The sequence below is a fragment of the Marmota flaviventris genome, chromosome 1 (assembly GCF_047511675.1).
Source record: "Marmota flaviventris isolate mMarFla1 chromosome 1, mMarFla1.hap1, whole genome shotgun sequence".
Classification (NCBI taxonomy): domain Eukaryota; kingdom Metazoa; phylum Chordata; class Mammalia; order Rodentia; family Sciuridae; genus Marmota; species Marmota flaviventris.
In genome coordinates, this window is record NC_092498.1 from 124382452 (window position 1) to 124524352 (window position 141901).

Genomic DNA, 141901 nt, shown 5'->3' on the forward strand with positions numbered 1-141901 from the left:
ATCTGCATACTCAAACCTGTGGGGCTTCCGAAGCACAGTACAGGGTGTCTCTGGGCAGCTGGTGTCTTAAGGGCTGCACCGTGTGACATCGCCACCACCCGGGCTCTCCAATAGCACTGCCGAGCCTGTTGCGTGAGGACACACAGCCCAGAGGCTGACTGCGTCCAGGTGGGGTCCAGGTGCCTCACTGAGGCTGTGCAGGTCATGAGCGGCTGCTGCGGGAGGGCAGCAGGCAGGACAGGGGAGCCCAGCTGTCTTACTTACACAGCGTCCGCCAGGAGGCAGAGCTCATGAAGGGGCACTGTGAGCCCAAGAAGGCAGACACGGCTCCAGGCTGCCAGCTAGAAAAGGTGTTTCTTCCATTTTATTTGATAATACATTTTCACAGAAACATGATATTATTTACAAATATACAAGTAAGAGACTGCTGGTCAAAAATCTTAAACTGAAAACGTCATCAAAAATTAATTTACAAAAGCCACCAACTGTCCCCAGAGTCCTGGGCGGTGAGCCTGGACGGTTCTGCCCCGGGCCTGCCAGCAGCAAGCTCTTCCACTCCCGACTTCCGCGGCGGTGGCTCCGAGCTGTGGGCCATACAGGGCTCCGGGTCGTGCGGCAGGCTGGCTCCACAGCCGCTGCCTCAGGAGGCGCTGGTTTGCAGGTTTTTGGAAGCTGCGAGCATTGCTCTGACTTTGGCCATGAGATCCTGCACAGGGTGAGACAGGGACCTGACCACTGGGCGGGGAGTTCACGGACCCATGGGGATGGGGAGTAGAGCCTGCACACTGGCTGGAGGTGGCCTGGGAGGGTGGGTGTGGGCTGTGGGCACGTTCAGGCTGCACTGAGGCCAAAGCCCCCTCTCAACCTTGACCTCCGTCCAAGTCTCCTTTGCCATGACCTCATGCAGGTCCATCGGGGGAGGGTCCTATGGTGTTGCAGCCCTGGCCTCTGCATGTTGCGTAGCCAGACACCAACCAGCCCAGGACTCCCTCCTGGGTCAGCATGAGTGAAGTGGGAGCAGGAGTGGGAGTCAGGGGAGAAAAAACGAGGCCCCTTTCCAGAGACCAGGAGGACAGAGGCCCAAGGGCCCGACTTACCTGAGTTATTTTGCTCTGCACGGAAGAAACGATTGCCGAAGAGATCTGACCGTCCTTTTCCTGAGAAACGCCCCTAAAGCAAAGAGAGGGACCAGAGCTTGAACCTACCCTGTAGTGTGGGGCCCAGGACACTGTGGGTGGGCGCCCTCACAGGCCGGCTTCCCAGGGTAAGCAGGGCCGCTCTCCTGAACACCAGGGCCACGCGGGCCACACAGTCAAGCATTTATACAGCGTTTGTAAAAGGAAACTAGTTTGGAATTCATTCTCAGGAGACGCTACGTAAACACATGGGACCAGAGAAACATGGGAGCCAGCAGACAGGCCGAGCCTCCACGGGGACCTCGGGGACTCCTGGACCTGCCCTGGCCCAGGCTCTTGCACTTGACCTGTGGCTACTGCTCCCTACATGGGAAAGCTGCCTGTGCCTTCCACGCCAGGCGTGAGCCGCAGTGCCACACACCCCTTCCCAGCCCGTTGGGTGTGGGGTGTGGCAGGGATCTTGACTGCTGCTACCTGAACAAGAGCAGCTGCCTCATGTGAGGTCTGCCTTCACCTGAGGATCACTACGTCCTGGACAGGGACACTGGGTCTTGCCAGGGTTTCGTACCCTGACAACCAGTTTGGACTGCCGACTGGTGGGGAGGCTAGTAGTCCTGACCCCTGTGACTGGTGCTGTGGCGACAGGAGCCCTGAGTTCCCTGGATGCTGCAGACCCCCAGTGGTGGTTCTTTCCGTCCCTAGGACCATGCTGGGACCTGCTCCCAAAGGCAGGTGCAAGACTGGCCAGTTAGCATTCAGGAGCCTGCACAGGTACTCTTCCCCTGCAGCAGGGTCCTGAGAGGTCACTTGCCCTGCTGGCACTAAGCTGGGGCCACCTGGGGACCTCCCTCTGCCCGGGGAGCAGGGGCTGGGATCAGCAGATGCACCCTGGGGCTAGGCCCGCCTGCCACCCACCCTCTCCCACTGAGCACTGCCCGGAGGCAGATCACCTGGAGCGCTCCTGGCTGGAGCCCCGGCTCTCCACAGGAGAGATGCTGGCCGAGTGTGCCGAGTGGGCTGCAGGCCGTAGTGCCGCCTGCTTACTCGGGGACGCTGACTGTGACCGCGCCTTAGCCTTGGTCCGTGACTGCGACCGCCTCTTCTTCTTCTTCTCATGGGGACTTCTGAAAGGAAAGTGCCCTGGTGAGAGACCCATATTGCATGTGGCCCGACACATGTCTGTGGGGCACTGTACCCTGCAACCAGGCAGAGGGATGGACCCCTGGCTTGCGAGGCTTTAGGGAGGTGTGCAAAGCAGCTGCTCCAGCAGGCAGCCTGGCCTCGGGCACGAAGCTGGCATCTGAGGTGTAGTCAGCATCTGACCTGCACTGAGAGGCCCTTGACGGCCACCCCTCCATCTATGCTGTTCTCTCACTTATGCCAATTTAATGAGAATTTCCAAAAATATATGGAAAGTCATTAAAGTCAAATATTGTAGACACAAAGGCCTGGCATTTCTTATGGATGGCAGTTTTGGGGCATGTCCCTGGAGAAAGGTAGGCGCAGGCTGCTGGGCCCACTCCCTGGGGGGCCCCAGCCACATCCAGTGCCCAGCTCGGCTCTGAGCACTGCTCCTGCTTTCCACAGAAGATAAGTCCCCAAACCCCCACAATTCCATGTCAGCAGCAAGGCTTTCCAGACCCCCTGCCTGCACCTCCTCCCGCAGCTTGGGCTGGACTCAGTCCCTCCCACACCTGTGTCCTGGGACCCTTTCTATGACTTGAGAAACACTGAAAAAGACAGGGAGGTCATATTTTTGGTAAAGGCAATGTGCGGCATGGACAGCGCCCCTGGTCCTCCCTGGAGGCCAGGCCTTCTCTCAGCACCCTCGGAGTCTCTGCAGGGACATCACTCATTGCCCAGGCTGGCTCATCCCTCCCACCGTCCCTCCTAGGCTGCCTCCTGGTGGCCCACGGGGTCTCCACAGGGTTTAGGGGCAGCAGCACCTCGCTGTCTGGCTTTGTCCCTCCTGGGGCCACTGCTGGCACAGTGTGGCTGCCTGGCTCCCTGGGGACTCAGCACGGCACGGGGCCCTTCCCAATGTGGCCACCCCACCCTGCAGGGAAGGACCCCAGGGGTCGTCCAGAACCCACTTCATTCCAAGTCACACCCCTCATTCGGGCTGTTTCTGTTCAACAACAAGCAGAGTTCACAGTCTGCAGCATGCGACTCCACTGAGGTGGCCCAGCAGGGCCACCAGCCTGAGGCACTTGGAAGCCACGAGCACCAGCAGTGCTTCTGGAGCTCTGGCAGCATAGGGCCCCCCATGTGCCAGCCTGGGCTCCCTGGCAGTGTCCGGGATGGAGCAGAGTGATGGCCAGGCCTGGGGCCACCACGCTGCAGCAAGAGCCTGCAGCACAGTCAGCACAGGGGTGGCACGGCTGCAGAGGCATGGTGGCCAGGCACGGCGTGCACATCTGCCCTCCCAGCAACGCAGGAGGCAGGTGCAGGACAGTGAGCTCTGGGCCAGCCTCAGCAACCAGCAAGACCCTGTCTCAAAAAACAAAAAATAAAGAGGGCAGGGGCTGAGGCTGGGTGGCACAGTGCCTGGAGCCAAAAGGAAGAAAGAGCCGATGCTGGTGCTGGATGCTGTGGGCCGGGGCTCTCTGCTGACAGCCACTTAACACTGCAGCACGTGACCAAGGGCCAGATGACTGAGCCCCAACTCGGGCTGCTCTCCGTGGCTGCAGAATGACTGAAAGGCGGCTTCTGGGCTGGCTCTGGCTCAGTGGCAGAGTACCTGCCGGGCACTCACCCTGGGCTCAAGCCCTAGCACCGCACCAGAAAGAAAAAGGGGCCGTGAGCACGGCAAGTCTCCAACAGGAGGAAAGCTGATGGTTCACTTCTGACACCACCAGGGTGCTCGTGGCCATGGGCAGGGTCTTCCATGTGCTATGTGGAGAGCCCAAGCCATGGACCAGACCCCACTGCCCAGGGGAGCCAGTCTGTGCCCACTCCACCCCTAAGCTGGCCTCTGCTGCGCACCATGGCCTGAAGCCACGAGCATGGACTCCTGCAGGTCTGCTGGGCAGCATTTTGAGGCCCAGCCTGAGCAGTGCCACAGGGCCATGTGTTCCTTCTCCTTCCTGTGATAGCCGGAGGAGCTGTCTGTGAGCTGCTGTGTGGTCAGTGCCTGGAATGGGCAGCGAGGCTGTGGGGGGTGTGTGTGAGTGCACTCTTTGCCTGCCAGCTGTGCCTGGCAGCACCACTGAGCACATCCTGGCTACATCACCAAGCCAGTCCAGTCCACCAACACAGCGGACACCGCCCTGGTCTCCAGGGCACTTTCTGGGTGACCGAAGAGACCGAGTACCTCCCCTGCACTCATGGGCTCCGTACATGCTGTCCTGTGGAGCATCAGTGAGGCCTCTGCTCTCCTCCCAGTCTGGGGCCTGCCCTCCCTTCCTTCTCCTTTCCGCTTCACATCTGTGGCCCTGGGATTGAACCCAGTTCCCCGAGCTGCAAACCCAGCCCCTTCCTAACACTTGGAGACAAGATCTTGCTAGGTGTCCCAGGCTGGCCTGGAACTTGCCATCCTCTTGCCTCAGCCCTTAAGTCGCTGGGCATGCAGGTATGGCCACTGTGCCCACCCGTCCCAACTGTGCCTCCTAGGGGAAGTTTCACCTTCAGTGGGTTCACAGGTTTTCCTCATAATCATCATTCTCTATATCCTAAGGAGCCTTAGTCACATGTGTTGTTTCTTCCAGAAGCTTGATATTCTGGTTTCTATGTCCAGTATGGCGATCCCCCTTGAAGTGACTTTTGGGCAGGGTATTTTTTTTTTTCCCCATTCTGACACGTAGTTGTCCAAGCAAATTTTGTGGGAAGGTCTTTCCTGTCCTCCCTGAATAGTTTTGGCACCTTGGGCAACAATCGTGGCCATACAGGTAGTCTCCTGGACTTCCTCCCTCTGCACACCTTCATACTGATACCACACTGCCCACACTGCTGTATTTTCTGGTAGTTTCTGAAATCTGAGGTCAAAGTCCTTCACTTTTATTCTTTTCCCAGATTGTTTTGGCTTTTCCTGGTCCTTTGTGTTTCCATACAAGTTTTAGGGTTTCTGTGACAATTTCCACAAAAAGCTCGGGGTATTTGCTCAAGCTGGACTGGGTCTGTGGGTCACTCTGGGGAGGAGAGCTCTGTCAGTGTCTGCCAGTGTGTTGGGAAGGCCCTGCCTCCTCCCCTCCCCACTCCTGCTGTTGGTCGCCGAGGATGGAACCCGGCCCTCGTGCAGGCCAGGTACCTGCTCAGCCTGAGCCAGCCCAGCGCCCAGCCCTTGCAAGTGCACCCGGGCTCCCGAGAAGGCACTCGTCCCCTCCTTTCTTGACTGCCTTGCTGGGGAGGCTGCCTGGCTGGGGCCTGGTGGAAAGCTCGGCAGATGTGACACTTCCAGGGGACTCGCTTCTGCTGGTGTCAGTTTGGTCATCTGTTCCTTTAAGGAACTTACTTTATCTAAGCTGCTGAATTAACTCGGTGAGTTTCATTTCCTTGTCCCACAGCGTCTCCCATTCCGGACACTTCCAGGGCTCTGTCCATCTCTGGTTCTGGTCTTTCTTGCATCCCTTCTTGTTTCTATTTGAGTTTGATTTGTTCCTTTTTCAGCTCCTGTTTTTGGTACCAGGGAATGAACTCGGGGGCACTCGACCACCGAGCCACCTCCCCAGCCCTATTGTGTCTGAGTTGCTTAGTGCCTCGCTGTTGCTGAGGCTGGCTTTGAGCTCTCAATCCTCCTGCCTCAGCCTCCTGAGCACGGGGAGAACAGGCATGGCCACTGTGCCCAGCTCCTCTTCAGGCTTCTTAAGCTCAACTGGATCACTGCTTCTACACTTTTATTTTCTTGTAACATAAATGACTTCCAACTGGGTGTGGGAGGCTGAGGCAGGAGGATCCAGTCCTGAAGGCAGTCTAGGCAGCTTAGTGAGATTCTGGTTAAAAGGACTGGGGATACTCCTGGGTTCAATCCCCAGTACTAGAAAAGGTAATTATTTAACTGCTCTTGTAATTTTTTCTTCCATCAAAAGTGACCGTAGAGTTATATTGCTGAATTTTCAAGTGCCTGGGATTCTCCAGGTTCTTTAAGGGTCTGTGGCGTGGTACGTGGTGAAGGAACCTGCCTGTACCTCCTGGACCTGCCGAGACCACTGGGCTCAGGGTGGCTGCCACAGTGCTGTGGCTCCCAGGGCTGTGGCCCTGCTTCTCCCTACCCCCGGCTTCCTGGCTACTTCCTGGTTGCTGCTCTGGGGACGACACTTCCTTCCATTATCAAGCTGCCTCAAGGGAGGAGGGCCTCATGACCTGAGGCCCCTTGGCAGCTGCCAGGTCCTGCACTTGCTGGCCAAGCACTCCTCTGTGGGCCAAGCACAGAGCCTCCCGCAGGTTCAATGACAAAGCACCATCACTGTCATCTGTTACCTGCTTTAATAAGGCAGCCTCGACTCCCTGCTGAAGTGACTTCACCAACATCCCTGTGAGAGAGGCGTAAACAGTGTGCTCAAAACACTTCCTATGAATACTGTTCCACCTGGCCCAGGTGTGAACTTCCACTAATCACTACAAGGAGTCTCTCCCCGGGACGGCTGACCCAGGGTGCAGGCAGGAAGCACCAGGAACAGCTCAGGCCAAAAAGCAGGAGAGTGCCTGGAGAGCAGTGGGAGGACGTGTCCAAGGAGGCAGGGACAGGTCCAGGGCCCCCCGGCCCAGTCTGAAACAACGCACCATCCAAGAGTACAAGGGGCCGGGGCACCCACTTGGCCGGTGAGGACGACAGACCCCAGGCCTAGGACCTGCGGTGACATCACGCTGGTTAAGGAAGAAGGGTGAGCAGCAACGGGAGTTGCTCTCGCCCAGCCACCTGCCTGCACAGGCACCATCCAAGTGCAACCCTAGCAGAGCTGCTGGCAAAGGGTGCCGCAGGACCACAGGACACCCCAAAGACCTCTCCCTGATCCAGAAGCAGGCGGGAGTGACTTCAGCAGAGTGGCCTGACTCTACATCACTGACAGGGACAGACAGACATGTGTCTTGGGGATGACACAAGGGATTCTGCACAGCCGCACCCACGCAGGGTTGCTGCGGAGACCATGGGCAGCATCCTGCCAGAGACAGAATGGGAGGAGCACCTCTGGCAAGGCTGTGGTCTGGCTTCTCCAAACACGTCAAAGCCACAACACACATCCAGGTGTGTGGGGGAGCAAGGGGTGCGTGTGGGCCTGAGCCTCAGAAGGTGGGCACAGGGGTGCTCGCAAGCCACTTGAAAAACCAGCCCCCAGGTGACCATGCTCAGACAGGAACAGCTCAGGCCACATGGGGGCACATGGAGAGCTACTGCCGAGCTCTGATGCCAGCTCTCAGCAATGTAGAGGTGTCCAGAGGGCCGTCCCTCTGCAGGGCTGCCGCCAGAACCCTGTCCTGGGGTCCGCGGAGCTCATGAGACCACACCAGAAGGCCCTGGGCCTCCCACCTGTGCAGGCAGACCCGTAACCACCGCCGTCCATCACTCCTCTTAATGCAAAAATCAAGCTGAGGACAAAGTGAGAACTCTTGTGTTCAGAGATCTTTTGCTACAGGAATAGATTTTAGATCCTCTCCTCACGTGTCTGAGGTGGTAATAAATTTCAAGGCTCACTGCTGGCTTTAGGAATGAGTTCCACATGCCAGGCAGCCTGGACACCTGGCAAGATCACCACAGCACAAAACGTAACCAGAGTGCATGTGTCAGAGGGCTCTGACCCCGCCAGCTGCCAGCTCCTCTGCCTGTGCTCCGCTTCAGGAAAAGGGGCTCAGGTTCTATCTATTAGGAGACTCCCAGCTGCTGTCCCTGGTGGTGGCCAGCAACTGGGCTCCAGATGTGCCCTGGGACAATGGCAATCAGCTAGGTGGCATGAGCTTGAGCCCTGGAGGGGGCTGTTCCCAGATAGCACTCCCCGTGGCCAGGAGGAGACTGTTGGCCACTGCTGGGGGCCACTAGCATTCAGTGCTGGAATGCCCCCCAGAGGCCCACAAGCTAAAGGTTTGCTTACCAGGGTGGACCTATGGGGGGTGGGGGGCACCCCTGGAAGGGACGGGAGGACCCTCTGCTTTGGGGCATGAGGCCCAGTTTCCACTCTGCACTCCCACTGTGTGCTGCCTCATCACAGTCTGGGCTAAAACCTCCCAAAGTGAGCCAAAGTAAACCTTTTCTTTTAAATATTTATTTTTTTAGTTTTTGGTAAACACACAACATGTTTAATTTTTTATGTGATGCTGAGGATCGAACCCAGCGCCCCGTGCATGCCAGGCGAGCGCACTACCGCTTGAACCACATCTCCAGCCCCAACCTTTTCTTAAAAGCTGTTACCTCGGGTCCTTGACCTGAGAGCAGAACTGTCTGAAACGAGCTGAGGCAGTCTGGGAGGGTGGCTTCCACGTCTGTTTTTATATCTTTTGGCATTGGGGGTGAACCTGGGACTCCATCTTGCCAGGGCTCAGCACACCGCTGTCCTAAACGTGGACACTGGCCTGGCTCTCCAGGAGCAGCTGAATCAGTGCTCAGGAGGCACCCACAGGACACTGTCCCTTTGGGAGCGGCAGCCTCAGCCCTGGCACCGTCATATACTGCCCAGGCACCAACTCCCCACGAGACCCGAGGCCACCATGTTGGGAGGTCTGCCCCTCCTTCTCTGTTCCTGCCACTGGCAAGGGGGCAGGCGTTGTCTGTGGGTCCTGCTTCAGGGCTATGCTGAGGGAACCCAGCTCCCAAGTTAGGCTGTGCGAGAGCCCCATGGAGGCCCCAGTGCTCCCAGTGACAGTGCTGCTGCGGAGACTATGGCCGTCATCCTGGGCAGCTAGTGACACAGGTGGACACAGCTTCAGACCCCTCTACCCAGGATACCCAAACAGCCTACCTGGAGCGAGTCCGCTTCCTGCTGGCTCCGGGGCTGCTGCTCATGCGGTAGGCAGTGGGGACGCTCCTGTCTTCCCGCCGTCTCTCTGGGGAGTGAGCTCTCCTCCGAGGGGACCGGGAGCGTGACCTGGACAGAGTAACGTGGCATTCAGTTCTGCTGTCTGGTCCCCTGGTGTGCACTCTCTCTTGCCTTAGCCTGCAGGGTGCCCAAAGCAGATGCCCACTCCGGCCAACCAGCTTCAGCCTCACCCTGGGAGGCATATGCCTCTGCCCATTCCACAGCGCTGTACCCAGGTACCAGTCTTGGAGGCTACCACTGCCAAACACTGCCACCCAGCCAGCCCAGAATGCTGGGCCTCCTTCCTCCTGCTTGAGGACTGGCGCTCACAGGCATGGCCCTCACCTCTGCAGAGGAAAGGCACTGGGTGCCTGGCACCCCAGACCTCATGGCCTATGCAGGAGCAGGCAGGGACATGTCAGGTCTGCTGGCTCAGAGCCCCACCTTCGCCTGGCCCAGAGCATGCCGTCCTGACAGTCTGGGCTAAGTAATGCAAGTTCATGGGATTCATGGATGCAAAATCACCCCCGAATATTTACTGGCCCTTCCCTTGTGTCTAAAACAAGGTTCCTTCTATCCATGTCATGATATGATCCATACATAGCCAGAAAGACCCTCCAGACCCTTTCCCACTTGGGACAGAAAAGGTTAAAACGACACCTTTGGGATTTTTCACTCTATTAACTCAGCGAGAGTACCATTTCAGGAAAAGTCTGCAATGAGCAGACTCTGGCAGGGGATCTCTTCTCTCCAGGCCATCTTCATGACAGCCCATCCAGAAACGAGATAAAGGAGCAGCTGGATTTCGCCACTTAAAAAAGTTTTTCACTGAATCATTTTAATTATGGTAAAACCCAAAGCAACACACACCGTGGTTCGGAAGACCAGCTCACTAAGGCATCTACCCTCTGGTGTTGCGGGAAGCACCCTGGCCCTGATAAGCCTGCTCCAACATAAGGAGGCTGCAGGGTCTTCTCTGCTGGACCTCTGGAAGGTGTTGTGTGTTGGAAATGTCCCTGGGCTCCCCCCAACAGATGCCAGGGCCAGGCCAGTCAGAGCCCGTGACGTCTTGCCAGGTGCCCCACAAGAGCTCCAGAGGTCAGGTCTGCTGGAGGCCAGGCTGCCTGAGCGCTCCTGCTGGGCTGCTGGTGCATCTGCTCAGGGCACACACTTCTCGTTCAGAGTGTGTAAAGCTGGGCCGGGCACTACAGAATGGGGAAACCATTCGGTTGAGCAGAGCCTTCACACCTGCAGGATGCTGGACAGAGCTCTACCACGCACCCGAAGATCAGGAAAGACGATGAGCCCAGTGCCTGCAGCCACACTCTTCAGAGGGAAGGGGCAGCTCCCACCAGCCTCCACGACCTTGGGAAGGAGCCCCTCAGAGCTCAGAGCTCTCTGGTCTCACTTTAAGGAAGGACACTTGATGCTTTCCATTCTATCGAGTGGGGTCTTCACAGTGACATGACTCAGTGCCAGGAAAGGCACTCCACTTGTCAGCCAATCATCCCATGTATCCAGAGTCTTTGACAAAGGCAGATGACCTAAACACTTCTTGCACAATCCCAATAGTCTGCTCAAAAAATAAGGGCATTGGGAGACTTTTCTCCAAGGATGAAATTCCAGAAGTTTTATCTGGATGCAGTGGCCACACTTGTAAGTGGCCTCTTTTCACCCCAGACCACCTGTGTGGGGTGCTTGCTTTGTTCGTCTCACTGCTCACAGGTCTTGGCAACAGGTGACTCGGGTACTTGGGAGCTGGGGTCGGCCAGCCCAGCTCAACCCAACCACCAGGAGACTCCTGCCTGGCAGTTCCCATGCTCACATGGCTGGTCTCTCTGAGGCTGAGGTGCAGACGCCTGGCACCTGTGTGTGCTCACAGTTCACCTGATATTAGCGACTACCCAGGCCGGCATGCTAACCAGTGCCACTCGGGGCACTTTAAGCACCCGGTTTCTTCTTTAAAAAACAGGACTGAGACACAGAATTATCTTTTACTGTTTTGCTGTGCACTTTATCATGGGAAGTAAGGACAGTAAAGATCACATCTAGGGCTGGGTTGTGGCTCAGCAGTAGAGCCCTCGCCTAGCATGTGCAAGGCCCTGGGTTCAATCCTCAGCAGCACATAAAATAAATACATACATAAATAAAGGAAAGAAAGAAAGAGAGATATTGTGTCCTGTCAACAGCTACAACTAAAAAATAAATATAAAAAAAATAAATATAAAAAAATCAGATGTAATTACATCTGATTCAACTTTGCCTACCTGAGTTATTTCTGAACGTTAAATACAGTCATTTTCAAAAAAGTCTTATTAACCCCCTTAAGGTGCATTGGGAGCTAACTTTTGGGAAAAAAACACATCTTTACTGCACAGATCCTCTGCACGGGGAAGTCCTGAAGACCTGTTCAGAACCCACGGCTGAGCCCCAGACACCAGAGGAACACCAAGGGAGCTCACCAAGGCTTACAGGCTAGTGGAGGATCAAGCACCAGCCTTGCTAATTCAGTGTAGTGACACTTAACACTGAATCCATACTGAATTTTACACGAGTGAACTACATCAGTACTTCTTCCTTCCATTAAAACAATGGACCTTACGAAAACACAGATAAAACCAGCTACAGCACAGGTGAGGAAGTCTTACACGTCTGTCAGTCAGTGCTGGCTAAGACGCTGAGTATCACCTCGTCAAAACCAGTGATCGGGCTGGGCTGGGCTCAGCAGTAGAGTGCTTGCCTAGAACATGGAGGCACTGAGTTCCATCCTCAGCACCACAGGAAAATAAGTAAATAAAAAATAAAGGTATTGTGTGCATCTACAACTACGAAAAAAATTAAAATAAACGAACAAAAACCAAACCAGCGAGCTTCTTGAGAAATAACACACGGGTTTTGTGAAACTAAAGATTTTTGCTATAACTTGCATCTGGAAGTCCGAAGCCACCTATGGCTGGGACGACTTGAGTGAGAGGGGCTTCAGCTAGATAAGCAGCCCACAAACAGATCTGCTGGGACAGAAAGAGCTTCCCAGTCTCACACCACTGCACCTTACAGGGGCTACCTGACTCCACAGTGTGAACCTCAGCTGAAGCACCCTACCACAATCAGAAATGCTAAGAACTGTGGTGATGAATTTAAAAATTTTTGATACCTCAGCCCCATCTCCAACTTTTTTTTTTTTTTTAATATTTATTTTTTAGTTTTCGGCGGACACAACATCTTTGTTTGTATGTGGTGCTGAGGATCGAACCTGGGCCGCATGCATGCCAGGCGAGCGCGCTACCGCTTGGGCCACATCCCCAGCCCCCATCTCCAACTTTTAAAAAATTTTGAGAAGGGTCTACTAAGCTATTGAGGCTGGCCTCAAACTTGCAATCCTCCTGCCCCAGCCTTGTGAGTTGCTGGGATCACAGGCCAGGGCCACTGTGCCTGGTGTGGTATTGCACTTGGAGCTGGCAGCAGTTAGCACTTTCAATATTTTGGTTAAAATTTAGTTGTCTTTTAACACATCAATAATACATATTATGGGAGAGAACACCATCCTTTCCTATCTTATTTACAACTGTGGCTTTTGGTGGTGCTGGGGTTGGACCCAGGATTGCGCACATACTCGGTGAGCTCTCCACCACTGAGCCACACCCAGCCCAAGGACTGCAGTGTGTTAACTCCCCTCGGGCTCCAGGAATGGCGAGTGCTGGCAGGGCTCAGGTGGAGCCAGCAGATCTGCCCCTGGAACATGCCACTATCTTCTGAAGGAAGAGACGAGGCAGGGTCCAGGTGTGAGGGTCCAGGGGGGCGCCCGGACTGCCAGGCAGGAGAGGCAGTTACCGAGAGGCACTCGGCAGGTGCCAGCTCTGGGCACAGAGCTCACTGGAAGGCTTTGTTTCACGATATTGTCACATGTACTTTATGATAATGATAAAGCTGTTCTTTTCCTTGACTGAAACTGGCAGCCTACCATCAGACAGAAAGCATAATGAGGAAACGGCCACTTGCCCACCTCTTATCTAAGATGTAAACACATTAAGGAAGATCAAGTAATCCCCAAGTTACCGTGTTAGCACTCAGTCCATGATAAGGACACAGACTCACAGCCCTACAGCGCCTGTGCTGGGTGGCGCTCTTGGTCATGAGCACCCACCTGGGCACAGCCTGAGGCCAAGGAACCCCACCAAGCTAGGCAGGCAGGGCATGTGCAGCCCTGGGTACCAGGTGCTTCACCCACACCACTTGTGGAGCCAGGGAAGAGCCCGTAGCTCAGATGGGCACGGGACCTTCATCACTGGCCCCCGAGCAGGGATCACAATGAATTGTTTTTGCTTGTCCGAGCCAGAGGGGAAGGAAACCGGGAAGAAATCCCTGCATGTGCTGCAGTGGGGCCTGGTCAACTCTGGCGTATATTTTCAGTTCCGTAATGGCAAAAGGAACTTATTCAATTTTTTAAATTTCAGAATTCCTGGGGCTTAAAAAAAAATATCAAAAGCATGTTAGCAGGGCTGTTAATTTAATTAAAAAATAACAAGATTTTTTTTTTTTTTTTTTGTCGGGTGTAATGACAGGAAGTAGATGATCAGGTCCACCTGTCAGGAAGGCGGGTCCAGGTCAACACAGACAGGCACACATAGGCCGCCAGGCCTCCAGGACTGTCCTGGGCAGGGACACAGCACAGAGGCAAATGGGCATATGGTTTTCAACAGTTAAGAGTGCAGGGCATCTGCATTTTTCCTATGGGAGAGGTGACAGCGATTCCAAAAAGAAACACCAGGCACCCGCAATGTGAGAGCTGTGTGAGAAAAAATGTGACAGATCCAAAGGCATGAGCCCTAGGGATGGGCCATGCCTGAGCCTCTGGCAAGCTAGCCACAGCTGTACCTCATTTTAAGAGGTTTTACCAGGCAGTAAGCTCTGAGGCCCTGGCAGGCGCTGGCCCCAGTGTTTACTGCCTTCTCAGAACCGGATCCTGAAGAAGGCTCTGTTCAACAGTGGGATGCTGGGACAGCAGAGGGATTAAATGAGAAGACAAATTTATACTCCTGCCTCGTCCAAGCATGAACCAAGCAGCAGAGATTTCTTCTGTACTGAAATTTGTACGCTCAAAATAAACCAGGAAGGGACTTTCATACCAACAGGAGACCCATGCCACCCTGCGAACCTTCTCACACTCAGCACCATGCCAGGCCTGCTTTCCTGACCTGTTACAATTTAAATAAAGCTTTCACTTTTCCCTTTCTTCGTCTTTTTTTTTTTGCTTGGTAGTAGTTGGTGATCTTTTTTGGTGCTGGGCACTCAACCCAGGGCCTCATGCATGCTTGGCAAGTGCTCCACCACGAAGCCACATCTTGGCCTGTCTTATTTACTTATTTTAGTCTTTATTTAATTTTTTATACTGAGAATTGAACTTGGGGTCGCTTAACCACTGAGCCACACCCCCAACTTTTTAATTTTTTTAGACAGGATGCTGCTAAGGTTGCTGAGGCTGGAGTAGAACCTGCTGTCCTCCGGCCTTAGCCTCCTGAGCCACTGGGATCCCAGGTGTGGCCACCACGCCTGGTTGAAGGACTTATCTGCAGGACACAGACACCCACATGCACATCTGCCCAGGCACATGGGGCTGCAGCTAAGCTTTCTGCCCAGCTCTACTGGCACCAGCAGGAGGAGGATCCACAGACAGGAGGGCTTTGGGCACTGCCCCGCACACCCACCTCGACCGCCGCACTGTCCGGTAGGCACTGGGAAGCGCGTGCTTGGCTTTTGAGTGTGACCTAGACCTGGACTTGGAAGATGCATGGTACTTGGGAGAGCGTGACCTAGTTCGAGACCGTTTTTTGTGCTTTTTCTTTTTCTTTTCTCTTTCTTCTTCTCTCGGTGGATCTCTGCTTTTGCTTGAAGGCCTTTCTGGTGGCTTCACTTCTAAAGTAGGCAGAGGTCTGCCTCCAGTCAGTACAGGACAGGGCACAGCACTGGCTTCCTAGGAACAGAAGCAAACGGGACAACAGGATGTTTTAGAACACAGACCACACAAGAGCAGCTTTGGGTCCCTCACACGCAGATGCCTTGCACTCTCAGGAAGTACTGCCTCTCTGAGAGCCCTGCCCTCAGGAGGACCACAGCACACACCTTATACCGAAAGGGCACACGGACTCCAGAGGCTCTTCCTGCACAGTAACTCCCCACCACAGTATTGAAGTTCACTATGTTAAAAATTCTGTAAATCTCCAATACGAGGGTTTTCATAAATCCGAATGCAACTTTTTTGCAAGTCTTAACCAGAGGAGGAGGTACCTCTTGGAGTGCAGAAAACTTTGGGTGACAGAGGCATGCTCCAGGGTGCACAAGTCTCACTGCACTGCAGGGAGCCTCACAGTAGGAGCACGGCACCCAGATGTAGGGCAGCTGCCTCCCCAGAGGGGCAGCTGCACTTTCAGGCCACAGCTCAGCTGGAAGCAGATTCTGACCAAATGTTGAAGCCTCTAAAAACTTCTCACTTGGAATTCTACTGTGAGGCTTGTGGAACGTGTCCCCGGACACCACAGGGGCCCTCAACAGAGGCACTGTCAGCAGCTGGCTTGGCATTTGGGAATCTGCCTGGTGAGTGGCTGTCCTCCCTGGAGACCACCTGACAAGGGCAGATGGGTGGGCCTCTCACAGGCCACTTCCAGAGCTTGCTTCTCATTGCAGCTCTGAGAGGAGGAGCCAGTCAGGGGTGCTCTGTGGGGCAGGTAGCTGTCTAGGATCCAACGGCCACTGGAGCTGGCTGCTTCAAGATGTGAGACCCTCCAGCCTCCCTGCTGCCTACACCCGGTGTGCATCTCTACACGCCTGCACACTAAGCAGAGGCTCCCAAGGCAGCAGTGGCAGCACATGGGCTGCAGTCCCAGGGAGCTGTTATCCGCAGTCCGTTCTCATTAAAGGAACTCAGTCACCGGAGCTGTGGAGCGCAGGCTTCAGATGGCCCCGCACCCCCATCTGCAAGGTGGCTTCCGCGTCTATGTTTATGTGCAGGCTTATTTCTCTTAGATTTGTTTGTCGTTGGAGCACATTGGTGGGGTTCATCATGCTACATTCAGACAGGCACATGAACATGATAATCTGATCAATTTCACTCCCCAGTATTTTCCCTCTCCTACCTCTACCAGGTTTGCTATTTTTTTTTTTTTTGGGGTACTGGGGATGGACCCAGGGTGCCCCACCACTCGGCTACATCCCCAGTTTTTCATTTTGAGACAGACTCTTTCTAAGTCTCTGAGGCTGGCTTGGGAACCTGTAAGCTTCTTGCCTCAGCCTCCTTCTCTGGGATCATGGAGTGGCCACCATGCCCAGATATTAAGGAATTTCCTAATATCTCCAGGGACCATTTCTCAAGGGAACCCATTTCAACGTGGGCCAGTTCTTGTCAAAAAGGTCTTTCTCACTCAAATTCTATTAGAATAATATTTTTTTTCAGGTTTAGTATAAAGCTATCTCACTGTTACAAGAGTTTAATATGTAAACATTCCACTGCACACACACTAATAAATGATGTTTTAAATCACAGGCAGCCGCTTTGCAGCTTCACCTGTGTCCCCGTGTGCAGAGGCACAGCATGGTGAACAGGCGGAGCGCAGTACCTCTCAAGGTGAGCAAGGGGGAGGCAGGCTGGGTGTGGGACAGCTCGCGGATGCCGGACTGCCAGAAAAATCAGCTCTGTGCCCTTCAGAAAGGCCAGCAGTCTCAGAGCGCAAGGAGTGCACCCTGCATGAGATGTGCGAGCCCCCACTAACCCTGACGGCACCCGAGGCTTCCTAGAGCCTACTAACATGTGCCAAAGGCCATTCTGAAAGGACGGATGGGGCTTCCCAGAGTGAAGCACGTCACTCCTCACCCTCTGCCCTCACACCAGGTGGGTAGGGCAGGGGCACGAGCTGCTTGACCGCAGCCTGCCAACCTCTGTCCCACTGAGGCTGCGGCTCCACTGAAGGGAGGGGCTGGTCTGAAACGAGACCTTCACGATGCGAGCTGCGGACTAGCTGAGGGTCTACTTATTCTAAAGAGATGGTTGTCCTTCCCTGTTAAGGTGGAAACAGGCAGCCACGGTGGCCTCTCGGTAGCCCTCGCCACCGGCAGGAGAGCAGAGCTGTGTCTGCGTAAGTGGCTCGGGGATGCAGATAGGCGCTGACGTGCTATTACAGCCAGGTCCAACTCTACGATCAAGAGTTCACAACTGTCGGGATTCTTTTTTTTTTTTTTTTTGAGACAAGTCATTCTGTGTTGTCCAGGCTGATTTCCAAGTTCTGGGCTCAAATGATCCTCTAGCCTCAGCCTCCCAAGTAGCTGGGACCACAGGCACTGGTGGGCTTGAAAACTGTAGAGAAACATCAAGGCCGAATCAACACCTAGTTAGCTGCTCCTTCTAGGCTTTGCTGCAAAAGCCGGTTCGTCCTTGGTGAGCGCAACCATAGGCACCGCATTCAACACACGAGGCCACCGCATACCAGACGTGGCTAGCCAACACAAAGGACGGAATCCTCACTCTACTTGATGTTAATCAAATCAGTCAGTGTGTCTAGGAACCCCATACTGTAGTGTACACCCAAAAATAACTGTCAACGTCAATGACAACTTACACCGTTTAACATTTACACTGCCTTGTTTAAGGATTCCGGATTCCCAGTTGTCTTAACCGAAACTACTCTTAACTGGGTGGTAGTGTACAGATGTAATCCCGGTGACTGGAGAGGCTAAGTTGGGAGGACCACAAGTTCCAAGCCAGTCTTAGCAACTTAATAAGACCCTGTCTCACAGTAAAAAGTGAAAAAAAGGGCTGGGGACTTAGCTCCATGGAAGAGCACCCAGGGTTCAACCACAGTATGGAAAAACAACAGACAACCTCCATCCCCGCTCCCCTGCCAACTACACATATGAGCAACTGGAGTAAAATTAAGTGGTCACTATCTAAGTCTGGACCACACTCCAACCCAGTGCCAGCACTGCTGCTGCTTGGGGTCTGAGGGTGCCTGGCCCAGCCTATGGAGAGTGGCAGGCAGAAGCTGCCCAAGGCCACAGAGGCAAGGTTAGCAGCTGCAGCACTGACTCTTCAAGGGTCTCCCAGGAACTAAAGCTGCCCTTTCAGAAAGGATTTTAACAATCCAGCAAAAATAATCAAAGTTGGGCTGGGGATGTGGCTTAAGTGGTGCTTGCCTGGCATGCATGGGGCGCTGGGTTCGATCCTCAGCACCATATAAAAATAAAGATGTTGTGTCCACCGAAAACTAAAAAATAAATATTAAAAAAAAATCTCTCTCTCTCTCTCAAAAAAAAAAAAAAAAAAGACCAAAGCCCAAATTATGACCGGACACAGGGTGGGGCAGGTGTTAAGCAAGACCTGGAGGAATCATGGAGGACTCCTGCATAAATCACTTATTTTTTTTTTTTTTTAAATTTTATTTTCCTTCTTCTCCTTTCTACCTGGTTTTTGGTTTTTTTTTTTTTTTTTGTGTGTGTGTTTTGTTGTTGTTTGTGGTGCTGGGGATTGAACCCAGGGCCTTGTGCATGCTAGGCAAGCACTCTACCAACTGAGCTATGTCCCCAGCCCATAAATCACTTATGAACACGGAACACCCACTGCCCACGCCCCACAGGCTGACAAACCACACTGGGTGCTCCTGGACCCACACTGCCTGCCTCCTGCACCTCCCACCACCCTACCCACTCCACGGGCAGGCGTGGCTAGGCTGCTCTTGGCTGCCATGTGTGCTCAGCATGTTGGGTGCCCCACAAACTGTTGGCCACTGCCACCCCTTCCAGCTTTGCCCAAGTACTTCACCCCTGGGCAGCTGGCCAGAGGCCCAGGCTCACCACCACCAGCCCCCACCCCCCCACTGCTGGCTGTGTACACGGGACAGCACGGCCGCTGGTCCACAGACAGTCCTGGTTCACATGCCCACAGCCTCAGACCCTGGAGCCCACAGGCTCGCAAACAGGTTGACTTCTATCACCATTTCCTTTCCGAGTTTTATTCGACAGGACTAACAGCTTAAAAAGAATTACTAGAATCCAAAAAGCCCTAAAATGTTCACGACTAGTGACTGACTAGTAGTAATCCAGAAGGGTGGGCATCCACGACCCCTGTCTTTGTTTTAAGAACACAGGCACACACCAAGAACAAAGGCAGTCCACGCACAGGCTTGTGGGTACCAGTGTCCTGTCGACACCAGTCTAGGCCAACGTGCACACTGCAAGACAGCATCCCAAATGATATTCAATAAGGGCACTTTTTTTTCTTTAAAAATTTTTTTTTGATACCAGGGACTGAACCCAGGGGGTGCTCAACCACAGAGCCCAGACCAACACAGCCTACAGCACACTAAACAAAGGAGAGTGCTTGTCCTTAAAACACGTGAGCAGTACCAGGGCTGCTCCAGGGAGCCTGAAGACAAGGCAGGAGCACTGCAGCCAGGCCGTGTGCCCGGCCTTCGGAGCGTGTCCTCCCCTCCTGGCAGGGTCCTCTTGCACTCAGTGCCTGCTCAGCTGGCCACAGCTATGGCCATTTGGCGGTGCCTCACACTGCCTCACCTAGGGGTACCAGTGGCCACACCTGGTCCTGTCTCAAGTCCCCTGGGCTCTAAACACATACATTTACTATCTGCAACCGTGGGGATGGAGCCAGCAAGTGCTCACACCAGCCACGTTCCTGGTTCACCCTTTTGTGGTTCTGGGGATGGAAGTGGGAGTGCTTGGCCACTGAGCTACGCAACCAACTCTTTGTATTTTTTTGAGACAAGGTCTGGCTAAGTTGCTCAGGCTGGACTTGAAGTTGTGATGCTCCTGCCTTGGCCTCCTGAGTCACTTGGATTATAGGTGTGTGCCACAATGCTCGGCTTGGGCTAAATACACATACAAGCTAGGACTTGAACCCAGGGCCTTGGGCATTCGAGGCAAGTGCTCTACCAACTGAGCTCCATCCCCAGCCCCAGGCTAAAAGTATCTTTGAGCTTGACTCTTGCTCATGACAACTGCCAATTTAATTACAAGTACCTCTGCTTCAGGGCTACTGAGACAGCCATTACCATCTGCAGCTACCACTGCATCTATGCTGAAAAGGTTCAGTGGCTGTGAGCTGAAGGATGCCTGTCCAGGAAGAGCCACCCAAAGATCTGGACACTCAAATCACTTCCACGAAGCACAGCCCAAACCAAGATGAACACAGGAAGACAAAAGGCCCCGTATAGGACACGCTGCAGGGAAGGGACACTTCTGGCAGCTGTGACTGCGTTCCCACTAGGACACCATGCCCTGGAGCATTCTGGGGCTCGAGTACAACACAACTGGCCCAAGTCTCTGCCTGCAAATGTCCCTCGGGAACTCTTCCCTTTAGCACACCGACGGGAACACAGGCCCCATTTTAAACCAGCCCCCCGCAGCCCTGCCATGGGAGCAGCTCCCGGTTCTCTTGGGCTTCTCCCTCCTGCTGCCTGCACCAGCTCAACTCACCAGGAAGTGCAGATGCCGCACCGCCTGCTTCTCCTCGGAGAGCACCAGAAGTACCTCAGCGTCAGTTGCTGCCTGACAGCCTTCAGGTGCCTACTGTTCCCTCACCAGAGCCAGGGACCCGCGGGTACAGGCCAGTCTATGGAGAACTCTGAGGAAGGCAGAGGACAACACCCCTCAAGGAGCTCATGCCAAAATGGTGCTGAGGACCGAACCCAGGGGCTCTGCCACTGAGCTGCACCCCTGTCCTATTCTCAGACACCCTTGAAATACGATGTAAATACCAAACAAGACTCAGGTGGGACTGCTATAAAGCATCTGAAAGACAAGACTTGGAGCTGGGTATGGCTCGGTGGTAAAGCATTTGCCCTGATTGGACCCCTCACACCACGAGAAGGCTCCCCAATCACCAAGCGACTGACTGAAAAATCACAATTTAAATGATTCTAAATCAATGCATCTAGGAAAAGAGCAGATCTCTCGCTGAATGCTATGGCCGCTGCTGAAGTCGTCAGGGTATGGAGGTCCCTGGTCCAAGTGCTGCTCCAAGCTCCTTCTGTAGGGGAGGCTCCTAAGCACCATGTCACATCCTTGCTGGGGCTGAGTCCCTGGCCACACTACTTGAAAAGCAGCTGTCCGTGCTCACACAACTTTCCCCCTGTGGTGCTGGCTATGGAACCTGGGCCGGGAGCACATCCACCTCTGGGCCCCAGCCCAGCGCACGCCCTGGTGTGGACTCCTTGCCCCAGCACAAGCTCGCAATGTGCCTGATGCGGTTAAGACTCTGCTTCAGTTACGAGTCAGACCACCTCCCACCACAGACCCCGTGCAACCCCCACAAAGCCCTCCTGTTGGCCAGCCCGCAAGGTGGCCAAGAGCAGAACATCAGACAGCACCTGGGGTGGACGGCACATGTGCACTCAGGGCCGCCAGTAGGCTCATAACTGAGGCCCAGCCTCACAGGAGGCAGGAGCTGGGCTGCCAGCACCTCCCTCTGGTTGGACACTGCAGAGTTGGGAGAGCCCGTGCTCATATGATTTCACCTACCAAACTCCCCAAGAACACCAACGCAGACTTTCTTCAACATACCTCTACACTGAAAGGACTCTCCTCAATCTTTCCAACTTCTGCTTCTGGCAGAGGATTTTTTAAAGTTTGCAAAAATAAGGCTGCTTTCCTTTTACGTTCTGCCTGAAGCTGCTTCTCCTTCGACTCCTTGGATGCCTGGGCCAGTTTCTCCCGGGCAGCAGCAGCAAGGCGGTCCTCCAGCTTCTGCTTTGCTAAAGGAATGGCAGAGAAAAAAAAAGAGTCTAGAACAAGCAGTATCTGTCTTAACTCCCACACAATGCAGCTATGATGATGACACCGATTTCAGAATCGGCAGACAGGGCGGGCAAATCACAGTAGCTTGTTTTGAGGAGGGGCACTCTGCTTTCAAAGTTGGCAGGCTGGTGGGTTCCAAACCAGCAGGAGCTCCAAGATGGCTCTGGCTCAGTGCAACCATTAACAACCCTTGCAGATGGGACACTCTCTGAAAAGCCTTGCTCCACGTGACCCAACACCTGTTGAGCTCATGTGCAGGAGGTGCAGGTTTGGACGTACAGACCAAGCACAGCTGCTGGGGTTGGCAGCTGCAGTATGGTGCCAGCTCCTGACAGGAGGCCTGCTGTGGCCAAAGAGCTACCTGTCGGGGGTGGCCTGACCTGTTTGTGTTCACAGAAAAGGCAACTCAAGAGAGCCAGTCAGAACAGACAGAGACCACAAATATAGACGCTATTTAACTACTTTTATGCAGAACGTCATTTATTTGGGAGTAAGGGCAGGAAGATTTATAGGAGATCCCCTAAATGCTGCTGGTCACGTGTCAGGTATGCAGGGGCCACGCTGTAACCCATGAAGATGAGCCGGAGCTGAGAAATTGGCTCCAAAGTGCATCATCTTCAAGGGCGATGGTTCTGCTGAGACAGCCTCACAAAAGGCAGCTCCCAGCTTGGTGTGTTAATTTGGGCTGGGAGTCCAGGCCAAGCACATCACCCTGGGGCTGCTGTCAATGCACAAAGTGGGCCTCCATTAGCACCATCTACTTGGTGCACCAGACTGCTCTGAGCACACCGCCAAGGGCACTGTATCCAAAGCTACGGAGGAGCAGAGCGCCTGCTCCAGAGGGTGTTCAAACACTCAGATGTGCTACGCCAACCCCGTGGTTGGGGGTCCAGGTGGCAGCCTTGGAATTTCTGGCTTAGCAGACAAATCTTATACTTATGTCTTTTCTTTCTTTTGAGAACTTTAAAGCTATCGACAAACCTTGCTTTGCTTCTAGCTCCTCCTGGGTAAGCGGGGGCTTCTTTTCCTCGACAACTACACAAGGCGGGGCTGCGGCCGGGCTAGCGTTGGCGGCACTACTAGCACTTTCTTGGCCTTCTTTGCTTTCTTCATCATCATCGTCACTGTCATCATCTAGCTTAACTCGGTTTTTTTCCAAGGGAAGTAGATCATTTTCTTTGGCCTTGATTGCAAAGCTTATTGGAGCAAATGAAGCTATTGAGAGAAGGTGAGAAGTGGACACATTTTTAGGGAGCCAGTGCGCAGAGCTGAACCATCCCGGCCCTAACACTTACTTAGGCGTCGGTGGGTGGGAGGTAGCATCTGCAGTGGAGCCACATCGTATGCAGGGCTCTGTGGGAGCAAGGGCCGTCTCAGGGCCCAAGGGTGCTGTATGACACCTCTGCGCTCCCAAGCCATGTTCAATAGGGGCAGCTCACACTGGACTCACAGGTAAGTCAGGACTGATGGGGCCTACGCTGCACAGAGGTCAGCTAGGGCCACAGCAGGGACGCTCCTGCTGAGCACCAGTTCAGGGTCACTTGCCATTTTAAATGATCAAATCATTTTTCTTTAAAATTTTTTTCCTGGCTCAGCATGTAACAATCTGCACAAGCAGGCATAAGATGCGACTCCACTAGGCAAGGATCATCTTTCAAAAATCCCAGCTGTAAGACACTGTTCTCACAGAGCAACAGTCACAGAACTCATTCATTTACTCAGCCACCGTTTTGCTGGGTACCACGTCAGCCCAGGCTCTGCCCCTATAAGGAAGTTCAAGCCAGGCAAAACAAGAGTCCAGGTGATGCCCTTTCCCTAGAATATGGGAAAACAAGAGAAACACAAGCTCAACAAGAGAGCGTGGTCCCAGTCCCCACCTGCCGGGGGAGCACTGAGTTCCGCCTCCTTGAGACAAGGCCAGAATGGGTTACAAACAGCTCACCAATAGCTCAAGCTGCAGTAAGAGCCTGGTTTCTAACCATGGTGAGCTACTGCCTATGAGGGACACAGGTAAGCCACAGCAAGGGGCTTCCGTGAGTCTCACTTGGCCCACACTCATGTGTGGCGTGAGAACAATGAACACTGAGCTGTGCTGCCTGGCTCTGCGACACACAGCCACGGTAAGCAGTCATCCTGGCCCAATGCTGAGGGACCGGGTTTCCCATGCCACACTGGAAAAGCCACAGAAGGGAGGCTGCCTCCTGGGCCATGTGGTGTCTGTCTCCATTCCTGACGCCTGGCAACTGGGGCACCACAGGGCATTGAACCCAGGCTCTGTGGGGATAGGCAATGCCACCATCTTACTGTGGTGTGGCTATGTTTAAAACAGCCCTCCTCTTTTAGAGAGATGTGTGCATCATCTGCGGGGAAAGTGCTCTGGAGTGGAATCTAAGATGTGGCCTGGGGCCCAATGCAAGGTCTCACCCCTCTGGCCCCTCTCTCCGGATGCACTTGAAACAAAGTTAACAAAGCACACCCTTTATTGCCTGTGGGAACGCAACCTCTCTAAGGAACAAAGAATCCAGGGGCATTTTAAAAGGGGAGGGGAAAAAAAGCATGCACATTAAGCGTTAATTAATGAAATCACTCAAGCAGACTAGGATACACACAAAAGGACTTTAAGACAATTCTGCCCTGCCACCTCTTCCCTCAAGCTAGAAGAGGCAGCAATCAGCAAAGAGACCATTAGGATGAAAGCCCTGGAGCTGCCTTTCAGCACGGTTCACAGGCAGGGCCACAGCCAGGCACAGTGGGGCAAGAGACTTCCTTCCACCCCGCAGCCTCCATCCTTGCCTCTCTCACCAAGGCTGACACCCTGGGGGAGGACGGGGCTCCCAGTTCCCACATGAGAGAATCAGACCTGGGCTCGCTCAGTCACAGGGAGGCTGCTTCTGCCTAGGACTCTACAGATCATAGCAGATGGGAGCTCTCCTGACAGCCCCAAGGAATAGCAGGGCACCACGTCACACACCAAACCCGCTCCTCCACAGTGTCAGGACCTGTGCAAGTGGGCCCGCCACAGTGCTTCCCAGGCAGGCCCTGCTGCCCCAGCTGAAGTGGAGCAAGCCCCAGGGCAGGCCAAGGCAGCAGGCAGAGCGGGGCCCAGGGAGCCTCCACTTCCTGTACCACAGGGCTTCTGCTCCAGGCATCAGCTGTCATGCCAAACTGCGGCCCAGAGGCAGCCGGGGTTCTCTGGGGCGTGGGGAGAGCCAAGTGAACAGAGGCAAGTCCAACTGCAGCTCAGGCAGGTGTGGGAAACAACAGGACACGCACTGGGTGCCATCCCTGCCCACACACCTGCACACCTGGCGGGCTCCAGTGTCCCAGCAACGTCCCTGCACACACGTGTGACCTCCCACCTCAACAGGCTAGAGCTTCGTGGTGTGGATGCACCAGCTGACTTAACGATCTCCAACTGCTTTTGAGATTTTATTTTTTAAATTTTGCTGCCCAGGCTGGTCCCAAACAGTCCTCTGCCTCGGCCCCCAGAGTATCCAGGCTCACCACCACGCCTTGGGAATACTTTGAAACTACCACTTTGAGAGGCCAAAGCCAGTGTCTTTTTAAGAGAATAAAAAAAATCTATTAGCTACCTCGCTTTCTTCTTTTCTGAACTATCTTTTCTTAAAAATGTCCTTTGTCCATTTTTCTACTGCACTGATACCTTCCTTATTGATTTGTAAGAGCTCTTTCCATGGTAAAGACATTGATCCTTTAATTAACAATGACCACCATTTAAAATTTTTCATATATATATATATTTAGTTATAGTTGGACACAATACCTTTACTTTGTTTATCTATCTTATGTGGTGCTGAGGATCAAACCCAGTGCCTCCCACGTGCAAGGCAAGCGCTCTACCGCTGAGCCCAGCCCAGTGCCCAACCACCACCATTTTGACACGGTCTTGACTCTCCTCAGGCCCAGCCCCCATGAGACCCACTGACCCTCCTTGTGGTTCATGGCTTCAATCTTAGAAACCCTTTCCCACCCCAAGATCATCAAAGCATCACCTGTACTTTCCTCTCCTCAATTTTACCTCCTACCCCTAACTGCTGGACTGAAATGGAACCACTACTGTTGGAGGCACCGTGATCTGATTTGACTTCTTTGTGGGGGTACAGCCTGCTTTCCCAGCTGGATTACTGCTGAACCATGCTTCCAGAGCATGCTCTCAGTATCATGAGATACGACCGGGAAGCCTGCCCTATTGACAGGACACCCATAGCAGGGGGCAGATGCGGCACCACCTTGGGCTCCTGGGACAGGCCCCCTGCACCACAGCAGCACCTATGCTTGCGGTGGCCATGGAGGATAACTATTGCGCCGGAGCGCCTGCGGTACCTGTCTTCCTGGGTGCTCGGGAGCAGCTCTCCTGATGCAGGCATCTGCTTCCTGAGGGGAATCATACGGGCCTTTAACTTGTCCTGGCCTGCTGCCTACTTCTAGGGGCAGCTCACCCACCACTAGTTCAACTATTCTTTTAGGCAGACACATCTATGTCAGTTTCCTTCATTTCTTGACATGATTTTAGAAATTTATGCTTTTATTGAAAATGGTTCTCAGTGATTTCAAATTTACTCAAATCCTAGGTCGCATACACTATGCTGTGTTCTCAAAGACACCGACGTCTTCCTCTCGTCCGGGTGCATCTGCTCCTCCCTCCACTGAGAGCAGTGACTACGTGCTGCTGGTGTCTCCCACGGGCTTTTCTCATTGTTCTCTAATTTGCGCCCACTGCCGTGCAGGCGCTTCCTCCGTCCTGGTGCTGGGACCACCCAGGGCCCTGCAGACACAGCACTCCCCCTCCTGAGCCCCAGCCTGCTTCCAAAGCCCTTGAGTTCGGTGCTTGCTTTATTTTTGGTTTGCCAGGACAGACAGAGCAGGCTGTGAACAGAGCAATGTTCTTCTTGTCCTTACTTTCGTGGTCCTATGACGCCAAGTGCTCAGCGCCCCAGTCATTCTGCTCTAGCACTCGGACCGCTTTATGGGCTCTTCAGATCTGCTTCAACTGCCCACATGCAACGGTACCAAGTGTGACGCGCTGACCTGTCCCCCCTCGGAGAACAGCCCACCTGCTCTTCTACCTGGATGCCTCTTCTGTCTCCTTCCTTTGAGATTTCTCAGAAAACCTAAAGGTGTTTTCTCACCCAGCCTGGTCCTTGATGACTTCTTCACATTAAGACGTGGCAGTTTATTTCCAAGCCATCTTACAGACGTGAGATCATCAGGTGCACTAGCTTGATATTTTCAAGGAGTACAAAGCAGAGACGTTGACATCTCTTCTGTCACAGGGGTGGGGGTCCGTTTCAGAGACCCAACAGCGCCTCAGCAAGCTGCAGCTTTCCGTCCCCAGCCTCACAGGGGGCCTGTGTTGTCCAGGACTGAGCTGGGGGTAGAAAGGAAGCCTGCAGGTGGGCGGCAAGTGTGGGAGCTACACTGGGGTGGACAGGCCAGGTCTTGGGTGTCCCCAACTTGTCCAAGCCTCCCGCCCACCCTCTTCATTAACAAAGGCTTCCCCAAAACCACTGCTCAAGTCCCAGCGTGTCCTTTCCTTCCCTACAAACCACACCCCAGGAAGGTGGCTTCCGATCCGGGGACAGCATTCCACCCTGGTTTCTGGAGCAGTGGCCGCCACTACCCAGCAGTCTACGTGTTTGGTTATTCCAAGGAGAGTTGAAGGTGGCCACAACGGGCAAGGGACTAAACACACGTGAGCTTCCTTGGGACAACTGGGTTACCCTGAATGACCACCACCCGCTCCCCACTGCACTGCCCACCCTCCTCCCCACTAGGAACTGCTGTCACTGCGCCTGCCTCTGCATAGCTGTGCTCCAGGCCACGGTCTCTCACAGCCTCCAAGGATGCCTCTGCCTGCATCTCCTTGGGAAGCCACTGAAGGATGAGGCCATCCCCCAGCAGGCCCGGGGCCTCATGGGAGGGGCAAAGCAACGAGCTGGCTGTCCCACTCCAGACCCTGTCTTTGTCCCTGGATGCTGGAGTCACTCAGACACTCTTCATTGGGACAGCAGGCGGCCAGCACATCCCACAGCAGCACCACTGTGAACGGATCCTCTCGATACTCATCAGGGGAACAGCTGCCTCCCCACTTCTGCTACGCGGGGCTCTAGGCAGCCTGCTCCAGCTCTCTCCTGGTCTCCACAGCACCAGCCACTCACACGCATGTGTGTACTGCTGGACCAAAGGCTCCAGGGAGAGAGCAAGGTGACTAAAAGCAAGAGCGCATCGTGCTGCCTGGCAGAGGTACTCAGAGGGCTGCTTTGACCAGGAAAGAAAAGGGGTTTCTCGGTGCAATGGTTTGCAAGCAAATATAATTTCAGAAGTCTGAGGGGGATGACACATTATTTAATAATTCATAAACATTTCCTCTGAATTGCTCCAAACAGGCTGTTAAGCAAATGAATCCCCAGGACTAACTCATGGTTCACAGGACTCCAAACGCCCAGCCAGGAGAACACAACCCAGCAAGCCCCACCCTGGCCTGCGTTCCAGGCCAAGAGGCTCTCCTGCAGCTCAGCGGGGCCTGCGAGCAGCCGCAGCAGCGCACCTTTTACCAGCTTCCCGTCCGCAGCGCTCTTACTGGACGAAGCTTCCTTCTTCCCGCCTGAGCTTCGTCCCCCTGCCTCGCCTGTGTCCTCAGGCACGCCAACCTCCCCGGTCTCGCCTGGCTTTTCAGGAGCAGATTCTGCAGGGGCCTCTTCTGGGGCTGCCACAGCCTGGGGAGAGTGACATCACCACACACCATTACATGGAAACCACATGACATCTGTCAGAACGTGAGGGACATCACACAGTCACATTTTTAGATTTCAAATTTGTACTCGCTACTTTCTGGCACAGTAGGCTGAAGAGGAGTGGAAGGAGCTCCCCCAGTGCACGTGGCAGGGTGCTGCTCTGTCTCATGGACTGGGCCGTGGCACCTGTCCTGTCAGAACCCCACTTTCCCCAGGGCCTGCTGGGAAGCCAGCGTTCTTTCCTGTGAGCAACCTGAGATAAAGGCTGAGAGGAATCTGCAGAAGGCGGGAGGACAGCAAGGCAGTGAGGACGACAGCAGGGGGCTCTGTGAGGAGGGCGGGCCGCGTGGGCCCTGTGCTAGCTCTGGGCAGGCGGTTCTGTTTCACAGGCTCACGCGCAAGCCACGCAGCTCAAGTGCCCGTGCACACTTCCACCTGAGCAGGCAGAAGTAGCACCACCCAAGGCCACAGGGCAAGGAAGCAGGGGCTTTTGTTTGGCACGTGTTGGACACAGGCCCACGGAGAGCTGAGTGGTGGCAGCACAGGAGACACACAGCTGACCAGCACGGGACAGCGAGCACGTAGGGACCGACTTCTGCAGCCCCACGCGGGCTTCACGCTCTTGTCATTCGGGACACGCACCTGTGTGCCTTCACCGCCTTCTTTCTGGAGGAAGAACTGCTTCTTAAACTCATAGTAGGCATTGTACTGGTGCCATGGCTGCAGGAACTCAAATCTGTGAAGAGAACAAACACAGGCCACTCAACACACCGCAGCAGCCTCTCTGAGAACCTGTGTGAGCTGTGGCCTCCTGCTGCTGGACGCAACCAACTCCCACGGGTATCCCATCCATGCCACACGCGAAAGAGCCCGCAGCATAGGCACTACCATGCGGGCACATGGCTCAGGTTCCACCACTGGGGGCCAAGGGACGAGACTGGATTTTATGGAAAGGCTCCTGTCTAGACCCCAGGGCAGGCCCCCCAGCAGAGGGAACCCAGCCTTTCACCTCAGGTGGCACAGACATTTCACTCACTTTAAGTAACTCTCAGTAATTTGACAAGCCAAGAAAAAAAGTCTATCCAAAGACACTGAGCCAAGAAAACGGGAAACTACATGGCTGGATTTTTAGAAGACCTAAATGAAAACCCCAAATCCCATGCACCGAATTTGCTTAGAATTCCTTTCTTTTCTGATGCCGAAGATGGAAGCCAGGTCTCGGGCATGCTAGGCCAGAGTTCCATTGATGAGCTGCAGCCCGATGCTTAAAACTGTACCTCTCACCTCTGGTCATTCTTGGCACGAACGCTGGTCTCAAATTTAAGGCCATTCCTAGCGACGTACTCCGCCAGCTTGTCAATCACAGGCTGAATGTCGGGGGGTGGGGGGATGATGGCGGCCACGGGAGCAAGTGCACTGTGGAGAAAGGCCCGGTAAGTCACACATTCCCCAGCGGCTGCACTGGGCCAGCACTGGTGGCTGAAGGTCCTCTTGGTCTGGGTCTCGCAAGGGGCGCAATAAATACAGGTGTTACAGAGAATACACGCTGAGGGCCCTTGCTCTGAAGATGCTGTGTTCTCCAACCAACAAAGCCAGTGCTCTCACATCACGACCAAGTACCATGGTCTTTGGCGACAAGGAGCTCACTGGGGAGCCAGACACAGAGCGACAGAAACAGGTTTCATTTTCTTCTTAATTAAGGCTTCCCTTCGATGAGGAGCTAACTCTAGCAACAACCAAGAGTACATCACATGCTGCCTTTTTGTTGCTAGCACGACTCGACTCGACCTTTCACCTCCCACTCGACCTCCTCAAGAGGACAGGAACAGGGCCACTCTACAGAAATATGTAGGTGCTGCCTGGAGCCCACGCACCCTTACAAGCTACTAGGGGGCCTCCCTAGAAAGCCACAGTAACATGGCTTGCGAGGGCCTCAGGGTGTGCCCCAGGGCCGCATCACCAACCTCTTGAACCTGCACAGTCTACAAACAGTTGCCGCTCCCAGAGGGACCTGCCTGGTACAGGGCAGACTCTGGGTAAGAGGTGGGTGGGATGCTGCACAAGCCACGAGTGCCTGTGGTCAGCCTTCACCATGAGGCACCTTCTTAACTTCGAGACAGGGCTAGCCTGGAACTTGGATCCTCTCACCTCAGCTTCTAAACCACTGAGATGACAGGCAAGCAGCACCACACTCAGCTTTTTAAGAACTTTTACGTCACGGCATCTTCAACTTTGCAACTTTGGGGTCTGAGTAATGACTATTCAAATCCAGAGGCTTAATCCAGACCAGGGCCCAAACTGAGAACGGAGTGGGAGGTGCATGTACCTTGTGGTGGTGGTGGAGGAGGTGCCGCTGCTCGCTTCGGTTGTGGTTGGGGGAGGTGGTGGTGTGGTCCCAGGAGGCGGCGGGGCAGCTGTCGTCACACTGGGAGAGCTGGACACAGTCACCCCAGCAGGAAGGGTGCTATAGTAAGTGGCCACGTCGATCCCTGGAGGGGGTGGTGCCAGGCAGTAGGTTCCGTCGGGTAACATGTAGTAGCTATAGTACATGGCCGCCACGGGTGCTGCAAAGACGTGTGGGGTGAGGCCGGGAGGGGGGCCAGGAGCACCCTCTGCCCCTCCTCTCACGGCACTGGCCAGGTGATAGCAGACCCCCGCCACCAGGGGAAGGTAAGCAGGCATGAGGACGCCCCAGCTGCGCACTGTGCAGCCCAGGAAAAATTCCCGCTGGCAGCAACTGGTGGCCTTTCCTAGGGGCCTGCCCAGCTGGTCTGCCCTGCTCTGACGCCAACTCCACATTCTCAGGAGAGTCTCTTTTCCACTTAACTGTTCACACTGGAAACAGTCCTGTCTGCAAGCTGACACCTCCATCACCCCTGCACCCCGTGATGGGGCACTGCCATTCATTCAGGTCAACGGCCCTGGGACTGCTCCTGGGCCTCCCTATCATCCACAGATGCACAACAGCTTCCTCCGCACAAAGGCTCACACCCATGGGACTGTAGGCCATTGTGCTAGCCATGAAGAGCCCTGCAGGCTAAAACACCTAATTTTAGAAAATATTCAAAACCAGCAGAAACCAAGAAGACTCAATGATATAGCTGAGAGTCTAGTCCTAATCCTACAGCAGATAAAAAAGGGTTCTCTATATACAGGTTTAATTTCTCCTTCATTAGAAGATGGCATACAGATTTTTTCCAATGAAGTGATTTTGATTTTCACTTTAAATAGCAACATGGTAAGACAAGTCCTCAGAACTTCAGTATGACCGTGGCTGCCACACTGCAGAGGGGCATTGAAGTCCCCAGTCATGAGCAAAGGCTTTCCACCCCAGGCTGGCAAGATGACGCCCCCAGGGCACTCTCTCCCCTGCAGGCCTGGCCCCGCCAGCACCCAGGCTCTGCTCTTCCCTCCACCTTGGCACAGGCACAGTGTCTGTCTGCTCTGAAGCACCCTGGTACTACCAACAGCTCCCAACCACGAAGGACTCACTTTTTATTAAGTAGACACAAACAAACTCCAAAATGTCCCGCTCTGGCTCAGTGCTACACACCAACCACTGTACACAAGAAAGGCACTATCTAAAATTTCAGAATAGGGTGTGTGGTCTCAACGAGCACGTCACACCAATGCCACACAGAGCATTTGCGTCATCTCTGGAGACAGAACAGACAAGACCACATGAACAAGGAGGGGCTGGTGGCGCCTAGGCACTGTTCCGTGGGCACCTGTGAGGGCAGAGACCTTGTCTCTACCATCTCTGAAGCTCTAGCTCTGAGCACACAGCATGTGTTGGTGATACATGGTTCAAACACTGTCAAAGCTAAGCAGGGAGTCCTCCAGCACAGGCGCCCTGAGCAAGGAGGGCGAGTCAGATGCTCCTGCTAGATCCCAGGCCTTGCTCATCTCGGGGAAGGATGAAACACAAGGTTCTGTCCTGGCCAGTCTCCAGCTAAAGCCCAGGTTTGTTTTCAACTGTAGCCACAAGTAAGACCCCTGAAGCCCAAGGGCAAACAGTGGCTGGGACTTAGCTCCCAGGAAGCAGAGTCACAAGCTCTAGCCTGCTGCACTCCTCCATGGCAAAGTGAGTACTGTGCTTCAAACCAAGCACCACGCCTTGAGAACCACCATGCCATCAGTCTGCGTGAGCTTCCGGAACCTCGCAGTGTGCCAACTGAACAAGGCATTAAACACAGCAGTGCTCATGACAAGGCAGGCTCGTGTGACTCAGAGACCCACCAACCTCAGACCTCCGAAGGTGCAGTGAAGACTGCACACAGCTTAGACAGTGCAGCAGGCCTGCAGAAGGGTGAGGGCTGTTTAGGGGAGCAGTCGGGATGGACCCCAGGCTGCGCACTTCTAAGAGAAACCCCAGGCCTGATCCCCACGCTAAAGCCTGCCTAGGACACCTGCAACCCCGAGAGAGACTCACACAGAGGAGGGACAGTCCACACCACCCGCAACTTCTCACCCACATCCTTCGGCTCTCCCCAGCAGCACTGTAACCACCTGCTATGAAGGTGGGCAGGACGTGCGCGGGGAGAGGGTGGCAAGTGGGGGAGGCAGCAGAGCACAGGCCACTGTAATGTGACACTTTCTTCACACCACCCTGGGTGCTGCTCCCCGGTTCTCAATTCACGGACTGTGAGCAACGGGAAGGTTTTAGGGAAGCGGGATGGTTGAAGCCCTGAGTGCCCTCCCTAGAGGCCTGGCCCTGCCCTGGCGCCCTGCCCTGGAGCCCAGCCCCAGGTTGCCCTGCTTCCTCTGTCTTTGGCACAGGCACAGGGCCAACAGGTATCCTTTCCAGACACCTCTGTATACACCCTGTGGTGGCTGGGCACGTCTTGCCCGGAGTGGAGACGACGAGACCTCAGCAGCGTGCACGCTCTGTACACAGCCTGGCTGGCTCAAAGTACTGCTCCAGGCACACTGGAATGATGTTCCCTGCAGACCAGCAGCGAGTGAGGTGTGGCCCTTGTTCCAGAGGCTTCCTGGCCATGGCCTGCAGCAGCAGGGCTGCTCACAAGCCCCTCCCTAGCCACCAGCTGAGCTAGGGCCCAGGGTCCCCCACAGCCAGTCTCCTGAGTGACACCACAGCTTGAGAGGTGCTGGTCCAGACCAAGGAAAGAACAAACCTCAGATCCACAACTGAGGTCCGTGGCCTCACACTGTTACCCAGGCCTGGAACTGCAGGGCTCTCCCTCTACAGCCTCCCAAGTGCTGGGACCACAGGTAAGCGCCAAACTAAGCTGCTTCATGAGAACTGCAAAAACCTACTCCAATGGACCCAAGAGAGAAATTCCAGCAAGTGCCGTATTTTCTAAAGGAAGCACAGTGAGAGGAACAAGCTGCTCAAGGCGCAGTGCACACAGGAGTGCTCGTCGCATGTCTTCCCTAGGCGAGGCCAGAGAAGCCTGCCCCATGACCTCCCAATGCCCCTTGATGGGCTTTTTGAAAAAACTCTGAGCTCAGCCTCTGAGTTCTACGGAGGAAAACACCTTTCATTAGTGAACAGGCACCAGGAAGGCAGCACTGCATAGCTGCTCACGTAGCACCACTGAGCATCTCTCCTTGGAGGCAGCAGACATGTGGCAGCTCACTGCCCATGCCCAGGAACCCACAGCTGTGCACGGTGCTCTGACCCACCCGAAGCCTGTCCCTGTCTCCTGCATCTCAGCCTCCTTTCCTGGATCTGAATCACCTATTCATACACGTCCCGAGCATCTTGAGTTCAATGGCTTTAAATGCCACACTCTTTGACTGCGAAATCCATCTCCAGCTGGAGGTCCTTGGTGTGTGGCCGCCCACTTGGCACTCCTACCTGTCTCAGGTTTGTCTCCACACCCTCTCCCGCAGCTCCTGCCCAGAAATGCCATGCATCCACTTAGCTTGGGCTCCATGATTTCACAGACCCAAGGCTGATGCCCCCACTTGCAGCTCCGCCCTCCTACTGCACAGCCCAGAGCTGACGGAGGCGGGTCACTCCTCGGCCACTGTTTCCTTTCAACCACAGCAAGCCTGTTCCTCGTCTGGGTGGCCCTCTCATGCAGTCCTATCTTCCTTCTCTGTCTCCCCTGACCCCCAACTCCTCTCAGGCTTCCATGAGAACCACCTCGCCAGCTTGCTCTGGACTTTTTTTTAATATTTATTTTTTAATTATAGGTGGATACAATAACTTTATGTGGTGCTGAGGCTCGAACCCAGTACCTCAGGCATGCCAGGCGAGCGCCCTGCCTCTGAGCCCCAGCCCCAGCCCCATGCTCTGGACTTCTTTAGGCCGCCTCTGATCACAAAGGGACTGCCTGACCTGCTGTAACCACCCGCTCCACTGTGCTCAGTCTCACAGCAGTCCCTTTTCTGCAGGGACATGTGCCAGGACCCCAGGGACGCCTGACACTACAGACAGTGCCAAACTCTATGTGGACTCTTCATTCCTGTACATTCACACCTGCGACAGAGCTCGACTTGTAAAGCAGGCGCAGCGGGAGATTAACGCAGAAATCCACAGTGAGACAGAGACCCCAACACTGCGCTGCAGGGGAGGCTCTGACCGGCCCTGTCACTCACTGCCCCGCGCTGCTCGTGCTCAGCCTTCTTGGGGTGTGAGAAGATGCAGCCTGTGAGGAGAGGTAAGCGAGGCCAGGACCCTAGCATCAGGACGCAGCATTAGACCATCTCCTAAGAGTTGTCTGCACACAGGATCTGTGACACCATGACAGAGATCTGGTAACTGAGGCGGCTGTCAAATCACTGCCGGGAGGGTAGCACTGGACACAATGGGCAAAGGGGGCTCACATCCTTGGTGGGAAGCAGAGAAAGGGAAAGGGCCATGGTTTCATCTTGCAATGCAGAATGGTGTGCTACTTAAAACACAGGGATTATTTCTGGAATTTTCCATTAAAGGTTTTTGGACCATGTGTCCCAGAGAAAGTAAAAATGAGAAAAAAGTGTTCATCTGTGTCATCTGTCTGTGTTCTCTGTGGTGTCAGCTCCATGATGGGAGGAGTTGTGCCCGTGCACTCCTGGCACGGTACCCACAGTGCAAACTTGTTCAGCAGATCACAAACGGCACAGGAGAGAATCAGAATGGCAGGCTTCTCAGCAGAGGCAAAGCTACTAGGAGACGGTGCACAGAACAGTCCAGAATCTGAGGGCACATAATTTCCATCCCACAATTCTAGGGCCATCTCACATCTGTCCAGTGAAGACAGGATTAAGGCATCTAGGCTACCTAAGGATAAGGTGTCTTCCACGTACCCTTTGCTGGCAGTTACTGAGGACACACTCTGGCAAAGCACAGGAGCAAACAACAAGAAGGAAACAAAGAGACCAACACTGACACAGAGCAACACGGGGCTGGGGCAGGAGGAGCACAAGTTCAAAGCCAGCCTCAGAAACTCAGCGAGACCTAAACACTTGCAGGTGGCCAGCAATCTGGGCATGCTTAGGGACATCAGAGCCCACAGCACCTGCAGAGGGGCTGCTGACCCAGCAGTGGAGACATGGCCATGGCCTCACACAGACCAGTGAGGAGCAGGATGGACGGGCTGCTCCCACATTTTTCTCTTTTGAATTCTGATCACAAATATACCGGAGCCACACAATAACCAAAAGAGAAAACAGGAGGCATGTGAATTCTGGGTGTGGGTGGCCTGGGGGCAGCATGCACCCCACCTGTCCCTGTGGACCCAGAGGAAGACAGGGAGCCTCACAAGGGTGAGGGAGGGAGCAGGGAGCCTCCCAACAGAAGCTCAGAGACACACAGTGGGAAATGCGTGGAGAGACGGTCAGTGGGCAGTCAGTGGGTGGTGTGTGCCAGACACTCTTAACAAGCACCTGATCTCTGACTTCCAAAGTACAGACACGCAGTAGTGTGGTTAAGTAAAAATCTGAAGTGTCCTTATAATCCAAAGATGATGAGCATCTTATCCTATTTATCACATCTTTGGGTTCAGGCGGAGAGCCAGAGAAAACATTTACTCATATTCCTTTTTAGGGGGTGACTTTGGGCCTATTTGTCCCTCTCTCCCTCTGGCCAGCCAGTATCCATCAAGCAAGGACTTGTCAGCTGCCTGGGACCCTGGACCCAATGCACACAGCTGACAAGGTTGAGTCAACACAGCAAACTCAGATGCTCACGGTGTGTGATTAGAGGAAGAGTTGGCAGAAGGACTCAAGGTGTCATGGCCACAAAGGGGCCAGCTAAAAACATGCCAGGGCTGCGGGTGAGAGGGGCCAGTGTAAAGGCCCTGAGGTCAGGGCTCCCTTAGCACACTATTAAGCATTGAAAGGGTAAGGGACACAGGGGCAGTGAGGTAGAGTGGGAGGGGAGTTTCAACAGCCGTGGAGGGCCAGTTGGCCACAGGAGGGCCTCTGGTTTAACGGATGGAACGCAGAGAGCTTCCAGGAGTACTGATGAGACGGCATTTACTTTCAAGAGCACAGTGTGCTGGCTGTCAGAGGAGGGCAGCACCAAGAGAGAGCTACAGCAGGCCAGGCAGACAGCAGCTGAGGCCCTGAGCATGGGTCCAAAGATATGCAGCTGGACCATATGGAGGGCGAGGCAGGAAGACTCTGGGCCACCTGCACTTTGGCCTGGACAGCTGTTTCCTAAAATGGGAAAGAGTGGGGAGTTTGGGATCCTGCCTTGAGCACCCCAACTTTAAGATGCCCATAACACGTCCAAGGAGCAATGGCAGGAAGGAGGGGGTGGTCAGGACTGGAGATGGAGACTGGTATTGATGAGATGCAGAGTTACTTACCAAAAAGAGAAACCATTACTACAAAAGACAGATTCTTACCAAAACAGATTTCAGATAAAACTTTAAAGTCTGTTGGGCCATTGTGTAAAAAAAAGTAAATAAGTGACAACGGTTAGGCACTGCACAAGGCCTTCAGGTCAGCTGCCCGTGCTGGTGGCAGGCCCTGGGCCTCACCCTCAGGAGGCCCCTGGGGCTGAGTGGCGCTTGGCTGTCTGCATGTGCATCAGTGTGGAGGACAGAGTAGGGGCTGGAAGACATAGATAGCAAATCCTTTTGCTTTTGTGTACCAAGAGGTAAAACAGAGGATGTTATGTAGGAACTTAAATAACAAGAAAAAACATATCCATTTTTTGATGGAACTGAAAATACGATAAAAAAAAGTCACTGATTACGGGATTTCTGGTTAACATGGGTTACTGGCGAGAAGAATGACTTCTGAGATGACAGCTTACTTCACTGGGGTCAGAACCAGTGTCCTTCTCATCCGAATGAAGCAGAGTGAGCTGTGGAAGTTGCTGATTCCCAGGAGCCCAGCAAAGCGACAAGTAGAGGGTGGACGAAGCGGACGTGCGGCTGTAGCCATCCATCCTGGACGCTGAACTGCACACTGTGCTTCTACCGAATCTGAAGCCAGAACCTTCCTTCCTCCCACACACTGCAGGTTTCCTGACACCAGGTCTTGCTAGGCTGCCCAGGCTAGCCTCAAACTCATGATCTTCCTACATCAGCCTCCCAAGTGGCCAGGATGAGTGTGCCACCATGCCTGGACTCACTGCATTTTTTTTAAAAAATAATATTTCAGATGTTGACGAATCTTTATTCATTTATTTATATGTGGTGCCTCACACATGCTAGACAAGCGCTCTACCACTGAGTCACAACCTCAGCTCTGCAGTTTTTTTTTTAAAAAGAGAGAGAATTTTTAAATATTTATTTTTCAGTTTTTGGTGGACACATCTTTTTATTTTATTTTTATGTGGTGCTGAGGATGGAACCCAGCGCCCCGCGCATGCCAGGCAAGCGCGTTACCGCTTGAGCCACATCCCCAGCCCTTTGCAGTTTGTTTTTAAAAGCAAGTTTTTCTAAAAAGCTGGCTGAAATGCTCTTCAACTAGGTCTCGGAAATTTTGAAAGTATTTCTGAAAGTATAGAGAAAGTCAGGGAGTAAAAAATCTCTCCTGGATCCCACAATGACCTTGATTCCCTATTCTCTTCTGTTCTCTGGCCATGCGTGGTTGCAACCCAGGCAAGCATGCTGGGCCTGGGGTAGAGCTCTCGCCCCGCAGCTGTGTCCCTATCATACATAGGTAGAACTCTACAATGCCACCTTTTTTGTTTTTGGTACCAGGGACTGAACTGAGGGGCACTTGACCACTGAGCCACATCCCCAGCTCTATTTTGTATCTTATTTAGAGATGCGGGTCTCATTGCGTTGCTTAGCACCTTGCCGTTGCTGAGGATGATTTTGAACTCATGATCCTCCTGTATCAGCCTCCAGAGCCACTGGGATTACAGGCGTGCGCCACTGTGCCCGGCACAATGCCACCTTTTAATAGTAGGAGCCTGTCCCCATCATGACAGGATGGTCACCCATGGCCAGCCAATGCTCTCCCATGCCACAGGGCACCCAAGAAGATGAGAGCTAACTGGCAACCATACCTTTTCTGCTTTGTTGTAGCTTCCAGACAAGCCGGTGTCTTTAAAAACGTCCCACACGAAGGGAGGCTTGCTTTGACACTCGAGGATGAGCAGGAAGCCTGAAGGACTTCTGCAGGCTGTGAGAACGGCGCCCTTGTAAAGCTGTGAATCTTAATACATGCCCCACCCCCTTCTGGGGCAGGGTCTCACTGTGCTGCCCACGCTGGCCTTGAACTCCTGGGCTCAAGTCATCCTCCTGCCTTGGCCACTAAGAGAAGCCAGGGCACAGCACTTGCTGCTGCATCCAGCAGGGATGAACAGATGTGGAATCCCAGCTGGACATGCTTAAAAGCTTGCATTTTTCTTGGCAAATCTTGCTCCACACCAGGGTAGGGTGTAAGTGGCAGTCTTGGGGGCAGCAGTGCACAGGTGCCTGGAACTGGGCCCTGCCTGGGAGGAATCTTGCCCGAGGACGAGAGAGCAGAGGCACTCTTCTGAAGCAAGGCAGGGTCCAGAAGAAGAGCCCCTCCCTGTCAGAGCACAAGGCCTGCAGGGGCAGCTCTGCACGCCACACTGAGAGCAGAGAAGGCAGCCAGGGGAAACCACCAGGACCAGCTCTGAGCTGCAGATGGGTCTGTAATGATACCAAGCTGGGGCCAGCGGGGCTCCTCACTGCTGTCTACAGCCCACAAGTATAGGTGAATGGTTTTTAATACTTATTTTTTAGTTGTAGTTGGACACGATACCTTAATTAATTAATTAATGTGTTGCTAAGGATTGAACCCAGGGCCTCGCACTTGCTAGGCGAGCGCTCTACTGGGTGGTCTTATTTTTTTTTTTAAATGGTTGGGAAATCAAATAAAATAATATTTCGAAATGTAAAAATGTGAAATTCAAATTTGAGTGTCCATAAAAAAAATCTCCACTGGCACCCAAGCACCCTCACTTGTGACAGCCAGTGGCTGCCTTCAGCCAGAGAGGTAGGCAACACAGGTCTGAGAGGCCACCGGGACACCAGTGGAGAAGGCTTGCCAGGCTCACGCCAGCACCAAGACAGCACCACGACAGGCCCAAGACAGCACCACGACAGGACCAAGACAACACCAAGATAGCACCAAGGCAGGACCAAGATAGGACCACGACAGGACCAAGACAGGGCCAAGCAAGACAGAACCAAGACAGCACCACGACAGGACCAAGACAGCATCAAGACAGGACCAAGACACCACCAAGACAGGACCATGACAGCACCATGACAAGACCACGACAGGACCATCACAGAACCAACAGAATGAGAACTGCAAAGGGTAAAACAGACATGGATTAAAAAAAAAAAAAAAATTGAAAGATGAAAATAATCCACGTTGATGTCAGGGAGAAACACAGGCTAAAACGAAGGAAAACGAGGAAACGCAGAGGAAAAAGACTCTGAGGGAAGGTCTTCAGAGGACCCGAGAGAAGCTTTCCCCTGCACGAGGGCCCGGCCTGCGCCTGCACAGCACAGGCCTGGAGCAGGACAGCTGGGAGGTAGAAGGCAGGGGGCTTGCCCTCCTCCACGTAGGTCCAGGGCCACCTGCAGCCCACCCCACAGCTACTGTAAAAGGCTGGGAAAATCAAAAGGCAGAGAAGAACATGCAGCGGCGGACATGCAGCCAGGGCGGCAAGGCCGGGGGCCCAGTCCTCTCTGGGTTTCTTGCTTAGGAAGCCTGGGAAACGGCGGAACCGGGAATTCTACACCCGGACCAGCTGTCCTCTTCCCGTGCGGTCGAAGGCAGCACTTGGTCCAGGATGCAAGAATCGAACACACCTGTCCATGGGTTGCACACCCAAGACACATCAGATAGTTAACAGAGAAGCTGCAGGGAAAAGACAATTCCACCCGCCAGGAACCAAGACCAGGCCACCAGGCAACCAGCACGACAGAGGCACCTTTTCCTCAATCCCCTGAGGTGACAGTAAGATTTCTAATAGAACCTGTAGTCAGCTGTGGGGGGCCGCTCTCAATGACCACAACTTCCCGTCCTGAAGCAAGGGGCTCTGACCAATCACTCACTACATTTTGTAATGACTTGGGCATTGTCCCAGCCTGGAAAGTTGAAGGTGTGTCTTTAGAGGTAGGCGTGTCACCCATGGGGCTGAGCTATGCCCACCTGTTCCTTGGTAATCCCACCCCTTTGCCCTGTTTAGGACAGAATGTTCCATGGAAATGCCTTCTGTGTGTCCCCTTCTCTTGTTCTGCCCTTGGGAGTGGCCTTCCTAGATGTCAGTCAACCTGCCGACAGCAGACATCACGAGGCTAGACTCAGACCCCTGAAACCTGACCCCTGGCCTCAATGAATGGCTTCTCTCCAATAAAAGGGGTCAGCAGTGCTCTCTTGCTCTTTCCATGGACCCCTAAGGTAGGAGGAGCCCTCACAGGACCCAAAGAAAAAGGTATCTCAGTCTCCTGTCTGGTTATTTCGTGCAGCCCAGTTCCCCTGAGGTGATCCTGAGTGTTTTAGTGGTAAGAAAGGCCACAGACAGGGGAAGGACAGAGGGAAGGTATTTTTTAAGAAGTAATTTCCTCTAGTTTCATAGTTACTAGTGTTGACCATAAAAACACTTGTCTTAAAAACAAAACAAAAGCCACAATGACAACCCCCTAATATTCTCTGAATCTTTCCTCTTGATCATAAAGGGTCTTTCAGAACTCTCTTTTTTTTTTTGGCACCAGGGGTTGAACCCAATAGTGCTAACCACTTAGCTCCAGCCCCAGCCTACTGTATTTTTTATTTTGAGATGGGGTCTCACTAAGTTGCTGAGGCTGGCTTTGTTTTGAACTTGTCATCCTCCTGCCTCGGCCTCCTGAGCTGCTGGGATTATAGTCAGAACTAAATACTGTTGTACTCTACTTTCTGGTGGAACTCAAGTAAACCTAAGTTTACTTCCCCTTTAACGTGTCTCTGAGGCCTGTCTACTCCTCAGGTCAAGTGCCCCCTCCCTTGTATATCAACCATCCCACACTACGCCGCTAATGCTGCTCCCACGCCCAGTTGAGTGCTGAAGGTGCTCTTCCTTTCTTACACGTCTCTTTTTTTAAATATACTTTTTTTTTGTTATTGCTGTAGATGGATACAATATCTTTATTTTTTTTTTAGATATTTATTTTTGTTTTAGGTGTAGATGGACACAACACAATGCCTTTATTCTTTTTAATGTGGCACTGACAATCGAACCCAGGTTGCACCCATGCACTCTACCACTGAGCCACAATCCCAGCCCCATAATATCTTTATTTTTATTTGTTTATTTTCATGTGGTAATGAGGATCAAACTCAGGGCCTCAAGCATGCAAGGCAAGTTCTCTACCACTGAGTCCCTGCCCCAGCCCTCTTGACTTATGAAAAAACTAGTTTTAAAAAGAAAATGCCGCAAACAACAAAAAAGTACATTAAAAAAAGGGGTAGAGAAAAAAAAAATCGAGCCTAGTCACATGAAATGGACTTAAGTTTATGACTTTTTAACTTACTACACTGTATAAAAAATAGTGGACCGTATTTCCGTATTATTGCCTCCTGTATAAATTAATTAAATTCACTATAATCTTCTGCAAGGATGTATAACTGAATAATAGAAAACAACTAAGTCACAACAAAAAATAAAAAGCTTGAAAAATAGTTCACTGTCAGGCTTCACAAAAGATTTTAGTTCCACATATTTGTATTCAAAGGGCTTATAGAAAAATTATTTTAAAGTAAAAACAAATGCCTTTCTTTCTGAAATACAGGAAAGTCTCTACCTGTGTAACACCTGAGTATAACCCGCGGGGATCCTAAAACATCACACAGGGTAACAGCAGACCAACCAGGTGGTGCCCAAGCCCTGCCACTCACAACTGCAGGCACAACCCGCCTGAAATTCACACTAAAACAGAACTGTAAAGAATTAACCCAGGATACTAGACTGGGCTCCACATAAGCATCACATGAATCTGCAAATAAGATACTAAAAAATCTATACAGCACAAAGCGGCAAGTCAGCAGCCGTGCTGGAGGCCCGCCTTGACTCTCCCAGCTCTTCTCCAGCTGATCCTGTCCCAACCACAGGTGGATATGGTCCACCCCTCTCCTGCTGCACCCTGCCCTCTCCTCAGGAGTCTGCAGTGCTGGTAGCTCTAGCCGGCTGCGACAGGCTGTGCCCAGGGAGAGCAAGCACTGGTCCTCCAACAGGGCGCACAAGCAGCCTCAGGCTTTTGCGGCCACTGAAAATCCCACAATGGTGGCTTTTTTTGGGGGGTGGGGGTTGGGGGGGCACTGAGGACTGAACACAGGAATGCTTGACTGCTGAACTACATCCCTAGCCCTCTGAAACTTTTTAAAATGCTGAGACAGGGTCTTACAAAGTTGCCAAGGCTGGTCTGGAACTTGCAATCCTCCTGCTTCAGCCTCCTGAGTCGCTGGGGTTGCAGGGGTGCGCCGGGCGCCCTGCTTACCACGCGCCCCCTCGTAGCTTTGCCTTTATCCGTGTATCTGTAGACTACAGCAGAGATCCCAGGTCGGAGGCACATGCATCGTTCCGACACACCTGCACACTGCTTGCACATGGCCGTGGCCTCTGCCACCACAGGAGATCTGTCAACCTCTTCCTTCCTAGCTTCCCTGACAGCTGGAAAATGATGTCCCTGCAAGCCCCTCTGCATTTCTGTTTAATCTCTGAAGATGGCTGAACTCATTTAACAGCCTAGAAACCAACTTTCCCCTGACACCTGGCACTGCAGCAGGGGCTGGGCTCGGGCCAGCAGAAGAGCTGTAGGGCAGGTGTCAGGCATGCTGTTGTCTGTGAGGATGTGTGTGCCCCACCCCCCACCAGTTTCCCATCCCCACTGGCTGATACAGTGCTGACCACTGCTAAACAGATGATCTTTCTCCTGCCGAAGTGTCCCTACTTGCCAAAAATGTCCTAGTGTGGGCTCTTACAGCTAGAAGTGACTGTGCCGGCAGACCCCCGCAGGCGAATGGGATCTGCTTTCTGGAGATGGTTCCTTTCTCCAGGGCCTCTCCCTGGAGCTGCCCCTGGGTGCTCCCTGTCCTTCCCGCTGCAGTTCCTGATGTGCTGGGCACCATCTTTCTGGTCCCCGAGGAGCTCCCGGTGGGGGCGGCTCCCCCTGTAGGGGAGCAGGTGCCAGGGTGAACACGGAGTGTGCGGCCTCCTCTCAGAAGGCTGGGACTTCTGCTTTCAGGACAAGCTTTTTCTTAAGCTATTTTTTTCTAGTTAAACTTACTATAATTATGCATTTAATTGATTAAAATTTGTGCAAACATGCAATTTGAGAAAAGAAAATTATTGTTTCTGTGACTATGAAGCTGAATGCTTTGGAAAAATAGGTTAAAAAGCCAACTGCTTTCAAAAATGCACTAGAGGAAAGAGAAATAACCGTCCATGCCCTGAAATAGTATGCTATCAACAGCTGCCAGCACCTGGGTTTAAAGAACTGACTATTTAAAGACTTCTATGGTAATAGTAGAGCTTTATGACCCGATACGGCCTATCTCCCTTTATTATGCTTTTTTTTTCCCCCCAAATGTTTTCTATTCTGGCTCATCACTTTTTTGGACAGCCAGGGAATCATTTTATGAGAATAACATCAAATTCCCCCATAAACCCACCCAGGTTAACCGGAGCTTACCAACCTGGGGTCTTTAGACTGTCAGTATTTCGAGAACACAATGAACTCACACCTCCTGTACATGGAGGCCCACAGAACTAAAGCAAGCGCACACCTGGGTGCCCGCTGCTCCCGGGCTGGGCCGGGCCGGCACATGCCCCGTGGCTCTAGCCTGTGCTTGCTTGCAGTGGCTGTGGGCTCATTTTCAAGATTTTCCATAGCTTTGCAGTTTCTCTTCTCCCTAAACCCAAATACTTAGTGAACTGTTACTGTGTCCAGCCAGGAAACCCTCGTCTTCAGTGGGGTCAACCTGCTGTTCAAGGTGTGGCCCTTCCAGAAGGCATGCTCACCTGTCCTACTCCTGACATGCCTACTTGTGGGTTCAGACCCTCACTCCCACCATCATCAGTCACAGTGAGATGCTCTCAGTGGCTCTGCCTGTGCTCACAGGCCTGCTCGTGGGTGTGTGTGACAACTGTCTGAGCACAGAGGTCCACCCCAGTACTCACACAGCCATCCATTCCAACAAACCAGAGGTGCTTTGGAGCTTTTATCCCTCTTTTTCCTAAATACACTCATTAGTAAACACTCCTGAGAACCCGTGTCCCTGTGGAAGGAGGCGAGGGGACACCCTGGCCAGTAGGTCAGATGTGGTCTTCATCCTTGAAAAGCTTAGTGTCTGTGGGGGGGATCCACACACGCACAGAAAGACTGACACACAATTGCTCAATGCACCCATGTAACATACACTGAACCAGCTTAGTAAGGAAAAGACTGAGGTGGTGGCCATCATTCTGACCCCCCATAGCCTCTCTGATCCTAGTCCCTTTCATTCTAGAGCACCCTTGGGTTAGGTCTTGGTCTGCTAGACAATCAAGTTCATTGTTCTCTTACCAAAATGCCACCCCGACCAGTGGGCAGCTGAACTTAAGATTGTTCATGTGAATTTGCAAGGAAACCAAATAAAACACAGACACAATTTACCTTTACACAAGCTTCAGGACGGCTTCCCCGCTCTCAGCCTCAAGATCCCCAAAAGGGAGAGTGAGAGAAAGTCACGAGAGGCTGGTGAGAGAGCACATTGGGAAGTGCTCTTTTATTGGGGGGACTCCTGTTCTTAGAAAGTTCTACTCAAAAAAGGGCAGAAGGGGCAGGACTACAAGGGACAGGTGAGTGTAACTCAGCCCTAGGGGCATGCCCCACAAAGAAGACCCTTGCTATCCGAGCTAGACCCCACCTAAGCCACAGTGAATGCAGTGGTTGGTCAGAATCTGAGGTGCCAGGACTGGAAGGTGATCTCATTCACTGTTGTTCCCCACACCAGTTACCCAAAGTTAGTAATGCTATAGATCACAGCAAAAACCAGGTGTGCGCACTAGCGTCTTGAAATCTGCCAAACTCCACACCTAGGGCCTGAAGCCACGCCTGGGGGAAGGTATGACTCAGGTCCACCCCTGCCTGTTCAAGACTGGTCCTGCCCGTCAAGACTGAGACCACCGACACCACCGTGCCATGGGCAGCCTGTCTCCTCATGGCTCTGCTGCACACATTGTGACAGGTTTCCCCACAGCCACAGCTGGTGAGGCTGGCTTCCCATGGGCACCATGGGGGCAGTGCTCATAGAAATGTCTGAAGGCTCAAGCGCCACCCTCCCTGGCCTGGGCCTGTCAGAGTGGCTCTAGCACAACGAACCACTCCCACGCCCACAAAGCCACCACTGCCTTGAAGCTGGACGCAAGGCTGAGACCAGCAACATTTCTCAGTCTACTCTCCTCCAAGGTCAGAAGTAAAAAGAAGAGATGTACAGCAGGTACACCTGTAGGAACCTGATGACAGACGTCACCTCTCCAGCCCAAGGAGGACTTCCCATAGCTGTGGCTGCAGGACAGGCCACAGAGCCCCACTTCCACTACGGGCCGTGCCTTCCGCAAGTCACACTCCCACCGGCACACGGCTTCTCTGTTACTGGGACAGGTGGTCAAGTGCTGGGTGCAGATTCAGCCCTTTCCCGCCAGCCAGAGCCAATGGCCCTCTCTCCAGACTCCACATGTCCACAGCTCTGGCCCAGGTAAGGGCCCCTCAAAAAGTGAAACTTCAGTAATTTTCATGATAGCTTTTCTAATAATTTCTCAAGTGAAAAGTCTACAAATGAAGCTCTCTTCAAAAAGCCACCTAATGCCTGTGAATGGTATCCCACTCCTGCACAAAGCCAGCTGTACAAGGGACAGCAAGACAATATGCTGGAGACCCCAGAGGGACAGACCTTGTGTGAAAACCCATAGGAACACAACCAAGGACAGGCTGAGGCAGAGAAAGAAGGGGAAAAGCAAAGTGTGTCCCTGGCAGGAGGATCCTTCTGGAAGCTGACCCAGCATAGCCCCAGCAGTCATTACCGACAGCCACACCCAGCACGCTCTGCCTCGAGGCCCACCAGGCTCAGCTCAGGGCCTTCCTGAGGAAGCACAAGGCTATCCTGGCCAGGGAGGAGGAGCTGCAGGTCCTCACACAGAGCCTTCCAGACACCGATCAGCCCACGAATCTCTGAAAGCACAACAGCAATGCACACTCCTGACGATTTGGAGAATAAAACTGTGCAAGGAAGAAATTCAAGCTGGGTGCCATCTCTCAGGGGCAGCTGTGAGCCAGTTGGCATTTCCGCGTGCTTCTCTCCTGTCCACCATCTCCAACACAGTGGGTCGTCACTGTCAGCACTCACGCACCCTAAACACCGCAATGGGAGACTCCTTAGTGCAAGAGACTAAGACTGAAAAGCAGGATTGGTGTTCTTCCCCTGGAACAACTGTGACAAGTCAGGCCTTCTCAGTGGCTGGTCACAAGACAGCAGCCTCACACACAGCTGTCAGTCAGACTGTAGGCACCCAAGCCTGACTGACTCGGCAGACACAGCTGCCCCATCAACAACACACCACCAAGAGAGCTTCAGGTCCCTGAGCTACTTGATGCAAAAGCTGCAAGGGCGACAACAGTCACCAGAGATGCAGGGACTTCGACGACTCAGAGATGAGACATTTCAGAGGACAGTGAGAAACAGCATCAAGCTGGCAGAGGTGAGCAGGCACCCAGCGAAGCCAGACAGGGAGGGAAGGTAGGCATTGTGTGGGCCGCATTTACCTACAGTGGCCTCATGCCAGGGTGCTACGGCCTCCAGGTCAGCATAAGGCAGAGCCCTTGACCCACAGGGACTCCTGATGCTGGGAACCCCAAATCAGGAGTTTTGGGAATTCTGGCAGGTTCCATTGGGATTCAGATCCCAAGTTCCAGCTCCAAGTTCTCCTAGGAAACTGGAACCAGGCCACCTCTCCCAGGTTATGACCTCCTTGGATCTGGATAGGCAGGTGTGGTGGTGGCCTGGAAGGCTGCCACTCTCTGAAGGGACTCTCAGTGCCAGGCTGATAGCGGAGTGGAAGCTGGAGTGTGTGTCTGCAACTATAAACCTAGGTCAGAGCTGCATGCCCTCACAAAACTCCAGAGAACCCCCTGCCCTATTCTTCCAGGTGTTCATCACTCTCACTGTGTAAAAAAAGGGAGGACTTTGAAGCAAGGACTGTGCATACTGCAGGATCAGGAGGCAGGAGTCAACTCCTGCAGGCCAGCCCTGGGAGCCCTGCCAGGCATTGCCTGAAGTCTGCCCAACTGGCTAATGTCCCATACTGCCATGGCTGGGCTTGGGCCACCACCTCCACCACGTGTGGGCTGCTGTGTCACACCGCAGCCACTCTCAGCCTGCTCCACCATCCTGCCCCGTGCTACATACTGCGCACATACTGCACCCCGACTGTCTACTAGTGGTGGGCAGCATCCCAAACCCCCAATTCCTACTGCTGTCCTGCAGAGCAGTGCAGTGATGTGCAGGGGTGCCGTGGACATGCCTGGACGCTGTCCTCCACATGGGCAGACTCAAGGCAGGCCTGAAAGGGAGAGGGTGAGGGTGCCCTTGTGGCATGCACAGGGACTGTATAGAGCCTCTGCTGCTTCCAATTGTGCAGACTTTACATGAGGCCACATGGAGCTCAGGGCTTAAGGGCAGGCCACACACAGGGTGCCTGTCAGAGACACTGGGGACAGCTGCCTTCTGATGCTGACACCAGGAGCTGACGCAGGACCTAAAGCAAAATGCAGCTCTGCCATGTGAGATCTGACTGCAGCACTCACAAATCTTGATTTGATCACTTAAGGAAATTACTTGATTCTTGAATCTCAGAGGTTTTCTGGGGACATGTGCACAAAGTTCAGGGAAGTGACTGATTTTTATAGCCTGCGAATGTGGAGTTAGCACAGTGAAATGGCACATCAGTAGTCCAGAGCTGAGAGGAAGGTGCGAGAGGGCGGTGCCAGCGCACGGCCAGAGCTGGCTCAGATAAACAGCAGAGTGCGTTTCAGAACCCGGCCGGCTGACCCAGTGTCACTTCCCAGGTGTACTCAGCACACAGGCCTGCAGGAGGCACTGGGCAGGCCAACTCCTCTCTGCTGCACGTCCTCAGGCCCCCTCAGCCTTGGAACAGATTAACTACCCCAAGACTTGGCACAGAGACCAGGGCCAAAACACTCAAACGACCCCTGAATCAATAATCTCCAAATAATTAAAAAGACGAAGGCAATCAGCAAGAAACAGAAGAAAGCAATGTAGGGCTGGAGTACAGCCCAGTGGTGAGGCACTGGCCTCGAATGCATACGGTCCTGGGTTCCATCCCCAGCACCAGGAAATAAGGAAAGGAAAAAGAAAAGAGAGGAGGAAGACCGGCTAGCTATTTTGTGCTGTGCTGTGCTGTGCTGTGCTGTGCGATGACGCAGCTGGCTCCCTGCGCCATCAGGCTTCTGGTGCACAGGCTCAACCAACTTCAGTTTGAAAATATTCAGGGGAAAACAACATTGTGTCTGCACTGAAAACTGCAAACCTTTTTCTCCTCATTACTTCCTGTACAATACAATGTAACAACTGCTGACCCAGCACCTGTGTTGTTAGGTTTCCTAAGTCCTCTGCAGATGGTCATAAAGTCTGCAGGAGGGACTTGAGCATGCTTGGGTTCACCAGAACTGCCAGGGTCCTGAGCCCCATACTCTGCAGGTATGCTGCAGGATGACCATCCATACTACCTTACACCATGTCTTGTTAAAGAAAGCAACCATGGCAGACAACCTACCTCCCACTCTCAACAGAACTGTATGTCCACCCAATCCTGGCTATCAGTGCCAACAGTCTCATGACACCATCCACAGGACAGGTAACACTATGTCCACCCAGCACCTGCATCTGCTTCTCTTAGCAGAGCTCTGACTGGGGCAGCGCTGTGCCCGACTGCAGGCCCCATTTTCTGGCTTGTGCTCTAGGTGGGAGACCATGGAACACTGCTCTAGTCAATTAAGGGGCACCGAAGTCACAGTGTGGCTTCTGGGAGGGACTTCAGAAGGGTAGGACAAGTTGCTGTTTTCTGTCCCTGCTGGAATGCTGAGCTGGTACAGGGCACAGTAGCCGTCCTGCCCCTCGTCAAGGCACCTCTCTCAGGGCAACACACCCCGGGTTGGACATGAGGACAGTGGTTGGGGGCTGGGCCTTGCAGCTGGATGCAGGTCAGAACGCACAGTGAGTACTCACAGTCTGCTGTGTACTCCACCTGGGAGGGCTGCACAGGCGCCCCGTCTGCAGCTGGGGTTGGGGCAGAGCTGTCAGCCTGTGCTTTACGGACCAGGGCTGCCAGGGGGTGATCCGGGTCCACCACCTTCAAGGGCTAAGGACAGAGAAGACACGGTTTTAGCATTTTCTGTGTTCTGGGCCACAACAAACTATCCCATTAAAAAAAGGTTCAGCTCCACTTTTGTGTACACCTTAGAGCAACCTCAATGCACGTGCATGCATTTGGATAGGCACACACACAGAGAATGCTAACAATGCCCAGGGGAGGTCATACCAGGCCCCAAGTGATGCAAAACTGGGAGCTAAAGGACAGGATTGGTGGCACAGGCCTCCAGAACCACAGCTCTGCAGAAGCTTCTGTGGGAGGTGGGCCTGGCAGCTGCCTGTCTCTCTGGTGCTGGCACCCTCTTTGTGATCCTTGCAACCAGGTGCTATATGGCTCTGAAAACCCTGTCTTCCTTTGACCTCCTGAATGTGCAGCCACCTGTCAGAGCCCACAGACTCCAGGCAATCTTCTGCTGGGTCCTGAACCCCTCCCTGGGCACACATACAGGAGGTCCTGGTGAATTGTGGCCTTGTGCTCCAGCTAGTTGTGAGTCCCAGAAGAACTGAGAGAGCACATGGCCTCTCTCCATAATGCCCACTAAGCAAAGGAGGGTGTGTCAGGACTGGACTGCTACTCCTGGAAGTGTGAGAAGCTCATAAAAAACTTGAAACTGTCCTTCCTCAGATAAATTTCTGATTTTAAACCAACGGTTTTTAATCATCCAATCAAGAATGATTCCCTCCAGGGATTGGCCACACAACACAATTGCTGAAAATCATATTCCTAATCTCAGACTTCTGTGTCCTTACACCTTATATGGAAGACAGGTGTATGAATGAACCCTAAGACAGTGCTGGTGGCTTCTTTGTAAGGATGAAGGAAGATTAGCTGCAGAAACATTTACTGAGAAACCATCTATGAAGGTAACTAAGGACTTCAAGAAGCAGATCTGCAGAACACCCATAAAATCCAATCCTGTAATGGAACCTACACTACTGCTTAGTCTTCTTCAACATTCTTCTTATCCCAGGGGACAAAAATACAAAAAACCAAAAATAATTTGCTTATGAAATAGACATGCAGAAAGCTTTGTCACCCAACTGAATACAACATCACTCAGGGGCAACCAAGGAAGACACAGATGCAACACACTAGAAGTGACACACTTGATACTTTCCAAACTAAACCAGCATCAATTTTATAGCTCAATAACAAGAGAGAGACCTTCATCAGCTCTTCCAGGCGGCTGCTCTTCTTGGAGGCGAAGAGAGACGGGTGTAAGTAGCTCCCATCTTCCTCATCATCCTCATCTTCATTGTCAGAGTTTGTGCCTGACTCTGAAATCAAAATCAAGATTCTGGTGTAACCGTCTACATGCATCACGTTATCATAGTTCATTGCACAAATAAGTACAGCTAGAATGACAACAAAGACTCTGGTGTGTGGTAGGAAAAATGTACCAAAAAATCCTCCAAGAACTCAGCAGCAGACAAGGGCATAGCTACATTTGGCCATTTTTGGGTTATCAGTCTACCAATACCTGTGGAGAATACTCCCTATGGACACCCAAGTTGGTCAGAGGAAGCCAGACAGGAAGTAGAAAGTAGGACCCTTGGCCATTTCATGTCTCCCTCTAGCATTTACTAGTCTGGGAGCAATGAAAGAGCTTTTATCATTGAGGGAAAAAAGGGGGCAAAATCTTACTGTAAAGGGGAAGTAAAATAACACCAATTAAAAAAAAAAAAAAAAGACAACAAAATTGGAGGTGAAATCTGTATTAAGATTTACACAATGGTGTGGGCATGGCTCGGGGTGGAGCACCTGCCTAGCACACACAAGGCCTGGGGGCTCAGTCCTCCCAGCACTGGGGGTTGGGGGGAAGAAGACTTGTGCTAACTGATGCGAAACATCTGATTACAAGATTCAATGGAAGACGCAGACTGACCCCTGGATTTTACTCCAAATAGAGGCAAGTGGCCTTATAAGAATTCAAAACAGAGACACCTACAAATATAAAAGCTTCAGACATACATTTCAAGTAAGAACCGTTCATTTTTTGTAGTGCACAACTTAACTTCACTCTCTGAACAGAGGTGCAGACTCATACCAGGAAAATGATTTAATGGAAGCATGGAACGACCCTTCTCTCTACAGAATGCTGAGCAAAAGGAGAGGGAAGGCTCCAGCCCAGGTGGCCACCTTCAGATCCTACCAGCATTTAATTGCATGTCACCATGTGTAGGACAGCAGCTGGGAGCTTCATGTCATATGCCAGCAGGAGTTCATGAAAAACACAGGGACCCCAAAGCCTGGTCCTCCACTGGCACCCCACACCCAGGTCCAACAGGACACAGCCAGGGTCACGTACTCTTTTTCTCTTCACTCTTGTTCTCTGCCAGCACTGTGTACCGCCCCTCCTTCATAGCTTTCTGGATGAATTTGTAGTAGGGGTTGAGGTAGTGATCAAAGCGCAGGAAATCAAACTGAGAGTTCCGTGCCTGCTTGGCTTTCAGCATTATTTCAAACTGTGCTCCCTGCTTGCACACAAAGTTGGCTGTACGCTCGATGATGGCATGCATCTTGGCTGTTGGTGGCTAAGAGAAAACACACACGTTCAAGTCATTCATCTGTCGTCATTTCCCCTAACCACACAGTTGGTTGCACACTGGTTTTACTGTTTATCTCAAGAAACCCTTCAATTGGGAGCCCAGGCTGGTGCTGTCCCAGGGACATAATACCCTATCTCTGGATCTCACTGGTGTTGGTGGGAAGAGAACACACCTGCCGAGGCACACCGTTTTTTGCCTTTGGACAGAACCCAGGGGAGCGAATCTTCTTATGCACCAAACTAATACCTTTCCATACAACCAGGGTTCCATGGTGGGCTCCAGGGACTGGTGAATCTTCTGAAGGGGTATGCAAATTTTGCACACATGCATTTTTCTAGGGGAGAAGCATGTACTTCCATGTTTCCCAAGGACCTAAGAATCCCTCTGCTTCCTGTCTTGCTAGGACTAGGCTTTAGAGCCTGGAGGCTCCCTGCTGCCAAACAGTCCTCCAACACCTGAACACGCAAGTGCAAGCTCATACGAGGAGCTCCCGCCAAGTCTCTTCAGTGCCCCACCACCTCTGCTCTTCTCAGGTCCTGGCAAAGGCTCCAGCAGGATGCCACCCCCACCTGAAGCATGGTGTCCTATCCTTAAGGCAGCCAGGTCACCCTGCAGGAGAGTCCTTGATGGTTTGCTATCAGTTCACGACTGGCACTCATAGCCCGCCTCCTCCCTCCCCAGGGCCACCGAGTCACTCCACCACACAGTGCACTTGCCACTCTGGCCCACACACAACCTGTCAGACCGAGAGCTGGGAGCCACACACCCAAAATGCCTTCAGTATCTCAAGAGAGATCAGCACTGGAAAGGTGCATGGAAATCCCATGCATATAAAACTGGAAATTTTTCTCATTAAGAATGAGTGGTTGGGCTGGGGATGTGGCTCAAGTGGTAGCGCGCTCACCTGGCATGCACGGGGCACTGGGTTCGATCCTCAGCACCACATAAAAATAAAATAAAGAAGTTGTTTCCACCGAAAACTAAAAAATAAATATTAAAAAATTCTCTTTCTCTCTTTAAAAAAGAAAAGAATGAGTGGTTAATGGGCTGGGGAGATAGTCAGTGATAAAGCACTTGCCTAGTATGCATGAAGCCCTCCCTGCGTTCAATCCCTATCATCACATAAAAAATAAACAACAACAAAGGATTAATAAATAAACAAACAACAACAATAAAAAAAGAGTGCTCACGAATCCAACAAGCTTATTGTAGTTTAGGGGCTTCATCCTTCATAAAATTTAAAGGGCTTAATTCTCAAATTTAATTTTCTGAATTAATAACATCCTTCACACTTCAGGATAAATGCCCCATGATTAAAGTTGTATTTAGATTCCCCAATAAATTAGATTCCATGTTAAAGGCCCACTGTGGGCTGAAATATGAACCCTGATGCAGGTTTTTCATTGGCTTTGGTTAAATACAATTTTTTTTTTTTTGGTACCAGAGATTTAACTCAGGGCTCAACCACCGTGCCACATCTCCAGCCCTACTTTGTATTTTATTTAGAGACAGGGTCTCACTGAGTTGCTTAGGGCCTAAGATGCTGAGGCTGGCTTTGAACTTTCGATCCTCCTACCTCAGCCTCCTGAGCTGCTGGAATTACAGGTGTGCCATGAGCTATTGAGCCTGGTTTACAATTAATTTTTAAAATGGTACAATCTATAAACTAGTTAATTAGCGATCACTTAAGAACAATGACCTTTAAAGGAAAATATGATGCCATCTAGAGCAGGCTCTACTGACCAAACAGATGTGCTAGTCTAAACTGTGGTAAAGGTAGGCCTGTTAATGACACAGTAACATGACCACATTGGTCAAAATGCAAAGGGTAGGTGATGCCCTAAGAGCAGGGCATCTCATGAGCATAGGTTAAGCTATGTTCCCAGAGAAAGTAGACAGGGGATAAAGAGTCATTCTTTGCCATCGTTATCATGCAGATTTTAGATAACTCCTTTTCCACTTCAGATGGTGATCACTCTTACTGTCCAATGGTACCTTAAACACAGCTGACAGAGGCTGGGGATGCAGATCAATGGCAGAGTATGTGCTTAGCATGCCTAGTGCCTGGGTTTGATTCCCCAGGACAAAACCCACAAAAACTAACAGTTCATGTGTAAATGTGTGTCCCAGAGATGACCTGATAAAAGGGGTGTCCTTCCCTTCTGAACCCCAGGGGAACCCTCTGTTGAGAAAGCCTAGAGCTGAGAGGAGCTGAGAGGAAAGCTGTGGTCGCCTGCTCTCTCCTCTGACACATTGGTAAGAATTCAGAGGCAGAGCCAGTCCTGGGAGCAGGATGGGGGCATTTAAGGTCAGGAAACCCTCAGTCATGGGCAACTATGGACTATGTGGCAGGAGAAGAGAAGGGATGGGGAGCTAGGTGGGGATCAAGTGAAGAACCTCAGGGGCAGCTGCCAGGCTGCCTTTTCCACTGGGGATGGGAAAAAAAAAACCCAAAACACTTGCTTTGCCTTCAGGCCCCAAAAAATCCCAGATCCAGTCACAATTCAAATGTAAAACTACAAAACAGCAGGAAAATATTTTCAGTGGGAAAGCATTCAAAGCAAGCCTCAAAACCCTGCAGCCATAAAGAGGGACCACGCCATCAGCAGCACAGACTGAGAGGAAAGAGCCACACAGTGTCCCAGACAAGGCACTGGGGAGAGACCTGCGAGGCAGTCGAACAAGAGCCCCGTCCACCCACACAGCAGCCATCACACATCAAAAGAGAAGGACCTAGCTCCACAGAAGCACACTAGCCTCTGCCCCCCGCCCATCTCCCACTTTCCACACCGCAGCCAAACAGGGAAGCAGAACTCTGCCTGCTGGAACCCCAAGTCTGACTGGCAGGGCTGAGGGCAGTTTCTACCCGCCTCGAGTTACACCTCTATGCTCCTCATCTGGAAAATGGGCAACAGCTGTATCTACTGTGGACCAAGACTTCGAGCAGCAACTCGGAAGCACTCTGCACAGGGCCTGGTATGAAGCATGAACAATGAGGCTTGCTGCGAGCTACCTTTCCCTGAGCTGCCTCGAATGTACCCATCTAAATCAAGTCCCCCACCCCTGCCCTGCTCTTGAGACCCAGTCCCCTAGAAGCACACTTGAACACACTGTTGACCACAAAGATCTCTGGGTCCCATGACTGAACAGTGGCTTAGGAGCTCCGGCTCTGTGCCATCTGCAGTGTCTCAGAAGAGTGAGGAGATAGGTGGGCAGGGATGGGCCAAGTGACAGGCTCTCCCCCCAGCCAGCTGCACAGCACACAGCCCTGCAGAGCAGGTCCAGAGGGCTGGCCTGAATGCAGGGAACTTGGGACAGATGGGTGTCTAGGTCCCTGGGAAAAGACAGTGACTGACTATGCCATGTCAAGACACCGTTGCCTAGTTACACATTTGGAGGAAATGTAAGTCCCACTTCCCACAACAGACACACACACACACATGGAGTCATTATAAAAGGCTAAAATAAAGGCATCAGATCACTTGAGGGGACTTCAGTCTACAGGCTCAGCTGTCAAGGGCCAAGGGCTATGTGGGATCCCTTCTGGTGGCACAGGAGCTTATTAAGCAGGAGGCAAGCAGAGCCACCAGGTGCTGTGACATCATCAGGTTTTTAAGAGCAAGAAACCCCCAAAGTGCTTGCTTTCTCTGATAACTGCCTGACCTCCCTGCCAACAAGTCACACCCACCCAGTGGCCCCCTGAATCCAGGCCAGCCTTTCCACGCACAGCCAGCCAGCATCCTGCCAGCTCAGCCCCGCATACCCTCCACGACACGGCCACCACAGGCCAGCACGGCCTCCCACACGGCCTCCATGACATGGCAACCACGGGCTCTCACGCCCTCCACGACATGGCCACCACAGCCCCACACGGCTCCACGATGCGGCCACCACGCCCCACATGGCCTCCACGACATGGCCACCACAGCCTCCCACATGGCCTTCGTGACACAGCCACCACAGGCCAGCATGGCTTTCCACGCCATGTTTCCTACCAACATGGACACCCCAGAGCAGTTTATACAACAAGCCTATGTCAGAAACCACAATGACTGAAGAACAAGGCACTGCCACAGAAGAAACGGAAGACGCCAAGCCGAGACTCAACCAAGCACCCACATGGCAAAACCCTGCACTCCAGGGGCCTCCAAGAGGACGCTGGAGGAAACTAACCCTCGAGAGCCTGTGCTTCTCGCGGAGGCCACTCCTGCTTTCCTCTGGGTGGCAAGTGTTTTGGTTCTGGAGGATTCCAACAGCCATTAAATATTCTAATAGAAATTAAAGCAAGAAATTTCTGTCATACTTCTAAGTTTATATTTACATAGAAACTTTAAAAATCATATAAAAATAAGTGATATTCCCTAGAGTCAGCCTCAAGCAAATGCTTTTAGTATGAATTGTAGCTAACACAGCAAATGTGATATTCAAGGGTTAATTCTGGTGGGTCTCTCCTGCAGAATGATCACTCAGGAACCCAGGACATGCCAACATGGCCAGTGCCTGCTGATGGGAGTCTGGGGACATTAGTCATCAGTCTGCACGTGATATTTCAGCTCTGACCACAGCACAACAGTCACAAGCTGGAAACAGGAGCAAACCTGAGCGGCACTGACCAGAGACAAAACCCAGAGACACAGCCCATGTTGGGAAGAGCTGGAGACATGAGCAAATCCCTGAGAGGCACTGGGCCTGAGCGGGAACTGAGGGCAATCATCTCCTTTGCTCACAGGATAGGGGGTAGGAAAAAAACACAAGAACTGTCACATTGCTGTGAACTACAGAGGCAGTGCAGCAACACATGCAGAGATTAAGAGACATCATCTTCTGCCAGACACAGATAAGGCCTGGAGGGCCCGCAGTGCAGCACCTGCAGCCCAGCTGCGGAGGGCAAGGGCAAGGCAAGGGAAAGCTCTTGGTTGTGCATGAGCACTTGGGAAACTTTCCACATTCAAACACCTCTAATACAATAAGGAGACTTGCAGGCTCCTGCCTGCTGCATGAGCCAGAGTTCTTGACTTTCCTAAGTCTGTTTCTCATCTGCAAGGAGGAGAGTAACAACGCTATCTCAGAGGGCTATCAGCATCAAATGAGAAGACCCACAAGCAGCAGCTTGGCACAGCGCTGGAATACAGAGATCCCTCAAGTAGTAGCCTTGGCTTGGCTTTAAGGCCACTGTAACTGGACCTGAGTTCAACAAGGTGCAACTGAAGCCTCGGGCTGAGACAAGGGCCATCCTGGGGACTCCACCCAACAGCAACCAGCTACAGAGGACTTGCAGTGCAGGGCTACTCATGATGGAAGTGAGTACCCAGAACATGTAGAGCCAAGGCCAGGAGCCCACAAAAACCACACCAGGAAAAGTTGGAAGGACGCACAGCACCGAGCAACGCTGCCCTGAGCATGCAACCTCCACCAGTGTGTGCTCGCCACACTCTCCGCCAACTCTGACATGCTGGCCACGCTGTCCAGATCACGGGACTCAACCACACAGCCCCTGGGGTCCACACAACGTGCTGACAAGCTACCCTAGTTATTTTGCTACAATCCCTTCATCGTTCTTTCAAATGAAAGCAAGCAGGAAGTGGCCTTTTCCCCCATTAACTCACAAATGACTGCAACCTGGTTCACCTAAATGGCAGCTGCACTGTCACTGTGCCCTCACACACAGCACTGAAGAACAACAAGTGGCCACCCACTGCAGGGGCTTGCAGAAGCATACGTACCAATTCCACATCAGATGGAACGTTCAGTCCTAGAGGGGCGATGAAAGGCTCTTCATTTTCCTCCAAATTTTCAGACTCGCTTTTTTCTACTAAAAAAGAAAATTGAGACCTTCAGAACAATAACCAGAGAAGAAGGCTCCTGCCAACAGCATACAGCACCCAGGGAAGAGCAGTGATGGGCTCTTCCTTTCTGTGGCTCCTTCTGAAACACTGTGGAGAGGATCCCACCATGTTGAAGTAGACTCACATAATGAGTTCCCAAGAGGCTGGTGGTGCAGATGATCCTGCCAGCCTCAGTCCCAACCCTGCCATTTCCTGGCTCTGGTTTCCAAGGGCCATGTGAAGTGTGAGCCAACCCATATGACCTCAGCCAGAGCAGAACACTGGACTCCGAGCAGGCTCTTGGCCAAAGTCCTTGCTCTGTGCTGCCCAGCCTCCCTGCCACACACATTTGCACTGAACTGGCACTGTTCCTGCAGACTCTGGGGCACTAGGTACAAGACGAGGTAACACCCCCCGGACAACTCAACCTTGATCATCCGATTGCAAAAACCTAAACAACAACATCATGACTTCTCCACCCAAGCAAACTACTGCTTTCCCACAGTCGGATGTATCACTTCAATTCTACTCATTATTAATATCCATATCTGCCTACTATGTGTTAGATAAGGTGCCTTACAATTAAAACTTCTTGAATTCTAAGATATTCCAATTTACCAACAATTCAGATGACTATCAACCTAAGGGACATAGTGAAATGCACAAAAATCAGCACAAAATTAGAAAAAAAAACAACAACATTTTAATGAATTTCAACTTTTACTTAGGTTTTTATTCCCACAAAAGTGATAAAAGAACCAAACATTAAATCCTCATCTAAATAAACGTTCTCATGACACACAGCGCAGCCTCTTAAGTCAACAATCTGCCAACATCTCTTCAAGTCTAATTCCTCAGTGAACCTAGGGGAGCTGTGAGCAGGCGTCCCTGTAGGTGAACACTCGGGGTTCTCACCTGAGATGCAAGTCAACTGTAACAGAGGATGAACTGTGCCCCACCTGTTTCTGCACACACTAAGGACAGGGTGAGTGGAGGGCAGAGCTACTACTGCCTAAACCCCCATGTCTGGCAAGGCCACTGTCTAGCTCCAGCAGCCAAACAACAGAGTGGAGTTGCAGGCAGCAGAAACCAAGGTCTGTGAGATCTTCCACTGGGAAGAAAAAGCCAAGTGACAACTGAGCTAAGCTTCCTCAGAACCTTTCTGAGAAGGAGGCCAGGTGTATGTGTTTAAAACAATTCTTACTGCATTTTTCAAAAGTAAAAAAAGCAATTAAAATTCTGTCTTTTCAAATAGCTTTTTTGTAACCTTAAGACATGTGGAAAAGTCAAGGCCTTCTAGTTGAAGGCCTTCCCTGGGATAGACAGGTCAAATGGGTCATTCTGTTCTCATACAGGCCTTTATTTTCAGTGTCACAAAGTAAAAATCTACCATTGCAACACAGACTCACATATTCCAATAGCCTTTTCTTATCAGAACATGCACATGCAGATCTGGGATGTGGCAGAGGGCTGGAGCACGCACCTAGCACGCGCACGGCCCTGGGTTCAAGCCCCAGCACTGGAAAAAATACTTAAAAACAAAGGATCTTCAACGATAATAAACTGTGACCAGGATGAAAAATACTGTGCTAATGAGAGAGAGGAGAGGTGAGGTCAGGCAAAACAGAGGCGTCAAAGCGCCTTTGGCTGACACCACAGGGTTACAGATACTAAAAGGTGTTAAAGTAAGTTATTTTAAAAACCAAGGACTATTTAGAGATTCTGCTGACATGGAAAAATCTGATTTTATCTTCTACTTTAGATGCAGTGGCCCCTGTCTATGATCCCCAGCCACTCAGGAGGCAAACCAGATTACAAGTGTAAGGCCACCCTAGGAAGCTTAGTAAGGCCTGCCTCAAAACAAAAAATAAAAAGGGATGGGAATACAGCTTATTGGTGAGTGCCCCTAAGTTCAGTCCCCCTTACTGGAAAAAGAAACAACATTCAACTTGGTTGCTAGTGGTACTGGGCACCAAAATGAATCCCATTTGAGGGTGTTTGTGTGTGTTGGGGGTGGTGTTTTATTTATATTAGTGCAAATTAAACATAAAATGCCAAGCTCCAAGTTTCCCAGGAGCCCAATAACCATTTATAAAGAGTATTTTATATTAACAGAAGACAAAGTGAAGAAATACACTGTTTGCAAAATTTAGAAAGTGTAACAGTCTATTATCTCTCAGCCCAATAATTACATTGAAACAATGGCCCAACTTCTAGAACAGGAGGACAACTGTGAAATGGCTCTGTGGGCCCAGGGTCTATCTCAGCCTCATGCCTGCCAAAGCCCCAACTGGCAGCAGACAGAACAAAAGAGCTCAGCTGTTCTGATGAAATCCTACAGACACAAACCCGGGAACTGGGCCTGCAGTCATGGCTGCCTGTGCCTGATCTAGAATATTAGGAAGTTAATGTAAGGGACTCTTCTAAAGATTATTGCCATTAAAAGACATGAGGCCTTTACACATTTTAACTCTTCAGTTGTGAAATGTTGGTATTCTTGCCTTCTGGTAAAAACCTTATGCGTTTCAAACTGAAATAATGGATGTGGTCCAGAGAAGAGACAACTGCATTGGAACTATCCAGAACTTCCAAGAATAGCTTAATTTGGATAAATGCACATTTACTTCTCAGATCTGCAACATTTCCAGCACATCACGATGATCACGAAAGGGACTATCAGGTTTCAAAGCCAATGCAAACTGCTAAGTTCCTCCACCAGTCTTGAGCTCAGCACGTCATGATCTCACTTGGAGGATCTCTCTCCATGTTCCCAAACAGAGCTGTGCGTGTGACGCTTTTGCCCAGATGATGAGTATAAGGTGGAAGGAAAGCCCGAGTGCCTGCGTGCCTGGTCTGCTCCTCCATGGCCACCACTCCTCAGTGGATGGCTGGGGAGGCCCCCCACAAGGCTGCTCCGACGCCTCACGAGTATTACTTAAGCAGAAACCAATCAAGTCCCAAATAACAGACTCAGTTAGCTCTGACATTAAGTCTCTGTAGGATGTGATCCAGTTTGTTCAACATCTAAATGGGTTTCCAAAGTTCTCCTTTGCAACAGAATACCCTACATGAGCGCAACCTGTCCTTAATGCCTCTGGTTCACACAACTGCGGATGGCAGTGACAAATTGGTAATGGTGCTCCCAGGGCTTACAAAGTGACAAGGACATTTCCTGCTGTATTAGAGGAGCCTGGATTTCTTTGTAGCATGGTTTTGTATATTCATAGTTCCCAGAGTTAATCCAGGAAGGCACATATGAAATCTTTAATCTTATGCTAAAATTCTTGTGCTACGTGAACAAACTCCAGGGATGTCTTTCCACTGGACACTGGTCATCAGGTCAGCTATGAGGGGTAATCAGAAGTAGGCCACGTGAAGGAAAGGCTGCTGCCCACCCTCTGCTGCTGCTGCCAGACAAAGGCAAGAACATCCACAAGTACTACCAATCCAGAAACGGGATCCAGAGGAAGTCTGCTGTCGCCCCTGCCTGGGCAGGCAACTTGGATCCAGTGCAGAAAATGAGTCTGAGTTCACAACCTGCCTGTTGGCAGTTCATGTTCTAGTGCTGATCCACCCCACCAGAAGGAGCCCCACAAAAGCTCGGGGTGCTCTAGTCAGGGCCTGCTCACCTCTCTGTTTTGAAGGCTCCTCCTCCTCCGTTGGCTCGGATGGGTCGTAATAGTCACTGCCGTAAGTGAAACCCACGGCACTGTAGCTCCCATCCTCTGCCAGCGCCTCACTCAGCCGCTTGTATTCTTCCTCTTGAATAAAAACAAGAACTTTGTTAACAAAAATGGAAGCTTATTGAGAAAAATTTCATATATTTCTAAAGTTGTAGCTATCGATAAAGCAAACAACACATTTTTTCAACCTTCTTTTGAGGCAAAAGTGTTTCTAGAAACGCACACTTTATGTCTATCAATATATACTTTTGCCAGTAAGTGTTTACCCACAGAAAGCAGAATACACATCTTTTGTGGAAAATTTCTTCCTGCTGAGAAAATTTTGGGATTAAGAATTGTATTAAAGATTGTTAAGGCAAAGACAAGAACATCAATTTTAATTCATACGATACTGTTAAAGAAGAACAGTTAAAGAGTTTGGTTTTTGTTTTTTCAAATCCCAGTCTGCCCTCAAAAGCTGGGAAAATTCTTTGTGGCTCTATATATAAACTATCCTGAGGTCCTCTCAGAACGCAAAGACTCCTGTTTTTCCAATCCACTGGGTACTGTCAAGATAATATCAGAAAGAGTGAGTATAAAAAAATGAATGGGAGTAAACTTTTAAATACTTAAAAATTTTTAAAGTTGTGGCTGAAATAAGTCTTTCTTGAGCAGTACCTTGCCTTGCCTCCTCCTCAAGCAAGTCCGTATGCAAGGCTAAATACCTCTCTTCATCACACAGCGCCTCTACCCGCGCCTCCTCTTCAGATAGCTGGTAGTCTCGGTTCCAAGTGGCATACTCGGCATCATACGCAGAGAGGTCATGCAGGTGACCACGCCCATCGTATCTGTAATGCGAATACGCTGGTCAGCACACAGAAGTCACCGCCTAGGCTGGTGGCGTGTGGCACTCGATGTGTGTACTTACCGATTAAAATAATAAAGTAAAAGTATTAAGGGAAATGCAAAACTGCTCAGACTTACACTTCATGTGGCTAGTCATCTCTCCTACTGATTAACTCAAGTTATCTTAAAAAAGTGTAACTCCACTGTATAGCACGATAAAACTCATAATTAAAGGCAGACAATCCTTTAAAGCGTAAATGGCATCTGCCTCACTAGCAGTTCTTACCGTGCATGGTTTGATTAACCATTCAATGCCACTTGTAAAAAAACAAAAAAACAAAAAACTTTTTTTCTGAAAAGTTAAATATCATAGCTTACATTCACACAAACCGAATACATAAATACCTATCCGTAAGAACCAAACGGTCGAAATTTCCTCGCTTCTTTCTGCTAGTCCCGAACTCTCAGGAGAGATCTTCATCAAAGAAACTTGCGTCCATGGAAGGTAAAATCTTGGCTAGGCTCTCGCCCCTAGCCACTTGGCTGAGGAAATAAGTGCTGGGTTACGTGGTAGAGAGACACACATACATAGGAACAGCGACATATACATGCAGTGTAGGGAGGTTCACTGGAACAGGCAAAAACCATTAGAAGACGCGTATCAGTACTTCCTTTTGAACTTGATACCCCAGGAAATAACACAGATGAGGACACACCCATGCTTCTCTGGCATGGACCAATAGGTCCCTCATCAACCCAAGGACAAGAAAAGCACTTTCTGTTATACTTTTAACATGAAAAGATTCAATGAAAATGCTGTCAACGTACAACTGTCAGAAAACGAGTGAGTCGGTTAATTTTACTTAAAATACTCAGATTTTGGGTCACAGAAGCAAATATTGAGCAACAAAAGTCTGCCTGATTTTTTAATGCTGACTTTTGTAATGGTGACCAAGTTAATGGGGGGGGGGGGATACCAGGGAACCCAAATTATTGCATTTTATTAAAATTTAAAATTAGATTTATTTTAATGTAAACCTCCTTAACTTACAAATGTAAATTATTATTTAAAAATATTACACATTTACATGTGTAGTGTTTGCTCCCCACCAGTCTTGAGAGACCTAAGTCAAATCATGTACAGAATGACATGGAAACTGCATGAAGAGCTGAGACACCAGCGCTCACCGAACTTTAATAATGCACATTACAAATCACACTTTGGAAAGCAAGCCCGAGAGCTCAGGCAACATCGTTCCATAGAAATGGCAGTTCAAAGGCACAGCACGTCTGAGCAGAGCGTGGAGCATCAGATCCAGAGCCGATCTGATCTGCAACCCTCCCTTCTCGGAGTCCTTGTTTCCTAGCTCTACCTCCAAATGGAAATGTCAGGGACGGAAAAAGGCCTATTTGGTCATTACTGTGTCCATTCTGGGCAGCTCAGAGGTCATCCCTACAGTCAGGTTCCAGGGCTTTGCAGAATCCAGTTCTAATCGTCTCAAACGACGGCTTCCTTCACTCGGAGAGACTATTCCACGGTTAGCCTTTCAGTCCGGGCCCCAGAAGTAGTGTTGCCCGAGCGGCAGGGACATCCCAGCACCCCGGGGAGAGGGAGGGAAGCGAGCGGGGAGCAAACACCCTACAGCACGTACGTCGCCCTTTCCAACCACACACTCGGCCGCCAGCCGGCCCTCCGCCGCCCCGGGCGGTGACACTGGAAGAGAACCCGCAGCGGCCCAGCCCCAGGGACGCCGCTGCGGCAGGGTATCGGCCGCGCGGGGCCTCGCCCACCGCCCGGGTCCTGCTGGCCGGGGCGGCCGCAGGCTAACTCGCGGGGTCCGAGGGCGGCGTCGCGGAGAACAAAAGCGCGCTCCCGGCGGCCGCCGCACGGCGCCGAGCGGCGCCGACCCCGTGGCTCCACCGCGCTTCGTGGCCGGCGGCCGCCCGGGGCGCGCGGCGCGGCGCGGCGCGGCGCGGCAGAGACGATCCCTTCGGCGACAGGAGTGACGCCGGCTGCAGCCGGAGCCCTGGGGCGGGCGACGCAATCCCGCCCCCCGGACGCCGGGACCCCACGTCGGCGCCAGGCGGACCCGCGGCGGGGGAAGGGAGGGCGGCAGGGGCGGCGGGTGGGGGGTGCGACCGACCTGTCGATCAGGAGCTTGTGGTCCCCCATCCAGGGGATGAGGTGCTGTCCCTGCTCCTGGGCCAGGGCCCGCTCGTCGTCCCGGAACAGCTTGCAGGCATAGCCGAACACCAGCAGCTCCACTCGGCTGCCCCCGCCGCCGGCGCCACCGGGCCCGGCCTCCTCCTTCGCGCCGCCTTTCCTCTCGGGCTTGGCGCGGCCCCCGCCCGCGCCGTACATGACAGCGTCCCCGGCGTCCGGGCCGGTCCTTTGCTGCTCCGCGCGACGTTCCCGATGGCTCGCCTGGCCTACCCCCTCAGTCAAAGGCGCCGCATCCCGGCCGCAACCTTAACACCGCCGCCATGGCGGGCCACAAAATGGAGGAAGCTCGACTTCCGGCAGGAGGGCCGCACTTCCGGCGAGGGTAGTGGCAGATTCGCCAGGGCCAGGAGCCGTTTCAGCTGCTGGAAAATACGTAGGCCTTCCTTTTCGCTTTCCGACGCGTTGCCGCCGTCGGAGCGGCCGTGCTCAGGGGACCCACATTGTTTTCTTGTTCTCCGGAGGTGCTCGGCAACATGACGAAAGCGCGGCGGGGCACCGCGCGCCCGCTTCCGCTGCGGCCGGTGGGGCCGCGATGGCGTCTGGGCGGGGGCCCTCCCCAGATGCCGCGCGTGACCGCGGTTCCGCCGTGTTTGGGGTCGCTTAGGGGTCTGGGTCCCAGGCGCCCGCCTCGGAAGGTGCCCGAGGCTCGTGAGTGCCCCAGACCCCGGGGCCGCGTGCTGGGCGGCGCATCTCCGTCTGGCCCGCGGCCTCCCCACGTGGGGCTCTGGCCCAGCGCTTTTGGGTCGGAGGGTCAGGAGCTGGAGGGCCACGGGTCCTGCGGGCAGACAGCCCGTTTACGCCGGGTGTGCCTGGAGCCCCCCACGGGGGCCGAGGACGTCTTCCTGCCAGGAACATGGCAGCGAGGCCGGGCCCTCGCCGGGGTGGGCCGGCCCTGCGGTTTCCCCTGTCGCCCCTCGGCTCACGTCGGTGGTGCTTGGAGGTAGCACCCTGGGGAGTGCAAGGGTACCGTTGCCGCCCGCGCTCGGGGGCTGCTCGGCCTGCCGGCCCCTCCCTGGTGCGAGGCCTTGCCAGGTGCGGCCCGGGGGCTGGAGGAGCGCCACCCACGCTCCGCGCAGCCTCAGGTGCTGGGCAGCAACCGAAAACGTGCCGACCCGCAGTACCCGTTTCTTGAAAATTGAGCAATGAGCAGCTCGCACCAGAAGCACTTGTCGCTTCCGGTTCCCCTGACCGGGCCACACCTTTGTGTTTTATTTGATAGGCTCCTCATCACTAGTCTAACCCAAGCACTCCTTCTTCAGCGTGGCTTCCTCTGCCCCTAACAGGGTGTCTGTTCCCCTAACAGGGTGTCCGGGCACTCCTGCTGGCCCGTTTTTGTAAAACTCACACCACTCCCTATATGTTCAGCATCCACTAGAATTGGCTTTGGACAGCAGGGACTTCGCTGGCCCACCTTGTCCGAGGTGCCTAGAACAGTGCCTGGCACCGAGTGGGCCACATGCTGGTCAGCACAGGACGAATGAAGAGCTGCTGCGGTGGCCAGGCCATAATTTTCCTGTCTGACTGCAGCTGTCCCTGCTGCCCGAGGAGGACGGGACCATGTCTTGGTTACTTGGTCAGTCCTATGTTGGTGGCTTCTAGGCATGTACCTGTTGTTGGGGTGCTGGACCCCTTCAGCTTCCCCTCAAATTCAGAGAGCTGTGTGTTAAAGGAAGGAGATCATTAGCTTGTCTATAACTGGAGCTCCAATTTAAGCAAATCAAAACCCAATTCAATGTAAACAATAAAACAAAAGTCGTGGAGTCAGAGAGTGCCAGCCAGCTCCCCACTGGGGACTTCTTACTGGATGGCACCCAAATATGGCCCACGCCTAGCTATTGCCAGGGCTTTGTCTGATTTTTTTGATTCCTGGGCTTTGTCTGCGTGGCCTTTAGAATCTTACCTCATGCTGCAGAAATGAGCTCCTTAGAGCTCTTCCAGTTCCACATGCTGCTGCATTCGTGAATTGTTTCTTACATAAATTCTGATAAACTTTGATTTCTTTTTTTTTTAAACAGTTCTAGTGTCAGAAGTGGGATGTGAGGCTGTCCCCAACCCTCACCATGCACAGCCCCTGGGAGAAATGAGTAAATAGGCCTTGGTGTTTCACTGCATGACTGTTCTCTGGGTGGCCTTGGACTGACCCATTTCTTGACCCTTTCTTGCTTATAATGCTCAAGATTAACTGCAGAACTCCCTGGGAATGTAATATCTTGAGGTAGGGAGGGATTCACTGTTCCGTCCTCCCTTAGAAGTGGGCTGTCCTTCAGTGCTTGAGCTCCCTGACTGGTGTGACCCTGAGATGGGCAGCAGGCTGCCTTTGGGACCCTCATCTGTGTTCAATTGAAATTTCTTCTGCCTCAGGCAGGTTTTTTTTTTTTTTTTTAAAGACCAGGCATTGAACCTAGGGGAACTTAACACCTGAGCCACATCCCTGACCCTTTTTTATGTTTAAAGCCAGGATCTCGCTAAATTGCTTAGGGCCTCAGTAAATTGCTGAGGATGGCTTTGAACTCAAGATTCTCTTGCCAGGCAGCTTTCTGAGCTTTGGGGACTGGCCCACAATGGATCCTAGGCTGCTTTTGTCCAGGGCTGCCTGTCTATTGGTAATAAACCACTTTATGTAACTCATTACATGAGTGTTTCTGTCTCTGGATTCACACACATTTGTGATTGGTGCATACTAAACCTACTTCATTTGCTGAGCTGTGGTCACTGTTTCTTCCTAAGCATTTGGAACTTGCCATTGGCTGGAACAAGTTCTATAACTTGTGGTGAGTTCTCGGATTTTTATTTGAGCAGTTTTTATCTGAACTGGGAATGCAAATCTCAACAAAAGCAATGCTGTATTGTACTGCTGCTATGGGAGCTAGGCTGGGTCCCGTGGGAACCCTCTTGTAGGGATGGTGACAGAGGACAGCGGTGCTGGGTTCATCTAGAGCCAGGGAACCTGGAACCCATGCCTCTGGGGCTCTAGTCAGTAGGTGTGTAGGTTTCCGAACCCAGTGAACCTGCAGGTCACTTGCTTTCAGTCGCCTGCCCTGTCACCAACTCCAGAGGCCACTTAGCTGTAGCACTCTCCCAATAGCTTTGCTGTGGATGACGCTCTGGCGTATGTATGGATCATGATGGTAAAGTTTGCCTGAGATGCTTTTCAGCAACTTGATGGTACAAACCTGTTGGACCCACCCATCCTTCACTTGGGCCTGTGCTTGAATCTCATGCATGACCTTTTGGTGTCATAGGGACTGAACTCCATCCTCAGAGCTTGCATACGCTGCCATTTGCTGAGCCACTTGCTGAGCGTGGGTCCTATGAAGCTTGATTATTACGCCCAGGCTGCCAATCACCTTTCCCCATGCCTTAGGCCCCCAGGTTTCTTTGTCCCTTAGGTATCCCTAAGCCTTTCCCTGCAAACACAACCTGAGGCTTGATCTTCTGAGTCCACATCATTGGCTACCTCATGAATAAACTCCTAGTGGCAGAACAGGTAGGCCAGAGAAAGATGATTGCAGCATTCCTGACAGGCCTGTCACTCGATATTATAAACGTGGCAAGCCAGTCTGGCCTCTTCGTGCTGAGTCCTGGTAGGAGAGCCTTAATGGGCAGCACCCCAACTCCATAGCCTAGTTAGAAAGAACAAGCTGGGTTGGAAAGCTGCCCATCTAGTTGGGCTGGTCTCCAGGACTTGCGTCTTTGGCGTAAGGACAATTTTCAGTCAGTCGTTTTGCTAAATTATGATACTCAGTAAGTATGTGTCCTGAGTACATTTCAACTTATGGAGTTTTCAACTTAGGATGGGTTTATTTGGAATCCCATCATAGGTTGAGAAACATCTGTACTCCTTAAATTCTTAGAAAAATGGGAGTTAATCCAAAATGTATTTCAAGATCTCATGATCTCGAATAATCTTCAGTAAATAAAAGCTAGATTTGTTGGCTTAATGAAAACAGGTATTGGGCTGGGGATGTGGCTCAGGCGGTAGTGCGCTGGCCTGGCATGCGTGCGGCCCGGTTCGATCCTCAGTGCCACATGCAAACAAAGATATTGTGTCCGCCGAAAACTAAAAAATAAATATTAAAAAATTCTCTCTCTCTCTCTCTCTCTCTCTCTCTCTCTCTCTCTCTCTCTCTCCCTCACTCTCTCTTTAAAAGAAAAGAAAAGAAAAGAAAACAGGTATTACTTCAGAGTGTCGGCATTAAATATAACCGCAGATACACGGTTTTATTGACATGCTGTGAACATATCCGACAGAAAGCTTGATTATGGCTATCTTTGTTTGCTTGTTTGGTAAATTGAACTCTAAGAGTTTTGCTTCATTAAATTGATTGACGGGTAGTCATTGGGTATCTAGGTCATGTCTATATCCAATACTAAAGCTTTAATTGTTGAACACGAGTTACCCACTTTTGGTTTCCGGTTCTGGATCTGTCAGCAAACATATCTTGGGCCACATTGAAAATTCAACTGCAAGGAAACACAGGCTTCTAAAAATTAGCTACTAAGCGTTGAGAATTCTAGTTAGTATATGGTGATGAGAGCTCTCTAGTGTTCTCTGCTTGAACCTGACTCCACTTTCACTCCTAATAAAATTCTCTTTCTTGACTTTTCACATTGGTCTGAATTTTCTTTCACTGGGACACAAGAAATGAGATTTGGAGCTTCAACCCCCACTTTCCTGTGACAAGATCATACCAACCAACCTGTTAGGAGTTTCTAGAACTCTAGGGAAGAAACAGTTGGTCCCCTAAACTCTGACCCCCATACTACTACAGAACAAGAGATAGTTAAAAGCAGCTGAATACACTGAATAGTTATTGTTTCTTTATGGCTTTGTTGTAAGAAACATTGCTTTTCCTTTAATGTTTCCCATATTTAAGTAACATTTTTTATTTCCTCCTAAATTATCTGTAGCTCATGACAGTTGGGTTAGGTATATGTTTGTGAACGGAGATGAAACAATTTCCCTCCCTATTGGATTCCTACAGAATCTGGAAATGGTTAGTATTTTTATTTTCCAGGCAACATAGTTGCCGCAGTCCCGCTGCAGCAAAATAACCGGGGTGTGGGGGTGGGGGGTGGTGGTGATGAGGAACTTGTGTACATTGATATAGCAGGAGTGGGAGCCGTTTATTGTAGGACAGGAGGGGTATACATTCCACACAGCTTATCTTAATTAACATAAACTAGATACAGCAGTCAACCAATAAGGAATCTCCACACTTTTCACAAACCACTCCCTCTGGCAAAATGCCAGGCGCCATCTTGTCTTGTTTACAGACCCTAACAATAGTCATTTGAATAAGTTGAGCAAGAGTCTTTCCTCCTTGTGACAGGACACAGTGGAGACACAACTGACTTCACCAAGGGCCTGACTGGACTGTCACTTCAGAAGATGTGCATAGCGTCAAGTATGACTAGAAAACTCAGAAACTACTCAGAAAACCTGCCTAGCATCCAGGTCTCAGGGGTCCATGGCCTTACAAAAGGAAGCCAAGCAGCTTAAAAGCATTGTGAGGACCTTAAAGAGGAGTTTGCCCAGGTCCATGGGCCTCACAGGTGACGTCTGCCAGCAGGTTCTTGGCCTGACATCCTAACAGAGAGGCAATGAAGTCCAATCAGATGGCTTATTAAACGCTCGGTAGGGCGGAGATGTGGCCCAGAGTGTGTGCTGAGGAGGCCCTGGGTTTGATCCCAGCCCCACACACATACCCCAGAACTGAAAAGAGCCTACGTGACCCTTGACCTGTTGCCATACTTGTGTAAGTAATGAGGCCGGGTTTAATGAGGTATAGCCTTCTCGGTGAAGCAGCTGGCTATCCTGATTGTCTTAGGTGGACATGGGGACAACTGTTGAGATTAAAATTATGTTTCAGAAGGAAACTAAGGAGCACCCATGACCAGAGCCTCATCTGTTCATTGTCCTTGAGATCCTGCCTTCTATAAACTGCTCTGTTCCCAAGACTTCACATGGGGTACTAAAATTTCAGAGGACAACCCTTATGCCTGCCAAGCTGTGGGCCACTCAGGGAGCTCATGAGATGCCCGGCATGTAACCTGGACTTCCCAGCTGGAGCCAGGAAAGTGTGCTCTGAGTTCGAATCTTAAAGTCTCAACTAGCCATCCTCTGTGCCCAGACTGAGCTTAGCTTTGCCCCAGGCCCACCCTGCGAGTTCCTGTTGCTTACCTCGCTTGGTCTGGCTTGCGGGCCTTCTTCATGCTCTCTCCAGTCTCTGGCATTGTCCTCCTGCTGTCCTCCATGCGGCCTGTGCATGCAGCTGTCCACCTCAGGTGGCTTCTCTCCAATTAGAACAGTGACAACAGAGTGGTGTTAATGCCCAAAGTTTTGGTCAATTATTCAAAACAGAGAGGATGACAAAAAGGCAGTGGGGGGAGTTCCAGGCAGCAAGAGGGAGCATTAGCGTGAGAGCACCCACTTGTCTGCCAGTGCTGGCCCCTGAACCCGGGGTCTTATGGGCGCTGAGCATGCACTGTGACCCCCACCCATCTATCAATTCAGCACCCGCCTCCAGAGCCTACGTTTTCTCAGCTGCACTATTAAGCATGGCCTCTGGGACAGGGTCCCTTTCTCAGATTAAGGAAATGTGTATTCTTTGTTTCCTAACTTTTCTTCTTTTAATTTTGAAAGGAAGTTGAATTCTATCAATTGCCCTTTGACATTTATTGAGATACTCATATGATGTTTTTCTTGTAACCTGTTCAGTGAATTACATTACTTTTCTGATGTTAAAGTGATCTTGAATTTCACAATCACAGCTTGCTTCTGGTATTCGATTTTTTTAATAGCCAATTTCTTTTTCTTTCTTTTTTTTGGGGGGGTTGTCAATGGATCTTTATTTTATTTATTTATATGTGGTGCCTCACTCATGCCAGGCAAGTGCTGTTCCACCGAGCCACAACCCCAGCCCCTGGTATTTGATTCTTTATGGTTTGCTAATGTTTAAGATATTCGACCCCCCGCCCATTAATAGAGTGACTCCATAGAAAAGAGTGACAATGTTACAGTCTGGGAAAGGTAATTATGACACAAAGTGTCCAAAAGCCAACTGTCACAGTGTCCAAAAGCCAACTGTCCAGATACGCAGGGAATTCTTGCAGAGCTACGAGGAGAAATGATGAAGGAGCCAGGTGAAAGGTAAACGGATCTTTACAAGAGAGGAGACAGGTGCCAGCCAACAGGTGAAGAGGGGCTCATCTTACTGGTTATCAGGGAATTGGAAATCACATTTCTGCGGGACGCCACCTCGACACCCGAGATGGGCGGGATCTTAAGCCTGGCATTATTAGCAAGAATGGGTAGCGACTTGTCAGCTATAATTGACACCGCTGCTCTCTCAGTTTTGGTCTCCTCCTTCTTCCGCTCTCCTCATCCTCTTCCTCCTCCTCCCTCTTCTTCCTTCTCTCTCTCTCTTTGTGGTGCTGGGGATGGACTGTGGAACGGGGGCAAGTGCTCTACCACGGATTCTTACTCCATTTACATGTTTGTTTAGTCTTGGTGACCTTGTGGGTGAACTTCGCTGGGAATCTGCTTGTCGGCACCTCGTGAAGCTCACCACACACACCCAACCCCAGCGCTCTGCTCTCCCACAGGTCCCCTGCCCATGAGTGAGAGACCCACGCGCCAAGATCTGTAGCATCTTTGCTTGAGCAGCACCAACCTGGACGCACCCCCAGGGTTAACCAAAGCGAGACGGGCAGACGCACTGGTCAGCTTCGTGTAGCCATGACGACATATCTGAGATAATTGTGGAAATGGGATAATTGACTTAAGGGAAAGGCTGATTGGCTCACAGCTTTAGAGGTGCCAGTCCAGGATCAGTAGGTTCCACTGCTTTGGGCACCATGGTGGGAGCCCGTGGTGGGGTGGCAAAACTGTTCACCTCATGTTCAGGAGACAAAGGAAAGTTGGGTCCCACAGCCCCCTTCAGAGGACCCCACCATGACTAAGGAGCCTCCTGAAGGCTCCATCCAAGGGACCACGCCTTCAACACTTTAGTCCTTGCAGGACACTCAACATTTAAATCACAGCATATATGCTGAGTGTGGGGTGCACACCTGTAACCTACCAACCTGGGGGGCTGAGGCAGGAGGATGTCAAGGTTGAGGCCAGCCTTTGCAAGTAGTAAGACCTTGTCTCAAAAAGGGCTGAGGGTGTAATTCAGTGGTAGAACTTCTAGGTTCATGCCCCAGGACCTAAATAAATAAATAAAAGTGGACAGCACATATTCATACCATGGGATATAATAATGGAAATTAGTGGACTGCAGTCATGAGCTGGGGCATGGATGACTCTTGCAGCCAACATGGAGCTGAAGAAGCCAGACGGAAAAGTGCAGAAGGTGCGCTTCCCACCCTGAAGTCCAAGGAGGCACAGAGCTGCCATCTTTCTGGGGAGGTTGGGGGCTGAGCAAGGCGTGAACCCAGGCAAAGGAAACAGTGCTGGTCTGAGAAGCTGTCGCCTGAGGTGGGGGTGACGCCCAGGAGCCTGCTGACCTTCTCTGATGGGCTGGGTTGTTACCTGCTGTTGTTACTATTGAGCATGGTTTTCTTCAATGTTTTTTAGAAAGGTTAAAAAAAAAAAGTCTGAAAGCCACTTCTGGGGAAGCTCCTCTCCTACTCTGCAATTGGACACCGTCCAGGAGCGTCCTTCCCAGGAGCACGTGCTCTTTGACAGCAACTGGAGTCTTTGGGTGGGTGGAGCTGAGGCCAGCTTGGAGGGAGGCCAGCCCCTTCCACTGCGGTGTCTGGTGTCTCCGGCTTAGGCATGCAGGGTGGATGTGCAGCCTGGATGTCCAGCCACTTCCTTCTCGGTGGACTAAGCAGCTGACAGTGCCTGCGAGGGCCCCAGGAGGAGGCATGGTGGCAGTGCTCTGTCCCCAAGTCTCTCTCCACATGTAGCAAAGGCTACAGAGGGACGATAAAGCCCTTGAAAGGTAAAGGCTTTCTGAACATTGTCTCACTTCACCGAGATTTACGGGATCTCTAATTCATCTCCAATGCGACCACACAGTGACAGCTGGCTGATCGCATGTTTCCTAACAATGGGATTTTGTATGCTTAAAAAAAGACAAAGTTGATAACTAGAAGATGGGTGAGTGCAGGACATCCTATTTGCATTGAGAATGTAAAGAGTCCAGGGAATTCCCTCAACTTGGAATATGTGAAGAATGTCAAGGAGGTGTTTTGCATGTGGTCTGAATCAGACAATTGCGCGACCCTCAGGTTCTCAGTAAAGCAACCCATGCAACGTGGGCAGTGCCCAAAGCTGCCACTTTCCTGAGTCTCAGTGGACCTCCAGCCAGGAAAATCTGCTCACCAGTGTCAGTAGTGGCTTTGGTCTGGGAACACGTAGAACAGTTGGTATCAGCTCACATGTCTGCATTACACGTGGAATAAAGCCAAGTGAAGTGGTCACAGCAGATAGGTCCTCGTGGTCTGATCTCCAGGCCAGCCAAATTCTTGCAATGTTGTCCTTTTCAACCCAATTGGTTCAATTTTTACATATTTTCAAGAGATGCTATGAATAATGTAAGGAATCAGGAAAATAAGCCTGCATTGTATCTTGTCCTAATTTGGCTGTGGGGCCACCAACTGTGAAGAGCCTGTGAGGGCACCCGGACCACATAGGGCACCCGAGTGCATCTTATAGGGCTTTGGGCTTGGCTGGGGGTTGGACAGAAGCAGGTGTAGTCATCCTGTCCCCAGGAGACACTGGAGCCTCTGGAAATAGGGTGATTGAACAGGATCAGTTTGACAAAAATTAACAACGCCATTTCTCTTTTTTTAATATTTATTTTTTGGTTGTAGTTGAACACAATACCTTTATTTTATTTATTTATTTTTATGTGGTGCTGAGGATTGAACCCAGGGCTCTCACGTGCTAGATGAGCACTCTACCACAACACCAGCTCCAAACAATGCCATTTCTGTTGACAGGGAATTTGTTCAGTGGCAAATAATATGCCCACCCCTAGCAGCAAGATAGATGGCAGGAAATGTGTTTTTAACTAACGCATTTGACTCTGTGAGTAAAACATCTCTTAGTAACCAAGAAGAGAGGAATGGGTGTTGGTGGGCAGCTAGCAGGGCCTGCTGTGCTCCACATCATTCCTGCTCCTAAACCATAATCAAATGGCGGGGGCATGTGGAAGCCCGTAATCACTATGTTGCTGAGTTAAGGCAGATTATGGATCTGAACACACTTAATTAAAAAATGATAGCTCATCTTATGAAGTGGTTTACCAACCAGGAGACCATCAGCACCTTCACTGAGGGAAGTCGACAGAAGGAACTGGCTGCAGAGCAGGTGCGGTAGCCCGAGACCTGCCCTGTAGGAGCCTGGCCACCCTTAGGGACGAGGAAAGATGGGAGGCTGAGTCAGAAGCTGGACTGGCACTTGCTGGAGTGGGAATCTTGGGGAACCCTGCTTTCTCCAGAGCTGAGACAGTGGAGGAGAAGTTCTCCTGAAGGAGCTGGAACCAAGGAGGTGACCTGGAGGATGCAGGGGACAGAGGACAGAGCACAGAGGACAGACTCCCTCCCCATACCCAGGCAGAGCCGCCCCTGGCGGGACCTAAGTACAAGCCATAGCAAGGGGGCCTGGAGACCCAACCTGCAGAGGGGTGGAGAGGATCTTGCCTGAAGCTACATCATGGAGATGCCAAGTAGCTTGTTGGAGGTCACAGGTCCCTGGCCAGCTGGCTCCACAGTGGTGGCCACGGGCCCTGAGTTATCCTACCATGGCTGCCAGGCTTCATGGCTGTGCTCAACACAAGAACCAGAGATGCATTTATCTCTGTTTTTCTTTCTTTTCTTTTTTTGTGGTGCTGGGGATGGAACCCAGGACCTTGCACACCTTGTGGTGTGAGGTCACGGTGCTCTGTGGTCAAGAACAGAATGGAAAAGGTGGCAAAAAGCTGGCATCTCCTAGTGCAGGATGGGGTCTCCTTTAAAGAAATGCCGCATTAGGGCTGGAGGTGTGGTCAGTGGTCAGCTAGCAGGACAAGGGCTCTGCTATTGACCACACCTCCAGCCCTAATGCGGCATTTCTTTAAAGGAGCCCCCATCCTGCACTGGGAGATGCCAGCTTTTTGCCGCCTTTTCCATTCTGTTCTTGACCCAGAAGCATCTTGGCTGCTGCGTGATGGCTGGGCTGCTCGGCTCCATTCAAACAGGCTGGCTCAGAGGCCGGGAAGCAGAATTGTTCAAACACAATGTGCGTTGGTAGAGGAGGCTCACATCTCAGGACTGCATCTCAGACCTTCACAGTTAGCTCATCCGCTCCCTCTATCCCCCTCCTTTTCTGTATTTCTAAGAGTTTTGGAGCCTCAGGGAGAGAAAGACCCCTTTCAGCCAAAAGAATAACAAAACCCTGCAGTGCAAACAAAGTCCCTCAGTGTTCTTCCCCCTGCACCAGCACTGTTCTCCAGGTTGAGAGGCAGCAGAGCCACAGTGACAGAGTAGCTACACAACCTCCCCCTCGCCCAGGCTGCTTTGGGATCTGGGCTATAGAGTGAAGCTGTGAATATCAGGATGAAACCCCTTTGAAAACAGCTTCTTGGCTGGGTGCGGTGGCCAGGTCTGGGATCCCAAGAGGCTGGAGCTGAGGATAACAGGTTCAAGGCTAGCCTCAGCAATTTGGCAAGACCCTATCTCCAAATAAAAAAAATAAAAAGGACTGGGGATGCAGCTCAGTAGTAGAGCATCCCTGGGTTCAATCCCAGTACCCAAAACACACACACACACACACACACATACCCAAAAAAATAAAAAATGAAACAAAACAGAAACCCCAGCTTGATGCATCTTGTCATTCTGGTCCAAGGCCTGACCTGATATCACGGCTACTCCCGTGACAGGGCTCTGGTGGATCAGCCTTGCTGGATGGATCAGCTGGTCACCCCTGGGTTTTCCCACTGCTTCCTCTGTGGACTGCACAAATATACCTTCTAGAGGCCTGGCAGGGCCAGCCCTAGGGCCCAGTGTCCAGGGGTGAGGACAGGGAGCCTTCAGGGGGAGGTCAGTGGGTGGGGGGCACAAGCTACATCAACTTAACTTGCAAAATAGATTTAAAGGTGAAATTGTCGAGGATTTCAAGAAGTCAACCACAGATCACGACATCCAGACGCAGGGGAGCCACCGGCTGACCAGACAAGGGCCCTGGACTCCCCAGGGACCCTGCCAACCCTGGGATTGTGGCGCTCAGCACCATCATCCTAACTGGGACAGGACAGCTGCTCCCATGTTACAGAAGGGACACTGAAGCACAGCGGGTGGAAACATCTTCAGGGCTCCAGGAGGTGGATGGACAGTGGGGCTCACACCGGTGGCCCTGCTCTACTGAGCTCACTCGGCCACTTGGCATGACTGTGGATGTCATCGTCATCCCTCTGGACATCACCCAATAACCTTGAGACACCCCACACCTGCACTGTGAGAGATGCGTGTGGACAGGTTGCCCTCTGCAGCCCCCGCCTCTCCTCCCTGGGGAGCAATCGGACAGCGGCTCTCGGGGCATCTGCAGTGTGGGGAGCAGTCACTGCTGTTATCATTGCTTACAGATCAGTGCAGCGCAAGGGCAGGCTCCTTGGCACCTAGCACCTGTGTTTCTAGGGCCATCCTGTGGCTGAGGACCGCCAGGCAAGAGCTGCCTAGGCTGCAGGCAGAACTGGGTGTGATGGGCTTGGCCAGCTCCTTTGGGAGGCCCAGACGTCCCTGGGGTGCTGAGGGTCGGTCCAGGCCCTGCTGTGCCTCCCCAGCTCTGAGGTGACTGCCCTGGTGAGTGCTGGAATCAGGCAACACCCCATGGTGGAAGGGCACACACCAGGCTGCCGGCTGACCTGGTTTCAGCTCTATTTGGAGACAAGCTTAACGCTATCTGACACCAATGGCTTTCTCTCCCATGCGTCCAACAGGCAGGCATTGATTTTTCTGCCCAGGGTGGAAGGCCTGCATTCTGGAACACAGTGCAGGAGTCCAGGAGGTGCCCACCTGTCCAGAGAGGGAGGGGGTCAGCACCTCCCTGTGGGTCCCCACCTTGCTCACGTGCTGGCAATGGACACGTGTCTGTCCAGGAACCCACAGGGGCAGGGGTCTCCATCAGGGAGTGCAGGGTACCCCTGCAGGTGGCTCCTGCCGAGGACTGGACACAGGTGCATACTCTGTCCCTGTCTCAGCTGACCCTGGACTGTCCACAAGGCAGAGAGGCCATAAGTACATCAGAAACCAGGGCCACGCACAGTCCCCAAGGGCCAGGGAGAGCTGTGGACAGATGGCTGATGACTGGAAGACACCCTCCCCAGTAGCTGGTGCTAAGCAAGACCCCGAGGTGCTGCTGAGCCAGGGACACCCGGGGTGGCACCTGCAGCCTGGCAGGAGGGGACTGGTGGGAGACAGCGTGTTGCACCACTACCTCACACACCACACCACGCCACCACAGAGCACCACAACCTCACAACCACACCACACCACCACAGAGCACCACAACCTCACACACCATACCACCACAGAGCACCACAACCTCACAACCACACCACACCACCACAGAGCACCACAACCCCACACACCACACCACCACAGAGCACCACAACCTCACAACCACACCACACCACCACAGAGCACCACAACTTCACACAGCACATCACACCACCACAGAGCACCACAACTGCACATAGCACACCACGCCGCCACAGAGCACCGCGACCTCACAACCACACCACGCCACCGCAGAGCACCACAGTAGAAGGCACCATCCCACCCATACCCAGCATACCCAGCACTAGGAAACCACACACAAACACCAGGCCCTCTCTGGTGGTCATAGTCGAGTGCAGCCAGGCTCACGCTGGCCTGGGAATGGAGGAGAGTGGTGAGCGAGGGCCAGCAGGCAGGAAAGGCTCCTGCCTCTGCGCTAAGCTCCTGGCCTGCAGCCCTGGCTACCTCCTGCAGACCTGGCCTGGCCGCCTCCTGGAGCAGGCCAGCCCCCCCTGCTCCCTCTGCCCGTCTAGGGGTTACTGTGTTTGGAGGCTGCCAAGGGTCCTGGGAGACTCGGAATGTGACTAGTGACTTCCTTCTGGGGCCACCAGGGATCCTGGGGGCTTCCGTCTCCCACCTGCTGTGGCCTCTATCCCTCAAGCCCAGCAAGTCCCTCGGGGAGCTTGGCTCCTTGCTCTGCAGAGTCACACAGTTCTCATGCCCAGCTGGCCTCACGGAGCAGAGGACCCTCAGAAGGTGCCTGTCATAAGCCATCCACGGGCTGAATGTGGGTCACTGAGCATCGAAGCCTAGTGGGTAGAAACTCTGGTGTCTGGGAATGACCAGTGGACATTTTCTCTGGTCAATTTCCCAGGGACAGGGTGAATTTCTACCCCGCTCTGCCGTGGCCCACACGGCACCTGAGATGGGTGTGACATGTCAGGATGTCAATCAACCTGCTGACTGCAAGACACACAAAGCAAGACTCTGTCCTTGAGACCTCATCCCTGCCTTTGATGTGCCCCTTCAATAAGCCCCTGAGCCACCTTTGCTGTGTCTGGTCGCAGCTCTTGTGTGGACTGGGTCTATAAGGGGTTCCACTTTATGTAAACACGTTCCTGACTCTGTGTTTTGTTCCTCACTAATTATTTGAGACTTTGAGTTTTCGGGTGGCTTACACCCTCCTTGGCAGGAAGAATCCTGCAATGATACACTAGCCATCATCCCGGATGGCACTGTTCATCCCTCCTGCTCCCCTGACCAGCTGGGAGTGGTCCCCCACCACCCCCTCCTCCTGTCCATCCCCCTGTGCCTTCGGTGATACAGGAGGTTGGGTGCAGTCAGCCGTCCAGGGAACAGATGCTCCCGGGAGGGCTTTGTGGTGGTCCCTCCAGGTGAGGACCAGAAGTGACAATGTTTCCCCTGATGGTGTCATGGCCGAGGGGGAGGTGCTGTCTGCCTCAGGCAGGGTGTAAACTGCAGTCTAGGAGTGGGCTCCCGTCTGGGCCCGTTCCCAGGACAGGGCCATTAGGTCAACAATGAGGAGGCTCACAGGGTATTTTCCTGGTCAGCACCTCCCATACCTGGCACAGGCAAGCTCTATGTGAAACACAGCCAAGGCAGCGCAGCCTCCCTGCTCCTGGGCACAGAGCAACTGAGGGGCAACAGTCCTGAGGGATCTCAGGCTCCTTCCAGGGAGGACGAGCCCCCTCTATGCGACCCTTGTTAAATGGCGTCTCTTGGGTTTGCTGCAGCGGTGATTGACCACTTCTGCCCTGGATAGCCTCAGACTGTCCACAACACACCTGCTGCCACTGTAGGTGCCTCAGCCTGGTGGCCCATGGACACCTGTGCCTCCCCTGCAAGTGATGGCTCAGGCATGCAGGCCAGGGTCCTGGGGACGCACTAGACACTGACCTGGCTGATGGAAGCAGAGGTTCCGACAGGCAGGAGGTCGAAGGCAAGTCATCCAGGATCCAGACACTTCCTGTGGCCGTCCCCACCCAGGCCATGGTGGCCCCTCACCACCCGCGGAGTCCCAAGGGGCCCCCAGGTATTTGTGTTGAAGCCTGCAGGACAGACGAGGTGGCAAAGGGTCCTCCCTTAGGGATACTTCCCGAGGACCCCTCTCCCATCGAGTCGCTTCCCAGCCCAGCTCATCCCTAGGACTCGTGTCTAGCCACGTCAACTGCCAGGAAGGTGGTCACTGGGACGTGGCCAGGACGCTCTGCTCTTGGCTCTGACCTCCTGTGAGTGGATCAGTCTGCGCTCCACACAGGGCCCAGGCAGCTCCAGGCTACTCTGGCTGAGACTTCTCAGGGTGGCAGCAGCTCCCCTCCCCTGCTCTCCAGAAAGAGCACAGGACTTCTCCAGTGGCCACTGCCCCCACCTGATACTGCTTGGACAGTCCAAATGAGGTCGGTGCCTTACCCCAGTGTGCTGTGGCTGGAGGTGGGCCCTGGTCTCAGGATCCCCTGGCAGGAGAACACGAGGCCCAGGCAGGGCAGGGGCTGAGAGTAGGGAGGGGTCACCACATATGGAGGTAGAGGGCACCAGGGGAGGGGCATGTGGTGGGAGGGCAGGCCTGGCTGTGCTGACTGTCCTTCACGCCCTGCGTTTAGGAACTCCTGTGGCCATTCGCTCCCTGCAGAGCCTCTCTGGGTCTGTAGATTCAGACATGTCCCAGGGGTGCATCCACCGCACATCTGGACACCATCCATCACGCGCAGGCTGTGGAAAGGAGGCTGGGAGCCTGTGTCTGTTTCCACTTGAGTGACAGATGAAGCCTTGTCCCCGGATCCAGGGCTGTGGAGTAATGACTCAGGAAGCGGCTGGATCCTGATAAAGCTGCCGCACGGGCTCCTCGCTCAGGAGGCCCCCAGAGTCAGGCATGGCAGGCCCCCATTTCTCTGGTGCTTGCTGCCGTCTGTCACCAGGATTGATGCTGCTGTCCCTCCTGTGATTCAGAGCACATCGAGGGAGGGGGAGGGAGGCACGTGGGGCCCATTCCTGTGGCTTTGCTCCCAGCACCGTGGCTACTGCATGGGGTCTGGGTCTGGGTTGGGGGAGTGGAAGAAAGGGCCCAGGGCAGGGCCAGGGGACCTCGCAGGGCCTGGGGGCCTCGGGCCATATCCTCCGCAGGCTGGAGTGCGCAGGAGAGGGCTGGAGGGGGTGTCTCTGGGGCAGCTGGGTAGGGCACGGCTCAGAGGTGCCCAGGATGCAGTTATGCGGCCCAGACTCAGCTGACCATGAAGGGCCCACAGTGGCCGGGTTTCCCCAGCACAGCTCAAGGTGTGAGGAAGGACTCTGCAGGTGGGTGCAGGGACAACCTCGCCCTGGACAGTCGGGCTGCTTATGCTGATGACCTTGTTGGGGTTCACTGGAGGCCGCCTGGGAATCCCTGTCCCCGTGGTGGACCCCACTCCAGGCTCCCCCAGACACAGACTCAGGATGGAAGAGCTGGGGGTGAGGAGGGGACACTAAGGCTCTGTTCCTTGGCCAGCTTGAGGGCCCTTGGGGCTGCCCCCTCCATGCTTCCCAGGCACTTCCCTCCAGGCTCTCCTCAGTCACCATCCTCAATGACACAGGCAGCATTCAGGGCACAACGGACAGGGCAGAAGCCCCTCAGCATCCTCCTCAGAGACAGGGTGTCCTGTGTGGGTCACTGAGCCCCAGGGGCAGCTGGCCTGGGTATGAGCGGCAGTCGTGCCCTGGGGCCTTCCCTCAACAGGAGGTGGGCTGGCCACTGCAGCTGGGCTGCATCCTAAGGGCTGTCCCTCCTGCTGGACACAGAGCATCCTGTGACATGAGTTCCCGCAGACATCCCAGGACTGTGTGATTCTTCCCACAGGGCCATGTGTCCAGACCTCAGCCAGAGACTGTGGCCAAGGGTCTCCTGCACCCCTCTACCCCGCCCTGACCGCAGGTGGGGTTGGACCCTTGAGCCCTGTGAGCCAGAGGGAGGCAGGAGTGTTCTTCCAGAATACCAGGGCAGGGGCACTGGGCAGGGCACGGGACAGATGTCCCCTGAGACTGGAGCCCAGCCTGGAAGGGTGTGGGGGGCAGGATGGCCAAGAAGTTGGGGAGAAGTCAGGAGCTCTAGGCTGGGGCACCCATGGCAGCCAGGGGTGGCCTTGGAGCTCAAGACCCTCTACAAGCCGGCAGCAGCCTCCGTGAGCCTGGCCAAAGGGCTCAGAGCTGCAGGGCCACCTACGGAGCTGTCCTGGACCCTGCAGAGCTCACAGGACTCCTGGGAGGAGGGAGATAGCTGAGCAGAGGCCCAGGAGACCCTGGCTTCTGGAACAATCCTTGTAGAGGCCCCTGGAGACTCTCATGGGAATTTTAAGTTCAGAAATGGTGCATCTAGCAACCTGGTGGAGCTTGGAATACACAAGGAGAGACGCCTGGTCCCCGCAGGAGAGAGGCCTGATCCCCCAAGGAGAGAGTCCTGGTCCCCCCAAGAGAGAGGCCTGGTCCTCCAGTGTCCTGCATTGCAGCAGCCCCGTCAATTAATTGAATGGCACATCCAGGACCCATTTATGACGTGCTCAGCTGTTCAGGATTTCGTCCACCCAGCACCATGATTGTCGGTGATCATCAGCAGAGAAAGGCAGGGCAGAGAACCCCCAGGGCCCAGAGTCCCTGCAGAGCCACCTGGCACCTCAAGACATCAGGAGTGGGGTGTGAACTGGGTTTCCGCCAGGGAGGCGGGCAAACCTGCAACTGCAGGTGGGAAACAGCTTGCAGCATGGCTTCCCTTCCAGAGGTGAGGTCTCAGAGCCTCGGCCATCTGGAGTCAAGGGTCAGATGCTCCAGTGGATGGCGCCCTCAGAGGTGTGCAGAGGTGTGCAGGGATGGGCCCACTCCTTTCCAAGTTCCCGCAGGTGCAAGCCAGTCCTAGGGACCCTCTGCCCTGCCTCCTCCTCCCCAGGGAGGCAGGGGTGGGGAGGGAAGAGGATGACCACCCCTTCCTCTGGCCTCCTTAGACCTCCTCCAGCCATTCCAGAGGGGGAAGGCACCCGTGTTCACTGGTAACCACTAGTGGCATTAGGACACTCAGGGATGTGACCAGCACCATGGAGCAAGGGCATTTGCAGTGAATTACTGGGAGAGGAGAAAGACATTAAAGGTGTGGGTGTCTCACTCCCCACCCCACCCAGGGCTGTGCTGGTGGAGCGGGCAGCGGGCTCTGAGAGGCCGCCAGGCGTGTGCAGAGACCACCTTTTATTTTACTAGTATGAAGGTCCCGTGGCCTTGAATTTCAGAATCATACAATAGACAGTCCCTGTGGGGCGATTCCATGTTGCTCACGGGGTGTCTCCACCGATTCTTTTTGAAGTACTAGATCCATCATTGGTCCATGTGTGCTGGTCATCAGTTGCTTGCTCTGGGTTCTGGCCCTGCAGAGCTTCTCCTTTGCCAACCCTCGTGGCAGTGGGCACGAGGAGCCCTGGCAGGAGGGCCAGGGGCTGGTCCCTGGGAGCGGCTGCCCACAGCACCTGCCTTGAGTGGCTTCCCTAGGGCTGGCCTCACTCCAGCCTTGGCTGCTGTCTGCAGATTCTTCTCTCTTCTGGTCAGTGCTGGTCACTCTAGTTCCCTGGGGAGATGAACAAGCCTCTGATAGAGGTTGCCTTTTGTAGTCACTGGGTCTCTCTCTCTCCTGAGGACCCAGACTGGTAGCTGTGGCTGCTGGTCAAGCATGTCTGGGCATGTGAGCCCGTGGTGAGCCCGTGGTGATCACATGCTGACTGCTATCTGTTCAGCAGAAGAGGCATCAACCTGGCAGGTGAGTGCTGAGCCAGTGGGAGCGTTGGTGGCCTTCTCTCGCTAGCCCAGGTGAGATGGCTTCAGCAGACACTGGAAGGAGTCGCACAGGGGACTCTTGCCTGGATCACTGATGGAGCCTCCTCTCTCTCAGGGGAAAGCAGCTCTCAGACATGGGAAGCACCCTCCCTCCTGCTGAGCTACCCGTCCACCGTGTGCTTGGCCTTAATACTGGCCTTGCTACCGTTCCTTCTTCTTCACTTTCTAGAAAGTCTGCAACAGAACACAGCAGGCCCTCGTTTGTGCCGCTGGTGATTTCCGTGGTGGAAGGGCATCCCGAGGGCTGATTGACACTATCACTTGATGCAGCAGAGCTATGATTGACACTCCTGAGTGTTCACTGCCTTTGGTTTCAAAGTAATTTATTTAACTGTAAGTTTTCGTGATTTACTTTATGATTGTGGCCAGGGAAGATTCCTGGCCTTATAATTGGCACACATGCTCTCCAGAGCTCTGGGCCCAGCCCTGACCAGTGAGCCCCTGACCCACCATGACCCCTGAGGGTAGTCAGGATGTCATCTGCAGTCAGAAATGACCTTCTGTGGACCAGCACGTGGTCAGGGGAGACAGGGACACCTGGGCCTTGACTGGGGCCTGAGATCCAGGAAGGACCAGAGGCTGAGGGAAGAAACCAGCATCTGCCCTCCTCCTCCCCGGGGCTCCTCTGTGGAGTCCCCGGGGCCTGGCAGCAGGGACTTAATGAGGATTAATGAGGTGTCCCGGTGAAGTGAGGCAGTGTGTGTGGATGAGGGAGGGCAAGGTGAGCTGTACAGGAGGAGCCTGGACAGGCTGGAGGTGTGGGAGTCAATCCAGGGACATGGTCAGTCCCAGGGGGCTGTGGTAGACCTCGCTGCTCCAGGCTGCATTGGTCTCAGGGGTTGGGAAGCCCTCTGAGCAGAGGGACAAGTCCGTTTGGTCTTGGAGACAATGGCTCTGCTGCCCTCGCCCTGGCAGCGAGTGCACTGGTGACAGGGCAGCTGGGCTGCCTCAGCTGCTGCCTCTCTGACCTCACCCTGCTCCGGCTGACTGGACAGGGAGAGGGGTTGTCTCCTCCCATCCCCAGAGTGTAGATCCAGTCACACCAGAGGCGTCCACCCTAGCTGTGCCCCTTGCTCCAGCCTGGGTCTAGGCTGCTCTTGGCAATGCTTCCCCTTGATTGGTCACCAAAGCTCTGACGTGAGGTTCGGGTCTGGTGAGTTAAAGGTGTTGGGCCTGCTCATGGGCAGCCAAGTGGTACCCTCTGCCCCTGGCAGCAGCGTGTCCAGCCTCAGACTTCCAGACACCAGCCTAGGGTCCTGAGAGGTCAGGGCTGGTGGCAACAGGGTTCCCAGTGGAGGGTCCCCTGAGGGGTCTGCAGGGCCCAGTACATCTGCAGACCATGGCTGACCATGTGAAAGGGGGTTCAGTGGGAGCAAGGGACACATGGCTCAGAGTTGAGCCTCCAGGAGGAGTAGGACTGCTTGACCCAGGAGACCTTCCGAAGCCAGCGCATGCGGCCTCCCCTTGGTGCCCTGGGCTGGCTTTTTTCTTAATAGGCTTATCAAGTTGATCGTCTTAGCCTTTTAAAGTAGAGCTGTGTTAGCTGCACACACGCCGAGGTCAAGAAGTCTCTAGAACTGTGCATCTTACAGAACGGGATCTCTGCGTCCACCGAGCATGCCCACGCGGGCCTGCCCTGGCAGACACTTCCTTTTGTGTTGAGGTTTCACTACTTTACATGCATCCTGCGAGAGGAATCTGCAGTGCCTTCTTTTTAGGGCTGAATAATGTCCTGCTCTTATACAACCCTGCTCTCCTTGTCAGTCTATCCATCACAGGACTCGGAGGTGGCTGCCACCTATTGTCGCTGGTGAATAGTGCTACAGTGAGCTTGCTCGCGTACACAGATCCCGCCTCGGGATCTCGTGTTTGACCCTCTTTGCTGGGTCTTGTGGTGATTCCGTCCTGGTGTTTAGAATAGCCTCCTGATGCTTTCATAGTGGGTGCACCGTTTCCCATCACACTGAGGGTTCCCTTTGCTCCAGGTCCCACGGCATTGCTGGCTCTGTCTCCAAGACGGCTGTCACTGGGTGTGAGGTGATAGCTCTCTGGATTTGTTTGCTGGGCTGTGCTGCTGGGGCTAAGCTCAGGGCAGTGCCCATCTCCCTGAGGTCTCCATCTGCATTTTCCTGTGGATGGAGGACATTGATGCCTGTTGACACACTTGGTGGCCATCTCTCTAACTTCTCCAGAAGCAGGTCCATTCAAGCCTTGGGTCTGTCACTCACCTGTGGTTTCTCCTTTGGCTGCTCAGCTGAGGACTTCTTTACGCCTTGGATGTCAGCTCCCTGTCTCGCAGGTTGGCTTCAGACGCTTTCCACCGTTACGGGTACCTTTCCACTCCCTTGATTGTCCCCTTTTCTGCACAGAAGTCGTAAACTTGTCACGGTCCTGTTTATCTATTTTTGCTTTTGCTTCTGTGCTTCAGGTGTCACATGCAAGAAATCATTGCCAATGTCACTGCATTTCCCATTTTCCTCCAGGAGTTCTGCAGGGCAAGGCCTCGGGTGCGGTGGCTGAGTTCATTCTGCGTGTGGGACAAGGCTACCACACACTTTCCTCTTTTTGCATGTGAGTTTTCCCAGCACCCCTTGCTGAAGCATCTGTCCTTACCCAGGTGGCCGTGGCATCTCTCCAAAGGTCAACCTGAGGGTTACGTCTGGGCTCTGTTCTGTCCCCCTGGTCTGTGTTGTGGTTTGGATAGGAAGTGTCCCCCAAAGCTTGTGTGTGACACAATGCAGGACTGCTCACGGGTGGAATAACCAGGTTATGAGTGGTGGATGTAATCGGTGGATGGATCAGTGATGTGGGTTAAGGGGCAGAACTGTGGGCAGGTAGGGAGTACCTGAAGCAGGTGGGCCACAGGGGGCATGCTCTGGTGTTTGTTTTCTCCCTGGTTAGCAGAGCTGCTGGGCCTGAGCTGCTTCCCTCCACCACACCTCCTACCACGATGTTCCGCCTCACCTGGGGTCCAGAGCTACGGAGTTGACGTCATGGACGGAACCTTTGACACCACGAGCCAAATAAACATTTCCTCCTCTCAGCTGCTCCTGTTGGGTCTCATGGTCTCAGTGACACCAAGCTGACCCGCACTGCCATCTGTCAACACCACACTGTTGATCATTGCTGCTTTGTAACGGGTTCCAGTCAGGACCGTGAGGTCCCGGCTCTTTTTTTCTTTCTCAAGGCCAGTTTGGCTCTTGGGGGTCCTTTAAGATTCTAGATGAATTTTAGGATTTTTTTTTATTTCCATAAAACATGCCACAGGGTGGTTGGTGGGGGTCGCACTGGGTACGGCGACCACTTGGTGTGGAGTGGGCGTTTCAGCAACACATATACGCAGACCTTGGGTCCTGAGAGGTCAGGGCTGGTGGCAACAGGGCTCCCAGGGGTCCTTCTAGTCATGTGTGCCTTCCTTCAGTGACATTTTGTAATTATGGGTGTAGAAGGATCTTGTCTCCTTGGTTAATTTCATTCCTCTGTATGTTCTTCTCCTTCTCCTTCATTAGAGAATGGTGCTGGGGGTTGAACCCAGCAGGACACCTCCTTTGAGCCGCAAAGCCAGCCCTCCTTATTTCTCATTTTGAGACAGAGTCTTGCTGAGATTCCTAGCTGCGCCTTGAACTTGTGGTGCTCCTGCCTCAGCCTCCAGGGATCGCTGGTGTCCACTCCTGCATGCACCTCCTTTTGATGCTGTTGTAGATGGAATTTTTTCCTAATTTCCTTTTGGGATTGTTCTTCTTAGTGGATTGAAGCACAACTGATTCTGGAGTCTTGGGACTGCTGCGTTTGCTGGTTAGCTCTAACAGGGCTGCGGTGAATTTTTTTTCACTGCAGGAGATGATCCCCTGCAAACGCGTCACTGCCCTGGTTTGTCTTGCTGTGGTGGACAACACACTGGGCACAGTTTGGCTGCTTCCCAGGTGACTGCAATTCCCTCTGAGCTTCTGAATGTTCTTCTGGGGAGTCTTCAGTGCTCTTGGGCCGCGTGGCCATTCTGCTGGCCTGGCGCAGGTTCTGGGTGTCTGTGAGGTCCACTGCCCAGGGAAGGCTCAGGTCCTGTTTCCTCGTGGGTCTTCTGCCTGGGGTCACAGTGCAGCAGGGGTACAGCAATCCCCATGTCACTGTGTCACTGCGTATCTCCCCAGGGTTCCCGCAGCCTGTGCATCTTGCAGCCTTGTTCGGGGGCAGATGCAGTCACACTGTGTGCCTTCCTGGAGAATGCATCACTGTGGCATAATGTGCCTCGGCCCCTCCTGATGGCCCTAGTTTCATATCTGTTTGATTACGTTGGGCCACCTCTGCATGGAGGACGTTCCTCCCTTTCACTGTGAACCTCCTGTGTCCTTGTCCCCAAGGGAGGGTCTTGTAGACAGTGTGCAGTGGGTCTGTTCCATCTTCCATGGAGCCGCTCTGCCTTAGATGGGGAGGGTGGCTGTCACACCCACGTGACTGCTGGCAGCAAGGGTGTGCTGTGGCCATTCTGTCCAGTGCTCTCTGACAGTCTTGTCCATCTCTCCCTCTGTCCCTCCTGCTGCCCTCCTTGTTGTTTTGTGATTTTGCGGTCACTGGCTCTGAGGTCTTCCATTTTCCTCTGGGTGTCCTCTGCAGCCGTTGTCTCCTGGTTGCTATGGAGACCACACAGTTAGAACATTGCAGCTGTGACAGTCTCTGCTAAACGGTAACAACCAAACTCCAGTCTCCGTGAGAACCGACCCCGTACATCCCCGGGGCTTTGTCACAAGTGATGGATTCTTTTCTGTTTTGTGTCCAGTGACACAGTGGCCCAGGTGCCACCAAAGGCCTTTGGGGGATGCTGGTCAGTGCAGTGTCTGGGGAGGGGGTGGGCTCCGGTTCCACCTTCTTGCTCTTCTCAGCCGGGGTCTCCTCAGGTGACATTTGCGAGCGCCCTTGACTCCCATCCTGCACCTGGTCAAGCCCAAGAGGAGGTCCCGGAGCAGAGGCACTGGGAGGCCTGACACTTCCATCCTCAGCGAGGCCAGAGGCCAGTGGCCAGATGCCCTTGGCTGGAGCCTGGGCAGTGCCCGCACAGCTCCCTGCAGGGACAGGTGCTTCCCCTCTCTGGTCAGGGGCTGCTGTGCCTGGGCTGCTGGTGGGAGCCATGAGCCTGGTGCTGGGCACCTGCATCCTCCTAGTGGGCACTGGCCACCTGCCTCCTCCTGGTGGGTGCTGGGCCCAGGTCGACTGGATGCAGGGAGGCTCAGGAGCAGCTGGTCCCCAGGGGTTCCTCACCCCTGTGACGGCACCAGGTGGCCATGCTGCCGTGGGGTATCTCCTGGGACGTGTACCTGGTGACCTCAACCTTATGATCTGTACATCTGGAAAGATCCCCTGCTGCTGCCTGGCGAGGGACCCAGGCACAGGCCACTGGGGGAGAAATGGAGCCATCAAGCTCAGCTCCGGGAGGTGAAATCTGGAGTGAACTCCTCCTAATTGAGAGACAGCCTCGTGCTCCTGACCACCCCACCTGCTCCAAAATCTAATATTCAACTGAGATGTTTAATTTTACAGAAGTCGAAAGCTGTTTTCAGAGTTTGAATTGAAACTCACAGCTAGTGGCACCTGTGCGCTCTTCAAATATTTACGGGACAACTTTACTCCGGGCTCTGGGCTGCACTTGGCAGTGTGATTGTGCACTGGCTGCTACACCCAGAGGCAGCTTCTCACAGGGGCAGGCGTCTGCCCGGGGCCTGGCCTGCGGCCTCCATCTGGACCCGCCCAAGGCATGTCATGTCATGGGGCAGAACATGAATCAGTGACCACTGCCCCAAGGCTCTCCTGGTGATGTGGGGAGCACAGAGGGGACGCCGGAGGGACAATGGCCCTCCACTCCTCAGCCCTGCCCCTCACCAGGGAGGGCTCTCCAGGGCAGTTGTGGGGTGAGTCAGAGGTGACAAGCATTTGTGACAAGAGGGGCAGGTTCAAAGGAGAACGGATTGAGGTGGTCCTAGGTGACATAGGGGTCCCCCAGAGGAAACAGATGGTGGAGACAATGACATGGAGCAGTGCTTACGAGGGGCCCAGAAATGGGGCTCATGTCTCAGCAAGCTGGCCTCTCTCCTGGGAACCTGGGAGCTCTGCCCAGGAGTCCGCAGAATTAGAACCCAGGATGCAGGGGAAGAGGCAGCGCTGCCCTGGACCCAGACAAGGGCTCACAGTTGACTCCTCTGAACAGCTTGAAAAGGCAGGTTGCGTGGCCAAGTGACCGGGAGAGGTTCCTCGCTTTGCCTGATGATAAATTAGCTGGACACACCTTGAAATTATTCTCCCTGCTCTTTTGCAGCATAAAGTCCACTGGAATCATTTCCCTGAATTCATTGGGCAAATGGACGGCCCAGCCTCCCTCTGCTCTCCTCTTGCTGGTTCTGAGTTAAGTGCTATCTTCCTGAGCTCAGTCCTCCCCACAGAGCAAGACGGCTTTCAATGTGTGGACCCACCATTCACCCATCCTCATCCATCCATTCATTCATCTACCATTCATTCATGTACCCTCCCATCCCTCCCTTCATTCATCCATCAATTCCCTTATCTGTCCTTCCATCCATCCCTCCACTCATTCATTCATTAATTCATTTGCTCAGCTATCCATCTGTTCATCCATCCATTCATCCTTCTAGTTACACACCCATTCATCCTTTCAACCATTCATCCATCTATTCCCCATTCATTCTTCCCTCCATCCATCCATTCCCTCCTCCATCCATCAACTCATTCACCAACAGGGGACACCCATGAAGCTCCTACCTGCTGGGTGCTTCCCAGGCTCTGTGGCTCCATCAGCAACCAGAACAGAGCCCGCCCTCCTGGAGCTCCTTCCTGGGAGAGTGGAGGGGGAGTTAATAAGTGGGCATAGAGAAAGGGGGTCAGGCCACAGTGTGCTGGCTACGGCCCTGCAGGGTGGGAGGAGCCCTGGGCACAGGCGGCAAGTACCAGAAGGGAAGAGCAGGGGACCCAGGGCCTGCAGGAGCAGGGGAGGCTGTGAGGGGGGGGTGGCTGCAGAGGAGAGTTGGTAGGGGAGGGGCCCCAACTTCATCCCAGGAGGCCTGACTTACTCGGGAGCTCTGGACCCAGGGTGAGGACAGGTGGCTGCTGGGGGTGCACTGGACGGGGCAGGAAGGATGGTATTTCCACTGTACAGTAAAACTGACAGTAAAACTGCCCCAGGCCTGGCTGGCCACACCTGATGGAGACCCCACACTTTGCTCCAAGAGCTGCCTAGATGCTTGAGCCTCACATGTCCCCGCTGAGGACTGTCAGTAGGGATATGATGTGAATCCTCAGGCCCAGAAGTCCTGCAGGGGCTGCTGTTGTGTTCCTGGTGACAAAAACAATCAGAGGTCACTCCAGGGGAACTGGGATGCATGACATAACTGCACAGAGACAGAGATACCTTTTCCTTTGGGGGTCCTGTGATGGCTCCTCTGACCTTAAGGGTCTACAGAAAGAGAGCGAGAGCGCACATGCTGACCCCTTTCATTGAGAAGAAGCCATTCAAATGAGGCAAGCGGTCAGGTTTCAGGGGTTTGCATCTAGCTTCCTGATGTCTGCTGTCAGCAGGTTGACTGACATCTAGGAAGGCCACACCCAAAAGCAAAGCAAGAGAAGGGGACACACAGAGGGCGTTTCCATGGAACATTCTATCCCAAACAGGGCAAAGGGGTAATATCATGAAGGAATAGGTGAGTGTAGCTCGATCCATGTGGCTGCAGGAAGGGATGCCTATGCATGAAGACATATTTTGTGACTTCCGGGATTGGGGCAGCCATCTAGGACCACTTTGATATAGCCAAATCACGGGAAGTGACCAACAGAGCCTCAATCAATCAGGGAAAGAAAATGCTGGTCACACAGTGCAACGGCCTCCCATGGGCTGCCTCACAGCCCCGAGACAGGCATTTTTTGAGGAGCCTGGTGGCCACCAGGAACGCCCAATAAGGGTGTCACGGTATTGTAATTACAAACATGAGAGTCCCTGTGTGTGCCTGGGTAACCACAGGGCCCCTAAGCTCTCATCTCCCCCACAGTGGGTGCTGGCTCTCTTCCCATATCCCTACTGGGCTTCAAACTGCACACTCTCTCCTTATCAAAAAAGTAAATGTCAATAAAATAAATGTCAAACAAAATAAGTCTCCTCACCACTGACTTGTCCAGCATGAATGGGGGAGGCCCGAGAAGCCTGAAGTGGGATTTTGGGGGGGAAGATGGTGGAAATTTAGATAGGCCCAGCTGCACCTCGGGGCAATAAAATCATTAGGAACCCAGGGGGGACACATCACCTCTGAGGGCCACTTGGGCATCATGACCCAGGAGATGGGGTCCAGCATACGACACTGGCCACAAGGGTCCCTGCTCACTCTACCCACTGTGACCACACAGGGATGGATGTGTCACCCAAGCCAGGAACCTCAGGGCTGTGACTCAGTCACTCAGGACAAGGACACATGGCGGTTTGTTTGCACTGGGCTGCTGGGCTGTGAGGTGTTTGCCTGGGGCTGGTGGCCGTTTAGACCCCAGGTTATGGGGTCTCGGGGCAAATGCGATGATTTGAGGTCCGTGTTTGAAGGCAGCAGTCAGAGCCCCTGGATAGACCAGGAATGGAGACCTGGGGCACATTGAGCCTTTGCTTCCACCTGTTTTAGCCAGGACAGCCCCCAGCAGGGTGGTCTCTCCCACTGGACAGTTGAGGGAACGGAGGCACAGGCAGGCTAGGTGCAGGCCAAGCCTGAATTGCACCTTAGGCAGTGGCATCCACACCTGGCCTGTGTCTCCATGCCCTGTGCTTCATCCCCAGGAGCTCATCTGTGAGACTCCTCTGTCCCCCTACAGTGTGGGCATGGGGCTGTTGGTGCCCACGGTGGGTCACTGTGGGCAGTCTTTCTCTCGAGCCCTTGCAGGAGGCCCTGGGGTCTGTCTGGCCCTTTGCCCAGGGGCTGGTGGTTGAGGTGGGCAGTGCTCACCCCAGCGTGTGCCTAGCAGGGAACAGGAGGCCGGGGGAGCAGCAGCCACTATCATAACGGCCAGCACAGGCTGGGCAACGGCCACCAGGGAACAGATGCCGTGCTCCGCCCATGTGCAGAGACGTCTACATGCTGGGTCCAGGACAATGGCCAGGGGAGCAGCAAGGCCCCTCCACTCCTCCTGCTCCCTGTCCTGTCCCTGTAGCAAGACTCCCAGGTGCCGTGAGGACACTGATCCTGCTATCTCAGCTCTGCTGGGGCTGGGGCTTCCTTCTCAGCCTCCCAGGGCAGGTGTTGGGGTGTCACCTGGTCCAGGGGCTCCAGAGCACACCTTGCCTGAAGCTGATGGGCTCAGACTGCTGCACACCACCCACAACTGTGCTTGGGCAGGACGATGAGACCCTCTGCTGGGCCAGACCTGGGTCACACGGGCTGAGAGGACTCAAGGTCAGAGAACAGCTGCCCGGAGGGGGACCACTGCTGCAGCCTGAGGAGAGCGGTCCTGGCGGGCCCCCCTGTATCTCTGCCTGGCCTGTGCCCCTACAGGATGTTGCTACACCAGGACGGGGCAGGTCCTGTGCCCACTTTGCCTTCATCCCTCAGCGGGGTCCTGACTGTCACTTCTGGGTAGCTCATCCACCAGAGGAGACGGGGTAGGGACAGCTCCTGCAGGGCCTAAGGGGACTCGCGCGGCTAATTTAGTGTCACAGTGGCTGGGCCACGGCACCTAGATATCTGGGCGAACGTGATTCTGGATGTTTCTGTGAGGGTGGTTTACACTTTAATTCAGGACTGAGGCTGTTCTGGCCCCTCCTTGGCATGAGCCTCTCCTGGCCAGAGCCTGGACAGAGCCAGGCGAGCTCCTGGGGTCCACGGGGGATTATGTTGCAGACAGACTCCATCCCAGAGGCTCCCCTGGCCTCCCGCCTCTGTCACTGCAGGAGCCAACGTTCTGGGGAAAACACTGGTGCAGAGGACCCCTCCCTTGGATTCTCTTCCCAGAGGCCATGTGCTGCCTCCCTGGAGCTGCTGGTGTTTAGAGCTTCTGTCACTCTCACCACCCACCATCTTTCTTCCACTCCTCCCCTTGCTCCTCTGGAGGGGAGGAGTCAGGCCTGCTGTCCTTGGTGGGTTCCAGCACACCCCCTGGACCCCGCCAGGACCAGCACCCAGCAGTCAGAGCCCTGGTGGCCCTGGGGACCCTCTATCTTCAGATGAAGTTCCCTGGGTGTCCCCAGGGCAGGGCTGGCTTTCGCTGAGTATGGGGACAGTGTGTTTTGGTTTCACAGCTACCGGATCAGAGGACATTTCTGAAGCTTGCCATTTTTTTTTTTTAAGTAAAAATTCCATTATGAAAATTTATGAGCCTGGACAACAAGTCCATTTTCTGCAGGATGAAATAGGCCTGGATTTCTTAGGTTCCTTTTGAATTCATCAGGCATTGCAGGCATCACTCCCCGGCCTGTCAACATGTTTCAATTCATGAATTTGTTTTGAAAACAAGTGTGATTGGCAGGGAAGGGGGGAGGGGCCCTGCTGAGATAATGGCTGCTATTCCACTGTGTCCTCAGCCTGCACCCAGCAGGCAGGAGACCCCGCCCAGCACAGGACAGCCCAGGGGGAGGTGCCCGCTCCCCTCTCATCTGGCCCCAGACCCAGCCCTGACTCAAAGGCCCCCTGGAACAGGTGGGCTTGGCAGGGGAGGGGCAGCCTCTGGGGGCCCCGGGGGCCTCTGCCACCTCTCATGGAAACCCCCTGACCTGGGCCTGCAGCCCTGGGCCCCTGGAGACCTCCACAGGGCTGGGGGCTGAAGGGTCTGAGATGCCCCAGCCCCAGGTTCCAAGACCCTGTCACCCGTATCCCTAGACACTCTGGCCTCCCTGAGGGTCACTCCCAGCCCCACACAGAGAACCTTCCTGCAGCAACCTGGAGGAGGCCCTGCCCCTGTCCACAGAGCAGGCCCCAGAGAAGCAGGACCCCAGGGACAGAGCTCAAGGACCATCCTGCAGAGCCCCCCGGAGTCCTGACAGGCCTGGCTGAGGGTGTGCGCAGCCATGCACAAGCCACCCTCAGGGGCTCTGGGGCTGGGGACAGGGCCCAGCCCAATATGGAAGTGCCAGCCCAGTCCCCAATCAGGAAAGGGAGGTTTGAGCTGCTGGAACATGAAGGGGCTTCTGTCTGCTCGGTCTCTCTCCTCTTCAGGCATATTTTGGTTTTGTTTTTAATTTTCTTTTTTGACATTTAATATTGTTGTAAGGAATACAAATTAAACCTTAGCGCTATGAGCATGCATTATTGCGCTCTTTACATCTGAGTGAAATATGAGCGCATTTAACTTGCAGAGCAAACCACCAAAGTGACCAGCTCACATTTCCTTGTTCAGCTGGATGTGGCTGGAGGTGGCCCAGAGGGACCCTGGCCCCCAGTGGGAGCTCTCGGGTATGGGGTGCTGGTGGGGTGAGTATGGCCTCCCTGGGCTGGGGCTGCACGGCCTCGGTGGCTGTGAGCCTCCTGCATCCTCTGCCTGAACTCCTGGAGGCCCTCCTTGGCCCACCTCCTGGGTGCACAGGGAGCCAGTGCAAGCTATCAGGGCTGCTAGGGACAGGTGGGTGGTAAACCCCAGGGCGGACCTCAGGACACTGCCTTCCTACATCCCAGGCTCTAGAGGGACGTCTCACTCATCTGAGGAAGACATGGACCAGGAGGGGACTCAGGGTGAGCTGCCTCAATCTAGAGCAAGCCGAGGAGGACCTCCATGGACGCAGGTGTCCACCAGCCCTTGCCCTGCCACGTGGGCTCCGTGGGGGACAGCTCTGAGCCATGAGCCCTGCAGGGAGGTGGCTGTGCTCCAGGGGTCCCCTAATGTCAGCTCCTCAGAGCAGCCTCGTGGGCCCTTGGACTCCTCAGTGCGTTCCCCAGGTGCCTGCCTCCCTGGCATGGATCCACGCTGAGCAGAGCTCCTGGGCCTGGCAGGACCATTCCTCCTTACCTCTGGGCTCAGAGCAGCAGGGTTAAAATGCCTGCCTAGATCAACCACAGGAATGTGTGCAGCGGAGCCTCTCCCAGAAAAAACCTTTTACTTAGACCCTTTGTCAGGGTTCTGCTTTCACAAACTCACGCTTTGAACTCATTTAGTGCGGGAATCTCTGAGGGTTGCCGGGCAGGACAGTATGGAGATTTAGGTGAGGAAACCAGTTTCAAGACACTTAGGGGAGAACAGCTTTTCCTCCACCCTCATGCGTTCAGTGGCTGGGGATCTGTGAATTAAACTGACAAAAGACAGATTAACACGAAACAAAGCATACAACTCTGTGCATGGGAGCCTCACATACATAGTAAATGCGTGAAGGCCCGAGAGACTTGAGAGCTTCATGCCATCTTAATGGGGCAGGAGGGCTAGGGGCACTTGTGGAATCACAATGGACAGTGTTGAAAGACCAGGGGGCCCTTAGCACAGCAGATGGCAGGCGGTTTGTGACAGTGGGAGGCTGGAGCTGCTCCTGTGCAGAGAGTTGAGGCACTGGAGTTATTTCAGGAGGCCCTGCTTTAGGCAAACGAGGGATTTCAGGAGCTCAAAAGCGTTTATCTCAAAGTGATGCTTGTGCCCAGTGGCCCAGGTGGTTGGCACAGTCTGCCCGCGGAGCTTTTCCCTTGAGTGCAGGTTTGGCACAGGCCACGTCTACAGAGCTGCCCTATCAGCAACAAGCAGAGAGGACTCGATACAGAAAGTGGACAACGTTCTGAGCAGGATGTGTGCGGATAAAGGAGCCTGAAGCCAGGGGGATGTCACCCCTCGCGGACTCATGCCAGGCGCTGGGCACAGTCTGTGACACTTCTGCACACCATCATGCTAACGTACTAGGACTGCAGATGCCAGCCTGGGACACCAGCCACTTCCCTGGTGGCTGCGGCTCTGAGACCTGCCCTGGGAGCCTCCTGTGGGAACCCTGTACAGCGACCTCATGAACAAGGTAACCCAGCATTTGCCATCCACAGTCATCCCGCCTCCCTCAACCTGGCACAAGGAAAAGGCCACTGATCACAGACCTCTGCAGGAAAACAGGTTCATGTCATCAATGATCCTTCCCAGGTTGCCTGGTGCAGGGTCAGGGGCCACTGTCACCTATCTTTCCATGGGGAAAGTTCATGTCACTCGTGCAGGGCCTGTTGCTGAGCAGAGCCCAGCAGGGAGGTTTGGTAAAGGGGACTGGATTCGTGTCCAATAAAGAGGGGGCCCAGGGGAGGCGAGATGTCCACTGGGAGGGGTTAGCAACGCCCACCCAAGAATGTGAGATGATGGTGAGAACAGCGAGAGGTTCATTCATACAGCATCTGTCATTGGCTGGACCTGCTCTGAGCCTGGCCATGGGTTCATGTCTCCCGTCCCTGGGATGAGGCACCATCACCATCACCATCACCATCTCCATCACCACTATCACCTTCACCACCATCACCACTGTCACCTCCATCATCACTTCCATCATCACTGTCACCTCCATCATCACCATCACCATAACCCTCACCATCACCTCCATCATTACCATCATCACTGTCACCTCCACCATCACGTCCACCATCACCTCCATCATCACCACCATCACCACCATAATCATCGTTATTTTTCCTCTGTCACAGCTGAGTAGGCCAAGCCTCTGAAGCTAAGGGACCTCTTGCCCACAGGATGAGATTTAGTCCCCTTGTCACCCATCAACCCTGCTGGTCTGACTCCAGGGCTCACACAATCCCTCTGGTCCCTGGGCCTCTGGCCTTGAGATGAGCAGCACTGACCCAGCAAGCAGACCTCATTCAGCCAGGGGAGGGAGGGGCCTCACCTGGTCAGACTTGTGGCCTCTGCTCATAGAACCATGGTCAGAATTGGGTCACTTGGTCACCTGAGGCCATGAGGGGGGTTGGCCAGTGCAGTCTTGCTCTGGGCAGCGGTGTGCCTGACCCCACTCAAGGCCCTCCTCACAGGGGAACCGGGGTGGAGGACAGACTCCTGGCACTGCTGGTCAGGCCCATGTGAGTAGCAAAGCTTCAGACCCCAAGACCCTGCTCCTCCCACTGAGAGAGGTGCCACCCAGTGGCCAGGAGGTCCACATTTGTTCCCGTCACTCGCCAAGGCTCAGCGTCCCTGTCTGCAGAGCCCCCTGGCTGAGTGCCGAGGACAGGCCTCTGTGCTTTCTGGGCTGATCACTGCAACATTTCCTGTGGTGGCCGGGCCCCAGAGCACATGGCCAGGCCACCCCACGCCTGTGTGCGCTGTCCCCACATTGCTGAGGTGTGTGTGATGAGTGCTGCGCTGGCTCAGGGAGAAGGCCGAGTCCTGTGGAAACCAAGCAGCCCTCGAGCTCCACAGAGCTGCTCATCAGAACCGCAGGTGAGGGCGGGGGAGCGGAGCAGCTTGGCCTCCCATGTCTCCTGCCTCCATTTCCTGTGGGCAGAATCTGAGTCCCAGGAAGGACACGGGAGGACACCAAGTCCAAGATGAGGGCAGTGGACCCATGGGGCGTCCGGGCAGGGCATAACAGGTCTTCACTGACTGGTGATGGGGCCTAACCCCTGGACACCTGGGCCACAGCCCTTGTGGAGTGGACTCGAGGTCCTGTGCCAAGGGCGAGAGCCCACAGCCTGACTGCACTGGTCCCTGAGAGCTCTGCCCACTCTGAGGTACAGGTCTCTGCCCACTGTACCCTCAAATGGCAACAAGAAGGGGAGGGAGTCTCTCCTGGGCTGGCCTGTCCACACTGCAGGCAGCACTGTGCAGCTGGATGGCCTCCCTGAGCCCATGGCAGCACAGTGAGCATGGGCAGCCCCCTCCTGCCCTGGCGACCCCCACCCCAGCTCAGGCAAAGGGTCAGCAGGGCCCGGCTAGTGACCGTCTCTGCCTAGCCTCCTCCTGGTGTTACCCAGGCTCCTTGGCCCACATCTATTTCATTTATCCTGCCAAGTGTCCACGCTGCATTCCACGCGTCCCTGGGCATCCTAACCCTGGTTCCTGTTTCCCAGTGAGCTTTCCTCCCGGGGCCTCCAGAGCTGGAGCCCGGGAGCTGAGGTGGGTTTGGTTTGTTCCGACAGGTCTGACCCATCACTCTCCAGCAGCATGGGCAGGGGCAGAGTTCCCCCAGCACTCTGCAAACACTCGAGGCTGTCACCTAATCATCTGTGTCAGAGGCCAGGTGCCCTCCTTTCCATGTGCTCCCCGTCCCTCTGTGCTGACCTCTGCTCTTGAGCTGGCCAGGGTTTGCAAGCCCTGTCCTGTGAGCTGCTTGTTTGCCCTGCTGCTCGAACATCATGGAGCGGTCACCCCTTGCGTGATGATGCTGGAGCCACACACTCAGTGAGGGACCCCCAGCTGCACATTGTGCGTGGGTCTCTCCAGCTCCTGAGGCTGCGTGGTGCTCTTGGTCCTACAGAAATTTACACTTGCACATTGTCGAGCTGAGCCTCTGGTGTGTTTCGCCTTCCGGGCCTTTCCCCTAGTCCATGGGTCTGCGTGTCTCAGGCTGGACCTTCTTTCGGGTCCATCCAATGAGTTTCCAGCTATGCATGGTGTTTAGCTCTTGAATCCCTGGGAGGGTCTGGGGGTTGCTGTGAGGTTGAAGCTCAAGTTGACACTTTCTTCCACAAGAATAGCCACATGTCCAATGCCATGGAGGCCATGTGTCCCCCCTAGTGACCTCTGAACCGCACCCAGGGAGAAATCACTTCTTGTCATTCACTCATACACTGTCATGGCCCTGAGTCCAGGGCTGGGAGGGGCTGGGGTTCCCCTGGGGACAGGGCCAGCAGAGTCCTGGCTCAGCTCCATCCTCAGCCCAGGCCTCGTCAAGACGGGTGGCCTTGCTCTTCCCTCCTGGGCACAAGGAAGAGGTCATGGACCCAGTATTGCTCTGGCTCCCTGTCCCCAGAATTCCTTGCAGGGTGCCTGGTGCCCTGTCTGGCCAATGGGCTGTGAGCCTCAGGGACAGGAGAGGCCCCGGGGCTCCCATGCTCCCTCCCGAAGCTGGGCCAGGTCCTCTGTGCCCAACGTGTTCTGTAGAATCAGAGCCCTGCTGTGGTCTCCTGGCTCCTGTGGGTCAGGGTCAGCAGCCCATTTTTTCTCCCACAGACCCCAGCTCAGTGGAAGGTGCTGAGCAGGGCCAATGACTCTAGCTGTTGGCAGTCAGCTGACTCAGGCCTTTGCCTCATGCCAAGGCCCACCGTGGCCCTGGGTGGTCAGCTTCATGGTCCCCAATCAGAGGCCCAGGGAGAGAACGTGTCCACAGGGCTTCCTTTTTCCTGGCTGGTGGGAGGTATTGATGCCCAGGCAGTGGTATGACCAAAGCCCTTCCTCCCAGGCTCTGGGGATGGTGGCCACTGAGATGAGGGAGGAGAGCGGGAAGCATCTGGGAGGCCTGGGGGCTGGTGGCTAGAGTGAAGGCAGAGGCCACTGCAGGTTGTGGACCTGAGTCTGAGAGTTGGGCGCAGCCTGATCCGAGCAGCAGCCAGTGGGATGTGACTTGGTCAATTCCACTTAATAGATGGTTCCTGAGCAGAGGCTTCCTGGAGGGGGAGCCATGATGACCACAGTGAGAAACAGGCAAGAGGGGGCCCAGTGATCGGGGCAGGCAGAGGGTTCAATGGGAAGACTTGGTGTCCTCTCCCTCTGCCCTGGCTCTTTCTCCCAGACTCAAACCCCAGGAGGAAGGGCCTGGCAGGCTTGGCTGGTCCTTGCCCTGCCCCGTGGGTGGGAAGGGAGCCTGTCCAGGTCTGAGGGCACTTTAGAGAGGGCTGGCAGCTCCCTAAGAGTGAAAGGGAGGTAGGGCACTGCCGTCTCCTGGACAGCGCCCCCAGAGTCCACAGGGACCTGAGATCCTGCTGGTCCAGCAGTCTGGGTGAGATCTGGCCCCAACATGCCGTGAAGCTGCTGGACCCTGGCCAGACAGCACAGTGAGGGTCAGCTGCACAGTGGATGCCCTGGGCCATCAGAGCTCAGGGAGCCAGGCCTGCCCCTGAGGCTCTCCTGCAAGTTGTCAGGGTAGAACCCAAGTTCTGGAGGATCCACTGCACTCCCAGGTGTCCCCAGGCTTCCTAGTGGGGCAAGACTCTCCTGCGTCCCAAGCTCTGGAGGGTTCACAGCACTCCCAGGTGTCCCCAGGCTTCCTAGTGGGGCAAGACTCTCCTGCGTCCCAAGCTCTGGAGGGTTCACAGCACTCCCAGGTGTCCCCAGGCTTCCTGGTGGGGTGAGACTCTCCTGAGTCCCTCAGCTCAAGCAGAGGATGCCAAAGTGTCCAGTCTATTCAGAGCAAGAACAATACCAATAATAAACTCAGCCACCAAGCCAGCAGGGCCAGGTCCCTGGCCACACTGGGCTTGTTGGTGGACCCCAGAGGAGCTCACAGACCCCTGAGCCCATCAATGGTTATTCTGAGGGTGGACTCAGGCCCCAGGGGGGTGACCAGCCCCTCCCAGATGCCACACTTTTTGGGAACCCACTTGTGTTTGTGATGATGCCTGTGCCACATGGCAGGGAATGATGTGAGGACCAGACCCTCTTTCAGGGGCCCAGGGAAGGCGGGCCGGGAGGTAGGAGCACAGGAGGGCCATGCAAATGATATGCAGATGAGCAGCACTGTGGGGTCTGATGGCAGTTTGCACCTGGCCTGGCTCCCACAGGCCCCGGAGCCTAATTTCCAGCTCTCATTAAAGGACTCTGGGAAAACGGGCTGCCAGCTATGTATCAGGTCCAATGAAGCAAGGCTGTGAGACCCACCCGCCTCCCAGGGACGCACAGTAACCTCCACACCCTGATCTGCAGGCTGTCCCACCCACGCTCTCCCCTCCACCAGGAAGCCCTCCCTGACCAGCGCAGGCCCTGGGGTCCTCCTGAGCTGTGGGCTTCAGGTGACCAGGGCTGCCAAGTAAGGGGAGGACTCAGAAAGTCATCTGAGGGAGAACATGAGCCCTGCAGGTCATAGGCAGAGCCCTCCATGTGGCCGTTCCAGGAGGGGGACAGCTGAGCACAGGATGAAGTTCCCTCCATGAGCTTCCTGTGCTGCAGCATGGAGCAGCCAAACAGCCAGGTGGAACTGGCAGACGGAGATGAGGGAATAGAGAGGCAATGGTGGCAATGGTGTGATGGGATGTTTGGCTAGAGTGTTGGGATGTGGTCAGCGATGTCTAGAAGGTGTTTGGATGAGAAACTGACCCTGAGGGAGTGATAGCCATGGGAGAAGTGGCCCAGGGACGAGCCTGGTCCCCACCTGTAGGGAAGAAGTGGGGTAGCGAACAGAGAAGGGGTGTCCTTGCTGGGGACCAGGGCCAGGCTGCGGTGTGGGGCAAAGCCACGGTGACCACAGTGATATGGTGTCAGTGATGCAATGTCTGTGACAACAAGTTGGTGACAGTGGTGAAGTGACAAAGACAGCAATGTGGTGAGTGACAGTGGTGCAGTGTAGTGACAATGTTCAGGTGACAGTGTCAGCCATGCAGTAACAATGATATGGTTAGTGACAGTGATGGTGACATTTCAGTGACACTGACCCCTTGACAATGAGAGTGAGGCAGTGACAAGGATAGCCCCCATGTGATGACAGTGGCATCTTGACAATGACAGTGGCACAGTGATGATAGCTATGCAGTGACAGCCATGCAGTCAGTGACAATAACAGTCATGTGATGACAGTAACAGTCATGTGATGACAGTGGCACAGGGATGACAGCTATATAGTGACAGCCATGTGATGACAGTAACAGCACTGCAGTGAGAATGACAGCAGTACGGTCACAACAGCAGTGCAGTGACACAGCAGCACTCATGACAAGGACACCATCACAAAGGGACATATCCTTTAATGAGTGCTGCACGTCTCAAAGCCCCTGGGTCTACCTGCTCCACAGAAGCAGGTGGCACTGTGACCCCAGCAGCAACCTTCACGTAACAGTCACCGAGAGCCGCGCTGAGTGTCCTCTTGTGCTCAGTGGGCCTGTCCCATCACTCCCACATCATCCTCTGAAATGTGCACCACTTATCCCCACAGTGTTAGTGACAGAAGCCCAGCCTGCCCTGGCTTAGAACCCATAGGGGAAGGACAGGCTCCTCTCACTGATAGGGACTTCAGGTCCATGCATTTGGGCTGGGGACACTCATCCCCAGGGCATTGGTCGTGCCCTGTGCCCTGGCTTTCTCTGGACTCCAGGCTCAGGCTGGCCTCCTCCATCCCAGGTGGTGGTCCTGTGTCCACGCCCTCTCAGGCCACACCCAGTAGGTGTGGCTAGATTCTCTCTAAGGTCTCCCTGCATCTGATTGGCCCTGGTGGAATCCTACCCCTGTGTCTGAGCCAATCATGTGTCAGGGGAGGGGAAAGTGTGCTAATTGGCTGTGACAGGGTCATGTGATCTTCCCTGGTCTAGGGTGGGTCTCCAAACCTCCTGGACTGAGTCCTCAAGCCCTGACTATTCCCAGGGGCTGCTACTGGGCACTGGCATGAAGGGCCGTTGAGTGATGCCCTTCCAAATGGCCAGTTCTCCTGCTATTCAGAGGAAGGACAGAGCTGAGCAGCCAGGACACCTCCCAGGGCTACATGGCTGTCAGAGGCAGCACTGGGATTTGGACCCACCTGGTAGGTCTATGATCTGACCACCAGCTGGATTGTGGTGTCCCCCACCCCGCATCCAGCCCTGAGCTGCAGGTCGGTTTAGGAAACTCCTGGAGCATGAAGGATGCCGCCCATGGGCCTTCCCCTTCTTACCAGAGCCTGACACGTGGATGAGGACAGCACTGTAAATGTGTCCCCAGATGATAAATGGGAAAACAGAGCCATAAAGAAACACACATTGCCTTGAATTAAAGTGATGTCCTCCCGTCCATCTCAAGGATGAGATAGATCAGGACCAGCGGGGAGGACTCATCTTTTACAATAAGTGTCAACTGACTATTAAAAATTAATTCACCCTAAGTAACAGTGTCAGCTCCTGGGGACATGTCTAAATCATCTCTGTGTCTGTAATAACCAGCTGTTGGAAGAGTCCACCCCAGATCCCTGGAGGATGGGATTGACGCCTGAGGCTGCCTGAGGGCTCTGGGTTCTGGCACTGACAGACAGACAGACAGAGGGTGGCCCAGGGCCCCTTCCCCTCTACCCAACACAGCAGCCTCTCCCAGGGTGGGTGTCCCTCCTGCAGACAGAAGTGAGGCTTAGTGTTGGCTCCTCCAGGTACCTCCAGATTTTAAGACCCCTTGCTTAGAGATGGTGGGACAAGAAGGTGACTTTGGAAGTGTGGCCCCAGCACAGAGCCTGGGCTGAATGTGCTGCCCACCAACACTGGGTCTTTGGCAGGTGTCCATCCTGATTGCCTCATGCAGCATCCTGATTGGGACATGCTCCATCTGGATTGTCCCATTCTCCATCCTGATTGGCACACTCTCCAACCTGATGTCCCAATGCTGCATCCCGATTGGTCCATGCCCTGTTCTAATTGGTCAGTGTCACTATTAGATGGTTCAGTGTCCTGCTGAGAGTTATTCCAACTGGAACATGTCACGAGGCAAGGAAGAGCTGGGATCTTCCCATCCCTCTCCCTGCAGCTCCTTCCTGAGGGGAGATCCAGGAGAAGGCTCTGCATCCTTAAGCCCCTCTGTGGTCTCCAGGGGGAGGGTCCACAAGGAGAGGATGGGGAACATGAAGGGGGAACAAGTCCCCATTTCTCTCAAACGTGAGGCTTCCCTCAACCAACATACTCCACACAGTACATGCTAGGCCTCCCATGAGCAGTGTGACCTGGGGATGAATCCCCCACCTCCCAAATAGCCCATGCTCTGGTTCAGTGAGGCCAGGTTGCTGCTTAGGACTGGTCTCTCTGATGTTGGCATGCAGGGAGGGAGGGCCAGGCCTGCACAAACGTGGTGTCCTCCATTGGAGCTTCCACTGTGCACCCCTCTGTGGGGCCACCTGAGCCCAGAGAGACCTTTCCCCTCTCCCCTCAAGGCAAGCCAGCCCAGGACTTGATGTTTTTCACTTAGAAGTATGTTCCTGTCTGTACCCCTCCCAAATGGCAGGGATGGATGCAGCAGCAGCAATAATGGGCACATGGCCTGGGCAGGGCTTGTGGGCTAGACACCCACAGGCTCAGGCCAGCTCCCAGATGGTCTAGACCCCGGCTCCTTCAGCATCAGAAGCTGCAGCCCCCTTAGCCCTGGTCTGTCTTAACACAGGCCCTTTCTGGGGCAGAGGTGAGCATCATGCACCCAACCTGCTGGCTGCTGGTCAGCCTGTCCCTTATAGGGCCAGAGGGCATGTTGTGGACTGTTTCTTAGCACACCTGTGTTTCTCCAGGTGGATTCCTGGAGGGGTGATGCTTGGGCTGAATCCCACAAATACCTGCCTTCTTCCTGGGTCTGTGGGCTGGTACACAGCGCAGAGGACAGTCTCTGTACATCATGCTCTGTGACATGTCCTGGGCCATCTTCATCTGTTTCTCACACTCCCAACCCACCTGGACCTCTCCTCAGGACCTCCTGCTCCTCCCTGCCTGACCCCTGCCCCTCCCTTCCCACATTGCCCACCTGTATCTTGAAAGACATGCAGTGCATGTGACCTGAGATCCCTCCTCTACTTTGCAAGAGGGAGATCCCTCTGCCCACCTTAGATTCATGGTTCCCGTTCAAACCACCTCCTCCTTCAGGATTGACTGCCCTGGGATTCACATTATATCGTACCTCCTCCTAGAACAGACAGCACCAGGGTCCTGTCAGCTCCCTGCAGGATACTCCATGTAGCAGGACCCCTCTCACCAGAAGCCTCATTCCTCATCACAGGGACCAGTATTGAATGAGGAGCTCTATGGCAGGTGGTTAGAAGGCTGGGTTTGCTGAATTAGGTATATTTGGACAGATGAGTGATTGGGCTGTCTATCTATCCATCCATTCATCCATCCATGCATCCCCCATCCATCTATCCACTGTCCCGTCCACCCATTGGATGATCTATCTATCCATCCATCCATGCATCCATCACTCCTATCATACATCCTGTAAAGAAGTGTACAATTACTGAATGTTCAATAACCCTTTTGGGGTGGAATGTTTCCCATATTTTCAGCATTTGTTAAATGTGGGCTGAATTTGGCTTTCAAAATGCATGATTTAATGTCGGGTTTCGTCATATCTGCTGTGCAAATAATTTCACATTTCATCACCTTTAAAAATCTTCGACATCACAAATCTAATTCATGTAATTTTTCCTCTGCATAGTCTCACAAATGTTCTGAAACCATCATGCTGAGGATGTTTTATATTGTTGGTGCTTTTTAGAGCAGCTTTATTGAGGGGAAATCTGTTTACAGGAACTGCACATTTAATGCGTGTAACCTGATGAATGTGGACATTGCGCACACCTGTGAAGCCATCGTCCCGTCCAGGCACAGGCAAGTCCTTCGCCTTCTGCTTCCCTCTCTCCTCTCTCACAGTAGGAACAGTGGCCCTGAGATGTGGCCTCTCAGTGCGTTTCCGGGTGTGCAGTGAGGCTGCAGTGCTGGGCTGCAGGGCAGATCTCCAGAGCTATTCACCTGCATGATGAGAGCATCTTTATTGTTTTGCTGTCAGTGTCTCAGAAATGCCAACCTGCCCCGCACCAGGAGGTCAACAACATGGCCATGAGCGTCCAGGCAAAGGAAAGGAGGAAAGCCCTGGAGACACGGGCAGCCTGACGTCTTCTGTGCAGTGGTGTCCGGGAAGGTGTGGTGTAGGCTGCAGGGTGGAGGACCCGCATGTGGTTGCTCCATTCCTAGTGCGACACATGGAGCAGATGGGACATGTGGCACCCGCTGTCCCTGGAAGGACATTTGACATGAACTTGGCAAAACTGAGTAGCCCCCATGTGAGACCCTGACCACTGCATGTGGCGGCCCTATGAACGGCATCTTACCTGCTGGGTCCCCATCAGTGAGTCCCAGGATGAGCCCCCATGTGTGCACGCAGCTTCCCTCTGCACAGCCAGGCACAACCAGGCGTGTGAGGGTCAAGACCCTCAAAGAGCCAGGCGCAATGGCACACCTATAGTCCCAGCAGCTTGGGAGGCTGAGGCAGGAACATTGCAAGTTTGAGGCCCTTCTCAGCAACTTAGAGAGCAACTCAGCAAGATCAAGTCTCAAAAAATTAAAATAAGGCTTTGGATGTGGCTCAGGGGTTAAACAGCCCTGGGTTCAATCTCTGGTACAAAAAAAAAAAAAAAAAAAAAGACTCTCAGAGCTCAGAGACAGAGGACAAACAACACCCAGGAGGAGGGAATGCAGGGAAGGGACAGGGGACAGCAGGGCCACCACCTAGAACTACCCTCCCCACTGAGCCCCGCTGTGGCCGTGGTGTGTCCCCTTCCTGTGTGACCTGGTGTTTTCCTGGTGGACAATTGCCTTCTTGTTTGTTGTGTTGGCTATTTTTGTTGCTGTTTTCCTGGGTTTTCTGCTTTGTCCTCTGCAGTTTTCTCAGAACCTCCTGAGAAGAAATTTAAGCCCAACAGTGCACAAAGGGGGTGCTCCCCTGGCCATGCCATCCATCCTCCTCCCCTGGAGCCCGGGGCCCTCTTGCTCTCCAGGCTGCTCCCCAGTATAGGGACCCCTGCTGTGCTCCCTGACATGGGATCCTAATTTCCTGGGCTCCATGTTGCCTGGTCACGTTCCCAGCCAGGAACAGCCGTGGTCAAGCGCACAAGTGCTGACCTGTCTCCCCATGTAGCTGAGTGGTGTGTGGAGTGTTGTAAGATCATTTTTCCTCGGAGTCTGAAGGTGTGGTCCCTGCCTCTGGTTTCCAGGGTGGCTGGTGGGAGTCTCATGCTGTCCTTTGTCTCTTTCTTGAGGGCACAGCTTCCCTCTGGACACTCCTGGGGTATTTTCTCAGTCCCCCAACTAAAGTTTCACAGTCCATGCCAGCTCAGGCTCCACTACAGGTCCACCTACAAGTTCACAGTCTGGGGGTCAGGAAGCCCCTGGGAGCTCCTCCACATCTCCTCTTCCCGACTGTCCTGCCTGCCGCCCGCCGACACACATGATGTCCTGTCCTCTTGCCTCCCCTCTTGCCCCCCTGTCTTCCTGGTCCACTCTCCCCCTGCCCTTCCTGGATGTCTGCTGGATTGGTTTGTCCTTCATAGCTTTCCAGAGCTCAGGCCGATCCGCCCCAGGGCTGGGAATCAATGCCAGTCAGCCAGGTGGCCAGTGGAGGGGTACCCTAGGCAGCCGGCACATGGGTGGTGACCTCCATCCTGCACAGGCCAAGAGGGGAGGAGACAAGGAGGTCACATGGACTGTTGGGTGAAACTGCCCAGAGAGCTTAGCCTGAGCACTGGCTCCAGGCTCTGCAGCCCTTCACCTGTGGAGGGCGCTGCTGAGCCTGGCCCTCCTGGGGCAGGTCTGAGTAGGCCTCTGCCCCAGGCGGGAGCCCTTGACTCTCCTAACTCTCAGACCTGCTCTGCCACTTTCTATTGATTTCACATTTGCATCTTAAATGAACTAAGTGGCTCTGCAGAGAAGGCAGCAGCTCATTAGTCAGTGAAAGGCCATTCTCATCAATTCCCTGTGTGGGACCCAATTACTGCTCCCCAGGGAGCCCTGGGGAGACTCAGGCCACCAGCTGGAGCTTGGGCTCCAGAGCAGAAAGAGCTGGCACAGCCATGGGGCCTCACTGCCTGGGGAAGGAGGGGATGCTCCTCAAACTCAGAGGCCCCAGACCCCACCTGGGCCAGCCAGCAGCCTGGCCAGGACCTGGGTCAGCAAGTGGCCTGAGGGGCCATGGCTCTCCATCCAGAGCTCTCTGGAGCCCCAGGAGTGTGGACAATGCTGTGCTGAATGCCAGCCCTGAGGAGCAGGGCCTCGGGGACTGTGCCAGTTGTCAGGTGACAGCGAGGTGCAGCAGGGTGAGGACCACCTTCCTGGGCCTTCCTTTCCTGGCCACCTTCTGGACACACAGGTGTGGACATCCACATCAGCCAGGGTGGTTCCTGGCTGTGAGTGGCCACGTGGCCCAGCCCGTCCCCAGCCTGCCTCTGTTGCTTCATGCCTTCAACACCTGGTGCCCACTGGAGGGCCGTCTGTGTATCTGCTAACACTGAAAATGCGTCTGCCTCTGGAGCACTTCAGAGAGGAGTCTTCACAAAACAGCCTTTTAGCAACTGGACATCCACATACAAAGTGCCCTCCATTTGTACCTCAGAACTTGTACAAAAACTGTCTCAAAATCATTAAGGACATTATGAAAAATGTAAAATCACAAGATTTAGAAGAAAATGAGAGAAGGTTGTGGGATCTTGGGGTAGGAAATGTCGAAAGCAAGATCCGCAAGAGAGAAAATTGATGCATTTCATCAAAATTAAAATCTCTTGCTCTGCAAAAGCCTCTCTTCAGAAATTGATAAGACGAGCCATGGACTGGAAGCAACTGTTTGTAATTCATGCGTCTGACAACCACCGGTGGGCTTGTAGCCAGAACAAATAAGCAACAGTAATGCTCAATAACAAAGTAAAGAAGTCAATTTGTAAAAACTGGGGAAGGCTTTTCACATCTTCTCAGAGTGGAGGTGGGAGATGTGAAGCAGCCCGGAAACGCCTAGGTCCTGAGTATGAGGGAAATGGCCACTAAGGGCTAAACAAGAGAGGCCAGTGCAGTGGTAGAGCTTTGTAAAAAGAAGGAAAAGAGCAGGGGCAGGGGGACACAGGATGGGACAGGGGGACAGCAGGGACAGGGGGATGGTAGGGACAGGTGAAGGCAGGGCGCTTGTGGCTTCACAGCAGGAATTCTGCAGTCCTCAGCAGTGCAGTCATGTCCAGGGTGGCAGGGGCCTTCCCCCCCAGTGCTGACCCCTGCAGGAGATGCGCGGCACACAGACCCTTGCACAGAGGCGCCCAGCTGCCCCAGCAGGGTCAGAGGCTCTGTTCAGCCCACACTCCCCGCAGCCCAGGGAGGTGAGCACAGGGCCAGCACCTGGTGGGACGGTCCTGCAGGGGTCTCTGGGTTCCTCCAGGCCCACAGCACTGCAGCTCACCTGAGTGGGTGGATTACAGACGGAGGCTACAACATACTTGCTGTCCACCAAGTGGGCTCCAGGGGGTTCCCACAGAGGCACCACCTGTGTCCCCAAGGATCTGAGACCTATGAAGTATGGTCCAGTAGGGAGGGTGAGTGACACTGGGATATCCAGCCCCAGAGCAGACTATGGGCAGGGCGAAGGCCAGGTAAGCCCTCTGTGATGAGAAGGGATGCTGGCCCACACGCCCTGTCTCCTGAGAGCAAGGTGTGGACAGGTGAGCAACTGCCTGGGGTGAGGGGCTGGGTATCCCCCCCTACAGGAGGCCTGGGAAGCTGGGGAGGGGAGCAGGGCCGAGGGTCATGCAGAGGGAACTGCTCTCCAGCCAGTGTCCTGTGTACTGGTGGCGCCTGTTCTGTCTGTCCCAGCAGGAGAATGACCTCACAGTGACATTCTCCATCCCTGAGCTCTGGGGCTGAGAGTGGACTCCTGCCACTCCTGTGGGATGCCCAGGGAAGCTCTGGGTTCAGTGGGGCCTGTGAGGGTCGTGGTCCCCGGGGTGGCTGCAGGAGCCGTGTCGAAGTGCAGGTCCTGTGGAGGAGTGAGCGGGTCCAGTGTGGACAGAGGGCTGGACAGAGGTGGACGGCGTGGGCAGGGGCGCTGACACTGTGAGGGAGGCAATGGCAGGTCAGCAGGTAGGGGCCAGTTTCAGTCCCAGGAAACCCATTTCCCTGCAAGCCCCTGCCATTCCTCTTCCCTAGACCGGGGGCAGTGCTGTGCAGGCCGGAGCTGTGCTCAGCTCACCTGAGGCCTGCAGCCCAGCTCCACAGGGCACAGGTGCCAGAACCACCCGCTTCTAGATGGTTTTACTGCCCCTCCTGGAGCAGCAGCTCATGCTTGTAGCTCGGGCATCCCCTTCCTTCCCTTTAACAGCAGTGGGAGCAGTGGGCCAGGAAGGCATGGGCCTGGGTCCAGCAGCCCCTCCTCTCCCCTTACCTGCAGCCTGAGGCCCTCAGGCTGTGGGCAGCTGCTTCTTCCCTGGGGCAGTGGGCAGAGCAGGGCACTGGGCTGGAGCTCTGGGCTGCCCTCCTGCCTCCTGCCTTGTTCATAGAGACCCGTGGCCTCCCAGGCCTTGTGCCCGCATCTGCAAGATGTAGGGGCAATAACATCTGTTCCTTCAGGGTGGAGAGTGAGAGTCCCCAGAATAGCGACTAGCAGGAACCAGGCTGCAGGAACAAGTCAGGACCTGAGGGACCTGGACAGAGCTTCCTGGACAGAAGGGAGGCCTGAGGACTGGAGTCCTGTCCTCCAGCCTTCCGGGTCTCTCTGACCACACTGGGCCCAGGCTCTGGGGCAGCATGGCCTGGCCCTCAGTCGCTCCCAACAGCATGAGTGGGGAAAGGACTCAAGCTGCCTGCTGTCCCCTCCCCCACCAAGGGGTCCTGATGCTGAGGACTCAGGTGGCCAGAGCAGTTGAGCTGAGGGGCTCCTTTTCTGCGTAACGCACAGCGGGAGCTGAGCACCTGCTCAGGGCAGACGCCAGGGCAGGGGCAGCAGGACAGTGCAGGAGCTGCCCCACCAGGGAGAGCTGAGGACGGATGAAGGCCGGCAGCCCTGCAGGACAGCCCTGGGCAGGAGAGGAGCTCCTGCCTGCTGAGTCCCCAGGTGCGTGGTCCTGGGTTGGGGGTGAGAAGTCCCTGGGTGACAGGAGCTGCTCCTGGTGGGAAAGTGCCCAGGCCATGTCCTTAGGGATGCACTCATCCTCTGTAATACTTAATATAGGAATGCAGGGCTCTCGTTCCCCAGCGCATATCACAGGAAACGCAGAGCATATAATTCACAATCGAAGGACCTGCATAATCACAGGCACCTATAGTTAGGATATTTATGTTGTCTTGATGAAGTATCTGCTGCCAATAATGCAACAATAACTCAATTCAGAAGAATATTTTAACATTAGGAGCTTTTTAGACACAAGAATTACCTTGCTGGTAAAATTTCAATCATACGCATGTAGAGAGATGGAAGGAGACAGAGGGAGGTTTCCTGTTGCAGGATGTGAACTGTTAGGGTCACTCTCATGATTCCAGCACCTGGGCGGTCCTGGAGAAGGGAAGGCTGGGGAGGTCAGGGGGAGAGAGGGTCCTGTGAATTCCCTGATGTACTTTTAAATGGGGGACAGTGGGAATGTCATCACTATGGCGTCGATGGCTAACTGGACACACTGAAGAGAGATGTGGCAGGTGAGGAAACCAAAACCAGAGAGGCCACACTTGGAGGGAGACTGCACTTGGGCCACTGGGGCCGAATCTGCTGCCTGCCTGGCTGTGCTGCCCTCAGGCCAGCTGTTGTTCCCTTTGTCCCCAGGTTCCAGGAACCTGGAGCAGCACTATAATCCCCCACCCATGCATTGTAGGCGTCCTCCTGCCAGCTGCTCACAGCAAGCTGAGGCAGGTGTCCTGGTCATCGTCACCCTGAGCACTCGCCGTGTCTGTCTTTGCTGTGGGTGGACCCTGCCCCGTGTGTTCCAGGCACCAGCATTCAGTGGGCAGCATCCTGCTCTGCCCTGGGGTCTGCTGGTCTTCCAGGAGGCTGAAGGCTGGACAGGAGGAAGATGGTGGGACTGACAGGGGTGAGTCCTGGGTGAGGAGGGGTGTGGTCATGCCTGCACAGCAATGGGGAGCCGTGGAGGGTTGTGAAGGAAGGTCATTATACTCCCGGGGCCCCTCGGGGAGCCCCTTGGCTAGCACTGAAGCCTCAGCCATGTGCCCCCACAGCTGGGTTCCCTCCCACCCTGAGAAGGGTTGACTCTTGCCCTCAGTGAGGTCACCGCTGCAGGGGGTGGACACCCCATGCTGCCAACAGCTTCATTCAGTGGCCCCAGCTGCCTGTGAGGCCAGAGGCCAGAGCTAGAAATAGATGTTCAGTGACCCAGCCACACAATGCAGCCATCTGACCGTGGCCTGACCACCCCTTCCTCTGTGTGTGGGAGGAGCGCCTACTCCCGGGAGGCTGGTTCCCACACAAGGCTGCCTTGTGTGGATCTCTGAGGGCCTTTCACAGTCGCCCCACCCTCCCCCAGGATGGCCCAGCTGCAGCCCCCTGCTCACCACTGACCCTGGTCCCTTCACCTTGAGCCAGGCGGTTAGGGAGCAGGGGCCATGGTGGGTAGCACTGCAGGAAGCTCAGCTGCCTGCCAGTCCCCCCTGCCACCCACTGCTTCTCCCCCAATGCAGAAGCCCCTGGGCTGCCAGCACAGGACGGGCTAAGCAGAGTCTAGATTCTGCCCCGGGGTAGCTGGGTGGTCCTTGGCCAGGGATGGGGTGACGCCAGCTGTGTGCACACATTTGGGACCTGTGCATAGCCGTGGCCCACAGCTGTGAGTGTGAGCTCAGGAAGTGTGTGTGCAGTGTGTCCATGTGGCTCCCTGTGCATGGTCTGAGCTGTGACTGCCAGCTGGACAGCAGGCTGGGACTTTCTTACATTGATCTGGAAGTGCCACATGTTGGGTCCTTGGGAAAGGTCCAGCACATCTCTGGCGTTGCAGAGGCCCCTTCTCAGGACACAGACGCACCTTGTTCACCTGCCCCTGGTGCACACGGCTCTGTTCACAAGGCCAGACTGGCGAATCCTTAGGTAACAGTGGGTGGGTAAGTGTGCACATTCCCACAAGGGGCACTGCCTGGCAATGGAAGGGAGGGGCCTCCTGGGGCTCTGTCTGGTGGAGCCCTGACCTGGCCTCCCTTGCCCAGGAGGGGCTGACGAGCAGTGTCCAGGTGCAGAAAGGCCAGGCTATCCTGGACTGACCAGGGGAGGAGGGTCTGGCCCAGAGCCACCATGTGCCTGCACCACTGGCCCAGAACATGCCCTTGTATCCACCTGCCCTGAGTGGGTCATAGTGGTCAGCTCTGGCCCCACCCATGCATTGTAGGTGTCCTCCTGCCAGCTGCCCCTCCCCAGACAGCCAGTTCCATCACCCTGGGAGTTCTCTGGGCCATGGATATCACTGTGATATGCCCGCCACATGGTCCCTATGGGATGCCATGTGTTCCTGCTGGTGCTCACCTGCCTGTCCCAACCATGACCAGACTTGGTCCTCCGGACCCAGGAAGGCATCAGAGCCCCAGCTCTGGGGAGCAGGCCGTGCCTGGGATGGGCCCTGGCTCTGGGGGGCGGGTCGTGCCTGGGGTGGGCCCTGGCTCTGGGGGGCGGGCTGCGCCTGGTGTGGGCTCTGGCCATCACGTCCCCCAGGCTGTTCCAGCCAGAATCAGTTCTCAGAGTTCTGAGGCCCTGCTGGGGGTGCCCAGCCAGGAGGGGCCTTCTGGAGTCCAGCGTGGTTTTCAGGTGACTTCCCCTGAGGACGTGGGTGCTGTGCAAAGCCCTCTAGGACTAGGGGCTTGGAAATGTTTCAACTTCTTTAAAATTCGAAGAAAAAATGAGCTCTGAGATGGAAGGATGTGTGTTGCTCTGTGTCAACCTGTCATCTCACACCAGCCACAGGGACAGCAGCTGACCCTCCTTTCAGAGGAAGGAGAAGCTGCAGGGCAGGGCTGTGCTTCCTTTCCCTGCATGGGAGGGGATCTGGCTACACTCTGGCAGAGAGAGGAGCAGCAACAAGGGCAGGGGATGGCCAGGGCCTGGCCAGGGCCATGCTGGCAGTGGGCCTGGTGACCACAAAGCACGGTGTGTGTGTGTACTGGCCTGTACCATTTTGTGGAATCCTCCCAGCATCTAATCAACTTCCCTTCTTACAGATGGGGAAATTGGGGTCCAGATAGGCTCAGCAGAATGTCCAAGTCACACAGCCTGTCAGTGGCTGGGACAGGATCAAACACCTTGAGTTGGTGCTGTGTGAGCTCCAGAAGCTGGGCTGCTTCATGCTGATGACGGGGCTAAGCCTGGGTCCAGGTTGACACTGCTTCTCCCATGGCCTCTCAGGTGTACCCCTTTCCGTCACTTGCCACCAAGGGATCCTGACTGGTACATTTCCAAGGCGAGATTGGGGGCAGCTGCCCTTCCCTCCAGTCTCTCCAGCCAGGAAGCTGCCGCTGGCTCTGCCGGGACCTCAGGGGCTCCGTGGAGGGGCTGACCTCCCCGACCCCGGCCCACTCAATGCATCCTCCTCTGCAGCCAGGGTCCCAAAGGCGAGCCCCACAGCGGTGACAGCAGCCTCCTGTGGAGGAGCTGGAGCCTGTCGTGACCGGGGGCCCGGCTTCTTCAGGTTTGCAAAAGGTATAGGAGAGAAAATGCCAGGGAAGGTCCTTCCAAGCTAGAGTAAGCTGAGAGCACAGTGGGTGTGTCCACAGCAATGAGTGTGTGCACGTGTGTCCAGGTGGGTGTGTGTGTGTTCTGGGGCAGAGCTGACTCTGTCCCCGGAGGGCCAGCAGACACAGGGGGCCCAGTGGACCTGCACTTGTTCCTGTCCAGTGAGTGCAGCTGCCCCTCTTGGCTTGCTGCTTTCATGTGGCCAGCTGGTGGCTCTCCTGCCAGGACACACAGAGATGAAGCAGCCTGGCAGCCAGGGGAGGGTGGGTTTCGGGGGAGAAGGGTCAGACCCCATGTGCTGGGCGCGGGTCAAGCTCCTTCCTGGCTGACGGCAAGAGGCCTGGAGACGCTTGGGTCTCTGTGCTCTTCAGCGCCCTCTGCAGATGGCAGGCCTGGGGGCTTCTTGAGCAGAGACCACTGCGGGCAGGCGCCTGGCCAGAGCCTGTCTGCAGTGTCGTGGGCAGGGCGGAGGAGGGGTGGGGAGCAGCCCAGGTCATCGGCCTAACACTGGGCAGATCCAGGAGGGTGATGGCTGTCAGCAGGTGCGCACATCACCTAGGAGGGGCCCAGCCCAGCCTTTTGTGAAGGCCCCTCCTGTTGTGAAGCCCCCTCCCTGTGAGTGGAAGCAGGGGTGGGGAGGACCCAGGAACCCCTGGCACTGCCCAGGAGGCCTCACCCCACCACGTGTGCTGGATGAGGCAGTGCTCCAGGCTCCATCCGCGGATTCAGGTTCTGCAGACTCTTGCCTTTGTCACCCATGTGCACTGGTTTTCTGGAACTGATAGTCACTTACTGTGTGTTTGACCTGAGGATCATTTGCAGACACTTGACTTTGTGTTTTTCTTCTTTAATGTTTAATTTCCCTCCAGTTTCCATGGGGGCCACGTGCCGCCTTCTGGAAGTGGGGCTCCACCAAGCCTCTGAGCCCCTGTGGGCACCACTGTGGGGGTCATTCCAGGAGTTGGTAGGGTGTCTGGGCCAGAGCTGCCGTGGGAGATGGGACTGGGCACCCTGCTCCGTTCTGAGGGCCTGCAGGTGGGACAGGTGGTTGCCTCGGCCAGCAGCAGGGAGCCGTGGATGCACCAGGCAGCGCCCAAGACCAGGTTGCAAAGGGCATAACAGGGGCAGCCGCGTCCTGTGAGAGGTAGGCAGCTTCAGAACAGCAGGGAAGTCAGACCACGGCAACCCTGAGTGCAGAGCGTTTGTTTAATTCTGAACAATAATAAGTGGATTTTAAAGGGCTTGTTCCCAGGTTGCTTAAAGCAGCCACATGGCATTAACAGGTGCCGCGGTGAGTTTCTATTTCTGTCTCATTTGTGCATTGGACTGATTCCCCGAGAAGTGAATAGAACAATGGGAACCCAAGTCAAGTGCAGCGGAAGGGAGTGAAAGCCTGTGGTCCCAGAGGCTCAAACTAGAGCCGACTCCTGCTGCAGCCCAGGAGGCAGCAGTGCCTGTGTTAGGAGGCTGGGAGGCTGGGAGGCAGGGAGGCTGGGACTGGAGCCTGTCGGGCTTTATTTGCTTGTTTTAACCATCTTTACAGAGCATACCTAATAATTGGGTTCTCCATGTGTAGTTTCCACCGCTGAATTTTGTAATAAAACAAAAGTGTCAGGCCCTGTGGACCTCTGAAAAGGCTGTAATGTAGTATCCCCTGGAGACTTTGGGCAGGAAGAAGGACAAGCATTAACTAGGTTGGGGACTGATGTTGACAGACATCAGAAAACCCTGGAGGTCCCGGGAGGTGCTGAGGCCGGTTCCATGTTCTGAGGCTGGCTGGGGGCACTGGGGACAGATGTGCAGATTTCTGTCTGACTGGCATGTGCCCCGAGTCCTCCAATGTCCCAAGGGTTAAGGTGAGAATGCAGTAAATCATGGAGCCAATCTTAGAGCAGGAGACAGAACCTTTACCCACCAGCCAGTGGTCTGGATCCACCAGCTGGTGGGCCAAGGGGCAGGCTGCAAGTCTGCACCCTTCGACCCTCTCCTGGGGTTTCAGTACACCTATTATAGTCCAAATCCACATTAATCATAAGTGGCTGTTGCTATGATTCAAAACCATAAACAAACATCATGAGATCTAAAATCACAAACAGAAAAGGGAGTGGGTCAAAACGTCCTAGTTGAGGACAAGTTACAGAATGGTTACTAACATCTGGATGATCAATCTCTGACAGGGTACATTGTCCAGGAAAAATGGGAACCAAAGACAGAACACTTTTACATTGTATAAGAATTGCCACTTTGTGTTGCCAAACCTGCTGAGCTAAGCCACTGTGGATGGGCACAGAGGCGGGCTTCCCACGGGAGATCTCAGGGTAAGATGGAGTCTGTTTGGTCGTTGCCCATGTAGCCTGGACCAGAACACAAGCATTCCCTTGGCTGGTTGGTCTGAGCTTCTGCCTCTGTTAAAATAGCCAGGACTCTGAGCTGCCTGAGGGGCTGTGGCTGTGGGTAAGGGGCTCTTTCTCTGCTTGCCCCAAGGGCAGAGCACAGTCAGGCCTGGATCACAACCTGTGATGGGACCTGCCAAGGTACAGGGGCTACCTCTTCAGGAAGGGAGCTTTTAAAATTCAGAGCACAGGTGTCTGTGGGCTCATTCCCATGTCCTTCAGATAGGTGACCTCTGCTGTCTCCCTGGTCCCCCTGGACATACGTCTTGGTCCTGTGGACATCTGTGAAGGGCTGGTGTCCATGTCCATGGGACCTTGAGCACCTCTAACCTGAGGGAGAGGGTTCCTTCAACCTACAGGGAGCCTAAGTTGATCTTGTGGTGGGGCTGGAGCAGGCCCAGGCATCACAGAGCAGGGCTTTCTCTGGTCGTCATCCAGGACCTGACAGGGGGTTGGGGGGGCAGGATAGGTCAGGATGAACTTACAGCTTCAGCTGGCGAGTGCGGAAGGCCCAGGTCAGGTCTGGTGTCTGCTCCAGGGCCTCTTCCCACTTTCTTCTCCCAGCCTCCCCCTCTCCCAGCCTCTGGGCAGCACAGGGCTGCCCTGTGATGGGGTTCTGATGAGCCCCTGTCCCCAAGAGGAGTGTTTGGGAACTTACCAGAGTCAGACTGAGGTGGACACTCTCCTGTTGACTGTGAGGTTTCAAGGTGGTGACCATAGATAGCTTTGGGTCACAAATATTCCAGGTTATTCAAAGCATTTGACCAACAACAATTTACCCTGTGCATCCCATTGCTGAGGCTAAGGGGCCTTGGGGAGCCCAAGCCTGTCTTTTCCTGCTCTGAGCAGCAGCCTGCAGGCAGGTGGCCCTGGGTTCACATCCTCTTCCTGTAGGACGAGCAGCAGGACCTGGGAAGTCACCTGTCACTTCTCCAGGCTTCTGTCCCCTACCAATAAGGGCAGCTGTTGTTACTGCTGTTGACCGGTGACGAGTCCTTGCTTCCCCAATGTTGAAGTATAACACCAGAGAAGTTTATTAAAGAACAGCAGAAATGACTTGTCCCAGAGGAAGAAGGGGACCCAAGAGGTGGAATCCGTGGGAGCTCGGGTGTCTCCCCTTTTTATAGCTAAGGTCTTTCCCGCATTCCTGTCACATTCCTGTCCTTTGTTCTGTTAAGGGTGGGGCACAGGTGGGCCAAAGGAGTAATCTGGGCAGGAAGAACTTTTGAGTCAGCATCTTCAAGTTTGCTGGGAGCTGTTTCATTAACACTTCTTTGGGATGGGCTCTGGGCCTTGGGAACATTAACATTCCAAGAGTTGTTCTGCTTTTCCCCGGAATTCATTCTCAACATGGCCTCCATTTTGGATCTTACTCAATATTAGACCCGATTTACCTAACTACACTGACTACCTAACTTTAAATCTGGCTTCACTGTCCAGCCGTCCAACCCCACAGGGTCTGTGAAAATACAAGGGGAGGGTGCACCGCAGGCCTTGGAATGTTAATGTCCCCAAGGCCTAGAGCCCATCCCAAAGAAGTGTTAATGAAACAGCTCACAGCAAACACGGAGATGCTAACCCCAAAGTCCTTCCTGCCCAGATTACACCTTTGGCCCACCTGTGCCCCACACTTAACAGAACAAAGAACAGGAATGTGACAGGAATGCAGGAAAGCTAAAAGAAGACCTTAGCTATAAAAAGGGGAGACAACTGCCCTTCCATGGATTCCACCTCTTGGGTCTCCTTCTTCCTCCTGGAGAAGTCTTTTCTGCTGACCTTGCCTAAGGAACAACGGGAGGCTGGGCGGGGTGTGGAATTCACAGGCTTGGCCTCAGTCAAGATCACCCCTGGCCTGCCCGTGGTCCAGGGTCATCCATGGTCCAGGGTCATCTGCAGAGGGGAGGGGAGAGGGGACCTCAGAGAAGGCCCAGGGATGCTGGTCTCTGAAGAGGGATCAGACACCATGCAGCACCGAAGGGTGTCCACGGCAGCCTCTCAGTCTGCCTTTCTGCCTCCACGGAGGAAAGAGGCATTCACTCACCAGCACAGGAGAGGCCCAGCGGAGAGCCCAGCAGAGGAAAACACCATGGGCCTGTCGCCTCTTGCCTCACAGATGGCCTCGAGCCATCTGTCTCCCTGATGGTTTGCCGTCCCATGGCCTCAAGAAGAGCAGCCACTGGTTCTCCTACCTGTGTAGCAAGCCCTGGGCACCAGGTCATCTCTGGGCTTGGGGACACAAGCACCAGTTGCCTCCTCGTGGGGCAGCCTCCGGAAAGCTCTGCACACAATACCACGTAGGTTGCCCTTGACCTCTGGATGAGGATGAGGGTGTAGGGGAGTTTCTCTGCTGAGAGGTCTGAGTCCTGGGAGCATGCACGGCACCTTCTGGAGCCAGCCTTGGGGTCCCAACCCTCAGGAGGACATTACCATGACCGAAGGGGTCTCAGGGCATGAAGGGCATAGACCGGTGCGGCCACATGGGTAAGCACTGGAGGGCTTTCCCTCCCCTTCTGTGCAGCGCATGTCCCACAGGTCCTGACGTGGAGGGGCGTCCCACTAGCTTTCCTCTGAGTGACAGTGGCAGGTCAAAGGCCTCGAGAGTCCTTGGGGTTCCACTCAGAAAAAGTGGGTCTGCAGAGCTGGGTGGTGCAGGTGCGGGTGGTGAGGTGGAAGAGGATTCGGGCTCTGAACCTGGGCAGGGCTGTGCACATGGCCAGGCCTTGGGGTCTTGGGCCCAACAAGCCTGCTCTGACAAGGCCAGCTGCCCTCCTGCGCCCAGGGTGGGCTCCAGGAGGTCTGGGGGAAGGAGGCCTGGGAGGATCCCCGGGGGAAAGTGCTGAGCCATGTCCAAGTCTCCAGCGAAGCCCCGGTGGGCGGGGTGATGCCTGTGTGGTCCCACCCTCCTGAGGCGTGGGTGTCAACACACTGCCTCACCTGGCCCTGCGAGGGCCCTGTCTGGCTTGTGAGGAGCACCTAGAGCACACTGCCTTGGTGTACTCGGGAGTGTTGAGTGCTCTCCAACGCCAGTGAAGGGCTGAGTTGAGGGGGGGTGTCTGGCACTCAGTGGACACTTGCTCTTCTGGGCAGTGCCTGCCTGGCTTCCCTGAACCAGTGACAGTCCTGCACTGAGCCTGAGGTCACGGCCTCTGCTTCTGGGAGGGAGGGGCCGAACTTGGCATCCTGCAGGCACAGTGTGCAGGAGGGGCTGGGCAGGGGGTCAGACGGCACCCACCCTGACACATGTGCCCCTCTGCTTCCCAATTCTTCTGCTCATCCCACTCTGCACCTCTGCAGGGCAGGGCTGTGGGGAAAGATGGCCATGTGGAGGGAGAGGAGGGTGCATCCAGCCTCAGGCCAGGGATGTCCGATGGCGGAGCTCAGCCCAGGTCATGTATCACACTGCTTCATAATCAGGCAAGGGAGAGCCCAGGCAGGGCAGGTGATCTGCCCAAGGCCACCCAGCCCAGCAGTGGAACTGCTGTCCGAGTCTTTCTGTTTGTTATCTGACAGCTACTGGCCTCAACTAGTTGGCCAGTTGTTTATGTCTGAGGATTTTGTTTCAGCTTTCTTTCTTATAGATGCCAGAATTGAGGCTTAATCAGGACTAGTATTCAATAGGGAATTGAAAATTTTACCCCAAAAGGATCAGTCTCAATAATTTCAACTGCAATATCAGATCCAAGCCCAGCTTCCAGCTGAGTGACCTTCTGTCACTTTGAGAGACTTTCCCTTTTATTTCTGGAGATTGCTGAGACAGTGAATTGCAGACCGCCCACGCCTGCTGGCCCCCCCATTCCCGGAGGATCCCACTCCGCCAACGCCTGCCCGGAATGTGTCTTGTCTCCTTTTTCTGCATGCGCCTCACGCAGGTGGGTGGCTCTCTGCTCAAGCCAGTTTTCTGTGTGATCTTGTGAAGCATCTTTGATGATGGAGAGGGGTGGTCTGAACCCGTGTTTCTCCCCCAGGAAGCCCCTGTCTCTTGGTCCTGGGTAGAGAAGCCCCCCAGTGCCAAGGAGGAGCATCTCAGAGGACGCGTTGGCAGGGGGTGTCTGAGCCCAGAAGGATCTCTGGTGTCCTGCATGCTGCATCTGGGAATGGGTCTCTGTCATTGAGGGATGGAGGGTGTGCTTTCTGGGGAGGGGACAATCACTGATGGCCAGGCAGGTAGTTCCTTCTGTCCGGAGAGCCCGTGAGCACAGAGGGAACCAGAAAGTTTTCCCTGATGCATTTGAACTCTAGCTCTTTCTTCAATGGGTGACCATGGCCAAGTCACTGGTAATGTGGGTGGACAGTCTACTCTCCTTCCTGAGAGTTGTCTCCTGCTGGGCTCAGTGCCTGGTGCGCTAAGTAGAGCTCCCACAGGGCGGTGCCCAATGCAGTTCCCTTGGTCCACTGGGCTGCCTGTAGACAGAGAGGCTTAAACCCCTACATTTATGTCCCATAGTCCTAAGGCGGGGAAGTCCCAGATCCAGGCTGGATAGATCTGGAGTCTGGCAAGGACCAATGTCCTCCCTGTGTCCTCATGGGGTGGAAGGGTGAGGGACTCCTAGGGGTCTCTGTCAGGGCTGCTGCTCCCACTCACGAGGGATCTCCCTCACAGCCTAACCACTTCCCTAGGCCCCACTGCCCCCACTGCCACCATGAGGTGGGGTTTCAGAGTTGGACCCCAGGGACATACACCGTCCAGTCCACCAGGCCTGGTTTGTGCCACCTGAGTCAGCTGCCATGTCACACTCTCCCTCTTAGGCCTGACACATGACAGGTCCCCTGTGGATTCTTGTGCCTGGAGTCCTGCTTCCCTTGAACGGACCTGGGGTGGAGTTGCTCATCCCTCCTCTGTGGTCACACAGGGGTGGCTTTGCTCTCTCCTCTGGTTTTGTGTGTCTGTCTTTCTCCGTGGCTCTGGAGTCTGGGGGTGATCTGGGCTGCTTCCCCACCTTCATTTCCTGGAAACCTTGTTGCAGTTGACACTAATTCTTGTTTAAACCTTCAGTTGAATCCTCCAGAGGCCTTCCCTGCAAATTTCTTTTCCAGCTATATTTAATTATGAATTCAATTTTGAATAGTTGCAGAGATAATCACATTACCTGGATCATATTGGGTGAGTTGAGGTAATCTGTGCTTTTCAGGAAATTGATCTGTTGTGTGTGAGCTGTGAAATCTGCACCAGCTGCTCAGAAGTGTTCTTTGTTCTTTTGGCACTTGCAGGGTCTGTAATATGCATCCTGTTTTATTCCTAATAGTGGCAGATTGTTTCTTCAATCTTGCTAAAATTTATCTAATTCATTGTGAAAAGAGTCATTGTTTCTTTGAAAAGATCAAACAAGAAATCCCGTTGTACATTAAATGTACACAATTTTCATTTATTACTAATATCTGAGTAAAGCTGTTCATTGATTCTTTTTTCTATTTTTTTTTCTGTTTACTATTTCATTGGTGCTTACTTTTTATTTCCTTCCTTCTTTTTGCTTTGGGTTTGTGTTATGATTTGGAATAAGGGGTCCCTGTTAGTGCAGGAATGTTCCGAGGGGAGATGATCGTACTGGGAGAGCTGCCGCCTTACATCCTGGTTTGAATGGACTGACTGGGCAATGACTGTGGGCTGGGGCTGGAGGAGGTGGATCACGGGGGTGGGGCGGGGTGGGGGGCTGCCCTGGAGGGGTCATTGCCGCAGTCTGGCTGCAGCAAACTAACGGGGGGGGGGGGGGGGGGGGGAGTGACGAGCAACTTATGGAGGTTGATACAGCAGGAGCGGGAGCTGTTTATTGTAGGACAGGAGGGGTATATATACATAACTGATACACAGCTTAACTTAATTAACATAAACTAGATACAGCAGTCAACCAATAAGGAATCCTCATCATAATGATTACACACAGCTTAACTTAATCGACATAATCTAGACACAGCAGTCAGTCATTAAGGAATCTCTATCATCTTAATGGCTCGCTGGTGTTACTTCTCAAACCACTCCCTCTGGCAAAGTGCCAGGTGCCATCTTGACTTGTTTATGGACCCTAACATCTCCCCCTTTTGTTTAATTTAAATAACAAGTATATGGCTTAGGGACCGTGCCTGTTTTAGGTTGTCCAATACTACATATGGTCCTTACCCATCATTGGATGTTCTGACCTCAAATCGTCAGACTCCTGTCTTAGGTTGGTACCATTGTAATTGGATCTTACCCGTCTTTGACTACCGGCCCAACACACTCAGCCACACTTGTGGATAACGACCATAGTGGTTTTTACACAAACACCATAAATAATCTGCTACAAGCAGAAGGGGAGGATAGAAAATGCCATCAAGCCAATTGATGGCTCCAAGTAAGAAACCCTTGGAAAAATTGTACCACAGATTACACCATCAGCAAAGATACCTTGGCACTACCACAATTCGTTGCATCAACAGATAGTTCACAATGCATATAAGTGACACATAGTCCAGGTAAATCACAGTCCAGGTAAGTTCTGCAGGCAGCTAGCTTAAGCTGTAGCAGCAGAAACAGCATCAGCTCTGATGATCTGAAGACTGGTCCGGTTCTCAGCTCATCCTCACCGGCACTGGGATGAAGGCAGGAACTCTGGCAATAATGCTAAAGAAAATCCTGTAGCACCAGTAGGCACTAAGAAAACAACCCTCTGAACAATTTAGTACATTATCTCTAGGTTTTTTACATTTGAAATAGGCCTTAATGGTGCTCATTATTCATTGGCCTCCAGGTGTGGGAGAACCATTATCGAAGATGTAAGCACCTTTTTGGTCTGTAGAAATCGCTTTAGCTAGTCTCTCTGGAATCCAAATCAGCTGCTCTTCTCCCCGTGGAAACACACAAACAGACCCCCGACTCCAGAAAATCACTGGGTCAGGACCTTTAATGATCCTCCACTTGGCTGCAGCCTCCTCGGGCAGCCCCAGACGGGGAGTGTCCCCGGACTCAAACTGCCACCAGGCACAGGGAGTAAGAGCCTGTGAGACTGTGCCTTTGGGTCAGGTCTGGATTTGGGCTCTCAGCAGTGGCGTCCCGCTTCCGGGGTGGGGGGGCAGGGAAGAGCCGGCTGCCACTGCTTAGAAAGTCCTTGCTGTGCCGTGACCGGCTTGCCCACGTGGTAGCTGCCGCGCGGATTCACGCACCCTCCGGTAATGAAAAGTATTTAGTAATAGCCTTTTGGTGCAATTTTTTTCCTGATAATCCTTCCTCCTCTGAACTTTTTTCTTCTTTCTGACTAGAGTTCCTGGGCTTCTATCAATGTATGCCCTAACTATTCTTGATTCCACTGGGGTGCCTCCTTCCCTTAGTAATTTACTTAACATCCCTTCCATATTTTCTTCACAAAGACAAAGCAATACACTGAGACAAAACAAGACACAAACATACTGTATCAATCCTCTCTATTTTCTCGAAATGGCCATATTTCCTCTTGCCCTATCTAGGGACGAGCAGATTTGCTCCCGTCCTGTCTACTCTAGGGACGGGCAGCTTTTTCTCGTCACTTACCCCCGAGTGTCCAGGGGCTTCCCGTACAGGCCACCATCTGCCACAGTCTGGCTGCAGCAAACTAACCGGGGGGTGACGAGCAACTTGTGGAGGTTGATACAGCAGGAGTGGGAGCTGTTTATTGTAGGACAGGAGGGGTATATATATATAACTGAATACACAGCTTAACTTAATTAACATAAACTAGATACAGCAGTCAACCAATAAGGAATCCTCATCATAATGATTACACACAGCTTAACTTAATTGACATAATCTAGACACGGCAGTCAGTCATTAAGGGATCTCTATCATCTTAATGGCTCGCTGGTGTTACTTCTCAAACCACTCCCTCTGGCAAAGTGCCAGGTGCCATCTTGACTTGTTTATGGACCCTAACAGGTCATCTTCCCTGTGGCTTTGTCCCCGTCTGTCTCTCTGCTGCCTGACCCCACCATGAGCTGAGCAGTTTCCCTCTGCTGGGACCTGCCCCAAGATGTTCAGCCTCACCTTGGCCCAGAGCGATGGAGTTGCACATCTATGGACTGAGACCTCAGAAACCATGAGTTCCAAATAAACTTTTGCTCCTCCACGTCGTTGTCATCAGTATTTTGTACTGAGGAGCCGGGCTGTTGTTGTCACTAACCTGACCTTGTGGTTCAGAAGCCTTTGGAGCTGGCTTGTGGGAGGCATTTTGGAGAGTTTAGAGGTGCAAGCTGGGAAGCTGTAGAGCTACTGGGTGGAGCTACCTGGGTGACCCTGGGGGGTGCTCAGAGGACTGGAATGGTGATATGGACATGGACTGAGGCATGAGAGGAAGACAAAGACTCCACTGGAAATTGGACCAGAGGCCACTAGGGTCTTATGCTGGCAAAGAGCTTGTCTACATGTTCCCATGTCCTGAGACTTTCTATGAGGCTGAGTTTAAAAGTGAGGGACTAGTTAATCTGGTAGAGGGGTTTCAAGACAACACGGTGCTTAGTCAGAAGCATGGATGTCGCTGGCAGTTTAGCAGGTTCACTGAGAGAGACATGAGCAGAAAGCGGAGAGAAAGGATTTAAAAAAACTGCAATTTGGTCAGAAAAGGGTGTGTAAAGCTGGGACCAAGGACGGTGGGTGCTCTTGTTGAAGAGATTATAATCCCTAAAGAGAAGCTAAGCACTTTGCACAGGGACTGTAGGAAAGATGCCTTGAGGGCATCCTGGGAATTCTCAAGACCATACCCATTGCAGGTTCTGGTCTACAAGGGCCAAATCCTTTGAGAAGAGATTTTGGGGGTTCCTGCTCACACAGGGGCCCCTAGGAAGTTGTCTTATCATGCTGAACTGTGCAGGCACCCAGAGACTGCTGTGGTCACGGTCCCAGGGCCCAGGAACTGAGCCAGCTGGTGGAAGATCTCCTTGTTCCTGGTGCTGCTTCTGCAGGAATACAGGAGGCTAAAGTTAGGGGGCCACGAAGGTTTCCACTGAGATTTCAAAGGAAGACCTGGGAGGCCAGGCAAATCGTGCAGGGTCAGAATCCCCCAAGCTGACCCTGAGAGGGCCACACCTGTAGGAAGCTGTGCAGGTGAAGCTGAATCTGGAAGGAGGACCTCAGGAAGTAAGAGGTGCCAGTGACACAGACCATCTGCTGAGAAAAACCTGCTGGCATAGAGAGAAGCCAGGTTAGAAGAGAGCCCCTGTGGCCACTGGCAAGGCCAAAGGGACAGGACTGCCCAAGCCCTTTGGAAAGAACATGCTGGGCCATGTGTCCTAGAAACTGTGTGTGGAGTTCTGCTTGCCTGGCTGACTTCAGTCTTGCCATGTCTCCTGCCCTCCTTTCTACTCCCCTTTCCCTCCTTTATGGAATTGGGGTTCACCTGTGCTACTGCACATGGATGTATGTAGCTCGCTGTGCTCACGGCCAACAGTCTGCCTGAGACTCCAGGGGGACTTTGGACTTGGACTTTGGGGCAGTGTGGGAACTGTTGAGACCTTGAGACTCTTAGAGATGAACTAAATGCATTTTGCATTGTGAGGTTGACATGAGCTTTTGGGGGCCAGGGATAGAATGTTATGGTTTGGATGAGGTGTCCCCCAAAGCTCCTGTTAGTGAAGGGATATTCCGAGGGGAGATGATTGTGCTGTGAGAGCTGCATCCTCATCAGGCCATCCAGCTTGAATGCTGTCTGGATGGTAACTGTGGACAGGTGGGGTGCAGCTGGAGGGGTCATCTCCCTGCAGCCCCTTCCTCTCTCTGCTTTCTGACCCTAACATGAGCTGAGCAGCTTCCCTCCAGATGTTCAGTCTCACCTGGGACCAGAGAACTGGAGAAGGATGTCTGTGGACTGAGACACCTGACGCTATGGGCCCCAAATGAGCTTTTCCTCCTCTAAGTAGTTCTTGTCAGGTATTTGGTCACAGCAAAGCAAATGCTGACCAAAACACTGTGCTTTGATCTTATTTTCCTACTTTTTTGTGAAGAGGTTTGTGAACCAGAGCACACCCTTGCCTGTGTGAGGGTGTCAAGCCCAGGGTTCGTGTCCCACAGTGACCCACTTCAAGGAAGCACAGCTTTCGTCCCCACCCTGTTACGTGTCTGTTTAAGGAGGGATTTGGACGAACCTGGCAGTGACATTTGTGCTTTGTTCACCCAATCACATTAAGAGACTAGAACGTTAAACTTGAACAGTGTTGCTGGGGACTGTTGCTAAGTAATTAAAGGTTGGCAGCTGAAATTAGTGCATTTCAGAATCATTCAGGGAAGAGGGCCCATTTTAAAAATCTCATCTCAAAGCTATGGGTTCCATGCTACTGTGGGGCAGAAAACAGATGCCCAATGTACGCTTTGCTCCTCTCAAGAGAACATTTTGCTAAATGTTACATTGTAGCACAATGTTATATCGAAGCACAACCTCACAGGTAGACCATTGGTATGTGTGCAGCCCACAGATGGTATTCAGAGTCCCCACATCCATTTGCATGGTGCTGGGTCTGATGGTTTGTGCCGGGTCTTGTGCTGTCTGATGGCAGAACAGCTGTTCTGTGTGATGGGCGAGGTCTGGGGCCTCAGAGGTGTCTTCTCCTTGATTGGGCCCTGTGGCCCAGGGGCACCTGCAGGGAGGCACAGGCAGCCTGGGTCACAGAGCATCTCTGTTGCCTCTGTTCTCATTCTCACCACCCTGGAGAGGCACTGATCTCAGGAATGAGAGACTCAAGGTGTCAAATAGGGCGTGACACACCAGGAGCCCCGACTCTGGGTCCGGCTGGCCCCAGGCGGCTCCAGGACAGATTATAGCTCCTGAAATCCTACTCTGAACCCTGAGAGGAACCAACTGTCTATCATGTAAGATGAGTTAGAAGCTTGAGGGCCCCAGTCGGGCTGTGACCCCAACAGCTGGGAGCCAGCGTGGGAGCCAACACCTCGCTGCATTTTAAACTTGACCGGCTCCTGGCAGGAAGGGAAATGTTACAGGAATAGGGGTATTCCAGTCCCTGGGAGGAGCAGAAGTGCCCCGGGGCTGGGCCTCTAGCTGGGAGCCTGATTACTGCAGCTCCCCACCGGACAGATGGACGGATTTGTCAGGGAGGCTGCTGTGCAGTTTGTGTTATTGAAACAATATTTTTCCTGTTTGAAAGCCATTTGAGAGAGAGAAAGGGAAGATGGATAGGGAAAAAAGGATCCATAATTCATTCGCACGGATCTGGAACTCCTTCCTACGGATCAGACTTAGGTTCAGCCTGTAAAACTGTCTCATCAACTGGAGAGGTTTTCCTGGCGTGGAAAAGCTGGGCCTCCTGGGAAGCGCCCTGGAAACCGGAGCCAATTAGGAGGGTCAGCGTGGTTCCTGCACACCCCTCCGCAGTTGGAGGGGGCCAAAAGGAGCGGACCTGCCGGAATTGGGCGTTCTGAATAATTCAGGAGCCACCGCGAGGTAGAGACCCGTGTGGAAAGGTGGAGGGGCTGTTTTAGAAGCCAGGTACTCGGCTCGGCTCCTCCCTTCCCCTCTGGAGCCTGAGCCACACCTTGGAATGTGGAGAAGGCCAGACCAGCGTCCTGTCAGCAATGCTGGGGCCTCGGTGGCCCTCCCCTTGGAACGTGGGCTGTACACCCCTGGGAACTTTGCTGCCCAGCCTGCCCCTGCCGTGGGCTCTTTCTGACTGTCCTTCCTCCACTGGACCCTTGGGCTGAGCTCACGGGACGCCCCATTCTCTTTCTCAGAGATGGAGTGGGCTGGGGTCCTGAAGCCCTCTCCTGGTGGGGTGGCTTTAGGGAGCACCTCCTCTCATGGAGCGGTCATGGTGCGGGCCTGGACTGTCCCCCTGGGAGTCGCCTGTGTGAAAAAGCTCAGACCCTCTGTCTGACGCATCCCGTCTCCTCCCTTGTCCTCAGCTGGGGTCAGGACAGCAGCACCGTTGTCAGGAAGCCCCCAGCCTCTCTGTGATGCGGCTGCCTTGAGAAGCCCCTCCCTCAGTGGCCTAGGCTGAGGTTGTGACCTGAAGGGTGGTGAAGAAGGACGTCTCCAAGTCCAGCCTGACCTTCGAGAACTTTTGACATGACCATTTTAGAATCCGTAACAAACTATCACTTATTGTCCCTCTGCCACCTTATCTGGTGGCATGTCCCACAGAATCCAGTTCACCAGAAAGAGACCAAAATGGAGTCCGGGGACAAGAGCAGAGGTGTGGCAATGGCCTGCATGGCTTTCCTCCAGCTGGGGAGCTCAGCTTGGCTTGGAGGATGGGGGAGGGTGCCCTGTGGCAGGGTCAGGATGTGGTGGAGTCACTCACTCACAGTCAGCCGAGGTCAGATCCAGGTTCCATTCAGCACTTTTGATTTTTGACACAGTCCCAAGAGGTGGGTTCTGAGAGGCTGAGCTTCAAGTTCAAGGTCACAGGCGTGAACATTGCTGAGCCTGAACATGCCTTAGTCCTTTTCAAAGTCTCATTTCCATAAGGAAAGCATCAGCTGGCAGGACATTGCTGTTTTTTTTTTTTAAATTTTGTTTTTTTGGTGATGCTGGGGATTGAACCCAGGGCCTTGTGCATACAAGGCAAGCACTCTACCAACTGAGCTACAACCCCAGCTCCCGACATTGCTGTTTTAATCCTTGGGGCACGACAGTGTCTAGAGCACTGCCTGGGACCTGGCACTGCTCAGCGCCTTTCCTGTGTGGCTGGAAGGAGAGGTGGACGGATGAAGGAAGGAATGGGTGGGTGAAGGATGGATGGACAGTGAGGAAGGGACAGATGGACAGGTGGAATGCTGGTGGGCAGGCTGGTGTTGTGTGCCTGCAGATGGATGGATAGGGCAGTTAAGGAGGCCACACAAGGGCCCTTGGTGCTTTCATATTTGCCTGATTTGTGGTTCCTGAATTGGACTTCTAAACCTGGCCAATAAGTTAAAAGCCACACATGGTCTTTAATAGAGAGCGGGAGCAGGAGGAGCACTAGCTGCTTGTGCAAGCCTCTCCTTGCCTGATGGAACGTGGACAATTAGGGCAGAGGAACTTGTGGTGTACCTAAAACAGTCAGCAGAGACACTGGGGCCACACCTGTCCCCTGGGTGTCCCCAGTGCAATGGCTGGGCAGCAGGCTGTGCCCACACTCCCTGGCCGTCAAGGCTGGGTCCTCAGGTGCTATCCCTCTGAGTTATGGTGGAGGAGCATCTCATTTCCTGAGCTGCTGGCACCACCCCTCCACTTCCCCAAGGGATGAGTCCCAGACCACAGCCCCAGACTGTGACCCCAGTGCACAGCTGGTATCCAGCGGCTTCTCAGACTTGGACTGCCCCAGGATCACCTGGAGAGCCTGCCACAACCTAGGTTCCCACCCCTGCCAGGGATTCTGTCCCATGGTCCCATGTCTGTCTTTCAAGGATGGCTGCTCACAGCAGGGAGAGTCCTGGGCCTCCTTGTCCAACTTGACCACCCGTCCAACTGTGGTCAAGGGCTGGCCTGTCCATCATGAGAGGAGCAAGGGCTGTCTTCCTACAGTGTGCACTGAGTGTGTTAGCCTGTGTGAGCTGGTGTGGACGTCTTCGTGTGTGACAGTGTGCATACATATGTGTGTTGTGTATAATAGGTGAGTGTATAAATGTGTGGGAGCAAGAGCATGCGTGACTGTTGGTGTGAGGGTTTGTGCATACCTGCAGGAGCGTATGACTGTGTCTGCTACATGATCACGTGTGCACACATGTGGGCGTGTCAGTGTGTGTACATGTGGGTGTGTCATTGTGTGAGCGTGCAACTTGCACACACATGTGAGCTGCCTGTGGTTAGAGGTTGTGCCACCTCCCTGCCCTCTGCATTCCTGGAAGACAGAAGAGAGGTCCATGCCCCCCCACAGAGGACCCCGGTCCTGCCTGGTCGCTCCTTTGCACTGGCCAGAGTTCTGTCAGGTGACCATGGCCTCTGCAAGGGAGGTTGGGAAGTGTAGCTGGCAGGTTGCAAGTCTGAGCAGTGGAGTCCTATCAGCTATACAGGAGGAGGATGTGCACAGGCCCACACCCCAGGACCCCCAGGGAGGGAGAAGGAGGGGAAATCCTGCTGAACTTCCTGGGTCCCTCAGTCCAGCCTCTGAGCAGTGGCTGCCCTCCTGGTGGAGACCCAAACTGGCTTCCATCTTGCTTCAGGTCCCTGTGCACACCATCCAACTAGGGGAGGTTTGGGGAGGTCCACCAGGCCCTAAATACCGTGACCACTTTCCCAAAGCCACCAGATCAGCCACCCTCATGCCTGGGCAGGTGGCAGAATCCCACGGAGACTGAGCCAGGGAGGCGGAGGGGCTGGTGGTACCAGTGGGGCCCAGAGACGCAGGATGCGCTGCAGTCTGCTCTGCCCCAGGAGAGCTGTTTGCTAGGAGCTGAGGCCACACACCCCAGGGGAGGCTGGAGCAGCAGGGCCTGTGGAGGGTCTGTGTGTCCTGACGTCAGGCAGGGCTTCCGAAGATGCATTAGATGAGGGGAGTTTGGCCTCTCCTGCCTCACAGGGGTGTGGGGAGGGTTTGGGGTGGGAGGGGCTCGGCCCCCAGGACATTGGGGTCCTGGGACTCTCTGAGCGAGGGTCGGGTCACCTGGTGGCCAAGGAGGTGTCTGACCCTGCCATTTTTAGGTCAAGTTACTTATGTGAGCCCCCCCCCCCCCCCCCCCCCCCCCGCCAAGGACTTTCTCAAGCACTTGCTGCTCTAGAGACTGAGAGAGCAGGTCTTCACCTGTCTGAAACCTGACTCTTAAAGCTGGCCTCAGGCAAGAGCTGCAGGGGCCTTTCTTTTCTTCTCTGTGTAAGACTCTCCCGTTGGCAAGGGCTTCTTTCCTGCCTTACTCTCTTTGTGTTGTCTGTAAATGTGAATCGCTCAGAGTTCATTTTTGGCAGAGGAAGAAAATAAACATAAATGGGGTGTGTCCCAGAGACTTGGATTTAACAAGAAAAACAAAGGGGGACATGGCCCTGACCCAGATAGGACTGGGCCAGGCGTAGCCCAGCAGCAAACTGAAAAGCAGAGCTCCTGGGGCCACCAGGGCCTTGCTTCCCTGCTGACCTCGGCCCTGAGGCTGGAGCTGCCCTCTGCAGACACTTCTGTTCCTGTGGGTCCAGCGCCTGGGGGGGCTTCTCTTCTGCTGCTCTGTCTGCTCCTGAAATACATGGCTCTGCCTGCAATTGGGGGTGGGGGTCCCCATGACTCCTGTGTTCTGGGAGTTGAGTTTTCCGGCCTGGGAGCCCACCTGCCCTGTGGCTCCTGGAGCTGGAAGGACCAGGGGTGGCTCTGAAGTCACGGGCTGGATGGCATGTTGGCTGACAGCCCATGGCTTGTCCAAGAAGCTCTAGTCTGCAGGTGGGGGGGAGGCAAGGGCAGACCAGCTCACCTCTGGTGTGAACATGGGGGTCCTGGTGGGCCCCAGGGCCAGGAAGTCTGGGGACGCCAATCGCCCACTTGCCTGTTGTGTTGCTTGGGGTGGGTCCCTGTGCCCATGACGTGGCAGCAGAGACATCTCACAGGGTGCCAGGACTAAATGACTTCATTCACGTCAATCACTCAGAGCAGAACTGCACAGAGCCAGTGGGTGCGGAAGGTGGACTGTCGCCTTCCCTAGGGGCTTCTGAGGCCCTGCCTGGGGGTTGGCGAGGTATAGGCCCCGGGCACACCCTGCTCTGGTGTGTCCAGGGGAGAGGTGGAGCACTGGGTGGATGAGGGGAGAGCATCGGAGCGGGCGCGGTGGTGAGGCTGAAGCGAGGTCCTAGGAGCCGTGTTCTCTTGCTGGGATGTCATATTGTGCCTTGGGCTGAAGGTCTTTTTGGGCGATTGAACGTTCACACGTAGTCCTTGGGAACACCGCAGACTCCTCCTTCCACACCCCTGGTTTCTCCCAGGGAAATACCTTAAATGCTGGAGTGCGGCCAGAGCGGACGTCCATGCCCACAGAGTGGGTCCGCCGCCAGATCCTGGGCGTCCCCTGCGCTGATTTCTCAGTGTGTTGCTGCGCAGTCTCCATCACATGTCGATTCCCATGACCAAAATCAGGACATGGAACAGCTGCCTTTGGAGGACCCCTGTGCCTCCTTCTCACCGTTCTGTGGTTTTGGCCGCTACATGTAGGGCGAGGGACTTTGAGTGCCACAGAGGCACGTTCGGGTCCCTTCTTTCCACGTGGGTGTCTAGTTGTCTCAGTGCCACCTTTTGAGCAGGCGAGTCTTCCTGCACATAACCGTCCCTTGACAATCAGCCGACAACGCACCGGGGCTTGTTTGGGACCCAGTTTCCGCCAGGTCTGTGTGTCTGTGCCCGCACAGCGGGCTCCTGACCGCTGCAGTGGTTTGGTGGCTTCCATGGAGGACAGCGGGATCCTCTTCAACTCCCCCTGTGTTTCAGACTTTTTAGAAAGAGGGCTTTCTCTCCCCTTTCTTCTTAGTCTAGACAAACAGACCGTCAGTTTCGTGGCTGCCTTAGCCGTGTCGGGCTGCGTAATAGGCTGCCGCAGACTCGGGGGTTACAAGGGAAGGAGGTGTGCTTCCTACCGTTCTGGCAGCTGGAGCCCAAGGTTGAGGGGTCTTCACCCTGGTGAGGGCCCTGCTGTCCTGCCTGGCACAGATTGAGAAGGGCAAGACAGGGCTGGACTGGCTTTTAGTGCAAAGCTGCCCTGTGACTGTGGACCACTCCCTATAAAGGTCAGTCAGTCAGCCCATGAAGGGGCCACGTCCCTAGACCCCCTCCCAACACTGTTGCCTCTGGGAGTAAGTTTCTAACAGGGGAGCCCTGGGAACACTTTCAAGCCCCACAGTCAGTCATTCTTCCCAAAGAAACAATGTTTTGCTTCCATCTGGGGATCAGCTTGTTAATTTGTGCAAAACAACCAGCCAAACAAGAACAAAAAACACAACCAAGAACAGCCACCCAAACAAAAGGAAGTGGAAACTTAATGGGGATTGAGTTGAACCCTAGATCAGTTCAGAGAGCGTGGCCACTGTGAAGGTACCCTGTCTTCCAACCTGTGAACTGCCCCATCGCACTGACCTGTCCGTTCATTTCTTTCAACATCTTTAATAGTCATCCTCAGTGTCCATTAGTAATCATTTTACTGTAGTCAGTGCTACGTAATGGAGTTAATTGCTGTCTTAATTTCATTTTGAGGTTGTTCACTGCTAGTATATAGAAATACAATTCTCATTAGCTATTATATAACACACATTTCAAAACATCATACCGTACGTGATAAATAACTACAGTTCTTAATTTGTCATTAAAATTTAAAAAAAATATTTTTTTAAAAGTTGAGCCTGTATCTTATAATATTGATGTTCTCATTTGTCAATCATAATAGTTTTTTAGTGTATTTCTTAGGATTTTCTACATTCAAGATCATCCATCTGCAGACAGAAGCGGATTTACTTATTACCTTGTAGTCCAGGTGAGTTTTAGGTTTCTCCTGAGCCTCGTGTCCCTGGCTGGGCCTGGTACCGTGTCAAAGGCAGAGGTGAGTGTTAGATCGGTGGTGGCAACTTGGTGGCGACTTAAAACAAATCAGCCCGAGTGGGAAAGGAACATCAATCAGTTGCCGGTGGAAACACCTGTCAATCAGCGAGATCTCCTGACTAATGCCTGTCAATCAGCAGGACCCCCTGGCCAATCCTGGAGTTCAGCCAACTCCCCCGACCAACTCCAAAGGGACAAGGGAACCCTAAAAACACCTTTTCCTGTCCCAATCCCTTCCCTTCCTGCTGTAAGCCCCATAAAAGTCCAGTCTGGCCGAGCTTCCACATGGTTTCTCCTCAGACCCTTCTTCTGTCCACTCTGTGGGTCTGATTGAGTTCCACCTGGGAGTGATATCTCAATAAAGCCTCGTTTGGCAGCCCTTTTAAATCTGCCTCCTTTGGTCGCTGCCCCTCTCGCCTGATCTGACAGTGAGAGTAGGTAATGCTTCCCCTTGGCTCTCAGAGGGAGCTCCTGTCTTTCCCACCAAGTGTGGCACCAGTTTTGAGTTGTGCACAGATGCCCTTTATCCACTGGGGACATTTGTTTCTGTCCAAACTGTGTCAAGAGTGATACCAGTGTTGAGGATCAGGGCTGAGTCCTGTTCCCCTGTGTTGAAGATTGAACCCTTGAGAAGTACTGAGGCAAGAACAAAAAGTTTTATTTAAAGGATAGAACACACACACACACACACACACACACACACAGAGAGAGAGAGAGAGAGAGAGAGAGAGAGAGAGAGAGAGAGAAGAGAGGAGAGGTCCGGGCTGCAGAGGAGGGGTCCGGGCTGACACCTGAGGAAGTGGGCGTGTCCTGCCCCTTTTATACATTTTAGATTTCCTTTGTTCTCATGCCCCCGCCTCCTCTCATCTTGACCCAAAAAGTGGAGAGATCCAGGGTCTGGAAAGAAGCTGCCCAGGGGACAGCAGGAACCATCCTCGGGAGGCAGGAAACCCTGGCCACAGGCTGGAGGAGGGGAAGTGTCCTGAAGGTATCAACATTCGATTTCCTTCCCTTTGGAACCAGCCCCCATTTTCCCCATCCCACCTGATCAACCATCCCTTATATCTCGCACCCCACTCCTCAAAAGGTGGTGGATTTTTGTTAAAGGTTTTCTCTGCATCTTTCGGGATTGAACTGTTCTTTTGTCTTTTATTCCGTGGATGTAGCATAACGAGCTGATTGGTTTTCAGAGGCTAAACCGACCTCCTTCCTGAACAAGCCCCTCTTTGTCAGGGGTGTGAGGCCCTTTTCTGTGTTGCTGGATGGTTTGCTGGTGTGAAGGAGTTTTGCATCTGCATTCACAAAGGGTATCAATTTGTAGTTTTCTTGTGATTTTTTTGTTTGGTTTTAATATCAGGTAACCATGGCTTCAGGCAATGAATTGGGACTGTTCCTTTCTCTTCTGTTTATTGAAAGCATTTGTGAAGGATTTGTGTTAATTCTTCTTTAAATATTTGGTAGCATTCCCTAGCAAAGGACGCTGGGCTGTTTTTTTCCCCATGGGAAGTTTTAAGTTACTGATCCAATCTCTTTATTTGTTGTAGGTCTGTTCATATCCTCTACTTCTTGAGCCAGTTCCAGTAGGTTGTGTTTCTAGGAATCTGTCCACTTTATCTACGTTGTCTAATTAGCATACAGTCATTCACAGTATTGCCTTATAATTCTGCTGTTAGTTTTGCAGGACCAGCAGTGGTCTTTTGTTCCTGACTTTGGTAACTGGAGCCTTCTCTTTTCCCTTTCTCAGGCTCGCTAAATGTGATAGTTTTTGGTCTTTTCAAGGAACCAACTTTGGTGCCATGGGCTTTCCCGCTGTGTTCTTGGTCTCTGATCTGCTTGTTTGTGTCTGACTTCTCTGTTCGCCTCCGTCTGCCTGTGTGGCTTCAGCTTGCTGTTTCCTGGTGTCCTGAGGGGCGATGGTCTGCTGTTGATCCTTTCCCACCCAGGCGCTTCCTCTGTGCTTTGCGGGCGGTGTGTTTGCTGAGCCACCAGGCTTTGTTGTGTTGTGCTTTCATTGTTGTTCAAAGTACTTCCTAATTTCCTCGTGAATTTTTATTGCTTTGTTGGTTATTTAGAACTGTATGAATTTCTGTGTTTTGGAAGTTTCCTTCTGCTGTTAATGTCTAATTTAATTCAACTTTTATTGGAGAGCACACTGTTTGATTTCAATACTTTCAAACTGATTGAATCACGGCCAGTCGTGGAGAAGTTTCCATTTTCCTCGACAGGGATATCTATCTTGTGCTGACTCCCTGGGATTTATACCAGCGTAGCTTTAGGATGATGCCGAGATGTCCCTTTTGTGGCTGTCTTCCCTTCCTCCCACCTGGTGCTGTGGGTGTTTTACGTATCACACCTGGACAGGCTGCATTCCTCGGGACACTTTGTACAGCTTTTAGTTCATATAATTTTATGTTTTTAAATAAGTCAAGATAAGAAGAAGAGCAAGTTGTGTCTGCAGGTCTGTCAAATGGACCTTTCCGCCTCCTCTTCCTGGCGCACTTTATTGCTGTGTAGTAGATTGCCATCTGCTGTCATTTTCTTAATCCAGTGCTGCTTTGTTCCCATCTGCTTCTTTTGTGATGTTACATTTAGATACATTATAGCCCCAACAATGCAATTACATATCTATTGAGTCCCATAATTGCTTTTGAAATGAGCTAAGAGAAGGAAGGAGAGCTATGCATCACACTGCCTGTTAGCAACTCTCTCTCAGTTTTCACTTCCTCTTGGTTTTATAAAGAATATTTTACTGAACGTGACTGCTGTGTCTTTGGCATTTTGTGCTGTCCCACGGCCTCTGGCCCCTCTGGTTTCCTGTGACAAAGCGAGTATTAGTGTCACTGGGCATCCCTTGTGCGTGACGAGTCACCCTGCTGCTGGGAGATTCTCTCTTTGCCTCTTGGCAACTGGACAATGACGATGCTGTGCACACTTGAAGCTTCGTGGATGGATGGATTAGTGCTTCTCATCAAATTGGGGCCATGTTTAGCGTTTCTTCCAGCGTTTGTTTTGCCCCGTCTCTCTTTGACGGGGTTGCCAGTGCGTGTGTGTTGGTCTCCACATCGTCTCTGGGGCTCTGGGGCTGGGCTCACTTCCACCTACTCTTTGGTCTGTGTTCCCTGGACTCCACAGTGGCACTCGGACTCCCTTCACATCCACAGAACGTTTCTTCTTCCCACTCACATTTGTTATTGAGCTTGTCTAGCGAATGTTTTATTCAGTCCTTTTCAACTTCAGAATTTGTTTTGATCTTTAAAATTTTCTCCTAATTGTAATATTTTATATTTGGTGAGACGGTGCTTTGACATTTTCGGTGAATGCTGTAGACATGGCTTCTTTGCATTCTTGGAACATGTCTATACTTGCTGACTAAAATGGTCCAGAAACTTCCTCGGAGCTCTTGTAGGGACAGGTCCCCTGATTGCTCTCTGTGTGTGCATGCGTAAATGGGCCACTATCCCTGGCTCTTTGGATGTCTTATTTTTTTCCTTCAAAACTGGATGTTTTAAATCATATATAATTTATTTAAATGACCAAGAACTATGTCTGAAGTAGTTTCTGCCCTTCAGTGTTTGCTGCTTGGGCTGTTTGTTCTCGTTGTTTCCTTGCTTTGTTGTTTTCCTGGACTAACTCTAGACAGTCCATTTTCTTTTTTTGAATAAAGACCCTGAGTTCTGCTTGATCAGGTTGGTGGTCAGTTAGTGACTGGATGGAAGTTCCTTCAAGTGCCCTGAAACCATCATTCTGCGGACTTTGCTGAGGGGCTGTGTGATGGGCAGGCAGCTAGGACCAGGCCTTCGTGCCCCTCCATGCTCGAAGACTATAGGCCAGCCAGAAGGGAGCCTTGGGGCTTCCCTGAGCACCTGCACTGCGCCCCTCAGTTCCAAGTTCCCAGGAGCAGGTGGCTTTGTAGAGCCTCACGAGGATGTCGCGTTCCACCTCAGGTTCACTTCCTGCTCCAAGCCCACTCCGTCCTCCCTGGGGGAGCACTGCCCTGGCGTCCTGCCACCTGGTACCATGCAGTCCTCTGAGTCCTGTGTGCCTAGCTCGGCAGTTTAACTTGGGGTTTGCCTCAGAATGACATGAAATGACGGCCGCACTCCATGAGTGATGCAGGCATAAACGTTGAAGGTTAACTGGGCGAATGTAATGAGACGAGACTTCACAGGCAAATTCTGATGTAAATAAACATGTAAAGTCACATCAAATTGTGGTGTCACTCATAAAACATCTGAATCACTTTAAGTGGATTAAAATCTAAGACACCAGCCAGTCTGCAAGACATGTGTCAATGAAGAGCTGGTCAGCAGTCCACGCTGGTCCCTTCCTGGGTTGTTTTTTTTTTTTTAAATATATTTTTAGTTTAGATGGACACAATATCTTTCTTTTATTTATTTTTATGTGGTGCTGAAGATGGAACCCAGGGCCTCATGTGTGCGAGGTAAACTCTATCACTGAGCCTCAGCCCTGGCCCATTACCTGGGTTTTCTTCACCAGAAAGTAAGGTTACTGAAAGTAACCTTAAAGTAAGCTTCTAGTCAGTACTTGTAATTTTTCATATATATATATAAAAAACCCCAAAGTTAAGATGTGTTTCTGGTGAGAAGAACTGTAAGAAAGACAAAAATAAAAAAAAATGTTATGTGGTAAAATAAGAATTTTGTCCTGAAATAAAGTAACTAGATTATTCCATAATAATAATAATACAATGATAAAATATACAGGACAAAACTAAAGGGCTAAAGCAAGTCATGATAAGAAGCTTATAAAAGACGAATCTCATAAAATCTCATGTGGTTGCTGGTCCAACTCGAGGAGAGGTCCGGTTCTTTAAGGCTAACATGGACTGCGAGAGGTTCTGACTGTGATGCCAGAATCGAGTCTGCCTCTCCAGGCCTCCCAAGATGTTGGCCTAAGATGCTGTCCCCAGCTCTTCGTGGTGGTCGGGTGTGTCATCTGCTGTCACTGTGCCTGCAAGACGGGTGCCTTGCGGAGGCAACCTTTGTCAGGTCTGCTTCTGGGCCCTGGGAAGGGCTCCCCCACCCCAGGGCTGCCCAGCAGGGTGCAGGGTGCGCACCCTTACCTCCCAGTGGCCACCCCACCCAGGCGATTTCCGCCCTCGCGTTGTCATGTTGTCTTCTCTGGGATTTTGATTACTTAGCAAAACTGAGGTTGTCATCTGGCTCAAGAGCAACTTTGAAGATGGTGGCCTGCATCCTATTTTGAGCACATGTCTTAGCACTGTTGACACCTTGGACAGGCTCCCCAGGGCAGGGCTCTGAGTTAAGTCCTGGAAGACCCTGAGGGATGGATTTCTCATTTACAGAGACAGAAACGAGCCAGGGAATGCTGGGAAGGTTGAATTGCGTGTTGAGCAGGTCCAGCCGTGAGAGGCACTCAGTCCTCCTTCATTATGGGAATACATTCAGATGGAATACTCTAGAGAGGTCATGAAGTTTACAGAAGCATGAGGGTTCTGGCGCGACACTCTCTGCTGAGAATCCGGGCACCTTAAGATGCTGTGTGCAGGGCTGGGGATGTGGCTCAAGTGGTAGCGCACTCGCCTGGCATTCGTGCGGCCCGCGTTCAATCCTCAGCACCACATACCAAAAAAACCCCCCAAAACCCCAAAAGATGTTGTGTCCGCCGATAACTAAAAAATAAATATTAAAATTCTCTCTCTCTCTCCCTCTCTTCCTCGCTTTCTCACTCTCTCTTTAAAAAAAAAAAAAAGATGCTGCGTGCCGCTCGGCGACTGCGTGTTCTTGTTAATCGCTGGACTCATCAGAATTCTAGCCACGGTGTTCTCATCTGTCAGCCGCAGCTTTGATTCTCTTTTGCAATTAGATTCGTAAAAGCCTCAGGAACACACTTGGACATAGGTGTCCATAGCCCTGATGCTGATGGCTGATGACAAATTGCAGAGCCCGTCCGTTCACAGGGCACTCCCAGGAGACGCGC

General features: G+C 53.5%; 1 protein-coding gene and 1 non-coding gene across 7 annotated transcripts; both read right to left on the minus strand.

The window, feature by feature from the left end:
* Positions 1-335: 335 nt before the first annotated feature.
* Sfswap (splicing factor SWAP) lies at positions 336-65952 on the minus strand. 6 transcript variants are annotated; one of them, XM_034637104.2, is made up of 19 exons: positions 65455-65952; positions 63143-63312; positions 62432-62563; positions 58701-58786; positions 52737-52962; positions 51593-51705; positions 50284-50416; positions 30953-31190; positions 29911-30042; positions 29269-29362; positions 28440-28608; positions 22853-23086; positions 21638-21828; positions 14723-15050; positions 10146-10233; positions 9023-9175; positions 2087-2260; positions 1098-1170; positions 336-706 (listed from the first exon to the last, which is right to left on the minus strand). In XM_034637104.2, exons 1-19 carry the CDS (start codon positions 65670-65672, stop codon positions 641-643), a joined length of 3018 nt encoding a protein of 1005 aa, XP_034492995.2. In that variant the 5' UTR covers positions 65673-65952; the 3' UTR covers positions 336-640. The 6 variants fall into 6 exon arrangements, with proteins under 6 accessions (XP_034492995.2, XP_027807844.2, XP_071471980.1 ...); XM_027952043.2 differs by lacking the exon at positions 10146-10233 and having other exon boundaries at positions 9023-9148; positions 14785-15050; positions 65455-65950; XM_071615879.1 differs by lacking the exon at positions 10146-10233 and having other exon boundaries at positions 9023-9148; positions 14785-15050; positions 58701-58789; positions 65455-65950.
* A 65031-nt stretch (positions 65953-130983) lies between these two features.
* Positions 130984-131056, minus strand: Trnat-ugu (transfer RNA threonine (anticodon UGU)). The gene has a single exon. It is a non-coding gene; the product is annotated as a tRNA-Thr (tRNA).
* Positions 131057-141901: the final 10845 nt, after the last annotated feature.

Coding starts and splice junctions, on each gene's coding strand:
- Sfswap (XM_034637104.2), bottom strand. CDS start 65,672: ATGTACGGCGCGGGCGGGGGCCGCGCCAAGCCCGAGAGGAAAGGCGGC. Junction 52,963..58,700: donor TTCCATCTGATGTGGAATTG/GTACGTATGCTT, acceptor GTTTTCTCTTAG/CCACCAACAGCCAAGATGCA. Junction 50,417..51,592: donor GCCTGGAAGAGCTGATGAAG/GTCTCTCTCTTG, acceptor CTCTGTCCTTAG/CCCTTGAAGGTGGTGGACCC.